The sequence below is a fragment of the Lytechinus pictus genome, chromosome 8 (assembly GCF_037042905.1).
Source record: "Lytechinus pictus isolate F3 Inbred chromosome 8, Lp3.0, whole genome shotgun sequence".
Lineage (NCBI taxonomy): Eukaryota > Metazoa > Echinodermata > Echinoidea > Temnopleuroida > Toxopneustidae > Lytechinus > Lytechinus pictus.
Genome location: NC_087252.1, coordinates 25229706 through 25373884, shown reverse-complemented (window position 1 = coordinate 25373884; position 144179 = coordinate 25229706). Strand labels below are relative to the sequence as shown.

The window sequence follows — 144179 nt, the reverse complement described above, 5'->3', positions numbered from 1 at the left end:
AATGGCAAAGTTACAATAGGTAATCTTATGAAACGGGGCCCCCCAGGCTTGATTCTCGTATGCAAAACTAGGCCTTGCACATGCTAATTCACCCATTCTCCTTCCTCTATTTTACATCTTCATATTGTGAACCTCTTCCCCTCTATCACTCAGGATTTTTTTTCTCAAAACTTCTTTCTTGCCATGCTTGCCTCTGGATTTTACAATTAAAGGGAAATTGGGGCCATCACACTCTTCGCCCTCCTTCGACCTTTCCGGAACGTACACAGATAGCGCTGCAAAATTTTGTCACTTTTTTTGGCCCCAAAAAAGTTGTCGCAAAAATATGGCCCCTAAAAAAGTTTAACAAATTTCACGACCGTTTTCCCCGTTTCCCAGTAGGCCCGTTCCCACCACAATACTTGTTAACAGTCTGCTTTAAAGGGGTACTCCATGCCGGGGGGGGGGGGGGGCAGTCAAATGTATTGTTGTACACATGCGTGACCAAATTATTTCCAAACACCCCTAAACGAGTTTTTCTCTGTGTGCAAAATAACCCTCTAAACAAGTTTTTCGCGGGTTTCATTGACACATTTTGGCCCCAAAAAAAGTTGTCGCCAAAATATGACCCCTATAAACAAGTTTGACAAATTTCACGACCGTTTTCCCGTTTCCCAGCAGGTCCGCTGCTTACAATCAGGAAGAACCCGAACTCTTTTCAGAAACGAAGAGGAAAAACCCCGGGGGAAAAACATACCCTAAACACGTTTGGCTGGTCTTAAAAATAAGCTTTGGAAAAAAATACCCCAAATACGTTTGACCCCGCGATTGACCATTGACCAGTCTTTCAAAACCACTTTTAAAAAAAAAAATCGGTGTTTTTAATACCCTTAACGAGTGTACGCGCGGCCCTCGTCCAAAACTGAAAAAAATACCTTCACACGCATTTTTGTTTTGGTCACGCGTGTGTACTAGTCTGCTGGGCAAACCCTTCACTCGAGTTAAGGGTCTGAATGTGCAGCCTACTCATGCCTTGTGTACTGAAGGTTCTCTCGCTCAGTATTGGAACAGCAAGTTTTGTATGTGCTAGTCTTTGCGTGGAGGCACACTTATTGATCAAAGTTCCAATCAGGGTCTGTGCCTGCAGACTATTGGAACAGCAAGTTTTGTATGTGCTAGTCTTTGCGTGGAGGCACACTTATTGATCAAAGTTCCAATCAGGGTCTGTGCCTGCAGACTACGTGTGTACAGCAATATATTTGACTGCCCCACCCCCCCCCCGGGACTCCATGCTGTCTCTAAAGAAAAATCAGGCTCACAAAGTACTGAAAAAACGATCAAAATCTGACAAAGAATAACAAAGCTATTACATTTTAAAGATTCTCATTATTCAATAAAATAGTTCTTATGCATGTGTTCATGAATGTTCAATGAGCAAACTGATGTCATATCCCAACTTTCTTTTTGTTATTTATCATATGCAATTATGTTGGGGTCTTTTTGAAATTGAAAATTGAAAAAAAAAATGGATTGACAGCTGATTCAATAGATTAAAAATTTATTGCTGCAACTTACTTTATTATGAGGGAGACATAACATACCCACATGTATGAAAATATGAGATATTTATGATATTCATGTAATAAAATAGGAAAAATGGAAAGTGGGGACATGATGACATGCATATAACTTTTTCACAAAATATTGCTAAAAATCTATAATTCAATAACTTCAACATTTGTTATCAGATTTTAAAATTTACAGTATTTTGCTCTCTGAAATTTACTCTATTTATAAACAATTATTTTTAGCCTGGGTACCCCTTTAATTTAAGATTAAATCAGAAAGGGGTCTTCGGTCATCATGAACCTCCCCCCCCCCCCCCCCCCCCCCCCGTCTTCAATACAGCTCAAATATCACTGGGTTGATCTTAATTAGATTTGTCAATAATCCTAATGTTCAAGACAATAGGAATTTTAGAGTTTAAATCGACAAGGTAATATTGTCTAATAGAGCAGAAAAAAATGACATTCTATTGTTAAATTTAGGTACCTTTATTCTTAAAGCACAACAGATTGAAAATCACCAACATAGAATAACAAAATGGATATTCTTCTTTTATAATTATATTACATTTTTTTATTATTAACATTCATTTCCAACAAAAACCTCTAATCTCATTGGCTTGCTTAGTTCTGGACTTGGAATACAATCAGGAATGGCACTTTAGGAGCAGTGACCATCATCCCCTATGACTTTATAATTAGCGGAGAAAAGAAAAAATGGGGACGAAAGAAGACTACAGCACAAAATATAAGTAGACAGGTCTTGCCTATCGGGCTATAATATGTATCATGAATTTATAACTATCATGGAGAAAAAAAAATTCAAATTGTGAAGTCCCCCTCCCCAGTCACCATTTGCAGAAATTTCAAAGATCATTGTTTAAAGGGGAATGAAACCTTTGGAACAAGTAGGCTTGTGTCGAAACAAAAAAAATCAAAGAATAAAAACAAAGAAAGTTCGAGAAAAATCAGATAAATAATAAGAAAGTTATGAGCATTTGAATATTGTGATCACTAATGCTATGGAGATCCTCCTATTGGCAATGCGACAAGGATGTGTGATGTCACATGTGAACAGCTTTCCCTTTGATGGACTATAAAATACCCCCAAAATGTTTCTTTTTCTTATGGTGATACAAACTCTTTATCTATGATGTATTATTTAAAAATCTGTATTACATGCCCTCCTATAGAAAGAACACATGATATACTGATAGATGTGATAAAAGAGGCAGTTTAAGTGAAGTATATACTAAAGTAATGGGGAGAGTTGTTCACAAGTGACATCACACATCTTTGTCGCATTGCCAATGTGAGGATCTCCATAGCATTAGCGATCACAATATTCAAATGCTCATAACTTTCTCATTATTTGTCTGATTTTTCTCAATCTTTCATTGATCTGTTTCTTTGATTTTTCTGTTTTCACACAAGCTATCTTGTTCCAAAGGTTTCATTCTCCTTTCACTGTTCTGAAACTTTGACATTTCATTAATGCTCTCTTACATGGTTGACCATTTTACAGAGCCTATCAAAACTCTTCCCACAGCACCCACAGACAAACCCTGAGTGATTGATAATAAACTTATGCTCACTGAGTTCATGTTGGCGTCTCTGGCATTCATTCGCAAATCCAATGCCACACACCCTGCATTTCCTGGCACTTTTCTTGGTGGTAGCCCGATGAAGATTGAAGCTGATTTGTCGCTTGAATGTCATACCACAAGCAGAGCATTCTGACTCCTTGGCAGCTTTATGTAAGATGATGTGGCTCTGTAAGTCCGTCTTCAGAACAAATGACTTGGTGCAGTGCTGACATTGATAGTTCTTCTCTCCTTGATGCCTGGCTTGATGCCGCTGAAGGGCAGGCTTCTCAGAGAACAGCTGTCCACACTGAGGGCACTTATGTGTTCGCAACCCCTTATGACTGCGTTCATGTCTCCTGAGATTGCTGGAGTCCGCAAATCCCTTCTGGCATTCTCGGCACTTGAAGGGTTTATCTTGTGTGTGGGTACGGACATGCAATTCTAATCTAGTCGCATTGGGAAACGATTTCTCACAGAATGAACACTGGTGAACCCTTTGCTGCTCACTGTGCGAGAACTGAATGTGCTCTCGTAAGAGTGGTCGTCGGCTATAGGACTTGTCACAAAGATTGCACTTGTGGGGCTTGGAGATCAGGTGAGTTTGCTTGTGTCTCAGAAGGCATGAGTTTGAGCTGTACATTCGTCCACATAATTCACACACAAAGGGTTTGACTGCAGAAGGTTTCTGATTGCCAATGGTTACATCATCAAGAGATAAATGTAGCAGTGTTTTATTCTTATCTGGATCAGTTTCCATGCTTCTCCCTTCACCTGGGGCTGCCTGACCTAGCGGAACATTTTCAATCTGGATCTGACACTCTTCAACATCTCTTTGGGAAATCTCAGCCAGTTGCATGACATGGTCCAGGACGTTCATTGTGTGGACACATTCTTCATTGATTGGCACATCGCAAACATCCTGGAATGACACTATTACGCTTGTTCCCTCCATGATCTGCGATCTTGGATGGTCAGGGGTATTCAGACTCTCCATCTGGTCAATCTCACAATCACTTTGTTTTCTCTGACCACCAAATCCATCTTTTTGTGCAAAGTCCTCCAGTTCATCTCTACACTGACCTTCTTTCTCCTCTGAACTACTGTATGGTCTCTGATTATCAGACTCCATATCACTACCACCACAATCCTCTAGTGATAACACACTATCTGGATCCTCATTCCACCTATCGGCATAGGCAGTTCCTGTCACCGACTGGGAGTCTGTAGCTTCCGAATTCCCTTTACAAGTATCATCACAAACTTTCAGTCTGCTGTCATTAACAGTGGAGTGAAGCTTGGAGACATGCCACTTCAAGTAGGACTTCTTGGTGAATGATTTACCACAAATATCACAATGATACTGTTTGATACCTTTGTGGATTAAACCATGTCTCTTGCTGGATGCCAAGTGTCTGAACTGTTTCCCACATACATTACATTTAAATGGCTTTTCACCCGTATGTCTCCTGTAGTGTGTTTGCAGCACTGCCTTTTGGGTGAACGCTTCCCCACAGAGATCACATTCAAATCGTTTCGTTTGCACAGAATCCTTGACAGGTTCCCCATCAATGTCAACAGTTTTGTGCAGCCCGGAATCCAGCCAATGTTTCTTCTCATGCCTCCGAAGTTCTTTCAACGTCCCAAATTGTTCCTCGCATTTACTGCATCTGTGAACCTTCTCACGCTTGTGTAGCTTCTCATGTCCCCACAGTGTTGATCGCTGATGGAAACCTTTTCCACAGTAGCTACACTTATAAGATCTAGTGTCCTCGTGTAATTTCATGTGCTCGATTAAAGTAAGCTTCTGAGCAAAAGCCTTTTCACATTTGTCACAGGAGAACGGCTTCTTGCCAGAATGGGTCTTGATATGTGCCTTCAGACTATGAAGTGTCAAGAAACTTTTTGGACAGTGGGGACATATATGTGCCTTTTCAGAAGCATGTGAAAGCATATGTCGCCTTAATCCACTTTTGTAGAGAAAGGTTCGTTCACACTGGTTGCATTTGTGCGTTTTCTCCATAGGATGAGAACGGAAGTGAATACTTAATCTGAGTTTGTCAGGAAAATTCTTGTGGCAAAATTGGCACTGATAGACACAGTCATGATTCTTAGTCCTTCTTTGTGTATGGCCTTTTTCATGTTTCTTTAGACTCTCTTTATATCTAAAACCTTTCTGACAAAGGCTACAGAAGTAGAGAACACCTGTATGTGTGCGATAGTGCTTGTTCAGATTTGATGTGGTTGTGTAAGTCCGACCACATATTTCACAACAGAAATCCTTCAATCCTTTCCTGGGGACAGATTTCAAGTCTGAAGATTTTACAGAGACAGCTACTGGACTTGAACTCTCTACAGAATTGGTTTGGCCGAGTCCTTGACATGTTTCCTCCGATACTAAATTCTCCTCGTACATGGCATCTTTCATGGAACGCTTTTCAGGAGCGACATGGTGGTTAGAATCGGTCAAGCGACTGCTACCCTTGATGACATCACTCGCGCTGTTGGCCATGGACTGAGTGAGATCAAAGGCTGTTGTCTGGAGGAGGTGGTAGATTGATGTTTCCTGCTCTATGTGGTCCTCCTGGTGGTGGTCTTGCCAGTGTTGTGCCATCTGAATGCTGGATGAAAACACCTCTTCACAGAATTGGCACTGGAAAGAGTGCACAGCCTGCAGCGTATCTGCAATCATATTAAAGAAGTAAAGAAAGTGATTTTTTAATGATAAACACTTAGTTATACAGTCCATGAGGACCATATTCATAATTTCCAATTGCGCCTAATATGGGGGCATATTACACTATACCCTTAGGTTTGTGTATCATCCTTTTATAGTCAACAATCCCCATCATCTAAAGGATGAGTATCCTACAGCAGCAGAAAAAAAACCCAGAAGTATTAACAAAAGTAACAAAAGCCTCCATTACCAGATGAATTCACAAACCAAACCCACTTTTACTTGAAAAGCAGGTCCAACCCGGAGCCCCACCCCACCAACCTTAGTTAGTTACATCTCGAGGCCTTCCAGATCTCTAACATTAAGATATCAGACAGGATCAAGACAATTATTAATTTTTATAAGAGGCTTGTAAATTTTCAAGATTCAATTACAAATTATTAAACCTTTGCCCAATTTCTACTCAACCCTAATATAGGCTAAACTAAACAAATTGCTATCGACATTTTATATGCCTAGCAGATGATTAGGCCTATACTACATGCATGTGTACCGTACCTGATTCCATGGTCAACAAAACTTTCCTGTTCACCACTTAGCAGCAGCACAGTCAGCCGGCGAAGCGGGTAGCTGTTGAAGATTGAACGGGCGCGGCCGGGCCAGGCCAGCCCGACCTACACGGCAGTGATCATCTGCTGCATGCTTGAGGAAAGAAACATTATGTTTCGGTTGTAATGCTACTAATATCCATCGAAACTCCTTTCACATTCTGATCTCATTCTCAGCGATTTCAATTATCAATAATCCCACCAATTAATTAGAGAAAACCCGAGCAGTTCCGACGTGCAACATTTTGTATTTGATCTACTGTAGACAGCGGTGTGGCTTTGGGATTGTCGTCCATAAAAATATCAGTAAATAAGAAAAACAAATCGACCCCCATTCTGGATGCAATTTTCAGTCTCGATATACATGTACGTTTCAGCCCCTTTATAGGCCTATAGGGTTAGAGGGATACTCCGGACTGAAAATATTTATTGTTAAATAAATAGAGTAAAGTCCATATTGAGCAAAATGCTGAAAATTCATTCCGGTGAAACAGTTCGAAGCATGTCTTTATAATCATCCATTAGGCATGTTAGGTATAGGCTGATGATATCACATGCATCCCACTTTCCTTTTTTCTTATGTTATTACATGATATCATAATTGTTTCATTTTTTCATAAATGTGTAAATGATGTGTCTCCATTCAAGTTTATGCCAGTTGCAGCAAGAAGTAACTAATGCACTTAGTCAGTTGTCAATCCAATTGTTTTATAGGAAAATTTGAATAAACCTAATTTCATTTACTAAAATACAAAAGAACAATTGGAGATAATATTATGACATCAACAGCCAACCTATAGTGAATATTCATGAAGATATGCCTAGAACTATATCTCACCGGAATAATGCAAATCTTTTAAACTCAATAACTTCGTCATTTGCAATATCCGAATTTGATCAAATTTTCAGCATTTTGCTTTGTGAATTTTACTTTATTAATTCGAGTCAGCCCGGAGCATCTTGTAAGTTAATAGGGTCGATGTCACAGCTGGGATGGGGACATTTCCTCTTTCTTTTTTTATATATTTTTTTAATTATTGTGTGTTTGTGTGTGTGTTTATGTGTGTGCATGGGTTCATTCCAGGGGCGGCGGAACGTAAGTTTTCGTTGGGGGAGGGGGCCGCAAAGCCAAAACGGGCATTTTATCTGTTCACCATGACTGATTGTGTTTTGTATACTTGATTAAATTGAGCAGAGCCTTTTTGACTTCAAATTTGAAGTTGTAAACTAGCTTTTTGGTCAATTTCATTTTATCGCGCAACCAGACATTTCGAGACTATAGCTCCAAAACTTATGGACATTAACCAACAAAAATTAAACATTCAAAGCAGGTTTTTTCGATCACTGTGATCAACTACAGTAGGTCCTATAGATGCGAGCGCGAAGCGCGAGCTGCAAATTTGTGATATTCTTACCTGAAAACTATAGTTCCGAGCATTCCAAGTACCTTAATATTAATAATTGAAGCGAGCGCGAAGCGCGAGCCAAAATTTTTGTGATTTTCTTAAAAGGCCTAAAATTGTTTTAGGGCATGCACGTATCGTTTTGAATCGTAGGGCACTTTTCATTTTGAAAAAAAAAAGAAATTTTTCCTCCTGGGAATGGGGGGGGGGGGGGGGCAGTGCCCCGCCCCCCGGTTCCGCAGCCAGTAGGCCTATAGCGCTGCCGGGGTCATTTTCTGAAAATAAAAAAGAAGGGCACTGGCGGCCCATGGCTGCATGGGTTAAAACTCATATATTAGGCCGCTAATTTGAAAGCCAGGAAATTAAATAAGACGCACCCGATGCCTGTTTTGGATGATGATGAACCCACCTTTATTATTTAGTTTTTTTTCTTTTTGCTCAAGTTTCAGGAGACAGAATAATGCTTTTTATAGAGTATAAGTCGGCCTACCGAGCGTGCATAGAGGCGCGCGGGGCGTCCGGCGGGTAGTACTAGATCTATAGGCCTACTGGTATTTCAGAAAATATGGATAGAACGTACAAAAGCCTAATCATTATTAAGCTTTGTTCTGTTTATTAATTTTTTCTAGTAGATCTTTGTGGCTAACAGTTACTGACCTCGACGCCCCTCGCGCGCCAGACGAAAATAATAATCGGACGAGTTTCCAAGAGCCGAATGTGTACCGGTACCAAATCGCAACATATCAATCATGTCAGCCATCGACCAAAAAGAATACCTGAAAAGATATCTTTCAGGAGGTGATACTGAGGATAAAAAGAAGAAGAAGCGAAAGAAAAAACACGGAGGACATTCAGGAGTAGCTGTGAAGGCTGCTAGGTAAGATCTCCTCTATAATTTCAAACAATTCAGTCCAGCTTCAATGCAGGCCCAATTGCCCAACAAGGAGAAAGAGGGCAAGGCAGGATAGGCAGCGAAAATCCGGAGCGTCATACGCCGGACCATCGGGCGAACATGCAAGGGGCTTCCTACCAGGAGCTCGCATGCTGCTGCTGATATTATCGAACACTTTACATAAAATCAACCATACCAAACGCAATTTGTTTTAATTCATCAAATTTTTATCATGAATGTAATCTAGGCGTATCTACATTAAATTTAAAATATGAAATGTAGACTGAGTCTAAATATTTTTGCAAAGATTAGGGTTTTTGGGTCCCAAGGGTTCATTACATGCCGCCGCGCACAGAAAAATCAAGCCATAGAAGTCGTGTGTTGTGGACCCAAGAAGTGAGATCCCAGCACGCGCGACCCACTAGTTAGAAATCCACTGCCAAACGCGGTTCGTGGTGCGAGGTTAGTATACTAATACTAACCTTGTAATACGTGTGAGTGGGTTTTTTGTTATCTCAATGATCGATTGGATTCGCCAAGCCAGCCCCACTTAGGGTTCATTACATGCCGCCGCGCACAGAAAAATCAAGCCATAGAAGTCGTGTGTTGTGGACACCAGAAGTGGGATCGCAGCACGCGCGACCCACTAGTTAGAAATCCACTGCCAAATGCAGTTCATGGTGCGAGGTTAGTATACTAGTAGTAGTACTAGTAATTCTAACCTCGCAATACGTGTGAGTGAGCCAGCCCAGGCCCTTGGATTCGGCTTCAGTTTGCACTCCGTTTTTTGGTCAATTGAAAATGGATACATTTTCTGTGAGAAAAGTTGGAAAATTAGAAGAAGAAAAAATCTAAAAATCAAAAAAAATATTGAAATCTACAATCTAAAAATTTGAAATCTCTAGATCTATTTGTTTCAAGGAAATAGTATCAGTGACTGATATGATTTTTTTGAAACAATTACTAGATTTTTCTAATTTTTGATTTTTAGATTTCAATTTTTTTTAAAGTTTTTTTACATTTTTAGATTTTTTTTTCTAATTTTCCAACTTTTCTCACAGAAAACATAATCCATTTTCAAGTGATCAAAAAAACGCAGTGCAAACCGAAGCCAAGGGCCTGGCTTGGCGAAGGCAATAATTCAGTGTGCCATTTTTTTCATCTTTCTATTCAAATTGAGGTGTATCGTGAAATCCCCTCAAAACTCCTTGTAACGCTGCCACCATGCGGGAGATTATACTGAGACCGCAACTCAGAATAATTTGGAAGAAATTCCAGTATTAAATGAAAATATATCATATACAACCATGTACATGTACTCATACTCAAATCGCTCTTATCAATTCATTGGGTTCACAGGTAGCCTATCCGAGCTCAATGGGGGGGGGGGGGTAAGTTGTCTCGAATATCCTGCTGCTTTAATTAATCAAATAGATTAATATCAATCACATAACGACAGTCATCGTCAACAATCATAACTTACCATCAACCACATGACTATCACTAAACAATCCAACTAATACCAGACAGAAAGGAAATTGCAGAACATTTTGAGTTAAAATTCAAAATAATGCCTCCTAAATGGAAACTTAAAAGGATTTAAGTATTTGATTCTGTACAACTTTGATATCCATATTTCTTAACTACATACGTAAATCTATATCAAGGCTCAAATCAAGTACATGTAATTCCTTGAATGCAGTATCAAATTATCCCAACAATGAATGACGACTACTCATCCGAAAATAAACCAATTTATAAGATTGGCATAAAAAAGTTGACCAACTAAATTGGTATCTTTTAAAGAAAATAGGCCCAAGAATTGGCACATAAAAACTGACCAAATAATTTGGTATCTTTTCATAATATAACTCGATACTACTTTATCACTTCAATTAGACTTATTGTTTTGGACAGGTTGACTGTCCACCTGCCCGAAACATGAGTTTCATCATGTCTTCAACTACTTAAAGGGAAATGCCAGTTGTGGTAACGATATCAAAATGAGTTCGTACAGAATCCAATGAAATGACCACCAAAGTGTCTGTTCGTATAAATAAAAAATATGTGCCAAAGGATTCTGGAAGAAATTGTGTAATTGCTGAGAAATTCGGTCAAATGAGGTCAAGCGTCGGGCCGACATTCAAAGCAATAATAATACACTGTCCCACGTGCGCTTATCTGTGTTGGTGATCTTCAGTGTGAACATTTTTCAGCGTAGATTTCAAGATTTCACGAAGTTCAGTTTATGTAACTGTACCAGATCTAGATCCTCGATATACTGACAATTAAGCCTGGTTTTACAGACTTTCTCATGAAATCAGTGTTTACTGCAACTACTGGCATTTCTCTTTAAGCTTCTTGACTCTTTCTGGTTTACAGTAGGTTTAATAGCACTGCACTCAACTCCGAAAGAATACTCTTCTATCTAACCTCCACTTCTCGCCTCACCATTTCACTTCTGTCTTTAATATCCACTTTCTCTTCATGACGTTAGTCCTTACCAGCACGCAACACAAAATGAACACATGGTGTACCATAAACGACTTCTGCGATTGTCCATGCCACCAAGCAAACCTTCAAACATAAAGACTTGAGCATCAATTTTTGTGGAAAGTAAGATTGTATTACAGGTACCGTAAGTAACGGTGTATTAACCGCACCCGTGTATTAACCGCACCCCCAACTTTGGACTAAAAAAAAAAAAAAAATCCTTCTCACATTTACATGCATATTTGAGGTACGAAGAAACAAAAACTAAGTTAAAGATTTCAAAGTATTCAAAGAGATTACCGGTATGCGGAAATCTGCTGTTCTTGATCAATTCATCTACAAATGTTAGCAAGAAAGAAAGGTCCCGACAATATTGGCCACTTACACACTCACTCACCTCACAGTCACAGTGCACACACACACAGCACTGCCGTTCTTGTACATGTACATTGCAAACTTCGATACGGTACCACTACCAGTACATCTTATCAAATTGTGAACTGTGTCTTTCACATTTCTTGCATCACAACCTCACATTCACTTTCAGAATTTGTCTAGCATTCGATGGCTTAGCATGAATTTTGGATACGGGATTACAGGAAGGTTCAAGAAACAAAGAAATTTGCATTTTTTCCAGTTGTTTTACAGCTTCGTGCCGTCTCTCTCATACGTGGTGCACGGTGTACATGGTATCTTATGAAAAGCAAACAGGAAAGAAAAAAATAAGCTGGCGCGAAACGGACTTTGAGGGGTTAAAATGAATAGCGCCAGCTTAAGTCGCACTCAAAACCACAATACAACGCAAGCTAGCTCTCGGCTCTTGCTCAGCTGTGACGAATTATTACCGAGAATGCTTGGCGTCTCTTTGAACTTAGCCAGGGAACTTTGCTGCTTTGAATCGAGAATAAAGTCGAAATTAGTGTCATGAAGGTGGGTGCATTTGTTATGGACACTATTTGATTAAGATGGTAATAATCGCTTCCCATTACCCGCGGCTCATACCCCTCTAAACGACATTGCCCTGGGCGGCTACGCCCGGCCACTCGATGTGTTGTGAACTGGCAGACTTCTTACATGTTCGGGAGGGGTTACGCGGGCGGGCTCAGACCCGTCACCGTGGATAAACCGCACCCCCGACTTTTGCTTATATCCCGCCAAGAAAAAGGTGCGGTTAATACACCGTTACTTACGGTATTTGATTGCATTAATTCCTCAGGTTACCGGGGGGGGGGGGGGGGGGGTAAAGTCCAGTGTGCTTGAGCTAGATAAGGGCCCTTGTCCCATCTGATACTGACAATGACAAGTCAACATTGCTTGAATTCTGATTGGAAGTCTGGTTGAAAAGAATGGCTGTCGATTCTCGGCACCTGTTGAATGTACATGTAGGATGCGTTAAGTACTCTAACATTTCTTTATTTTTTTTTTCAAATGCAGTGTACGTGTATTAGACGATGATGTGGACTTCCGAACTCTTGTCCAACCTGATGCTGATGATGACAAGTCCAAATTGCTTGAAGAAGCTGATGAAGCTCCTTTGGTCGCAGGGTTTGTTGACGAGAGACCCGAAGAGGAAGTCAAGCTGGAACAGTACAGGAAGAGTGATAAATGGAAAGTTATAAAACAAGGTATGTTGTTCTTTCAATAACTTTGCCTCTTGCCTTGGTCTACACCCTCTTTGTCTTTTTTTGTTTGGTCTTGAGCACTCTCATCCCACATAGTCTAATTCCACTTGGTCTCCAACTAGATCCATGGAGCGTTGTGGCCCAGTGGATTAGTCTTCTGACTTTGAAACAGAGGGTCGTGGGTTTGAATCCCAGCCATGGCGTACTTTCGTTCAGCAAGAAATTTATCCACATTGTGCTGCACTCAACCCAGGTGAGGTGAATGGGTACCTGGTAGGAATAAATTTCTTGAATGCTTGAGTGCCTAGGCAGCCCAGCTAAAGCCGGGGTAATAATATCCAAGTCCTTTGGAAGCGCATAGAGACGTTATTCATAATGCATTATGCGCTATACAAGAACTGACTATTATTATTATTAGATTGTCTCGTATCCATTTGGTCTGATTGCCAATAGGTCCATTTACAACTCTCTGTAATTTCCATTTAAGATATACAGACTTTATCTAATTTCCACTTGGTGTGGCAGCTGGACTGATTACAAAACACAGTTTTATTTGACAAAGTGCAGAATAATAAATAGACAAAAGTGAAAGTTAGAGCATCTGGGCAATATAAGACCAAGTGGTTGATCGTTGGATCAAGCTCACCAAAGTGTAATTTGACCATCTGCTAGAATATCCAAATCATAATATTTTTAGAAATAAAAACAGTTTTGTTTTATATTCCTCATGTTGTGACTGTTTACACATCTATTGAATTTGAATGGCAACATTCTCTTTTGGGGGGGGATTTATTAAAACTACAAATAGGATTTTACTTGCTTTTTACCTCACTTGGTTAATTTGAAATCTGAAAAAAAGGAAAAATGCTGTATTGATTGTTTTACTTCTTTTTCGCAGATGAAGAGGAAGAACCGTCTAGGATGTCATCAGGAAGTCGAAGACCCCGCCATGATTCCTCATCAGATGCTTCACCGCCTAGGAGTCGCCGTCATGACTCTGGTTCCGATCTTTCACCCCCCAGAGGCAGGTCAGGAGAGATGTCCAGGAAAAGGCATGATTCCGATTCCGACCTGTCGCCACATCGAGGAAGGCCAGAGCAGACATCGAAGAGGAGACACGACTCAGATTCCGACCTGTCGCCACATCGAGGAAGGCCAGAGCAGACATCGAAGAGGAGACACGACTCAGATTCAGACCTCTCTCCTCCAAGAGCCAGACAGGGGCGGGTGCCCAGGACACGGCATGATTCAGATTCTGATATTTCTCCTCCGCGGAGAAATGGCACGGCTGAACATTCCCGGAGGGGTCGCCATGATTCAGATTCTGATTTATCCCCTCAGAGAACTAGGGTCAAAGACTCAAGGAAAAAGCGGCATGGCTCGGACTCTGACCTTTCACCTCCAAGACATAAAAAGTCCAAAGATTCTAGGAGAAGTCGTAATGATTCAGACTCTGATTTATCATCTGTGAGGACCAAGACGAATAATGGAGACAGACTAAAGCAAAGGAGGAGACATGATTCTGATTCCGACATCTCCCCTCCTAGGAGAAGAAAACCTAGTCCAGCTCAAATCTCTAGGAGGAGACATGACTCCAATTCTGATCTTTCACCTCCAAGGATATCAAATTCTAAGAGGAAAGACCAAACTCGATCAAAGTCCGGTAGGTCCAGTCGGCACCTGTCTCCAGTCAGGAGGAAAGGGCGTGGCTCTGATGATGACCTCTCTCCTCCCAGGAGAGGGGGAGAAGGGAGGAGGAGAAGGATGGACTCTGATTCAGACCTTTCACCCGACAGACAAAGATCAAGCAAAGCTGAAGATGGTATGAAGCAGAAGCCAAAGACAACTCTGTCAGGTATGGACATTTCCATCAAGAATACAAAATTTCAAATTTAACTCTCAGCTTTCATAGAATTTAAGAATTTGGTTAAAAATGATGCAGTGTGTGCCTCAACCAAAACGAACGTGGGTAAATTTGATTTTTCAGTAGTTTGTAATGGTTACTGCATATTTAGTAAAAGTGACCCCTAGGCCCCGTCTTACAAAGAGTTACGATTGATCTGATCAATCGCAACTATGGACGGCCAGCAACATCAACATCTGTTATGCATGTTTGTTCAAAATATTTTCTAGCTATGATGTATATTCATGCATTCATTGTTTTCTTGAAAATTCACTGCACTTCTCTTTGCATACAAAGGACATTGTGCAAATTTTTCATAGACAAAAATTATGACACTGATGGATTTCCATAGAGTTATGATTGATTGGATCAATCGTAACTCTTTGTAAGACGGGGCCCAGATTTTTTTTTCCCCTTTTCCATTTATGCAGAAACAAACAAATGCCAAGAGCACTGCACCAAATTGTTTCGTCATTGGCAATTATAATGTTAATTAGCATTCAATCAAAATCAAAACTTCATGGTAATTTTTATTTATGAGGTATGAATTTCATGCAGCATCTGTTTTGTGGAGAAGGTTCTACAGAGAAGTTGTTACCGGGCCCACTCACCAATTCATTACATTTTAATAAATGCAGACATAGAAATGGAAGCTGTTGAATAGAGCTACAGGTACAATGCCCCTCCCTTCTCAGAATATATAAGCACTCTACCTTCCAAATGATATTTGAACAGTCCCTGGGTCTGATGTTTTACTTTGACTGAGGCATAAAAGTACATTCAGACTCGGCATCAGTCGGCTTACTATACGTCGAATGATCACCTATCTTGGGATTATATCAGACCAAAATGTTTCACTGTTTTAAGAACATCTTATAGCTGAATTTCGCCGAAGCTAAAGGGATTCCTGTTGTCCCAATGTGTACTGTAAGCAAAGTTGCCTGTTGTATGAAAAACCAAACTGCATTTAATAATTTTATTGTGGTTTGTTAACTCTTCTTTGTAACGTATAGGGGCTAAGGCCGGTTTATCAGATGCAGCTGCCCTAAAGAGAGAGAATGAAGCAACAAGACGAAGAACCAATGAGGCTTACTCAAGGCTTGATGATGACATCAGTGGTAAAAATGCAGGTCAGTGTGACTTGAGAAAGTATAATAGTAATAATAATGAAGTAAAAGGAGGAGGAGGAAAAAGAGGAGAGGAACAGCAAGAAAAAAAAGAGTAAGAAGGAGAAGAAGAAGGAGGAGGAGTGGGGGAGGGGGAAAGGAGAGGAAGAAAAAGGAGGGGGAGGGGGGAAAAGGAGAGGAAGAAAAAGAAGGAGGGGGAGGAGAAGAAGGAGGGGAAGGAGAAGAATGAGCGGAAGAAGGAGGAGGTGAAGAAGAAAGAAGAGGAGATCACAAGGGCAGAAAGGTCACAGGAGGTTATTTAGGAATTGTAGTAGTAACTAGTGTAGTATGTTTCTTATTCCTGATCTGCCACTGGATGAATCATAATTTTTAAAGCAGTCTAGGATCCTTATTTTTTTGTTCTATAAACTTATGACTCCATTATGCTCATTTGAGTATAAAATCAACCTTTAGCTCCAAATGTGAGTTAGTATGAAAGTTTTTTCAGTTATTTTCTTGCCAGTTTTTCATTGTTTATTACTGAACCTTCTCTTTGCACTGTAAACACCCTTTTCAATTTAAACTTATTTGAAAAGTAGAATTGACAATATCATTTTTGTCTCGCCTGCATAGCAGAGCGAGACTATAGGCGCCGCTTTTCCGACGGCGGCGTTGTCAACATTGAAATCTTAATCAAGGTGAAGTTTTTGAAATGTCATCATAACTTAAAAAGTATATGGACCTAGTTCATGAAACCTGGACATACAGGTAATCAAGTATTACTGAAAATTCTGCCTGAGTTTCAGGTCACATGATCAAGGTCAAAAGTCATTTAGGGTCAATGAACTTAGACCATGTTGGGGGACTCAATATCGAAATCTTAACCAAGGTTAAGTTTTGAAATGTCATAATAGCATAGAAAGTATATGGACCTAGTTCATGAAACTTAGACATAAGGGTAATAGTGTATTACTGAAGATCCTGCCTGAGTTTCAGGTCACATGATTAAGGTCTAAGGTCAATAAACTTTGGCCATGTTGGGGTTATTTGAGGAATTGTCATAACTTTAAAAGTTTATGGATCTAGTTCATGAAACTTAGACATAAGAGCAATCATGTATCCCTGAATATCATGTGCGAGTTTCAAGTCACATGACCAAGGTCAAAGGTCACTTAGGGTTAATAAACTTTGGCTATGTTGGGGTATTTGAGGAATTGTCATCATAACTTTGAAATTTTATGGATCTAGTTCATGAAACGTGGACATAAGGGTGATCAAGTATGAATTATTTTCTTATATTGTCTTATGTTTTGTCATCCTACAGAGACTGTTTTCAGGGATAAGAGTGGTAAGAGGAGAGACTTGAAGGAGGAGAAACGACTGAAGAAAGAAGAAGAGGCCAGAAAAGCTGAAGAAGATGAGCAATTCTTGGAGTGGGGAAAAGGGTAAGCTCTTTTTTACTATTTAGTAAGTACTTTTCTGCAGTTTTCTTGAAAAGAACGCTTTAAATACTTTGAATACTTATAAAATGTTTACTAATTCAAAGGATTGTTGTCTGAGGAGAATGAAAGTAGAGAAAATATGCAAACCACTTGATGTGTTTGGGCCTCTTAAAACAAAAATTGATCAATTTCATGGATGTCACCAGCATGCCTATGTACATGTACAAGGCTATAATAAGTTATTGTTCTGAAGCAGAAGAGATGTGATTTCAGTAATTTCTTGAACTGACCAATAGAAGAGAACTGTGTTGATTAGTTGCAAGCACCTATTTCTAGAGTTTCCAGTAACAACTGAAATTTTCTTCCCTCTTGGCAATAGGGAAGAAAATTACAGTTGTACATTTCTGGAAAGATTCTAAATAAGCCAAAAGGACAATAGCAAGTAGTCGAACTGCAGCATTCAACAGTTGTATGAAATCAGTTTGAGTAGCCGAGCACTTGAATGTGTATTGATAAAAATGTCTTTGTGCCCCGTACAGAGTGGCCCAAGTCAAGAACCAGAAGAACAGCGTTGAAGATACAATGAGAGAGATGGCTAAGCCCTTAGCGAGGTACAAAGACGATACGGACCTGGACCAGATGTTGAAGGAGCAGGACCGAGAAGGAGACCCCATGCTGGCGTTCCTAAAGAAGAAAGAATCCAAGGCTATGGCGAAGGCTGGGATTAAAGGTATGCATTGGAAGAATTATATTCCTCTCCACTCCCCTCCCCCTCTCCTCCTCCCCCCCTCATCATTTGTCCATAAAATATTGTGTAACCTTCGAACAGCTTAATGAAACACCAACCAGGGGAGCGTAACACAAAGATTAGCGATCAATCGCTAAATGAACTGACAAATCAAGATCATTGTTATACGCGCATTTGGCTCAAAATACTGGCCGGTAACCAATCAAAAGCGTTATTTCATATTTACTATTCTTCGCAAAGCTTTGGGTTACGGGGCCCAGGTTGTGTTTCAGAAGGAGTTAAGTGTGATTTAAATTCATGTTTAGTGCTGATGCACACGATACATATCACACATAATCTTATTGATTAATACGCAGTAGTGCATGTCCTCTTAGCATGATTTGACCAATGCGGTCATGCCTTTTTATTTGGCACGCAACTGGACATTTTAATTGCAACTCCAAGTCAAACTTAACTCCTTGTGAAACACCCCCAGGACTGATCCAGAAAGTATTGCTTTTTAATCAAAAGGTTATAGGTCACATCCCATTATGTGCCAATCTAATTGGCTGAGTTTTATACAATTTCTTACAATGTCTTTGATCTTGTTTTTTTTTCTCAAGAGACAGATGGTATACGTTATATATGTTCCAGTGTAAAGAAATTGAAGCATACCGTTTGTCAAGCATAAATCAATTTCTTTCTGATTCTTCATACAGAGAAACCAAGATATCGAGGACCGAAGCCTCCACCGAACCGCTTCAACATCCAGCCAGGTTACCGATGGGACGGGGTCGATCGATCGAGCGGATTCGAGAAGAAATACTTCCAGAGAATATCGGACAAGAAGGCTACGTCAGAAATAGCTTATAAATGGAGCATTGAAGATATGTGAATGAAAATGATCAAGGATGGCATGCCCATTACTAAAAAATAGTTATACCCCAACAAAGAGTTGATTTGAATAAAAAGAGAAAAATCCAACAAGCATAACACTGAAAATTTCATCAAAATTGGATGTAAAATAAGAAAGTTATGACTTTTCAAAGTTTTGCTTAATTTCACACAACAGTTATATGCACATCCTTGGCCCCGTTGCATAAAACTTTTGCCGGAATTTTTTACGGCAAAAATCAGGAAACTACGGCAAAAAAAAATTGCCGGAGTTTTCCATTGCAAAAAACTTTGCCAGAGTTTTTTACGGCAAAACTTTAAAAAAACTCCGGCAAATCAAGTGGGTTTTTGCCGTAGCTCTCGTACCAACGGCAAAGTCCTAAAAATTCCGGCAAAATAGTTTCAAGATGGCTGCTCTATTGTATGCCATACAGCAGGCAGCTGCCTTGAGACGGGAGTGAGTCTTTAGAGATCGAACGCATCCCTTGGATATCTATGACGACAGCGAGATGCTGAAGTTGTATTGATTTTCCAGACAGGGATGCGTTCATGTCATTAACAGACTCGCTCCCCATATCGAGCATCCAACAAGAAGGAATTTTGCTATACCTGCAAGCTTGCAAGTGTTTATCACCTTACGTTATTTTGCGACCGGATCGGTATGCAAATGAGGAGACTGATGACGTCATCCACTCACTATTTCTTTTGTATTTTATTATGTGAAATATGGAAAATTCTAATATTTTCCTCATTTTCAAGTGGAACGATTAATTCCTCCCTTAACATGTTGAATTGGCATTGTTTAATACTATATGGTTCAGTCAATTCGGTCCTTATTGTCAAATCTGTAAAAAATGAAATATTGTTTAATTAAATCAATAAAAAACAAAAGAAATAGTAAGGGACATCATCGACTGTCTCATTTGCATGTCACTGAGTTGTGCATATCACTGTTTTGTGAAAAATAAGCGAAACTTTAAAATGTCATAACTTTCTTATTTACATCCGATTTGGATGAAATTTTCAGCATTATGCTAGTTTGATTTTTCTCTATTTATTAAAATCAACAATTTCTGGGGTGGACTTGACCTTTAACCAGAGTAGAGTCTTTGTTTAAGAAACAAGAGTGACTGCTTGAAAATGAACCAGAGGGATGCTTTTGAAGTTTGACCTTATGCACGCCTTGTGACCTGGATACTATGTCATGACAAGTTTTGTCAGTGACTTTCACAGACAGATGTTACAAGCCACTGCAAATCCTTGATTTTGATTTGCTGAGAACAATTAGGGAAAATCACTTTCAAAACTTCTCGTGAAACGCTCTCTGGTTCTTGTGCTTTGGGGATAACCCATTTTTCGTCAAGGTCTCAACAAAGTGGAGCTGAATTTATTTATTAGAACTCTTAAAATGTTTTTGAAATTATCTGCACTACATTCAGATGCTTGTTTACAACAGGAATTTTCATTCTAAAATTTAACCTAAAAAGATTAGATTTCAACTTTATTTGATGGAAAACAAAATAACTGAGAATGTAATTCGGCACCCAAGAGCAGGGGCCAATTTCATAAAATTCGTTATAATAATTTGCAATAACAGTTAAAAGCTACTGAAATCCTTCAATCTGATTGGCTAAATGAGAAATTGTGCATTTGTCTCTATAACATGTCTTTATGAAATGGGACCCAGGTTATTGTGTGTGTGTTAATTCATGCATAACTAACAAACCTCTTTGAATTGAATTGAATCTGTTGGAAGTATTTGTTAGACAGGGCCCAAGACAGTTCGGTCAGCACATGCCAACAAATGTAAGGCAAGCCGTTTTATGACAAACCTGTTCGTAAGTTGCGAGCGACTTTACAAACGACTAGTGATCCTTTCTCGAGGTGAATGGTGCACACCAAATTTTCATTGGTGTAGATTTTAAGGGAAATTAAACCTTTGAAACAAGTGGGCTTGTGTGGAAACGGGCAAATCAAAAAGTATGATCTAAGAAAGTTTGAGAAAAATCTGACAAGTAATGATAGAGTTCTGAGCATTTAAATATTGTAATCACAACTGCTATGGAGATCCTCCCATTGGCAATGTGACAAAGATGTGTGATGTCACATGTGAACAACTTTCCCTTTGATGGACTAGAAAATACAGTCAAAATTTCCCTTTTTGCTCTTATGATAATACAAACTTTTCATCCATAACATATTTTTTGAAAATCTTTATTTCATGCCCTCCTATAGAAAGAATTCATGATCTACTGATAGATGTGATAAAGGGGGCAGTTTAAGTGAAATATACAAAAAAGTAATGGGAAAGTCGTTCACATGTGACATCACTCATCTTTGTCGCAATGCCAATGGGAAGATCTACATTACAATAATGATCTAAACTTCAAATGCTCATAACTTTATTATTCATTCACTTTTTCTCAAACTTTTGTTAATCTGTTTCTTTGATATTTCTCTTTTCGCACAAGTTATCTTGTTCCAAAGGTTTAATTTTCCTTTAACTACTAAGAAAGGATCGCCAGTCGTTGGAAGTCGCTCATGACTTACAATCAGCTGTATGAAACACCTGCCAGATGTTGTGGCTTCTTCAGGATGGACAAATCTGATGTGAGCAAATAGGCAAGATCGAAGCTGCTTTTCATACAACTTCTTATTAGGTTTCAAGAACTGGTTCAAGCACAAATCATGATTGCATTCAAAACATCTCCTGAAACACAATCCATCCTATGCTATGTATGTCCTATTTTGAAATTGTGAAACAATAGTCAGCATTGTCAAAGTTGTAAAGTGTATCTTGTGAATGATGTAGATATTAAACACTATTTCGAAAGAAAAATGTGGCCCATGTGATTACATGTCTGGGAAAGTAACTGAAACTCAGAAGTCCGAGTTGTTTCTTTCTTGCAGGTATCATGCAGGCATAGACAAAAGAATGGGAATGTTCGGGAGCTGCTGTGAAAAAAGCTTGCTTCCTTTTCTGCAGGATTACTGCTGAAAGACACAACACAGACATTTGGTTTAAAGGGGAATCCAACCCAAATAAAAACTTGTTTTTATAAGGAAAAGAAAAATCAGACAAGTTGATAGGTGAAAGTTTGAACAATATTGGACAAACAACAAGAAAGTTATGAATTTTTAAAAGTTGTAAATATTGGTAATCACTATATCCATGGAGACTTCAAATTGGCCGCATATGGGATGTCATAGTGATGTAAGGCAAGGACTACTCTTCCATGTACTCCAATGTATATTATGGCTAAAATGTAATTTTTCCCAAAAGTTTTATTTCAAATTGTATTTTTATTTCATGAGGACATAAAACAATATACTACCTGGGCTATATTTAGATTACTGCCCCAGGGAATGGGTACTTAGGAGAAAACCACAAATCCCTGATAATAAAGTACATGGCTTATGGGAAAGTTGTCCTTGTCCCTTGTCATAATTTACTAACTCAGTTGCCAATTTGAAATCTACATAGTATTAGTGATCTCAATTTTAAAGCAGCTTTAACTTTCTTATTGCTTGTCCGATTTCTTTCAAACTTTCACCATTCTGTTTAATTTATTTTTCTCCTTCCCAACACAACATTTTATGACAAGGCTGGATTCCCCTTTAATAATAATAATGGTGGCTACTTATATAGCGCACAGGTCCACCTTTCGGTGCTCATGGCGTTTCAAGGAAAATAAATACAAAACACAACAATAGAAAACGAAAAAGAATAGAATTTGAATACTCCTGAATAAACACACTATTAATGTGAGATCAAATAAGTTTTCAACTGGGACTTGAATGTTTCTGTTGATGAAATTTGGCGTAATTGGATAGGCAATTGATTCCATAGCTTTGGTCCTTTAACAGAGAATGCATGGTCCCCCCCATTTGTGTTTTGATCTGGGTGTCTGGAGCAATAGAGCATCAGATGATGAGCAGAGACTACGTGAAGGTTGATATTTTGAGATAGAGCTGCTGAGATATGTGGGGAAGAGAGAATAAATTGAATGATGTATTAGTAAAAGAATTTTAAAGGTGATTCTTTTATCAACAGGCAGCCAATGTAAGGACTGTTAAGGTGCCTAAACAGTATTCAATGATGTAAGCAGTGTGACCAGGGGGTGACACATATGCTCCTGTGGCAATTGCTCCAGTCTTAATATCTCAGAGGGCATAGGATTAGAGTTAGGATTTAATAAAGTTTTTGATTCAGAAGAATGTGAAGATAAGTATTAGGATTTATTTAGTTTTGGAGGTTAGGTTTTATGTTTGGCTTAACGTGCAGATTTTCCACTGGAGTAATTGTCATGGAGCTGATCAGGGAGTAGTATACAAAGGAGAATACAATGGAGAAGAGCAAGAAATAAAGAGGAGAAAGTGACTAAAGTTACTTCATGTGAGTGAGATGGTTAAAGTGTGGGAGAGAAAGAGGGGGGGGGGGTAGAAAAGTAGAGACAGATATAGAGGAGACGAAAGAAGGGTAGATACAGAGAGGGGTAGGTTTGAGAGAGGCAAAGCGATGGAGAAAGGGGAAGTGGATAAAAAGTATGACAAACTGAGAATAATCCTATTCATTAGTATATAAAAATATTCTGCAATGAATGAACAAAGAAGGCCTATCCTATTTTCTTTTTCATTTTAATATAAATATATACAATCTACATAAATACAAATAAATTTTACATATCATTGATCTACAATATAAATTACAATGGCTGCATGAGGAGCATTGAAAAAATACCTGTAGGCAAAGAACAATCGAACCACAGATTATTATAAAAATACACACACCTCCGGACCATGACTAAAGGGCATAACTGACATTTTGAGATATTGAGGAATTTTTCATGGGTTTTTAATAATAATATAGGGTATTTATATTGCGCACATATCCACCTTGTTAGGTGCTCAAGGCGCTCCTATATTACCCGGCTAAGCTAGGCGTTCATAGCGCACACAGCTTTTTAAGGAATTACTTCCTACCGGTACCCATTTACCTCACCTGGGTTGAGTGCAGCACACTGTGGATCAGTTTCTTGCTGAAGGAAATTACGCCATGGCTGGGATTCGAACCCACGACCCTCTGTTTCAAAGTCCGAAGACTAATCCACTGGGCCACAACGCTCCATACCTTTTAGTCAAGATATAGATGGTGTATCCCTGTAACTTGAAACAGGACTCTTCTCATTATCATATTGTCTGCGTGATATGATTTCCCACATTTCTTACAGTATAATTCAATTTTGAATTAAAAAAATGCTGTGCCCATTTGTCATGTATGGGTGGAGGACAGTATGCTAGAATTGAATTTGGATCACAGTGCCTTGATGGATTCACAAAGCAAGCAATTGTTTCATTCCTGCTTTGCAAAATTGTTCATAATATTGATATGAATAAAAATATATGAGTATAAAATCGATATCAATTTATTCTTTGTTTGATTATTTTTATCACAAATGTTAAAGATGGAAGATGAAACGTGTATTCCATGGAAGTGTGAATCCAAATTCTCCTTTAATCTGGGAATGAATCTGGGTTTTGTTGTGAGAATATACCCCAAGCATTTGCATCACTTAATACTTTATTCGATTCACCTTTCATTTTATAATCTAAACCTGAGAAAATAAAAATGCATAAAAATTCATTATGGAAGGAGATCTCTCAGTCATTTGTTCAAGGTGTATAATAATATTACTAAATACTATTTGCATATCATAATTTCATTTGTTCCAAAATAGATTTCATCAATAATTACAAACATGATTTAATGGTAAATAGAAAAATATTTTGACTATCGAATGTACATTTATATGAATTTATATCAAATATATGTGAAATATGATATCAAGGTTTTTTTTTTATAAAGTCCAATATTGTTTGCATTGTAACAATTTACCCTGTACATTGATTCCGCCATTCCACTATGCATCGATCCCAGTATGTTTAATAATTCAATATTCCATGCACTGCTGAAACAAAGTTTTTCTACATTTTAAAAAATAATTTGATAATGGCACTTGGCCAGGTGTGGTACAGGTATTTCTAAATTGTCCTTACCCAAGTAAGATAATACCCTGCTAAAATCACCTTCAAACAGTAATCTGAAAGTTATCTAATCTCTCTATATTACGAACAATATTTTGCCTCTGCCATCCACATTCTTTTATCATGAATCGATCATTTTTTTGTTCATGATTAGGTTAACTAATAAACGGTCTCTTCTTTATAAATAACTGTGCAATGATGACATAAGGCGTATACCCGTGCCTCTTGTGGCCTATTATATCCACATAATGCACATGTCAATTCTCCCTGAAATGCAATTTGTGCCACATCACTACCCTTGTACAGTGTATTTGAGGACCGAAATGGTGTATTACATTAACCCCCTCCCCACCACCGAGAATTCTCACATTTTGCTGTGAAAATTGCAATATTAGACAAAGAAAAATCATGGAAAATCCCTTTTCCACAAAATAAGTAGTGCCATGTATTTTTTGTTGAGGGATGGGGTAGGAGATTTTGGATATAATGGTGTAAAGGTTGTGACAAAGCTATGTTTATGTTAATAGTATTAACATCAGGGTTCTAGCCATGCCAAGCCGACAAGGCAAATTACCGCTTGGCTCTTGGGTTAAAATTGGATGCACCACCCGGCACAAATGTTCTGTAAAATAGAATTAAAATTTGCTGAATATGTACCAATTTGATCACATTTCAAGCTAGCATAGTTTTTCATAGTTTTTTCACACATGCAAATCTGGCATGCATTATTTTGCCAAAGACACAATAGATCTCAAGCAAAAATTATTTCATTGTAAAATGTCCGCTTCGCAGCTTCAAGTTTTTCTTAGCACTAAACTGCTCGTAGCTAGAACCCTGATTAACATACAGAGTATTTTGAGAAAAATGGCACTAAATAAACATTCATATATCTAATGGATTCAAACCAAACTCTAATAGTTTTTGTTTGTGTTGCATGTGAATAGTCTTGGATTCATCCATCCAGCGTATCTTGGCATCGTTGAGCTTTTCGACCATATTGTCCATGGCTTCCTATAAGGGGAATAGAAAAGATATATATTAACAATTGAAAGAAGTTTGAGAAATAGAGTAACATCGTTATTCATGTGATTTATAAAATCAGGATAATTGAAAAGAAAGTTGAGCATTAGATAGGAAACTACTCTCAAATTGAATATGTAAATTTAAAAATAAAAACATATATGACTTGATTATGGGGCTGATTTATATTTGATTATTGTGAACAATCAATCAGTTTAATCACTGTATATGCAAACACTTAGCTTCAATTTACAGGCAACAGTCTGGTGTTTCATTGAGCTGTTTGTAAAGATAAGCAATACTTCACAAGCGACTGGAACATGTTCTTTGGTGCTAGGTCAGCTACATAAGAATACCATTTAGCACTTAAAAAGGATTACCAGTCGTGCGTAGAGTCATTTGTAAGAAACATTCAGAAATATCCACCAGAACGGGTCAAGGTGTTCTTGACTTACCTCCAGCATATTTTCATAGGAATATTCCATTGTCTTGATCTTCTCCTCCAACTCTCCAATCGTCTCATTTTTCTCTTTGGTTATCCTTTCTTTCTCTGCCGTTGTTGCCTTCAGTTCTTCTGTGGTTTTTGCTGTCAAAAAATAAATGAAAGATGGAACTTCAATACTTCATTGAACAATAAATGGGTTAATTAATTAATAAATGAATGAATAAAAAAATTATTAAAAAATTAATAAATTAAAATACTAAATAAATAAACAAAAACCCAATTATGAATAAATACAGAAAGACATTAGAACTACCAATACAATTTATCGGTGCAGATTTCCCATACAAAATAGAAATATAATGTACAAACAATCAATTTAGGAAAGGCGAGCTACATTATCACAAATATTAACCATTATATTTTTCATTATATTAACTTTAACCCCAAAATGAAGCACTCCAGATATGAAACAGTCATACCAATGCAACTGACCCAAAATAGGTTGGGTCCATGTTTTGATATATTTTATAATGGTTTTATGATAATGCTGATAAATTGCTGTAACACAAAATGACCAGAATATATCATGATAATCTAATTACTATTCATTGGCCAAAAATTCTGCTCTACATTGCTTTAAACCAACAGAACTTCATAATAATTTGGTACATAAAAGCTTGTTTTTCATGGACAAGCACTGATGAAAGTCATATCCCCCTTCCCTGCTCTCAGGGTACTGAATGTTCTGCAATCTAATTGGTACACATTGGATCACATGATATTCAGCGAACTGCACTGTTGCATCCAAAATGCACTATCCTGCACTCTGACGTCATACCAAATGTACTATCCTGCACTCTGACGTCATACCAAATGCTCTATCCTGCACTCTGACGTCAGAGTGCAGGATAGTGCGAGGTCTAGAATTATCTAGAATTTAGATCAAAATATAGCATTCGGGGCAACTCAGTAACATAGGGGAGGGGGGTGTATAAAACAAACAATGCATGCATTCTTGTGCACAGAGGACCTAAATAATGAACTCTGTGCTCGACTCGCCAAATGGATATACCGCACTCGGTCCTGTGGACCTCGGTGCGGTATATCCATTGGCTCTTCTCGCACATTGTTCATTATTTGGCCCTGCATGCACGCGTTTACATGCATTATTTGTATAATATTGAAATCAAATATCGACTAGCACTAACTCCAAACCAACCAATAAGTAAGCAGCCTATATGATTAAAAAAACATTAAGAGTTTTGTCAGCCTGGAGTCAGTTTAAGCAGTGTGACTCTAGCATTGGCCTTTTTTCAGCATTGCCAGTGGTCTAGTGTGCAGTACGCTATCAATTTCCTTGTGTCAGAACTACTTACTTAATGAACTTGTGACCTTCTGCAGCTCCACTTCTAATCTCCTTACATGAGCATCCATTTCAGTTTGTTTTGTCTTGTACTGACGAGTCATGTCTGAAAAGAAAATACAATAAAACTAGCATAGGTCAATCGTCCAAATGTTAAATATTTGTGTTACATTAAAGTTAAAGCATTTTTTAGACAAGATTACACAAAACATGTTCTGCATGTAAATTTCATCTTACAGGAACCATGCACCACAAAGATTTGCCATTGATCATACAATAAATTTCTAGGGTGGACTGTGCACATGCATCGGTCATTAATCCAACCAATTCAGTTAAATTCAATTAGGTTTATCAAGAATTAAAAAGAAATGAAAATGCTGCTTGAAAATTAAAATTGTTCATATTACCAAAAAAACATAAATTACTTTTGAAATACAGTAAAACAATGTTGTTGAATAACAGTTTATTGAAATTTTAAAGCCATTTGATTAAGAACTAAGCTCTTGTGAAACAGGGTTCTGTACATCCCCAAAGAACCCCTAAAATTGGCACTTTAAATTTATAATCAAGATTTGCTTTAAAGCTAAATGAACGTAGTTGCAGTAAAACACTGATTTCGTGAGAAGTCTGTAAAACCAAGGTAAAGAATTGATATATCATCATGGATCTAGATCTGGTACAATTACATAAACTGAACTTTGTGAAATCATAATATCTAGCTAAAAAACGATCACACTGAAGATCGCCAACACAGATAGGCACACATGGGACAGTGTATTATTATTGCTGGAATAAAGACCCGACGGAAGTGACCGAATCCGCACTTATTTTGCTTATTTATTCTTAGCAATTACACAATTTCTTCCAGAATCCTTTGGCACATATTTTTTATTCATACAAACAGACACTTTGGTGATCATTATATTAAATTCTGTAAAAAGTAATTTTGAGGTCATTCCCACAACTGCCATCTTTACCAACTCTTTGGATACCATGCCCTACTGTGGATACCACTTACCAGCCATGACATCTTTTTGGTCCGATTTTTGCTGCTCCACGTCTCCTTCTGCATCCTTCATGCGTCCCTTCCATTCTTCTGACTGGGCCTGGGAGCGGCGAGCAATCTCCTTCCTATTCGCTGCACAAACAAACATCATGACGTAAAGCTAATTTAAATTTTAATAGACTGCTTTCATAATGTATGAAAGGTGTACCCAGACATAGTGGCATTTTGTCATTTGATCTGATAACTTTTAAAGGCAGATTTCAGAAAAAATCAGACACACAACAATTTTTTTTTATCACACATTCTGTCATTCTCCAATAATGTTGCCTTCGTAATCTCTGTAAAATGAAATGATCTTTAAAAAAAATAAAATTAGAAATGAGCAATTGAAACAGCATAATCATCATCTCTCATGGCACATGGGCAAATTTTCATCTTCGAAAGATAAATATATTTCTCTTCAAATTCTTATCTATTCCAGTCTGCAGAGTCATGTGTAAAACAAAATAGAAAATGTAAGGGTCAAGCTTAGTTCTACATGTATCTACCGGTACTTAAAAAAGATAGGATTATGTACACACATGCACACGCATAAATACATGACATCATTTTATTAAAGGGGGGAAGGTGACACAATAGTTCGCCCACTCCCCATCCTGAACAATTGTAGGTTCGCTGCTTATATTTTTTCCAGTGAACTCATATACAAATACACCACAATTTTATTGAGGGTATTTTTTTTTAAGTTAAAAGTGACTGAAAATGACCATGCAAATTGTTCCAAAATATCCCTCAAACCTCATTCTTCGGGGCAACCATTTTCTTCAAAACTATCTCAACTTTGCAACTAGAGTTACAAGTTTTTTTTTCCTTCCAACAAATAATTTATTTTCCTTATGAGTTGTTAATTACAATATTCCAATGTGAGGTGCATTAAGCATGTCTTTACAGAGAAGTAAGAATTGCAATGTGCACACCAGTACCGTAAATTTGGGTGACTTTGGACATTATCTAATAACATTATTAACATGATTTTAATAATGATAGTTACATTTATATAGTGCTTAGAAACCAAAATTATGAAGCGCTATATGAATGTAAATTATTATTATCAAATAATGTTCATAGTGTCATTAAATAATGTCCAAAGTCACCCCCGCGTCCAGAGTTACCCCAGTTTACGTTACCTAAATTCCATTGTGTGCCTACAAACAGGAGCCCGTAAAAAAAAAAATAATACTACACAGTATCTAATCGAATTAGTTCAATAATACCCCAAGACCTAAGTGAAAGTAGCCCTTTAATGAATAAAATGATTAATTAGGCCCAATTCCTGCCCAGTGTACTTACCTAAATGATCTTTCAAGGCATCTATCTCAAGCATTGTCTTCTTGTATTTATCCTCAATGGTCAACTCTCCATCTGTATAGAGACAGTATACAATTGTTTAAATATTATATATGTTTATCAATATTCAACAGAATGATATTTCACTGTTATTATTTGGCACTTTCAGAAATAAAAAACAAGACAGCATGTAAAATGCAACAATAAGAAAGAGTACCAAAAAATACAATTTTTTTAAACCTTGCTCACCCAACCAGGTAGCCTGGGTAGGGAATAGGTCAACTTAATGGCCATGGCCCACAGGCCTTCCCTCCCATACCTGATTGGGTGAACAAAGATCATTACATACATTGGAGTTACAAAATGGAATAAGATGTTAGTATAAAACAGGTAGGTTGCACAAAAATGAACCAATTCATGTTCAACATAATCATTAAAAATATAACCAGAAAACCAGTAGTTGTGTTATAAATATAACATGTACATAGTTGGAATATGTCACTTATTCACTGAGCACTACCACCCTGCCTGAAAAAAAAACTTGAATTTTTGGCATATTTTAGTGCAGGTCATCTATTGGTAGAAAGCAGAATTTCAAGAAAATTGTCATTTTCAATCTGTTTTTAATTCTAAGAAATAACTAAAAGACTTAAATATACTTAAGATCCAAGTTATATGATGAATTGCTGTAATGGAATCTGACGATGTAAAAAAAAATGAGAATTTGTCCCCAAGAACAAGAGAAAATAAGCCAAACATTGCCAACCTTATTTCACCACACAGGGAATACATGTACTAGTAACAGAGAACAAGATTATATCATAACCTTGCTCATTGAATGAGTGGAATACGTACAATATTGTACACCTCTTACCTCGGCGATTCCTCCGAAATGCCGATTCAACAAAACTGACAAATTTACCATATTTATTTGAAGATCCTTCCAATGCATCAGCTATCATTACCATCAAACAAAAGGGCTTGAACAAGGGAGGTGGGGTTCAAATACTGTTTTGTTTTTTACTTGAGAAACATTAACAAAATTGGAATAAGATTTTGTTTAATGTATGATATCTAATACCTTCTTCTTTCTGACTAGAATCTGAGTTTTAAAACTTTTAGTAACGTTACTGATCCTCCTTCTCCTCTTTATAAAAAACGTGCTCAAAGTTAAACTTAATTTCTTCTTTCTTCTTCCTCTTTTTCCTTTATTTCTTTCCCACTTCTTGTTATTCTTTTTAAATTATCATTATTTGTCTTTATCTTCATCTTGGTGCTGGTTTCGCTAGAATAAAAGTCAATCGTTTATGCTCTGCAGTGACTGCACATGCACGCAGTCGCTAGTCGCAGAGCAGAGCAGAGTCAGTAAGCACCGCGTCGTTAGCTTACGCTCACTATTGCCTTCATAGGGCTGATCTCCGAAAGCAGCGGAGGGAGAAAACCAGGAAGGAAGGGAAACTAGCGGGCAGGGTAACCTCAAACTCACGCTGGAGAGCTCCAAATTAACTAAGTAAAGCTTGACGAGTGTCTCGCTACTAAAATCGTTAAAAAAAAAAGAAGTTATATTAAAATATACTTACCATTCTTCTTCTTCCCTTTCTTCTTGCCCTTCTTTCCCTTTCCTTTCTTCTTTGGAGGCATAATTTTGAAGTGTTTATAATACCGTTTCTCAGAATGGAATCCGCAACTTTTTACGGGAGTTACGGCACGCTCACCAGTTAGCAACCAAATACGCTCGATTGCGCATGCGCAATTCAATTAAGTAATTGGACACAGAAACAGGTGCATGGCATATTCCTCTATGATTTACGACCAATTAATATTTTATTAACATCTTTTGTTCTAAGGCCATTTGAATTTGATAGAGCTTGCTAATCACGCATGTATTGGAGCTAGGAAAGGTAAAATCTTGGATCTATGGTAAATCCACCCCAACAACCGTTTTTATTTCAACATATCAAATGCTGGTTGTCCTTCATGATCTCTCCTCTCTTCCCTCGATCATTTTCGTTCTTTCCTTTGCTTCTCTAATTTATATCTCTCACTTTTCTCTTCTTTCACTTCTCTTTTCTTTCTTAGCTCATTTCCCTCTCACTTCTCTTCTCCTCACTCTCTCCCCTCCATTCTCTTTTCTTCTTTTCTCTTCCCCCCTCTCCATCTCCCTCGATTCTCTTATTGTCTTGCATTATTTTTCTCTTATCTTTCTCTCATTCTTTCAGCTTCCTGTGGGTTAATCCTATGTAGGTTTTGCAACCTATATCAATGGATATCACGGGCCTGAGAAAGATTTTCAAAGAGGGGGTGTTGTTTTCAAGCGCGTAGCCAGGGGGGGGGGGGGCGGTGGGGGCGGTCGCCCCCCCCCCCCCCAAAAAAAAAAAAAGTCCCCAAAAAGAAAAAAAAAAGGGGAAAAATAGAGAAAAGGAAAAGCGAAGGAAAGAAAGGGAAGAAAGGTAGCTTTGTGGGTTTTTCTCTTTATTTTTTTTTTCTAAAAAAAGAAACTCCTTCACTCTTGCTCTAAATTTATATATATGAATTTTGCACTATTTTTCTTGTTATGAAGTTCAATAATCTTAGAAGAAAATCAATTGAATTAGAGCCGATGGTGGTATTAGAGATATCTGCATTTGATGAAATGTCCGCTCTTTAAAATTTCAGAGTTTCGTTGCTCTGCACGGGGAGGAATATCTTAATTCCTCCCGGCATGTATCCTTCTTCTCCTCTGTTTTGCGAGTTAAGATATGCACTGTCGCTAAATTTTTTGTAATCAAATCTGATCTTTCCAAGGGAAGTATTCAATATAACTTGGAGGATACCCTTTTCTTTGCAAAAAAAAAAGATAAAACGCTTTAGCTTCCGCGCTTTGCGCGGGGTTAATATTATTTTAACTTCCTCCATTTTATCCCTTTTTTGTGCGTTCACAATCACTTTTGAAAACAAGGTTAGAAATCACAATATAGTCAACTGAATTGGGGCTGATATAGGTACTAGAGACAAGAGAGACGGCTCCTTTTCATTTTAATTTATGAAACACCGAAAGCCCCTCCCTGCACCCACCCCCTAGGGAGCGCGCTCTGTAAGTGTTGGCACGCTTCTTGTGCATTTACCGCCCCCTCCAAGACGAAATCCTGGCTACGCGGTTGGTTGTTTTATTAATAAAAATTTGTCGACCCTCCCCCCCCCCAAAAAAAAAAGGGGTCTCCAATTCAGAACGATCAAGACTGATTTGACAAGCAAAAAAAAATAAAAAAATAAATATAAAGGTTTTCACTGCCAAATGAAGGTGATTTCCGACTGGAACTTTTTTTATCACTCAAAAAGGTTATTTTGAAGAAGTTTGAAGGTTACTTTGGTCAAACCTCCAAATTATAGCATATCAACCAAATTTCCAGGGATGCTAATCTTGCATCAGCACCCCACTGTCCCAGGAAGATGATTGATATGTATGCTGTATTTCAGTGTATTTCCTTTACAGCTTGTTTGGAGTAAAATGACAAAAAGTAATCTAATAGACATAAAAATAATACAAAAGGTGTTTGAACATGCAATTTTTTCTTACCGAGGAATTTCAACCCCGATAAGTTCATGTAAAAAATCAGAAAAATTAGAGAACATTATTGGTGAAGTATCATAAAAATCCATCAAACAGAGTTATGCATGCACTTTCGAACTTTTTTTTTTATTTGTGACTTATGTGAACAGCTTCCCAATATATAGTGTTAAATTAATTCCAAAATATCTTAATACTTCAAAAATCAAATCAAAAGGAGGAATACAAATATTTTTTTATAGACAAGGGGTGTGGAATGATGCATCTGATAATATATCCTGCACAAACAAAAATACTTAAAATTTTTAGGGAAAATGGCGTTTTGGAGAATTCATACCATACATCAAATGGGGGAGCTGCTTGCCAATGACGTTACAAATCAAAACTTTTAAAACAAATGTAACTCTGTTATCATTTGATGGATTATCATCAAACCTTCACAATATTTTTTCTCTATTTTTCGGCTTTTATCAATATTAACTAATCATAAGGGCAACCTGAAACAAAGAGCCACATTAATATAAACTTAAAACATACACATTGATATGTACAGAAGACAAATACAGCCACATCAGTATTTTTTATGTCAATATATTTATTCAACATTTCCCATGGAACATACAAGAACATTTGTCAAAAAATTTGGAATATGGGCCGTGAATATTGAAACAAATACATATAATCACATATATGTCTATGACGGAATCTATTAATTTCATATTAAATATTGTAAGTCGTCTCAATATTCACATAGCCATCGACAATCCCTTTGCAAAGGAATAACAAGGATGCTTATCACCTCAAAATCATTCTCAATCTTTTCTAATTTAACAATAAAAAAGCATCATCTCATTACATATTTTTCCTGTTGTGATTAAATATTAATCATCGCTCATGTGTAAAGAGTGCTTGTTTTTTTTTAAATGATGAACTGCTCGATAAGTTCCAAATAAATTGCTTTGAATACAATATTTTATTCAGAAACCACTCTCCACATTCCACAAGAAATCAATGTATGGAGTGGGTAAATGTAAGCAAAAAGGCTTGAACAGAGAGGAAAAGGAAAAGAAATAGAGAGAGACAGAATTGGAGAGAGAACGAAGCATTGGAAAAGACATTAAGAGAGAAATAAAGCAGTAATACCTTAGACACATTTCATCTGTGGCCGCTGTACAGTCGAAAATAGCCGTTTTATCTACCGTAATTTTATTCAGACCACCCGTATGAAGCTGGTATAAAAAATGTTAAAACGGCTGTTTTCGACTCGCCGTATGGTGGCGGTAGGGAAATTGTGACTGAGGTATAAGAGAAAAGAACAAGAGAGAGAGATCAGGGGGAAAATAAAGTGAGGAAAAGTGAGTAGACAGAGTGAGAAATGTAGAGGGAGAGAAACCGAAGAGCGATGAGAGAGGAGGAAAGAGAATATTACACTGTAAATGCAATATATTTTGTAATCAAAATCATGTTCGTACATAGAATGCGTTAGATAGGTGATCCCAAATTGCTTCTTTTTTCACTGATCACACAAAGTAACAAACAAGAGGAATGATCCAGGGAGCATTTCATGAAAGGTTTTGTCAGCAATTTTCACCAGTAGATGTTACAGTTACACCAAATTCTTGCATCTGATTGGCTGAGAGCGTATCAGTCCGACGCAAAATTGTTCATGAAATGCTCCCGTCAGTACGCTCAATTCATAATTCCAAGTCCTACATGTAGACCCATTGGATCACATTTCACATATTGCTAGGTATTTGCCTTGTATCAATTGGCCATCTACAATCAAATTATTCCATTGGTGGGGCTGGCTGTACTCCTCATCTTACACCTCATTTTTCTCGTGTACACTTCAACTGGGTCTAAGAGCAGGAAGGCATGAAGCTGTACAGTGTCTGAAAAGTTGTCAAGCCTGGAGAGAAAAAAAAATGGAGATGATGACAGCACTACTAAAATATAACCTATTTGTGCCAAGCTTAATTTATTTCATTTCAATTCAATTCAATTCAATTGTTTTTATTGTCATGTTCAATTAAAAACACAAAAATTGTCCTCAGACTCTTATTAACAAAAAATGCATTGAAACAAAGAATAATCAATCACAAACTATAAATACATCAAAATAATACATACCTGTAATATAAATATATCAATAAAATAAATATACATAAATATACCGTTTGCATGCTTGAGCACCCACAACACGACACCAACCACTGACCCACTGTATGAAACAAAGTGTCACCCCCAGTGGAACAATGCAGTCTAAGGTGTTTACTCAAGCATGCAAACAGGTACCGGAAGCTATTACATGGATACATGAATAAATCAAATGAAATCAAATCAAGTGACATTTAAATGCATAATTCATCCTATGAGGAAGGAAAAAATAAGAAGAAAAACATGAATTATACTCAAAAGTGTAATCAACCCAAATCTCTAAGATTCTTACACTTTCTTGGTCAATTGGGAGAAATGCCCTTTAACCCGAGTATTTTAGATTTTTATATTGCTGCGTGGTCCCAAGGAAATGGTGCTTTGGGGGAAAGAACACAAACTCCTGATAATTAGTATGTCTCAAATATGAGCGTTGCCGTTGTCCCTACCACTTGTCACAATATAATGACCAATTTCTTCTTCTTTTTTGTAATTATCTCTGTTATTGTTTGAAATTTGTGTGTGTCATTATTACCTTGTAAATACATCGCAATTCGGCCTTAGCCGCGATGATGTCTTGATTTTTATTAATAAACCATCTATCTATCTATCTATCTATCTTCTTGTCTTCCTTTTTTTTCTTCTCTTTATGGCAATCTTCTTCCCATTCTTGATCTCTGTGTTGTTCTGTTTTCCTCCATCCCTTCTTCTTTCTCATTTTCCACCTTCTTAATGATTCTCCTTCTCCTCTTCTTCCATTCATCAATATTCACAAGAGGGAGTTTATTCATTAAAGAAAACTACTATCCAGTGCACATTTCACATATAAGATGACATCGTTTTCATGTCACCTGCACATCTATTATTCACCATTCAAGAGCTTCTCATAATTCGGTGGATTCACAACACACTGTGTGCCACCAACCATTGCAGCAGACAGGCCGAAATTGCAATGCCTCATGGGAAAACATGTTGAAATTAATCACTGTGGCGCGCACTACAAGCATGTGACAATGCTGTGCTTGTCGGCACGGCTCAACAGGCTTGCAAATACTTTCGACCATGGTCTAGCGGGCGGGAGAGAAATTTGCCTCACATTTCTATGCGAAATGTGATCAGTTAAAATAAGATGAGTCCGGCTTTTTTAAAAGGAGACCAGGCAGTGCAGTGGATGGTAAAAATACAATTATAGTACAGTATACTGTGCTCTGCCTGCGCATTAGATGTCAACCCCCGAAGTTTGAAATTGGCCTGTCTACGATAAAGGTGGCACACCGAATTGTGAATAAAAAAATTCAACAGTGGGATTTTAGCCATTTGAAATTTTCAACAGACTGTATTATATCCTTACCAATACTAACCTGTGTTAGCAGAAGCCAGCTTCTTTGAGTTTGCCAACAAGTTCCCCCACGTTCTCAACCTTCTGTCCAGCTTCTCTGACCGGTGGATCTTCCACTCTGACCACTTCTACTCTTGGGGTCACATCAACACCAAGATCACCCGGCGTCTTCTTGGCGATAGGCTTCTTCTTGGCTTTCTAAATGAAGAAAACAAGGGAAATAGAAGATAGAATACAAGGATTCTTTAATCTACAAATCTTAGGTCACCAGTGCCCAGTTACATAAAAGTTATTATACAACTCATTAAAAGATTCTTGTAATTTGATTGGTTGAAAGCCATTCAACATTTCATCCATTTTGTGCTGCAGGCAAATTCATTTTCCATTATAGCGACCATGCATTTTTTTATTTTTCCATTGCACGGTTGAGCTCTCTCCCTCAGTGTGTACCACTAAACTTCAGAATACAGGCCATTTTGTTTAATATCCACTTGGTTTAACTTTAAAACCACTTCGTCTTCATTACATTCAAAAGATGAACTGTTTGCGGTTATCAAACGTTTAATTGACAAAAATCACCTGATTTGACATTGTGGAGATTAGACCATCTGAGCATTACACTACATGGGAATTAGATTAAGTGGGTATTACACCAAAGGTAGTGTAGACCAAACACAGGGGCTCCACACTAACCTTTTTTTTCTACTGGTCTGACCTGATCATGTCAGACCAGGACATACCCAGTTTTTCCATTTTTTACTGGACCAAACCTAAAATTTACTGGTCCCCAAAAATAAAGAAACATATAAAAAAGACTTGAGTTTATTTTGTTGTCTTTTATTGCTTATTGTTACCCCCCCCCCAAAAAAAAAAAACAGAACAAACACTCAACATAATTCATGAGAGCCATTTTTATCATTTACAAAAGAGAAGAAAATATATTTTGTACCAGTTAGATATAATCTTATTGGTCATGTCGGACCAGTAAATGTGGCTTTTTCTGAAAAGTTACTGGCCCGACAGCAATTTTTACCGGTCTGGGACCGTCGGACCAGTGCCAGTGTCACGCGCTGCCAAATGGCAATTATATAAAATTGATAGCAGATGAAATAATTATGACTCATGTGGTATTAACCTATCTAATGAGTTGACAATCTGCTTTTAGACCAAGTGAATATAAACTGGTACAGCTGTAAACGTGCTAAGTAAGCAATTCTATCAACGTTAGGTTTAACATGTTTGGGTCAAAGTACAGGTGACAAGGATTATAGTATTGTTTGGGATTTTGACTGAGTAAACAAGCTCTATGGTGAGTATTCTATACTATCGTGAAGTTTAGCTAAATTAATGGAGTTGCAGCAAACCACTTCATGAGAGAGTCTTTGAAACAAAGGTTAATCATGGATCTAGAAGTGATAAAATTACAGCCCTTTCACACAGTAAAAAATAATCATAATTTGAATGATTCCAGTGAAAAATAAGGCTAATGACGAATATTTAGCACGTGTGAAACCAAACTAGAAAATGATCAGAATCACAAACGCTAATCACAGTCACGAATACAATAGCAATCATCATTTACAATGATTCAAGATTCATGTGTGAAAAGGCCCTTAGTAAACCTAATTTGGGAAATCTGGAGAGCATTTCATTAAGGGATTTGTCATCTGACAAGTCCCGTTTCATCCAACAGTTACCATAGCAACAGTTCTTCTAAGCCAATCAAAATCAAGGATGAAACGCTTCCACAGAAACCATTATTACTCACCATGATGTTAGGTAGCGTTGCATACCGGGGTTCATTTAACCTCAGATCTGCTGTGACAACGGCTGGTAATGAGACCTGGATCGTCTCTAATCCACCATCGATCTCCCTCATCACTTCCATCTTATTGTCTTCAATTTTGACCTCTGAGGCAAAGGTCGCTTGAGGCCAGTCCAATATGGCCGCCGTCATTTGACCCGTCTGATTGCAGTCATCATCGATTGCCTGTGAGAGAGAGAGGGAAAGTAACAGCAAGAGGGAAAATAGAAAAAGGGTAAAAGAAGAGAAGGAAAAGAAAAAAAGACAGATAGATAAAAGATAGAGAAAGGAAAAGAGGGGAAAGGTAGAGAAAAAGAAAGAGAGGGAGAGCATGAGAGATGAAACTTTATTTCCACCTGAAACATGTGCTTAATTCTCAATTTCAAGTTATGATATTCAATTCTAATTTTGTATGAATTGGAAGTTTCATTTTTCAAAAGTACATAAAAAAAAAACACACAAAACATGATGGATTAGACAGGGGCCGTGTATTTAAAGTAAAAATTATCATCTGATTGTAATTTGTTTGCAGTCAGCCATCCCCCCTACAGCATTCCCAGCTAAACCCGGGGAAATCATATAAACAGTAGGCCTATTGCTCAAAATAGATTACACCTGAATACATGCACATGTAGATGGCAATTTAAAAATTCTAATAGTGAATACTAAGTGAATTCATCAAGTGTACCCTCAACTTACTCAATGTTAATCTCACTGATGCATCCACTGTACACATCACAGTTCACCATTAATACTTCCTCTAAAAGTCTGCTGGTAGGCATTAACGCCCTATAGGCATCTGGATTGGTCAAAATTACTCAATATATCCTGACACGATACTTCACTCTAAAGGATAAGAGATGTTTTCGTAGTGCCCTTAATCTTCATTTAACAGGGCAGGGGATCAAGTTTGCCCAACCCCCCTTCAGCCTTCCATTATATGACCAATTACTCATAATTCAATTTCTTCCCGAAATCATGTAAATCAAAAACATTGTTTGATTTTTTCATGGAAAAAGTGAAATTAGTCATCATTAATTATAATACATTATCAAATCTATGAAGATTAGCATATTTGATATTACATGGTATCAAAAATAAATAAATAAATATACCTCCCAAGTTGCGTACTGACCAGGATATGCAGACCATCATTTTTTAAAATTTTTTTTCAAATGCCATGACTCCCTTATATCTTATTTCTACGAAATATTTAGTGCTCGTTAAACTTTTGGTTGGAGGTTAATTAGTGAACATAGCTTTTTAATAATAACAAGCCTTTTCAAAGATATAACTGCAATAGAGCAGTAAAAGTTAATTTCAGATATTGATGAAACTCTCCCATGATGGTCTATACTATGCCTTTCTTTTTTAGAATTTGAATGCATTGCTTGGAAAGTTTATACAAACATCTTCACTTGGAAGTGTTAGTGATCATCCTACTGAAATATAGGAAAGGTCATGTATTTATTATTTTCTGTGTCTGATGCATTCATATATTTGTGATATGTGATATACTTTTCCCATGCACTTTTCTGTTTACTGATCAAGAGTCAGACAACACTTTTTTCCATTTTTTTTAAATAGCAAATTACATGACAATAAATGAATTCTCACCTGTTTGCCCAGAATGACTAAGTTTGCATCTTCTTCTTGTGCAAGTTTTGCCATGATCTTGGAAACATGGAATGGACCTAGACCCTCGTATTCTGCTCCGCTGACCTCAACGTGAATACCTCTGTCAACACCCATGGCCAGTGCTGTACGTAACGTTTCCTGAATAAAGAAAGTATATCAAATATACAATTGCATTTAAATTCTAAATTACACGGAGGACAAGAAAAGCAGGCCTTTCAGACAGGTGGTCTTTATATTTTATGCTATAGAAATGGTAGGGACAGTGATTTTCCGCGATCGCGGAAAACGGACGGAATTCACGGAAAGGGCCTTTTGAAACGGAAAGTGGCATTTCAAACGGAAAATCACGGAAAACGTATTTTCCCTCAAAATACACAGAATAGCAACATAAATTACTCCAAAATCACAGCAAAATGAGAATATTAAATGGCCAAAAAACCCCAGAAAACACGATCTCACTTCGCTACTATCATGACAATTCACACATCGTGACTGCACTCGACATCAGCACACTCGTTTGTACCCCGCACCGTACCCGTACCCGGCCGGCCGGGTTGGGCTTCACATGCACACATATCGTTCAACTACATGTACACGGTCGTGTGTTGCTGCCCTCTACGTTTGAAGATGTAACAGCACGATATCGTGGTCTTAAAATCCAAGATGGCGGATTGGGGAAAAGCCGTTGACTGATGATAACGATGTCCAAAAACCCCCAAAATTATCGATGAAATATCATTTCACCGTGAAATAATGCTAATAATATGAAAGGTGAGGATGTATGCATGCAAAATGGGTGTGTAAAAATATTTTATGCACCCGCATAGATCCGATTAGAACGGATTTTATTGTGTTGTTGGTACAGTAGCAGATACAAATTTTGACCAGTGCGAGTATGCGTGTTGTGATTTTGCTATTGTAAATGTGTAAACGGAATTGTCACTTTTCCGTGTGTACAAAGTCTATGGGGAAACGGAATTTCCGTTTTCTGACATGCTGAAACGGAATTTGAGATTTTCTGAAACGGAAAAGGCATTTTTTTGAAACGGAAAATCACTGTCCCTAAAATGGTTGCTAAACCAGGTTTCACTGCATATGTTTTAGAAACCAATAATCAGACCTGCCAACCATCTACAACCAAAACAAGTATTGTTGACAAAAAAGAGTATTATAAAAAAATTGTCTCAACGTAACAATTGCCAGCCTGTTGTAGTGAGATCGGTGAAAAAAACATGTGAAATGACTCTACTTGAAAACTTGATAATTCACCCTTTTAAACATGTGCTCGTAGCCTGTTCTTTTCATGCAACAAGTTACTGGCCCGACAGTGATTTATTACAGGTCTGGGACTGTCGGACCAGCACTAGTGTCACGCGCTGTGTACAATACATACTCCATGATTGGAAATTTAAAAAAAAAGTATTGGCGTATTTATAGCAAAAACGAGGAACAAATACTCTAAAAAGGGCATGTCTGGATAATGTTGTGTATTATAGGGATTTTATAAATTCTGCTTGCATAAAAAATATATACAATGTTTCAAACCTTTTGGATCTAATGACATGGTTTATTAGTATAATGACATTAGTACTATTCTTGCTGTATATTCTAAGGACTACTATTTTACTTACACCAATGCTAAGAAAATGAGGTGTTGTTGGGGATAAAGCTATGTCTTGGTTTACTCTTTGTCAGTATCAATATTAGAAGATATCTAGCTCTAATTTGAAAGCTTGTGATTTCAACAGGTTTGTGAAGTTGGTTTACAAGATATGAGTCTTGCTGTGAGCTTTAAACAAAAAGCAGAATTGGCTATCAATAGCTTAACCACAATTTTGGTTCAGACTCCACAGTTTAAATTAAATTCAAGGCCTATTATCAATAAATTAATTTGAAAAAAATTGATAATAGAATCAGAATTTTGAGGCTATTTTCAGACCAGTGCTTGAACTCTTCTTTCAAAATAGAGGCATTTGCCAATTAATTTATTTGATGAAATTGATAAAGAAATCAACTTTTCAGTGAGCAACTTGCGGTTTCTTTGCCTTTTTTAAAACAGCATTTTAAGCCATTTTGAAAAGTGGCCCCAAAATGGCAACCTTTGTCCATTTACTTTTAGATTTCTCCATCTGACTTTAGGAAATGGAACAGCTACAAAACTGTGACTTTTGTTCATTTTGCACAGCCACAGCTGTGCTCACTGTGCATCTAGCTTTATCTTTAGATCAGAATTTGAATGAAACTTGAGCTCTGAATATGTGTCAATAGTTTGATGAAATGGAGTCAGATTGTGTTGTCTACGTATGTAGCTTACCTGAGATTGCTGTGGTCCGCAGCTGACAGCGATGATTTCCTTGACAAGTTTCTTTTCCTTCAACCTTACGGCCTCTTCTACGGCTATCTCGTCGAACGGGTTCATACTGTGTTTGACACCCTCCGTAACGACACCCATATTGTCTGGTTTGACACGGATCTACGGATAACAAACCAACCAATACATCGCCAATTAATATTAAAATTAAAAGGGAAAATATAGAGCCAACATCGAGTTCCTCACACGTATAAATAATTCGCTGCCGATTTCAAAACATCACATGCGCGAGGGTCTGAGCTCAGACCCTCGCACATAAGCATGCGATGTTTTGAAATCGGCAGCGAATTATTTATACGTGTGAGGAGCTTGAAGTTGGCTCTAAATCACCAATTTTGAGGATAACTGCAGTGATGGATATGGAGTGAAATTACTAATAATAATAATAGCGGTATATTTACCAAGGGTAGCCGCTTCAGTTCCGAAAAATGTTCTCCCAGCGGGCCCTGCTATTATTACCCTGGCTTTAGCTGGGCTGCCTAGGCGCTCAAGCATTCAAGGAATTAATCCTGCCGGGTACCCATTTACCTCACCTGGGTCGAGTGCAGCACAATGTGGATAAATTGCTTGCCGAAGGAAATTTCGCCATGGCTGGGATTCGAACCTACGACCCTCTGTTTCAAAGTCCGAAGACTAATCCACTTGGCCACAACGCTCCACTTAGGATTAAATCCAAATAGGATTAAAAGTAAGAAATTAAGCTTCTTATTCTTTTATAAGCTAGTTTCGGTGTAGGATTTTTACAATAAATATGCATTTTTCCCCATCTTTGCCACTCAAGAGTATCAGCTCTAGCGAGTTTTGGACCTTGATGTTCGGGTAGGTGGAGCGTAGCTGAAGAGTACCTGCGCCGGTGTGCGGCCGCTTAAGGGTTTTTTTCCATCCTGTAACTATTTTGCACAAAAACTATTTTAATCCATACATATCATATAAAAAGGACTTTTATCGCGAAAATTGGCCGATAGCCATCGCAGTGGTCAAGATTGACCACTTCTGACCGCGATAGCATTCTTCTGTGTGCGGCCACCCTATCTCCAGTGCGCAATACAATGTACAATTCCTATGGCGCTCCCGCAAGCTCCGTGAGGCAGCTGCAATTCACCTCTAAACGGCGTGCGAACGCTGCTAAGTGCGCAGTTCCATTGAAGCTTTTGGTCTACACGAACATGAGGTACAAAAAATGGATGAAAGGTGGAATAGAAACCATCACGAGTGACTGAATAATGCATGTTGGGCCTTATCCTGAAATAAGTCACCTCTCTTCTCATACGTGTGTCGGTGTGTGTGTGCTCTCGTTGTGTGCAAAGTTAAACTAAGTTAAAGACAAAGTAAGTTTTAACTGTCAGTAGAGGCGCATGGCCAATATTGGAGACTGTCTCCAATGTGGGAGATTATCTCCAATATCAGAGACTTTTGTAAAGAATTTGGGTATCCAATTTCAGAGACAGTCTCCTGTTTTGGAGTCCAATTTCCTTTGTTTATATTTGCTGCAAAAGGATTACCTTGGCGGCAAATAAAAATGTGATAAGCAGATTCCTCATGAAAAATTACCCCTTTTCACCGTCTACCACTACTTTAAATATTCACCGTCTACTTTTGTTTTGATAAGGATTTTTGTTGTCAATCACACACAAAACAAATGGGCTTCTGACCTCAGTGAGACAAAATTTTGGGTGGAAAAAATCATGCTTTTGTTGGTGTTGTTTCTTTTGTCCTTTTGCAAAGCAAGTCTCCAATGTGGGAGATTGTCTCCCCTATTGGAGAGAGTCTCCCATATTGGCCGTGCGCCTCTACTGACTTCTTCCTTCCTGGTTTTCTCCCTCCGCTGCTTTCGGAGATCAGCCCTATGAAGGCAATAGTATCCATAATAAATAATCATCCAGGGTTAAGAGTAGACAGGACAAGTCGTAAAGACATAGTTCATGCAGTTTAATTATGGTTATATGCAGGTTCTGAGCATGTATCAATATATTTCAATCGACACATATGAAGTTTATAGATAAAAAATAATGTCTTAAGAAGCAGGCAGTCTTTGATAGAGACTGGTGGATCAGATACAGGAGGAAGAAGTACAACACAAGTGAACAGAGTAGGGTTTGCTGAGTTATAAGAAGAGATCACATCTGGGTAGTCTTTCAGAGATTCATTGAGTAAAGATATAAACTCAAAGCGAATTGAGTTGGAATGGGGACATGTGGCGATAAAGTGTTCTACTGTTTCGTCTGCACTATGACAGTGCTGGCAGGTTGAGTCAGCGGTCTTAGCAATTTTGTTCAGTCTGGTTTGAAGAAGGTAGGTGGAAGAAAGAAGCTGTGCTCTCACTGTCAAGGCCTTTCTAATCAAGGAGGATGGAGGGTTTCTTGGGTAGAGGTCCTTGACGTCCATAGGCAGATTACCTGCCCAGACTGAAAGACTGGCTTTCAAAAGGATGGTTTGCTCTAGATCCTCATTGACATTTCTCCTCATTGCTATGTTGATGGTGCGCTTCCAAGTGTTGTATTGAGGTGGATCTGTAATTAGATCTACAAGTGGTGGGAGATGATATTTGGACAGAGTATCAGCAAACATCCGGATGGTTGGAGTTGTTTTCTCTGAGGCATGAAGGAAGATTCTAAACTCAAACCGACAGCGATCAATAGAAAGAATTGACCCAAGGAGGAGGAGTCTGTCCAGTTCTATCTGAGCAGACACTGGAATCAAGTCTGTGAGAAGATACACAATTTCATCGGCTGAAGTGATTGGTACTCCTAGGATCCTTTTGAATAGCTGAAGTTGTGTTTTGTTCAGTTCGTAATTCCGAAACACGTAAATTGCCTATACCTCGATGTTCGTTAATCCGAAAACGTAAAAGGGTTCCTTAATCCGAACATTTGTGGCGTTATTACGAAGGTTCGTTATTCCGAAGGTTCGATGGTCCGAGGACGAAGTGGGGTTCGAAAACGTAGTATAAGATTATGTATCAATAAAAACACGTAAGCAGTTTGGGAGAGGAAAGAACTCCCCGCCGCTGACGTGACGAAATGAACGGCAGTGAATGGAGTGGTGACTTAAAATTAAACAAGGATAATGCCGCATGTTGTACAAAATGATCAGCTACGTCGTTAAAATAAACTTATAAAGGAGTAACTTTACAAATAATACAATGTCATAATCGATTTCTAACACTACAGTGTGTAATCCATGCTCTCAGTCTCAATATCTTAGTCATATTCATAGACATAAATTATGTCTATGAGTATGAATATGAGATATTGAGACTGAGAGCATGGATTACACAGTGACACTCACAGTGTAGTCTGTAGTGTTAGAACGAGGCATCATAGTTCATACTTCAGCTCTTGACATTGGATTCTAAAGGTAAGCCAAAATAAATACTCGGGTTAGATACAAATGCCAATAAATATCGCCATGCCCATGCCATGGTTGCTTTGCCCTTCACATGTCCTTCGCCCGGTCTCGTCTGTGGCGGAAAGCACACTTTCTCAGCCGGTGGGCGGCGGCTGGGCAGGGCTCGAGCAATGCGATATCAGATCTCCGTGGCAGTGGAGCTGCGCAAAAATTGGGACAGAAAGTTAAATTATTGACTCAAATTAAGTATTCAGGAAACTGCTTACGTGTTTTTATTGATACATAATCTTATACTAGTCTAAACTTACCTTAACTGCATAATCTATCACTCTTTTCACGCCAACAAGAACACGGAGGGCCATTTTGATTTTCGTCTGATCCTGTGTGTTTCATAAATTCTTCGTGTGTTTCCGCGCCCTCTAGAGTTGAAGTTGCGGAGATCCATATCCAGAACTTTTTTTGGTTTGAACATGAAATCGTTGACACATAAATTTGCTTCAGAATTCATCGTACATAAACATTTTCAATAACTTGATTAGGCCTATTCCAGATGGGAACTTAGAGTAAATCTGTACACATTTCTTTAACAATATTCAGGGAGGATAACCTGTTTTTTTTTTCATTTACAATATCATTAAATAAAATGATTCGAGGCCTTTTTATGGTTAAAAAAAAAGCACAAAAACAAATAAAACAAAAAATCGAACACTCAGCCACGCATCGCATCTACCCACCCTCCTTGAAGTTTGTCCTTTGCAGGTTGGATTTTTTTTTATTATGGAGAGCATATTGGAAAATATAATTAATAATTTGTAATCTATTAATACCTTTAACATAGACTTTTTAATGAGAAAAAAAAAGATTGAACGTTTTTATTCATTAACAACTCACGGATGTCTTTTACATAATATGAATTATAATATCACCACTTATTTCTCTCTTTCCTATTTTCTTTCATCAGTTCTTTTTCTTTTTCTGTTTTTATTTTTCACTTCCTCTCTTTCACCACTCTCGTATTCGTTTTTTTCTAGATCTTGATTATTTTTCGATTTGCTTTTCCCCTTTCTTTCTTTCTTTTTATCTTTCTTCCTTTCTTTCTTTCTTTCTTTTAAGTTTTCTTTCTTTCTATCTTTCTTCCTTTTTTTCTTTTTTTTCTTTCTTTCTTTCTTTCTTCCTGTATTTAACTCTTTCCAATCATTTCTATCTAAATTTTCATTCCCCCCCCCCCCCTCTCTCTCTCTCTCTCTCATGTTCCTTCGTTCGACACAAATCCGGTCTCTCAATTCTTCTTCACCCTGTCCTTGTTTTTTTTTTTAAGCACTTTTACTTTAATGGAAAATCGAAGGACTGAAGTCAGAACTCTAGATACAGACCCCACCCCCACCTCCTGTTCTGCAGCTTCCATGGAAGGCCTAAATCTGTATTTTAGATTTAGATTTATTCATTTATTTCCGTTCAAACAAAAGATATAATCAAAGTAAAGTGTAAATACATGTTCAAAATAATACATACAGTTCTATAACATTTCATAACAAATATTGAAGATAAAATTATCTGAACGGAGGGACTTGCCAAGAAAAGCAGAGCTTGTAAATAAGGCAAGTCCCTAAACATAGTTCCAATACTAAATAACATAACCTATATACAAGAGACGGGTGGAAAACAAAAATAAAATACATAATCTACAAAATACCAAAATAGAGCGTATAAGCGACAACAAAAAGTGGAAAGTAATTTGAATAATTGGAGTGATAACGATAATGATGATAAAATTTTTAATAGAAATTATAAGAGTGGAAAAGGGAGGCAAAGGAAAGAGAGGGGAGAAAAGGGTGGTGCAAATAAAACTGAAAATAAAAAGAGGAACATGAAAGGTGCACAGGTCATAGGACACTGTAGTGACATTATTTAGAGTATATATTAGACAAATTTGTTGATAATTAAATGATAGTTGTAAATACGTTTAGTTACAGTTATATATTAGCTTGACTTGTTGGTGTGGAGTATTGACAAATTAGCATCTTTTTAAGTTTGCGCTTGAAAATGTTAATGCTTGGTGATTCTTTAAAGTCATTGGGCAGTGAATTCCAATACACTGGTCCAAAAAAGACGAAAGAGTTTTTTGCTAAAAGAGTACGGGTTGGGGGTAGATGATAACAATTACGTTGTCTCGTTGGGTAATCATGTATGGAGGAGTTTTTACAAAACATATTTGAAAAAATTGTGGGGAGATCATTTTTATTTAGTTTATACATAAATTGGGCGAGTTGGAAAAGATATAAATCATTCACTTTAAGAATATTATTTTGGAAATTTTTTTTTCTCTCTGCGTATAAGACATCTTTTTTAAGGCGATTATTAAAATCCATATTCATAAGTTCAACTGACATGACTTTCCACCCCAAAGAAAAAAAAAGTTGATTTGGATAAAAAGAGATAAACCAAAGAAGCATTTTTCACAAAACAGTTATACCACAACTCAGAGACATCAAAATGAGAGAGTCGATGATGTCCCTCACTCCAGTTTTCCTTTGTTATTTTTTTATTCGAATTATACAATATTTCATTTTTTACGGATTTGAAAATAAGAACCCGCTATTTTGAACCCCGAAATGATAAAACGATGAAAATTACACACGTTCAGTAAGGAATAACATTTCGTTTCATGACAATGAGGAGAAAATGAGAATATTTCATATCATAAAATACAAAAGAAATAGTGAGTGGGTGACGTACGTCATCAGTCTCTTCATTTGCAGACCAACCAGGATGTACGTATAACTGTTTTGTAAACTTAAGAGAAATTCTAAAGTGTTATCAGTTTTTTATTTAAAACATCCGATTTTGATGAAATTTTTAGTGTTATGCTTCATTGATTTGTCTACTTTTTTCAAACCATTTTTTTTTTTTGGGGTGGACTTGTCCTTTAAGGGGGTACGCCAGGCTGAAAATAATCATATAAATGAATAGAATAAAATTCACGGCTTCACATCCTTATTCTAGTTCCACATCTACCCAAGATACAGACTGCCATACAGGCAATCAATTTAAAAAAAAATACGTCATCACAGTAATTATTTCAAATGAAGGTCTCTATTTACAACATACCAAAAGTGTAATCTGGACCCCGTCTTACAAAGAGTTGCATGTGATTGATCCGATCAACCACAACTATGGAAAGTCCACTACGGCAATGTTTAAAATGCATGTTTATTCATAACATTTTTAAGGTATGCTGTATGTTCATACATTCATCGTTTTCTTGAAAAGCCTGTGGACTTCTTTTTGTTTACAAAGGACATTGTGCAAATTTCCTTGGGAAAAAATTATGACATTGACGGATTTCCATACAGATGTTGACCGATCAATCGCAACTCTTTGTAAAACGGGGCCCAGGGCTCCATTTCATTAAAAAAAAAAGTTGTTATGATAGCAAGTCTTGCTGGAATATCACCTTGCATCGGAAGAACCAAGCAAAATCAGAATTTTCTCTGTTGTCATGGTAGTTGACATTTCTAGCAAGACTTGCTGTCATAGCAGATTTTTATGAAATGGGGGCCTAGGTGGTTCGTTGAGAACTTATGTAGAGAGAAAATAAATCAAAAGATTGCTACTGGAAAATGCTGTATCAGGTGTGTGTGTCATTTTATTTAGAGCGAATTTACATGTTGTATCATTAACATACAATTAAAAACATAATGTCATTAACAATGTCGACCAATTAGATAAATGCCTGTAACAATGGAGCGACGATATAAATATAATAAATATACATTAATTAAAATTAATATATGGTTTTCATAGAAAATACACCAAAACATGTAATTAATAGACTGACTGCATAAAGAGGTACAACTATTGCAACTTTGCCAAAATGGCAACTACCATGGTAACAGGGCTCAGCAGCCAACCACAATCAAGGTTGGCATGGAATGACAAATTCCATTTTTGTTGTACATGTAACTGAGCGAGTCCCTTGAATTGCAATCAATAAACAAACTGTGACACTCTCTGAAAAGGCTATTCAAAATTTTCAGAGGCGGAGCAACTTTAACTACATACCTAGGATAACCGAAAAAAAAGACTCAGGGCGATTCCATGCTAGAAGGATCAGCCATTTTCACAACACTTTTCCACCTGCCGTCCTAACAGACAAGGAACTTGTTTTGTGGTAATGCAGGGTACATGGATATGTAAAATAATGACTACCAACAAAAATATTTTCCATTGATGAATTAGGGGTGAAAATTTTGCGTGTCGTACGGGACATTTCTGACGGTCATGTAAGACACACAACACTTACACTTTTAATTCACCCGTACCCAGCATTTTTGTTTTGTTGGTCATCAGTTTTTTACATCACTACCCGCTTTAACTTTATCGTTAGACAAAAAAGAAAGTTTTATTGCTGAAGCATTCTGCTAAGAGACTATAAATTGTTGTCAAAATGTCCCGTATGGAATCGTCCCTCACTGTTTTAAACTGTGGTTACACGGCTCAGAACACTCTTAATTAAATTCTTACTTTCTTTTTATTCATTATTTTTTTATTTTTTTACTTGATAAGTCACTGAGAGCGATCGCCACACACCCTGTGCCACCATCCTGAAGATTATAATAAATTATTGCTTTACATTTTTACAGTCATGTGCAAATCAAATATACATATATATATATTTCAAACAGTTAAATGCACATAATAAATCACACACTATATAAAACCTGAAAAAAAATAAAACAATACATGCATGTCAGATAATAGTCATGCATTGCATTAATACTTTCAGACAGAAACAGATATTGTTAAATATGTTAAACAAAGTCAAATTCGGTATTCAATAATTTTGTTCGGTAAAATTCATTTCCCCAGTTTCCCAATTCATTTAATCTCAAGGATATCATCATTTATCATCATAACTATTCATATAACCATTTAATCATGTTAACTATTAATTATTACACCGACGATCTCTTGGAAATTAGACCATTTGAAAGAGAACTAGAGAAAAGTTGAGATTAACCGAGGCGATGTACAGACAAATTGAAATATGAAACCTCCCGACAATATAGACGGAATGGAAAAAGAATTAAAAGATAATTTGCCAAGTGATAGTTATAGTAAATCAAGTAAGTGGTACAGTGAATCAAATTTTGATTAGACATAGTATATAAATACTTACATAAAAAGGCCTACAATGGTTTTGTTTTCATTTGTGTTATATTTTAAATTTCTGATAATAGCAAATTTAAAATTAAAAAACTATATTTAGAAAAAATTACATTTGGAGACCAACGAGTAAAAGACAAAATACAAGGCCAGAAGTAAAAAAAATAAGCCAGAGTGTCGATTTGACAAGTGATCAATAAACAAATAAACAGAAAGTGGACATTCGGATGTCATTAGACCATGTACAGGCCTAGAACCATGGCCGTATGTACTGATTTTTTATTTATTTATTTATTTTTTTTTTTTTGGGGGGGGGCATCCGGGAAAGACACCTACACATAAACTTGAAAATAAACCGAGCTTGTCATGGGAGCGCTTTTGCATTTGCTTAAGTGAAATAGAATTTCGTTTTCTTGCACACTTTTGGTGATTTTTGTGAAAATTTTCAGTAAGAAAAATGTAAGTTCTCAAAATTTTTACGCTGCGTACGGCCATGGTAAGGACCTCACACTCAGATAAAATGCAACCATGGTTCGGAGAGTCTGGTTAAATTTTTTTTTTCAATTTTGACCTCTTGCCCTGTGATGAAGTCTGCACCTTCACCATAATCAGGGACTTCTATTAAAATGGAGCTAAAAATCATCATCGATATAACACTAAATTTGGTGCCAGAACATGACACTGGATGCGAAAAAGATGCCATCGTCGGCAGCACCCGCAACGTCTGCATCGCAATCCATCGGTTCTGTTGTTTTGCATAAGAAGACATCACATCATCAGAAGTAGGACCATCCAATCGCTTTTATCCTCGAAAGAACATTTGTGAATGGAAAATTGGCGTACACCACTTCAGAGTCGCGAAGCCCCCGCCGACTGAGTGTCGATATCGTTCGGCTGAGAGAGCGGTGTGCTCTCGGGGCGTGGCCGGGAAAGGTGGTCGAGAGCTCTTGCAGTTCGTCATCCCTGATCGAGTTGCATTCTTCATATGACGTCATAAAGGAACCATCTTCGTATTCCTGTGATGGGTTGAGAAGATTAAGACGATATAATTAAATATCATAATAAACCTTTAGACCGACATTCATAGATATCAAGATAGGAGAGGGCGGCTTACTTATTCGAAATAACACAGCGTACCAAAATGTGATCCCATATACAGTGTATTATATTAACAGTGTCTTCGCACTGTGTTCACAGTGTGTTCAGTGTTAAACAGTGTCTTCAAAGAGTTTTCACAGAATGTTCACAATTTGTTCTCATTATGTTTACAGTGTGTACTCAGTGATTTCACAGTATGTTCACAACGTGTTCACAGTGCTTTCACAATGCGTTTACAGATAATGCCTATATGTTTACAGTATCAAACAGAGCCCACGGTGATTTCACAGTATGTTTTCAGTGTGTTCAAAGTGTCAAACACTTGCTTTCATAGAATGTTCACAATGTGTTAACACTCACAGAATATATTAACAGTATGTTCACAGTGTTTTCACAGGATGTTCACAATGTGGTCGCAGTGTCTTCACAATGAATTTACAGTACGTTTACAACTTTACAGTGTGTTCACAATGTTTTCACACTATTTTAAGTGTGTTCACAGTGTCAAACACTGTATTCCCATTGTTTCACAGAATGTTCAAATTGCGTTCACACTCACATAATATGTTTGCAGTGTGTTCACAGTGTTTTCACACAATGTTCACAGAGTTTCCACTAGGCGTTTACAGTAGGCCTATGGTAACAGTATCAAATAGTGTGATCACAATTATTTCACAGTATAATTATGCTTACAGTGTTTGTTTCACTGTGTTAAATAGAGTGTTTACAGTATATCACAATCTTTTCACAGTGCGTTTACAGAAGACCTGGGTTCACAGTATCAAAAAGTGCTCACAGTGATTTCACAGTGTGTTTACATTGTCTTCTCAGTACATAAAGGCAGTGTTTTCACTGTATGTTTACAAAGCGTTCACAATGTTTTCAGTGTCCCACAGTGTGATCCACATGTTTACAGTCTATTAACAGTGTGTTCATATTGTCACACTGTGTTCAATCATTGTGTTCACAGTATGTTCACAGTGCATTCAGCATTTTTCACAGTGTATTCAACATTTTTACACAATGCATTCACAGTAGGTTTATGTTTAGTGTCAAACTTCGTGTTCACTGTGTTTTCACAGTATGTTAACAGTGGGTTCATCGTGTTGTCTCAGTAGGCCCTGTATAATTCACATTGTTTTCAAAGTCTGTCGTTCATCCAGTGGACAATGTGTTCCACACTAAGTACTCAAATTCAAAAAGGTGGAAGTAACTTCACACTGTGGACACCTCTACGGAGCAGGGGTCGCAAAAACGGGGGAGGGGGGATCTGGGTTGGCTTCAGCTCCCCCACTTTTTTTTTTACAAAACCGTGTACAAACACGTACAAATGAACATCTGATTGTGATTTTTTGCATGGTCAGCCCCTTACTTTTTGCTCACCCCCCCCCCCCCACTTTCAAAACCGTTCCGCGGCCCTGCAGTGTGAGCTTTCACTAATTGACGAATGAATATCCATGATAAATAATTCAACCCAGCAAAATATTCAATCAACCTTCAATTTTAAAACTGTAAAGATTATTTCATATATTGCTCCACACTGTTGACACATTTCAGCACACTGCACTTAATTTCTTCACAGCAGACTATAGGCCTGTAGCTGGGGTTCAAACATTTACCAAAACCAGCAAAGACATGTATCCAACAAGGCAGTTTAAAACCTCATTTCTTTAATTCATCTATTATGCACCTGCCATGTTCCTCTTTTCATTTGCACTTTTTATTTGCACCTCCCTTATCTCCCTCTTTCTTTCCTTGCCACTTTTCCCTCCCTATTGTAATTTTGTAAGTACTTTTTTGTGTGTTACCACTGTAATTATTATTATTTGAACTACTTTCTCTTCTTTTTGTTGTCGCTTATTCGTTTTATTTTGATATTTGTGGATTACTTGTTTTAAGTTTGTCTTCTGTGTCCGTCTCGATTTTTGTATATAGTTGTATACATAGTTTGTTTATAATTAGTATTGAAACTAAGTTTAGGGGCTTACCTTCTCTACAAGCTTTTGCTTTTCTTTTCATTTTTATTTTCTTTTTATAGATAAAATTATTGCAACAAATTGTAGTTTTGTTTAATTTATATTCAACATTTGTTACGAAATTTCACTGATTTGTCTGTGTTATCGATTATATTGAATACGTATTGTTACTTTGATTATAATTTGAAACAAAAATTGTTGAACGGAAATAAATAAGTCTAAATCTAAATCTATGCTCCTAAAATCTGAGACTGAAGTACATGGAGAAAGGGCCAGGGTAGTTGTAAGCCTGGAAAGTGGTGGTAGGGAGGGGGGGGGGGGGGTCGACAGAGATTAAATGATACTTACGTATTCAATCCACGAGCGAGGAGGAGGGGGCAACGATGTCACTCTTGCCGGCAGGTCAGGAGGATCACAATATATGTGTTCCTTTCGTGGACACCTGAAAACTGAGATTAAATTAAAAAAAAAATAAGTTACCGCACATTGTAATATGATGAACATGCGACCAAATATTGAAAGGAAAGTTCACCCTGACGAAAAGACAGGTCGTTGTAAAAATGCCAGAATTAATAAAAAAATCATTGGTGCGGTTATTAAAATTTCAAGATTTTGGTTTGTGACGTAATATGAAATATGTGCCCTATATGTTATGGATTATAAAATGCATGGCTATTTATTTTCTAATGGTTCCACATGTCAAGAAAAAAATCCTTCATTAGAGGGTGTGAAAAAAATTCTAACCTCCAAAACTGAAGAAACCCTATCCCTTGTCTTAACATGATTCTGAACAAAAAATCTTTTATAATCCTAACTCTATGCCCTCTGAGATATCAAGACCGGGGCAAATGTCGCAGGGGCAAATGTCACAGGAGCAAATGTCGCAGGAGCAAATGTCGCAGGAGCAAATGTCGTGTCACCTCGAATCCATCTGCTATACTCATTTGTTTTTTAATTGCAAGCTCATTCTACTACTTGAATGCCAGCGTTAACTTTAGGCAATGGTATACATGAGAACATCTTTGGGTGTTCGTTCCCTATACGACCGATATCAGTGTTTATTTCATCTAATTCCAAATGACAGATCATAATTAAGCATGATATATTGCTTGCAGTTTCGACTACATCCCGTACCATGACACAGTTCGCTTGAAACGATTGGAAATTTCACTAACCGGAACATACATAAGAATATAAAAGTGTAGATAACCTTTTTGATATAATTTGCAACTGGTTATTTTGTTCGATTTCCACTTTCTTTCTCCCCCTTTTGTTGTCTTGAACCAAAAAAATAATAACAGCTAGAAAAAAAATAACAAGAAACGAACGAAGCTGCAGAAGAAGATGAAGAAGAAGGGAGAAAAGAAGAGAGAGGGAGAGAGAGATAGAAAGAAAAAAAACCCGCGAATTTCCAAAAGTGAAGTTTTTACCTGGGGCCCGTCTTACGAAGAGTTGCGATTGATTCGATCAATGGTAATTATGGAAAGCCAACAAAGTCAACATATGAAATGCATGTTTGTTCAAACAAATTTCTAGATATAAATGTATATACATAAAGCCATTGATTCCTTGACAATTTGGTGCGTTTTCCTCTGTTTACAAATGACATTTTGCAAATTTCCTGTAGGAAAAAAATATGACACTGATGGATTTCCATAGAGTTACGATTGATTGGATCAATCGTAACTCCTTGTAAGACGGGGCCCTTGTCTTTTTCTCGAGAGGAAGAACAGGAGGAGATAGGAGAAAAATAAAAAGAAGAAAAAAAGAAGACGGATAAGAAGAAAAGAAGAAGAAGAGAAAGAAAAAAACAAGAAAGGCAGTATCAGTAAAAGAAGGAGACAAAATGAAGGATAAATTTCTGAATTTATTCTTACCTTTCCTCTTTCTCCAGATGGAGACAGATAGAATGATAAGGATACCGGCTCCAATGATTACATAAAGCGAGATGGACATAATTGTCGCTATGGTATGACTGGACTCACTCACCGTTTCCTCTGCGTCAGGCCTACTATCTCCTGCAAAACAAAATAAAATGAATAAAAAAAAGATAACTTGAGAAGGGAGGGAAAAGGGAGAATAAAAGAAAATGAAACTTGAAACTTAAAAGAGACTATGTTTGTGGGTGTGTGTGAGAGAGGGAGAAAGAGGGGGAGAGAGAAAAAGTTAGAAAGATAGCTAGATCGATAAAGAGAGAGAGATAAAAATAGAAATTATGCATTGTTTTAAATACTAAATTTACATGAGAGAATTTTTTTACCAAAATAATTTAGATATAAATGATATAAATGGAGCGTTGTGGCCCAGTGGATTAGTCTTCGGACTTTGAAACAGAGGGTCGTGGGTTCGAATCCCAGCCATGGCGTAATTTCCTTCAGCAAGAAACTGATCCACAGTGTGCTGCACTCAACCCAGGTGAGGTAAATGGGTACCGGTAGGAAGTAATTCCTTAAAAAGCTGTGTGCGCTATGAACGCCTAGCTTAGCCGGGTAATATAGGAGCGCCTTGAGCACCTAACAAGGTGGATATGTGCGCAATATAAATACCCTATATTATTATTATTATTATAAATAGATAAATGAATAATTGCACTGAAGATCAAAGTCCCATGTCGGATTTGTAGTGTCATGGCAAATTTCAAATCTTGCTTGTTAGACATCCACATCCTGCACGGTCGATGTGCAAAGAAGGGGGCCGCTCAGTGCGTTAATTTCCAACAGTAATCAAAGACGATTAGAGATTGATAAATTCAAGACTAATTTTCTTCATGTTAACCACTTAACCCCTTTTTTCTAGGAAGTTCAGATCCGGCTGCGGTATAAAAGTAGCCGACTGTTCACTAGCGTACCTACGGGGGGGGGGGGTGGCAGGGGGGCAGTCTGCACCCCCTGGCGAGCCACAACCCATGCAAAGGACATATTCCTGCCACCCCCCCCCCCTGACGAGCTTGAAAGACTTTTTATGCCCCCCCTGACGAGCTTGAAGACCTTTATTCCCACCCCCCCCCCCCCCCCCCCGACGAGCTTGAAAACCTTTTTTTTTTTTTTTTTTGCTTGTCAATTTTTTTTGTGGTACGAAATCCTTTATTTGTGATTGAAGACCTTTTTTTTTTTTGCTTGTCAATTTATTTGGCGAACGGTTTTGTCCCCCCCCCCCTCTGTGGAAAATCCTAAGTACGCCACTGATGAAAGTGGGTGAGGGGGCGGGGGTGTCGATGATTGGCCAACAACCGCTTTGTCTACTTTGCGTTTGATCTCATCCAACATGGTCTAATCTCAGTTCGTCTACTGACCATTTGGTCTAATGGCCATTTATTTTCCATTTTAAGTTCCTGTGAGGCTGTCCTATCTTTGCTGCCTACGTGCCAGGAGGAATAATGGACAGTAAGTAAGTCAGTAAGTAAGTCAGTAAGTAAGTAAGTTAGTAAGTAAGTAAGTAAGTACTAAGTAAATAAGTATGTAAGTAAGTACGCACGTAAGTAAGTAAGCACGTAAGTAAGTAAGTAAGTAGTATCCACTTCTTCTAACACCAACTTAATCTTTATTGTTAGATGAACTGTTTATGGATCACATATTACATATACGTTTAACTTAGTACAAATGATGACTAAACGAAGTGAAAATTAGACGAAATGGGCACTTAGACTACTTGACGTGGGTATTAGTCCGAGTGTAAACTGTAGACCCAACCGCAATAAGACCTCATTGATAGTAGACAAAATGGTTGTAACCCACACTGCAAAAACTCCGGTGTTGATTTAACACCAGCCCGGAATCTATATATATATATGTCCACACCAGAGAAGTGTTAAACGACACCAGTTTTGTTTTGGTCTAACACCAGAAAGGTGTTTATACAACACCAGTTAGTATTAAAACAGCATCGGTTTGCTTCCAAACTGGTGTTGTTTAACACTTCTCTGGTGTGGACATATATAGATTCCGGGCTGGTGTCAAATCAACACCGGAGTTTTTTTTTTCAGTACATGTGGTATTAGACTAGCCCTATCGGAAAAGAAAGTAGACCAACTGAATATAGATCAAGTGAATATAATCCATTGAGGTTGGGAGGGGGTAATTGTATCTGAATGAATATTTCACATTTGATGGAAGGGGTTCCAGTAAATTTGTAGCCATAAGCTGCTGGGGCAGTTACCCCCTCCTGAAATTTCGTTACAAAAAAAATCACAAAATTCGCCAAGAAGTGTCCTAAAGAGTCTTCAATTCACGTCATCAAATGCAAAAAAAAAAAACCTCCTATAATGCATAATTCGCTAGGTCGCTCCGCTCCCTCGCTAACGAGTTTCTTCAATTATGTTCACGCATCTTGCCCCCCCCCCCACCCCAGGAAGAAATGTCTGCGTACGACATGAGTAAAGTCATTCTTACCAGCAATGTTGAACTGTAGAGAGTGGCATGACCCAACCTCACGCCCTGTGCAGCATAAAATAGCGATATCCCCATTCGGTGAAATACTGGGCAGAAAGACGATATCTCTTGCCTGGCAACAGGTATTGTTCCGAGAGGAGTTATTAGCCTTCCGACTTTGGCGATGAAAACATACTGGGCTTGAAGTTTCATTGTTTATTGGGATAAGAGGGTTACCCGTTGATGACGTATCTGTTTTATCTGTCCAATATGAGAAATGTCAAGAATAAAATATGCCATCGGATTAATTGCCAGAAGCTTCTTCAAAATGGAAACTATGTTATAAACAGATGAAAAGAGTGGTAGGCCTACTACTGCAGGGAAGCCGTCATTCTTGGTAGCAAGATGTTTTTTCAGAAATTCTTTCTTCAAGTAGTTAAAAAAAACAAAGGGGGAGAAAAACAAAAACTAAAGAAAAGACAGGAAGAAGGATGAAGAGAATAAAAAAGAGAAGTCTTGACAGTGTAATTCTATAATACCCCTAAAATTAGTTTGTAATTCGACCACATTTTCGTCTTGCCCCTATCGCAATATCAGGGCAGAGCCCCTGAGTATTTACTAAACCATGCACCCAAATATATCCTTGACGAAACTAATCGGCATTGGATGTGATACGAAGTTACACAAAAGTGTGAATCACATTTTAGCACAGTCCACAAGGCGAACACACTGTGAACAGCACTCATGTGGCGTGGTAGAAATACCCACGGTGGCAACTGTGTTCACACTTCATTTCAACAGTTTCAGATTTCTCTGAATCACTCACATCTTCAGTTACTGCATTATATGTGAACAGACTGTGAACATCCACACAGTCGAGATGTCCACTGTGTGAACTTATCTCCAGATTATTGAATTTTAAGCATTTTAACATTGTGAATCACATGTAGTACACTATGTGAACACACTGTGACCACCAACACAGTCGAGATGTCCACAGTGTGAACTTGTCTCCAGATTGTTGAATTCTAAGCATTTTAACATTGTGAATCACATACTAGTATGGTGCACTATGTGAACACCCACACAGTCGATACGTCCACAGTGTGAATTTATCTCCAGAGTGTTTAATTCTAAGCATTTTAACATTGTGAATCACATATAGTCCACTATGTTAACACACTGTAATCACCCACACAATCAAGATGTCTACAGTGTGAACTGTTTAATTTTAGGCATTTTCACATTGTGGTTCACACATAGTCTCCTATGCGAACACACTTTGTGTTAACGTATGCCGCACTGTGGTCTTTCCAGCAACAATAAACGATATAATGGGACAAGATGGATAAGAATTGTCACATGAGTATAGAGCTGACCCAGTTACAATTGCCTCATTATTTTAATTATATAATTAAAGGGGAATCCAGCCTCGGCCATAAAATGTTGTGTTTAGAAGGAGAAAAATGAATTATACAGAATGGTGAAAGTTTGAAAGAAATCGGACAAGCATTAAAGAAAGTTATAGCTGCTTTTAAATTGAGATCACTAAAAGTATGTAGATTTCAAATTGGCAACTGGGTACGTAAATTATGACAAGGGGCAAGGACAACTTTCCCATAGGCCATGTACTTTATAATCAGGGTTTCTTTTTGGTTTTCTTTTAAGTACCCATTCCCCTGGGGCAGTATAATCTAAATATAATCCAGGTAGTATATTGTTTTATGTCCTCATGAAAGAAAAATATAATTTGAAATAAAAACTTTTGGGGAAAAATGACATTTTAGCCATAATATGTATTGGAGTACAAGGAAGAGTAGTCCTTGCCTTACATCACTATGGTATCCCATATGCGGCCAATTTTAAGTCTCCATGGGTATAGTGATTACCAATATTTACAACTTTTAAGAAATCATAACTTTCTTGTTGTTTGTCCAATATTGTTCAAACTTTCACCTATTAACTTGTCTGATTTTTGTTTTTCTTATAAAAACAAGTTTTTATTTGGGTTGGATTCCCCTTTAACAATTATTCAATGCTTTCATCATTATAATTATGTACTTGATCATTATTAAATACTTTCATTCGAGGGGTCCACGATTTACAAGCAGAGCTTCACAGTGGACCTCTCCATTTTCGACAAGCTATTTTCAGCTACAAATATTTCATGATCCATCTAAGTTTAAAATCTATATTGTTGAGCTACATGATTGTGTTTTTTTATACTTCAATTGTTTATTATCATTTTATTTCATGGATTTTGTTTACTGTTTTGCTGGAAATAAAAAAAAAATGAAACGGAAATAATTTAAGCAAGAAAGCAGCAACAACGTAACTTTCTCTAGTAGTACCAATAATATTTCTAGCAATTGAAGACTTTCCGGTAATTCCCGACATGCTAAATACAATCAGTGCCAGTCTCTACAATTTGAACGCCACTTGATTTATTACTTTCGAATCATTAACAATTCAGCAACAGAATTCCCAGAAATCCTTCTTCTATATGATAGCGTCATTTAGGCCACGCCCAAGTAATAAATGTCCACTTTCATTCTTAGTGAGATCCTGCAGGCGATCTGTGTTTTTCAAATGCTACAGAAGGACTTTCACACGACTGAAAGTTCACTGTGATTTGTCTTTTTCAAGAAAAGTGAGCAAGAGATTCGAAATTGTATCCATTCATGCAATTCTGTATAGGCCTATATATTCAAATTTATTCTATTGATTGCGTTGTTTACAATTACAATTACTTTCAGACGTGTATTTATTTATCAATTTCATGTATGTCATGAACCATTTTATGTCGGTCTACCTATATATTTTGTTAGTTTTGCCTATGAATGGCCTGTATTGTAAACATGCTAATTTCAGCATTTGAACTCTGGATAATACATTGATTTTCATGCGAAATACATATATGCACCATTAACTGAATTGAAAATTCTAGTTACCTTTAACCATCAACTTGACTCGTCTCGGTGATTTTTCGCTTTCCCTGATTCCACATTCTACCCATTTACCATTATCAGCATGTGTTGGATGAAACGTCACCGATGACGTCACATAATATTCGTCTTCATTGATGTCGAACTTCTTTTGAGGTTCCTCTTGCAAACTGAGATCTTGGGCTGTCCAGACGAGTGTGCCAGGGTAGCCCTTATTCACATAAGCAGAACACTTGAGTGTTTCCGTGGTATTGGCCGTGACGATTACTTTGCTTGGCTCGTCGGGTGGATGACCGCCGGATGACGTAATGCGAACGGATGTATCAGACCCTGTGCAAAATGAAAAAGAGAAAAAAATAATCACAAAATTGATTATGGAGGAAGCTTGGAGACAGTTTCCTTAAGAATTTCGAAACGACAATGGATTTTTGCTTGAAACGATCCAGGGACACTGCCATAATTACACGAGTACGCGCACACACCCACATCCTCCCACATCCCCTCACACCCATCCCACCCACACACGCAAGCACCCCTGACACCCACACAAAAAACATCCTTAAAAGGGTTTTTTCAAGCTCGGGCAATGTACGTGCGTACAGTAGAGTTACTAAAATGGTAACAAAATTGCCACCCTCCCCCCAAAAAACAATCGTACATATATAATCGTACCATGACCACATAATATTTGGAGCATTACTGTAATTTTTCGTATTGAATTGCATTAATTCTATTTAATAAAAAACATGCAAAATAACCCCCCCCCCCAAAAAAAAAAAAAAAAAAAAAAAATTAATTCAGTTAAAATTTACAACATTAAATACAACATTAATACGTAATGAATGGCTGGATTGCCCATTATTTGGGGTGGAGATAAACATTCCATTCAATATGTTTTGAATGGAAATGAAATAAAAGAATTGAATTGAATTGAATTACAAAATAATTCTAGGGAAGTCTGAGAACATTCTGTCATCAAAGGTTGATTACTTGTTTAAAGTGTATTTTGAAAGTTGATATATGAGCACTGTGGCGGTGTCCGTCTTGCCCCCCCCCCCCCCTCCGACGTCCCCGGACAAACGAAAGGGGGTGATCACATTAATTTTGTCTCGAGTGATCATACGAGCCTAATTTGGCCGAGAAGAAGATAGCTGAAAGCTACATTAATTTATATAACGTTCAGTAGTCCGTTTCAAGAAAACTTGTTGGTTTTTTTTGGAGGAGGGAAGTAAGAATACGAAAATAAGAATTATTATTTTTGCCGGTGAAGGATTTTTGTATTCTTTATATTATTTATCTATTATTATTTTGTATATATTTGCTTTTTTTTTTTGGGGGGGGGGGTGGAAAGGGAGATTTCCCAACATCTCCATTGGTGTGTCCATGCTGAGTTCTTCAGTGCCTCCCACACCTTTTGGTCTCTTTTTAGCATCAACCCGTAACCGGAGCTAGGAGATGAAGAAATAGACAAAATAGAACACAACCAGGGGGATGTTTCACAAATATTTAAGTATGACTTAAATCGCACTTAAATGCCGACTCGTGCATGATATGCAACGCGCGTTCTTATTGATAGATACGTATTAGTGCGCGTCCTCATGACACGATCTGACCAATGCGGTCAAGCCTTTCGTAGAGTACGCAATTCGGTATTTAAGTGCGACTCTAAGTAATACTTAAATCTTTGTGAAACACCCCCTGCTTAACTTTCTCCGTTAAAATTAACTCCTAGTTTAATAACAAGACTTTATGATACTGGTTTTAGGTTTGATAAAAAGGTTTTCATCACTTACCACTAACAGTGAGCTTGACAGAGGTTTGGATGATACCATTGACGGTCACTACCAAACAGAAATACACCCCGCTGTTCGTACTCTGGACATTTGTGATGATGAGATTCGCTGTCTGGTTCTCGAAGTCAAGGTCAAGGGAGACCTGACTATTCGATGTCCTTGTCTTACATGATTTAGGGTTATCATCTGGACATTCGTGAGAAGCGACAGTGTCAGTACGGTCAGGATTCTGTTATGATGATGATAATGACGAGAACGATGATGATGATTGTGATAATGATGACCACGACGACGATGATGATGATTGCGAGGAAGAGGAAAATGAAAACAATGATTGTTCAAGTTCAAGTTTATTTTCCATTTCCATTAACAACATTATAAGCAAATACAAATAAAAAATACATGAATATAAACAAATACAAATGAAATATAATAATATTGATTACAAATCAATTACGAGTTTCAATACATTTGTAAAATAGTTTTAACAAAATCTGATATGGAAATGAGGGGATCCACTAAAAAGCATTGCTTGTAGAGCATGATATATTGTGATAATATGATAATAATAATAATGATAATAATAACAATACTACTAATAATAAACATAATATTGATAATGATATATTTTTAAGTAATAATTCTTTTAATTCTTTAAAATCGAGTCTTTTCAATATTCAGATTCGCCTTAATGCATAGTCGATTCCCTTCAGACATAATGTTGGAATATTGATACTCGATATTAAAGCCGCATGACTAATTGCCATGATGATAAACACATAAAGCTCTAGCTCTATGATAAACATATCATTATCAGTCATAATAATCTTGACATGGTGATGAATGAAATCTGAGATGGCCTGAAAAAAGTTTACTTCCCTTTACGACCAGAAACCGACACATTTTAAACTACGATCGATAGGTCTATTATGGTGTTCATATAATACCATACACTCTGATCTTTAACATTGGATAACGATTCGATATTAAAAGAACATCCATGTGTATTTCATATAAGATGAGCATCCTAAAGACAACGGACCTAGATAAAAATAGAATGGAATACAAATCTATCAAATTTTGTGTAAAAGCAAACTTCTCGTCAAAATCTTAATGACGTCACATATTGATACGAGCAAATGATTCCACCTGATTTCTAGGTTTCTTTTCAAACTGATGGCAATAATGGAATATATGCCTTTGTACACTTAACCAGTTAATATGTATAAAACTTAAATGTCAAAACAATATATTAAAAATACCTTTATTTGAAAATAGTTCACAGTGTCACGATTGAAACCGTGGTCATAATCGTGGAGAAATCTTAGTAATCGTATCAGATCGTATTAGATCATATCAGATCAGTTGTGGTAATCGTATTGATCGTGGAATCTTTTTTGGTTCAAAAAAATTCATGATTAGTTACGAAAGGCCGATTGTGGCGTTTGTATTGGTGAGCTTAATCGTGGAGTAAATCGTAGTGATCGTGTCAGATCGTATCAGATCTTGAAGTCACTCGTGGCTACCGTTTTGATAGTAGAACATTTTTTGGACTGCTTTAAAAAAATCTTTCGCGATCAGCAACAAAAGGCCAATCGTAACGGATCACCAGACGATCGGAACGAGGTATAAAGGAGTGCACGACATTGGAAACGAGGTATGAGTTATCGGCAAATTACAAATTGGCACTAAAATGCGGAATCCGTTGAACATCTTATGATGCAGTCACACCAATGAAACCGACTACAGTCCGACCAAAGACCAATCATTGGAAATAACGTACTAGATTTGATCGGTCTGGAGTCGGTTTCGTTGGTGTAACTAAACATTAGAACGTTTAAACACTCACAGTTAAGTACCAGGTGGCATGATCCAGGTCTTTCCTGTCCTCGACTCGAGAAAGATTCCATCCATGGGAGCATGGCAGCGTGACGCTCTCCCCGTTCTTGGCAATTATGGGGACGTGGGTAGTTGCAAACAAAGTATTGCCGAACTTGAACATCATTTGAACTACATGCGGACAAGAATAGATATAACTTTACTGCTGCAATCTTAATGGTGATGGTGGTGCTGGTGCTGCATGTTTGTAAAGGTGACGATGATGATGGTTAGGAAGACGGTGTGGTGGTGATGCTATTGGCGATGATGGTGGTGGTGGTGCTTTTGAAGGTTAGGATGGTGGCGCTGGTGGTGTTGGTGCTGCTGCTGCTGATGATGATGGCAATGATGTGGTAGTATAATGGTGTTGATGGTGTTAGTTGGTGACTTTTGCGGTGGTGGTAGTGATGATGGTTGTAGAGCTGATGGTGGTGGTGGTGATGATAATAATGGTGACGATGGTAATGATGGTGATGGTGAATTTGCTGTTAATGAAGATTCTGATGATGCTGGTGGTGAGGATGATGGTGGCTATGGTGGTCATGGTGGTGATTGGAGATGACGTTAATCAATGTGGAGCATTGTGGCCCAGTGGATAAGTCTTTTGACTTTGAAACAGAGAGTCGTGGGTTCGAATCCCAACCATGGTGTAATTTCCTTCAGCAAGAAATCTATTCACATTGTGATGCACTCAACCCAGGTGAGGTGAATGAGTACCCGGCAGGATTAATTCCTTGAATACATGAGCGCTGAAAGGCAGCTCGAGCTAAATAATAATAATAATAATCCGCTTTTATATAGCGCTTAATCCATCGGAACGACGTGTCTAAGCGCTTTACAGATATATTATTACCCAAGTCATCGGATTCAATCAGTCATTCCCGCACACAATGTGTGCACATCCTCCACTCCCTGGGGAGTATTCCAGTCAGTCACCTGTGAGGCGCACACAGTACTGGACAAGCTACAACGACTTTCACATCCTACCGGGTACCCATTTAGCACCTGGGTCGAGAGTGGCAAAGTGTGGATTAACGCCTTGCCAAAGGACGCCAGACCGCGGTGGGATTCGAACACACGACCCTCTGTTTACAAGGCGAGAGTCAGAACCACTACACCACGGCTCCTCCGGGGTAATAACAATAATAACATCGCGCCTCGGAATAGATTATTTCTAGATAGATGGCGCTATATAAATGCCTATTATAAAAATTATTAAGACGATGATTCCTGGTTGTAGTGAAGGTGGTGGTGATATGGTGATGGTAATAATGACGATGGTGGTGTAAGTGGTGATGATAGTAACGGAGATGGTGGAGGTGATGGTCGTGCATAGTATTGCGATAATATTGGTGATGGTGGTGATGATGGTAATGGTTATTGTGGTGGTGCTACTGATGGTGATGATGATGATGACGATGATGGTGCTACTGATGGTGATGATGATGATGATGATGATGGTGATGATGGTGCTACTGATGGTGATAATGATGATGATGATGATGATGGTGCTACTGATGGTGATAATGATGATGATGACGGTGCTACTGATGGGGATAATGATGATGATGATGATGGTGCTACTGATGGTAATGATGATGATGACGATGACCGGGAGGTGATGATGATGCTGATGAAGATGAGCATATTGATGAATTTGATGGTGACGTGGTAGTGTTCATGGTGTTTATCGTGATGATGGTGGTGGTGGTGAGGATGGTAATGGTTATTGTGGTGGTGCGGCGGCGGTGGTGGTGGTGGTGATGATGATGATGGTGCTACTGATGGTGATGATGATGATGATGACGATGATGGTGCTACTGATGGTGATGATGATGATGATGACGATGACAATGACCTGGAGGTGATGATGATGAAGATGACCATATTTATGATTTTGGTAGTGATGTTTGTGGTAGTGGTGATGGTGGTCGTGGTGATGATGATGGTAATCGCAATGATGGTGGCGGGTTGCACGTTTTACCATTTATAGAAGTGCTCTCAGTGCGTTCCCAGTGCGGCTTTGGAAGGTATAGAGTTGAAACCCTTTTTTATTCTTTGAGTATAATTTCTTATAAACTGACGATTCCTACAAGAACAAAAACAATTACAGAATAAATAATAATATTTTTGCCATTAGTTCTACTTTTTCAACGGGCGGAGAATTTATCACATCTCACATCATTTCTCCATCTGCATGATCTGTCCATGTTGTCCATTTAGCTCGTCTTAATACGTCATCAATACTTTCACAGAAAAAACAATCAACATTTGCAAAAGATGATAGGCTTGCATCTTCTTTGATGATAAAATCATATAAATATGATCATCAACATAAGTCTGCTCGCAATTCGTCAAACAAGTGTGTTTTAAACAAACATTTGCTACCTCTTAGAAATTCAATCATAGAAATTCTTACCAGTAATGGCAAATAAAACCGATTTGGCCATCCTCCCCATCTTTATAACGTAATATATATATCCACAGTATAGAATACGAGCTGATCCTGAATAGCACAGTTATCCAGATGAGGGTTTCCTATAGTTCTGTCACTATTTCAGTTTTCATGGCGTTTGGAAGAATGACAAAGGATGTGATGCTCTCAAAACAGAGGATTCACTTTCAGAGAATACTTATGAAGGGCCATCGATTGGTTGCAAGCAGGCTGCTACTTCAACCAAGAGACACAATCATTCATACTTCGATTGAGGATATGAGGGGAGGAGCCCTTTGTCCATTTCACTTTCGGTTATGTGAAATCATAATTATAACGACTAGTTAAAAATAGATCGGCGTTTTACCAATAGAATAAAGAAAGTTTCTCCCGATTAGCTTCACCACATGGACGTAGAGCCCTAAAAGGGATGGCTAAATATGGAAGGAATATGGGATATGTATTAGATCTTCGTTTTGATAGATCAATAAATCATTTTACAATCTCGAGGTTGAAAGGTATACCTTTCCCTCCCAACAAAGAAGATACGCAATTATTAAGTCTTCTACCTGTCCCCCACCAACTAATTATATTTTCCAGAAAAAAAAACCAATAATAAAACAAGTAATACTGCACTGTAAGAAATATTGGGTAAAATTTTTACCACCACGAGGGTAATTATGTGCCCAACCAATTTGGGGCAGCATTTTACCCAATGCGGGAAGCATATGTCCAGTAAGGTTAAAAATAAGCAGCAATTACTTTAGAATGGGCGAAATTTTCATCACACTGGGTAAATAAAAATGCCCAATGTTGGTTGGACACATAATTACCCGTATGGAGCACTTTTACCCAATATTTTTTTAGAGTGGGTATACAGTTGCCGATTTTGTATCACTATAGTTAAACGCCCGCTATATTTTTCTGGAAAAAAAAATCATCAAATCAGTAATACTGCACTAGAAATATTGGATAAAATTTTTACCACCACGAATTTTACCCAATGCGGGAAGCATATGTCCAGTTAGGTTAAAAATAAGCAGCAATTACTTTAATTTGGGCCAAAGTTTCTTTACATTGGGTAAATAAAAATGCCCAATGTTGGTTGGACACATAATTACCCGCATGGAGCACTTCTACCTAATATTTTTTTTTAGAGTGGGTGCCCAGTTGCCGATATTGTATCACCTTAGTTAAACACCACTTGCAAATAAATAACGGAAAACCTCTGAAACCAGGTTTTTGTCTCTTGTTAATGTAAGTAGGTGAAAACACCTTCGGAAGTTGTTTGAAATGATGGGGAAAATTAATTACATCCACACCCACACACTCATACATGGTTGGGCAATGGTAAATGTGAGATATCATTTTTCTTTTTAGGGCAAGTTAAAATTCGGAACGGATACTTTCTGACATTCGGAATCTGTAATGATAAATCTTAAGTAGGGAGTTTTCAAAGCTATATGATAAACAGGAGAGGAACATCATATGAAATGATACCATGCTCCTGAAATTGCTCGTTGAAATGGCGTGTGTTTCCTGTGTGAAACCAACAAAAAGATCATAAAACTCAAGTTTCTTTTACGAGTGTCTTCTTCATAAAAAATCTTTGTAACTATCAAAACCGGAAACATGGTAAGTGCGCCATGGTTTTACGCACCCTTTGCATTTTGGGAAAGACATTTTAATGGGGATTTAGTCATGAATGTTAGGGGTAAAAATTAGACAGAAAATAGACAAGTTTGAGTTCAGGGGATAAGAATTGAATACTGTACAGTATTCCGATGAACTGAGCGAGTCCTAAAATCTAAAATACTTAAAGTATGATTAATCATTTTGAAATAGATTTGGCGTGAAAAAAGTCAAATCAGCGAGATGACAGAAATTTCGATGAAAATCATAATTCGTACTCTTTAGCGTAATTTTTTTTTGATGGAGGGGGCGAGAGGGGGTGACAAATTGATATGCATTTGTTTCATTAAAAACATATGAGTGTTCGTACAGATATACAACCCATTCCGCATACATCCGTAAATCCGAAGCTTCGTTATTCCGAAGGTTCGGATATTCCGAAGGTTCGTTAGTCCGAAAACGAAATGAGGTTCGTAATTCCGAAGGTTCGTTAGTCCGAAAACGAAGTGAGGTTCGTAATTCCGAAGGTTCGTTAATCCGAAAAAAGAAATGAGGTTCGTAATTCCGAAGGTTCGTTAGTCCGAAAACTAAATGATTCACTAACCTTATTTCGTTTTCGGACTAACGAACCTTCGGAACAACGAACCTTATTTCGTTTTCGGATTAACGAACCTTCGGAACAACGAACCTTATTTCGTTTTCGGATTAACGAACCTTCGGAACATCGAGCCTTATTTCGTTTTCGGAATTACGAACCTTCGGAATAAAGAACCTTCGGAATTACGAACCTTCGGAATTACGAAGTGTAACCAACTTATTCTATCCTTATCGTCATGGGCATAAACGATCTGCGTTTTCCCCCTTCTGCGTCTTTTTACTCTTCTTTCCTATCTTTTCTATATTGAAATAATCATAAAGGAAGTCGCCCCTAGCTTAATTCCTTTGCCCGAATGGAATCGCCCCCGCTCTTTTATTTCTAGAAGGCATTGCAATGTCATATGTCACTCTGGACGTAGGGTACACTGAAAGATCATTCATTACGAGGCTTTGGTATTTTATGGTCATTAATCAACGGGATTTGGATAGTGCTTATCGTCCAGTCTGTGGTTTCGTTTTGACCACAATATCAATTAATGACTATATGTAATCTCATTAATTACTCTGCTACAGGTTATATGCTTAGAAAACATAGGACACGCATGTCTTCTCAGTCCATAATGAACAGTGAACAAAACACACTTCCTCCATTCATGTTGGATTATTGTATATTATGCCTGATAACCATATTTTTTTGTAATTTTCTTAATATGTACATACAGTATCTGGTATTATTAAATGAAACCATTTCTTTCGGAAAATGCTAGATACAGATAGATGGAGAGAGGTAAGAAATCCAGCAGGAAATGAAATACAAATGTAATGTTTATGCTTTTATAGATGACATTTTTGTTTCTTCACATTTCACTCCTCCCCGCGATCAAGCGCATGGGGTGTTTCCCGTTTATTTTACCAATTTGAATATCAGCTCATTTTCGTTAGTATTCTTTATTTAGGTTTATTAGGTAAAATAAGTGGAGAGGATACAAAATACACAAGAACCGAAATATAAAGAGGCGATCAAAGGGAAAGAACCATGAAATCATGGACCATTTTAGGTCAGTAGGCCAATATCAAAATATCAGCTCGCGCTTCGCGCGTCCATTACTGATATAGTCCTTACGAATTACGGAGTCTTCAGTCTTAAAATAAAGCTAATATGCACATCTAGTACTGAAAACCGCAGACTCGAGGATTACCACTAGTGTATCCAGCATCAGCTATGACAAAGAAATGAATGGGGCCATGCAAGAGCATAATAGAGTCACTATCGTCCCCAGAAAATTGGGCCCATAGGACCTGATGCTGGATACGCGCCTGATAACCCTACTCCAACTAATCTAAAAAGGAGCTTAGGGGCCATGGACCCCCAAACGTTTCACCGCGAAGAACAAAAAAAAACGGAGAAAGATAAGTACAAAAAACGATATATAATATATATGTCAAAAAGCTATCACAAATTTTGATATATTTTTATCAAAAAGGTCTAAAAATTTTCTCGCTCGCTTCAATCTCTCCTTCGCAGCTTTTTTTCGAGAAAAAAAAATGTCTACCGTTGAATATGAATGGCCCCCACATATTTTGGGCTCATTATGCAACTGACCCCCCCCCCCCGGCATCCCTCAAATAAAAAAAATAATCCCTCACACAGAAAAATATTTGCGTCTGTAATCCCCAACCATGTTAACCAATTGACCCCAATATTGAATTGTACACTTAACTTGAAGATTGTAGATCTATGTTTGAACAAATCAACCCCCCCCCCCTCCCTCAAAGATGTCAGGATATGACAGCCCCCCCCCTATACCAGTGGATGTTTAGCTTGGTTTATAATCAAAGTTATAACCATACTTAAAATACACTGGAATCATACAATTCAGAAATTGGACTCGACTCGGTATAACCATACTCCCTTAATGCACCAGGACCCCGTCTTACAAAGAGTTACGATTGATATGATCAAACCTAACTATGAACAGGGGAGCGTTTCATGAAAGGACTTGTCGGACGTTTTATCCGACAAGTACTGTTTTATCCGACAGCTACTATGGTAACAGTGACTCTCAGCCAATCATTATCAAGGAAAGTTGTCAGATCTGACAACTTGTCGGACGAAAATATTGATGAAACGCCCCCCAGCCAGCAACATTATCACCTAAAGTGCATGATTACTCGAAATATTTTCTAGATATGCTGTAAATTCATACAATCACTGATTGTTTAAATAGGGATGTAGTGCAAATTGTTTGTAGACAAAATTACGAGATCAATGGATTTCTATACAGTTGAAGTTGATCAGATAAATCGTAGCTCTTTGGAAAATGGGCCCCAGACGTTACATTTGCAATACAGCTAAACGGAGGAATTTGTCATGGACATTTTTTTTGTAAGATTAAGCGCGGGAGCGGTACGACCGCGTGGGAAAATTTTGAGATTTTAGAATGCAAAATTGGACCAAATGACATATTTATACTTTGCTTAGTAATAAATAGATCGCGTCTGTCTTGAAAAGTGGGGCGGGGTGGGGGGGGGGGGGTAGGAACCCACTTTAAATATGGTGGGGTCATCGATCCATATGGTCTCTCGGTTCCGCCGCAGCTGGAATTGAGAGAATGTTATTCAGATGACAATAACAGTCACATTTTGGGAACTCATTCACCAACCGATGAATGTCACTCTATTAGCAGATACCAACGACACCATCTGTCGTCGGTTCATGTGCAATTGGTCATTCTCGAGATCGCTACGCAGATAACGCAGAGAATCTCTTTGTCATGCATGCAAACGCACGGATTCATTTCTTAAAGGTCAAGTCCACCCCAGAAAATTCTTGAATAAATAGAAGAAAAAACCAAACTAACATAGTGCTGAAAATTTCATTAAAATTGGATTTAAAATAAGAAAGTTATGACATTTTAAAGTTTCGCTTATTTTTCACAAAACAGTGATATGCACAACTAGGTGAGTCAGTCGATGATGTCCATCACTCACTATTTCTTTTGTTTTGTCATTGTTTGAATTATACAATATTTCATTTTTTATAGATAAGGACCAACTTGACTGAACCATATAGTATTAAACAATTAATGCTAATACCACATGTTCAGGGAGGAATTAATCGTTGTATCACTTGACAATTAGGAGAACATTAGAATATTTCATATTTCATATAATAAAATACAAAAGAAATAGTGAGTGGATGACGTCATAGTCTTCTCATTTGCATACCAGCCAGGATGTGCATATAACTGTTTTGCGAAATTAAGCGAAAATTCAAAATGTCATAACTTTCTTATTTTACATCCGATTTTGATGAAATTTTCAGTGTTATACTTGTTGGAATTTTCTCTTTTTAATCAAATCAACTTTTTGTTGGGATGGACTTGTCCTTTAAACAGCCTCGTTAACCGCCATTTTATGACGCGACCTTTTGGTGCAGGGTAGGCTTACATATATAAGTGCGTCTGTGTCATCGTACCAGTTGACTTAATTGAAGTGGTTACATGCATCCATCGATCGTCTCTCCCGTTTTACTTTTTAGTGCCACAGTTTCAAAGATAGTTCTTGATTATTCAGGTACGACTTTTACTTGTATGTATTTAGATCGAGTTTGTAACATTTATTGTCACTGCTCTGAGGAGTCTGCTTTTGTTGATAGTTTTGAGTATTATGCTGCACGCAGAGGAATTTAAATTTTGTTGAGGGTTTGGGGGTGAGTTGGTTGAGAGGATGGTCATGATCAAATAGATATATATATATATATATACCTAGTACTAAAAAAGGCAGACTAGAGGATTGCCACTAGCGTATCCATCATCAACTATGACAAACAAATGTATGGGCCCATGCACAAGCATAATAGAGTGACTGTTGTCCTCAGAAAATTGGGTCCATTGGATCCAACTGACGTAAAAAAGGAGCTTAGGGGGCCATGGACCCCAAACGTTTTACCACGAAGAACAAAAAAAAAACTGAGAAAAGAAAGAAAAGTATTTTTTAAATGGAGGAATATGATATCAATATGAATATAAATATACGTCAATAATCTATCACAAATTTAGATTTGATAGTTGTATCAAAAAGGTCTAGAAATTTTCTCGCTCGCTTCAATCTCTCCTTCGCAGCTTTTTTTTCCCCAAAAAATAATTTTTATATCGTTCAATATGAATGGCCCCCGTATATATTTTGGGTTCATTATGCAACTGACCACCCCCCCCCCCCAAAAAAAAAAAAAATAAAAAAATAAAAAAATGATGATAATAATAATAATAATAATAAATTAATAAACAAAATAAAATAAAATAAAAAGAATCCCTCACAGAAAAAAATATTTGTGTCAGTAATCCCCAACCATGTTAACCAATTGACCCCAATATTGAATTGTACACTTAACTTGAAGATTGTAGATCTATGTTTGAACAAATCAACCCCCCCCCCTCCCTCAAAGATGTCAGGATATGACAGCCCCACCCCATACCAGTGGATGTTTAGCTTGGTTTATAATCAAAGTTATAACCATACTTAAAATGCACTGGAATTTTTCAGAAATTGGACTCGGTATAACCGTACTCCCTTAATGCACCAGGACCCCGTCTTACAAAGAGTTACGATTGATATGATCAAACCTAACTATGAACAGCCAGCAACATTATCACCTAAAGTGCATGATTACTCGAAATATTTTCTAGATATGCTGTAAATTCATATAATCACTGATTGTTTAAATAGGGATGTAGTGCAAATTGTTTGTAGACAAAATTACGAGATCAATGGATTTCTATACAGATGAAGTTGATCAGATAAATCGTAGCTCTTTGGAAGATGTGGCCCAGACATAATTTTTCCTATACAGCTAAACGAAGGAATAAGCCAGTTCGTAGTTCCTTTCTGCGCATGATCAAAATATTCTACGCATGATCAGAGGAAAGTCATTTGTACTACAGTGACATGGTGGTTTAAAATCTAATGAGATAAGCACCAACTTTGATGTCTTGATTATTCATATATTCTTTTGAATTGTGGTTATCATTTACATCTACAAAAAACAACAATGCGTCCACGAACGACTGGTATTTCACAGTTTGCCAAGTACATTGTGCAACATGCTATGATATGTATTCAAAGTAGGAATGCAACAAATACCTTCATAAAGTGTTAATTGGTGTGCTATTCTAGTCACCTGGTCTATTCAATTTCTTCATCCTGCTATGTAAGGCGAGCTTACGTAATATCTTGCTTTGAAATCTGCCTATCATAATGAAAGAAATGAAAGGTCATTTGACCAAAATTGTCCATGAGTAACTACGAACTGGTCTATTTGCTAGCGGGAGCGGTACGACCGCGTGAGAAAATTTTGAGATTTTAGAATGCAAAATTGGACAAAATGACATATACTTTGCTTAGTAAAAAAATAGATCGCGTCTGTCTTGAAAAGTGGGGCGGGGTGGGGGGGGGGGGGGGGGTAGGAACCCACTTTAAAAATGGTGGGGTCATTGATCCATATGGTCCCCCGGTTACGCCGCAGCTGCAATTGAGAGAATGTTATTAAGATGACAATAACAGTCACATTTTGGGAACTCATTCACCAACCGATGAATGTCACTCTATTAGCAGATATCAACGACACCATCTGTCGTCGGTTAATGTACAATAGGGCGTTTTCGAAATCACTACGCAGATAACGCAGAGAATCTCTTTGTCAAAAGCCCATCAATTACAAAATAGCCTTTGTCGAAAATCGGTGAATCAAAACAGCATTGCCGTCCTGGGCTATGGACACTAAACGGCATATATTTGCAATTTTTGCCCGGTCCAATTCTTCGGACGATCAGCTGTCCATTGTGATTTGACTTGCATTTTCAAAGGAATTGGTGCGTTGTAGAACGCGTCTCCGTCTGGTTAGGATGGTCGCAAATCAAAACAGCTAGAGTGATCGTTTCAAGTCTAACCGCTCTTTCACACGGTAAAAAAAAATCGTAATTTGATTGATTCCAGTGAAAAAATAGGCTAATGACGAATTTGTAGCACGCGTGAAATAAACCAACTATCACGAACGCTAATCACAATCGCGAATTCAAATTCTACTCCGGAGGTGAATTCCGGTTAAGTTTCACTCAAATTACGGTACGAATTTAACATGTGAAAGGCTTGACCTCAGAACATCTTTGGGTGGAGCTTTCAAGCACTTCCGTGGATAATACAATTGTCATGCACTCATCGTATCGATGCAGTGTTTTGATTGACAAGTCACAAAGGACACATACCGCCTTCGCTCGGGAATTCGAATTAAAATAAGTGAGAGTGAGAGTGTGAAAGGTCCGATGATTCTAAAGACGAATTGCAATCATCATTGTCTTTTAAATGTAGGACCTTTTCACACGTGAATCTTGAATTTGCTATTGTAATCGTGCTGTGATTAGCGTTCATGTTCTAGTTTGGTTTCATACGTGCTAATTATTCATCATTAACCTTATTTTTCACTGGTATCATTTGAATTTAAAATGTTTACAGTGTGAAAGGGCATCAAGCCTATATAGGGACTTTTTTCACACATGAATCTTGAATCATCATTGCATTATAATAACAATAATAATAACAATAATACTGCTAATAATAATACTAATGATAGTGGCTAAAAGTTAATATAAAGAACTTTTTTCTCCTAAAAATCTGCATGGGTGATTATTTTACAATGCATCGATCCTCCCCGGCTATCTACGACCCTGCATGCAAACGCACGGATTCGTTTCTTAAAGGTCAAGTCCACCCCAGAAAATTGTTGACTTGAATAAATAGAAACAAAAAATCAAACTAACATAGTGCTGAAAATTTCATTAAAATTGGATTTAAAATAAGAAAGTTATGACATTTTAAAGTTTCGCTTATTTTTCACAAAACAGTGATATGCACAACTAGGTGAGTCAGTCGATGATGTCCATCACTCACTATTTCTTTTGTTTTTTATTGTTTGAATTATACAATATTTCATTTTTTATAGATAAGGACCAACTTGACTGAACCATATAGTATTAAACAATGCTAATACCACATGTTCAGGGAGGAATTAATCGTTGTATTGACAATGAGGAGAAAATTAGAATATTTCATATTTCATATAATAAAATACAAAAGAAATAGTGAGTGGATGACGTCATAGTCTTCTCATTTGCATACCAGCCAGGATGTGCATATAACTGTTTTGCGAAATTAAGCGAAAATTCAAAATGTTATAACTTTCTTATTTTACATCCGATTTTGATGAAATTTTCAGTGTTATACTTGTTGGAGTTTTCTCTTTCTAATCAAATCAACTTTTTGTTGGGGTGGACTTGTCCTTTAAACAGCCTCGTTAACCGCCATTTTATGACGCGACCTTTTGGTGCAGGGTAGGCTTACATATATAAGTGCGTCTGTGTCATCGTACCAGTTGACTTAATTGAAGTGGTTACATGCATCCATCGATCGTCTCTCCCGTTTTACTTTTTAGTGCCACGATTTCAAAGATAGTTCTTGATTATTCAGGTACGACTTTTACTTGTATGTATTTAGATCGAGTTTGTAACATTTATTGTCACTGCTCTGAGGAGTCTGCTTGTGTTGATAGTTTTGAGTATTATGCTGCACGCAGAGGAATTTAAATTTTGTTGAGGGTTTGGGGTGAGTTGGAGAGGATGGTCATGATCAAATAGAAACTCATGTAGCTGAAGCGTCAAAATTACGTCTATCATAGCCAGACGACCGGAAAATATATTGAAAAATATATACTTTTGATGTTTTGTGTTTAGTGAAGTAATTTGGGGCCCACCTTACAAATGTTTGCGATAAATCCAAACTCAAATTAATATTGATATGAAATCTTATCTATTAGAATACACAGTTGAGATTGTTTCCAATTTTAGTTTGATTGAAATCGACTGTAACTGTATAAACTGGACCCCTTTCAATTATTCCTCTTCCTTTTTTATTTTTTTTTCTTTGCCGCCTTTCTTCTACTTCATCATATCGCCATTTCGTTTTGTGCTTTTCCTTCCTCCTCTTTGTAACTTTCCTTGATTCAACTTGTTATATTAGCACGATTTCTATAATTTATCAAGACCACTACTCGCCCCCCCCCCAACAAAAAATATCCTTTGTTGTAATTTTCCAAGGCTTATTAGCAGCATTATCACTACAGACATTGCTATAAACTTACCTCAAAATTTCCTAAATAGTGAAAAATAAGGCTTAAATACTCCATAAAATGTGCTGGAAATGCATGTATGCATATTGGTCCCTATACTGTCATGACTGTGTGGGCTAGTGGCTAAAAATGGGCGTTTTAAAGTATTTATGCTGACCCAGGACTGTGTGCGACTCTAGATCTGAGAGGTGCTATGGAAACATTTCATGTTTCACATCAATCAACTTGGCTGTCAGAAAATGTGAAGATGTCGCTTCATGTAACGACATGGTTCACTCAAAATATTAAAAAAAAGTTGGGGCCAAAATGTGTAAACAAAGCCCGCGAAAAAAATTGTTTGTGGGTTAGTTGGCACACAGAGAAAAACTCGTTTAGGGGGTGTTTGGAAATTATTTGGTCACGCATGTGTACAGCAATACATTTGACGCACCCCCGGCGTCCTATATATTACAGAAACACGATATGATCTCTCAAAATATTTAAAAAAATATATAAATGCTGTTATTCGTTACAACCAAAATAATACAGTTGTGCTAAATGGAGACATAATCCCTTATTAAATCTGATCTTTCTCACGAATTCTTAGAAGCATGAAGTGTATCATCGTCACAGTCCTTCTTCTGGCAGTTGCAGGCCTGTCATATGGAACTGGTAAGAATTTTTAATTTAATAAATCCTAGTCTGTTGCAAGAAATGTTTATTAGTACCGTTTTGAAAACATTACAAAGCACACAAGCAAGAATTGTTGTGTTAACCGGATTACACGTTTGATTCCGGTGTTAAATTTGCAGTGCTAGTTCAACATCCATGGGTGCATGGTTGTTAGTTTTACACTCTTTTGCGTCATAAGATATCACTACACAGCAAAAACTGTGGTGTTAACCGGTGTACATAAAGGACCACACCAGTTATTCTACTCCGGTGTTAAATTGACAGTGTTAGTTTAACACCTATAGGTGTTATTACAACACCTTTGGATGTTACTTATACACTCTTTGGCGTAATGTTCCATCTCTAGGGTGTCATTCTAACACCTCAGGTTGTGGTCCTCTATTAACACCAACTGGTGTCAGTTTTAACACCACCGTTTTTACAGTGTAAGGTGTAATTTATTACCCACTGGGATTTATTAATTTTTTTTTTTTTTGGGGGGGGGGGGGGGTCGGAGGACAACTGGCATACATCCATAGTATCCCGCAATCAGTAACCATCTGGAATAAAATGATTGGAAATGGTTTTTCAACTGATTTGAGTAGGTATGGGTGTCGACATTTACCCCCCCCCAAAAAAAAAAAAAAAAAAAAAGTAAGGAGAAAGCCGGGGTGGGGAAAGTGTTTTTTTTTTCAAGGTCAAAGGTCAATGACCAATTTAAATATACTGTATAATGGTATCTCCCAAATAAAATACTACATGTTGGTGACCATGGTGTCAAAGTGCACAGATTGTTACAAGAAGATAAAATAAGATAAAATTAAGTACCTAAAATGCTCATTCACCCATAACATTCAAGGTCAAAGCCTTTCAAAGGTCAATGACCTTTTTTACATCTTATATGGGCGGAAATCTGTCCCGAAAGGTAAGGGGGACAACGGGCTGATCCAGCCTGGGGGGGGGGGACAAAAACATTTTCAGCCATATTAATCCCCGATCGGCCGCTCGAAGGTAATTTTTGTCTGTTTCATTGAAGGAGTAGTCCTCATGGTCACTTTTTATCTTTATTCTTATAAATCAACATAAATATCTGATATCATTGTCCTTATTTATATAATGCGAGCGCGAAGCGCGAGCAAATTTTTTTGGGAAAATTTATGTATTTTTTTCCTAAAATTTGAACATTTTGGGCAATGTTTGTTATCCTGAAAAAGATGTATATACAACTAAATATTTACCACGACCGCGAAGTGCGAGCAGAGGTTAACTGATGGAAAAGGTACCTGTTAAAGACTGCTTGCAATTAGCCATGAAGACGCTACATATTTCAACAATCAAATAATGCGAGCGCAAAGCGCGAGCTGAAAATTTTTGAAATTTTTACCTAAAGACTGGAAATTCTAAGCACTTTTTGTAACTTAAACATATAATAGGTATATAACTAAACAATTGATGCGAACGCGAAGCGCGAGCGGAAAGTTTTGAGATTTAGACCTAAGAACGAGACACTCTATTCATGTTTTGTAAATCATGAAAAGGATGAGTAATTGGGGGTCTTTCTTACACCCGGTCCTTACATAAATAAAGCGAGTGCAAAATGCAGCCAGAAAATGTTCATATACGTTTAATTTGAATTGATCAAAAAGGTACTTGTTAAGGACTGCTTGCACTTAGCCATGAAGACGTTACATATTTCAACAATAAATGCCAGCGCGAATCGCGAGCTGAAAATTTTTGACATTTTTTCAAAAAGAATCGAAAATTTTAATCAATTTTTGTAATGGTGAACAGGGTAGCTATATAACTAAACAATTGATGTAAGCGAAGCGTGAGCAGAAAAATTCGAGATTTAGACCTAAAAACGGGACACTCATGTTTTGTAAATCATGAAAAGGATGAGTAATAGGGGATCTTTCTACATTAATAATGCGAGCACAAAATTTTTGATATTGTAATCTGAAACTGGATAATGATTTAAATAGAGAACGAATTGAATATCTGAATAAACATAAGCGTTTTTCAGATTTAGACCTAGAATCTCGGCATTTTACACATCTATCAGCGAGCGCGAAGCGCGAGCTTAAACTTTTTGATATTCTGATCTGAAAAAAAAAGAGTCAATTTCAGCTATATATTTCATGCACTTTGTAGGAAAATTGTGAGGTGGATATGGATCACACTTAATATTTCATTATTATTTGAGGTTTGCCATAGGACCGGGACATCCTTATAGGACAAGTCATATGGAAATGATGACTATCTTCCTATTCCTCTTACTAAGCGCGAGATGAAACAAAAGGGACAATTTAATCATTAAATTTATATCTTATTTATTAACGCATTTTGCGGGCGGGAAATCTGATGATATTATGGCCTGAAAACTGGACATTTCAAGCACTTTTGTAATTAGGAATAGAATGCATCAGTTAAAATATTTTTAACCATCAATGCGAGCGCAAATTGCGAGCCAAAATCTTTGATAAACTGTCATGAAAATCAATATTGAGACATACATAAATCGCCAATCAAAATACAAGTAGCACTATCTGCTACGTTTTGACAATCAGACTTGAAAAGGGATATTTTCAATCTAAATGGAATACACAAAAATAATAGATACTGAATAAATCGAATTTTGCGAGCGCTCAGTGCGAGTAGAAAATGCCAATATTCAGACCATAAAGCTGTAACTTTTATAAATCACTTTTTTTTTAATCCGTTTGTAAATCACACAAAATAATGAAAGTTCGATTTCCGAGGTGAAATGTATAATGTATATTGACTTCCAAACATGATATCTAAGCTCCATATTGAAAAATCACCTAACAGGCAATGCGAGCGCGAAGCGCGAGCGAAAATTTTATATAGTGACATGAAATATTCTTTCTAAGTTTTCCCCTCATCTTATTTTATTCACTCTTGAAAATTTGACAAGCAAAATAAACAAAGGTTTTCACCCAAAATGTTAGGTCATTTAGTCCAAAATACATGTATTATTTCGAATGTGAATGATGCATTTTTCTCCATCATAAAAGACCAAAAATAGTAGGGGGGACATTTGATATTGTGTCCCCCCTACTATTTTTGGTAGGGGGGACACGTCCCCCTGTCCCCCCTGGGATTTCCGCCCATGGTATAATGGTATCTCTGAAATGAAAAGGCGCAGGTTGGTGATCATGGTGTCAAAATGCAGAAGTTCTTACAGGAAGATCAAATAAAATGAAATTAAAGGTCACGTCCACCCCAGAAAAATGTTGATTTGAATCAATAAAGAAAAATCAGACAAGCATAATGCTGAAAATTTCATCAAAATCGGATGTAAAATGAGAATGTTATGACATCTTAAAGTTTCGCTTATTTTTCACAAAATAGTTCCATGCACAACTTAGTCACATGCAAATGGAAGAATCGATGATGTCACTCACTCATGGAGGTGCCGTGGCCGAGTGGTCTAAGGCGCCTGGCTATACATGGAAAGTCCGGGGTTCGATCCCCGGCTACGACACCTATGCTCTTTTATCCTGCATTCAAATAAAAGGAAATGCTTTACGCATTATTTGTAACTAGGTGTGCACTTGTTCTTAAAAAAAAAACTAAAAAAAAAAAATAACTATTTCTTTTGTTTTTTATTGTTTGAATTATACAATTCTATTTTTACAGACTTGGCAATAAGGACCAACATGACTTTACCATAAAACGTTAAACAATGGTAATTCCACATGTTCAGGGTGAAATAAAACTTTTTTTCACAGGACAATGAGGAGAAAATTAGAATATTTCATATTTTGTATAATAAAATTCAAAAGAAATAGTGACTGAGTGATGTCATCAGTTCCCTCATTTGCATACTGACCGGGATGTGCATATTACTATTTTGTGAAATTAAGCGAAACTTTAGAATTTCATAACTTTTTTACATCCGATTTTGATGAAAGTTTCAGTGATGTGCTTGTTGGATTTTTCTCTTTTTATTCAAATCAACTTTTTGTTGGGGTGGACTTGTCCTTTAAGCACCACATGTTTTAGCATTTACCCGCGATAATTCATGCAAAGATTTTGTGGATCGGAATCCGAAACAAGGAAATGTTATGGTTCTTCAGTGTCCAGGTCTCAAACCGGATGACAGGAATTGTTTTTAAGTTATGAAGGTAGGTACGCTAGTGCTTTAGATCCTGTACTAAAGTTCGTACTGGTTTTAAGATAACTCACTGGGACGACAGCTCACATGTTGCTTGGCAAGTTCCTTCCTTTTGACTCACTTTATTTTGCGTATCTTCGCTTAACATAGCCATCTTTTTTATCCTCTTTTCTTCTATCTTTTAAATGCACCATACCCCCCATAAATCCAAGTTACAGGGGCTGCTATCTTCAAGTCCAGCTTCGAAAAAAGCCCCTCCATGCCCAACCAAATAGCCGGTTATACATTATGAATTAATGTGCAGTTGTGCACCACTTGCAGTTCACGTATCTGAACAAAGTTGATTGTTAAATAAAAATTATGGAAATAGAACAATATGAAATAAAAATATGAACATGTACTACTTGATTTTTGTGGTTTGAAGCCTAATAAAGCAAATTTATGTATGCCTTTTTTATTATATGAGACGATTAATAAACTATTGTAGTGCTCAAATCAAACAAAATTTAATTTTTTTTGTGAAAAGATGACAGTTTGTTTTACTTGTGTTTTACAAAATAATCAGATAAATCTCTTTACAGAAATTATAGCGCTCGTCTTCGCGTTCTTATCCCAGGTATAGATTTAAGACTATACATGAAGTATATTTATGACCCGATCTCTCGAATTTCACATGCTTAAAACATGAGGGTACCCTACCCCTTTACAGGGGACACGCAGGCATATTCTGATATGGGAAGAGGGGGGGGGGGGGGCGGAGGTAACGCGACCCCTCCACCAGATCATTTCGGAATCCAAGTAATAAAAGTAAGGGTAATTGCAGCACCCAATCTCCTGTCTCCCCCTTTCATAATTATTCTACTATATTTTCATTGCAATAACTTGAAATAGTCGTATAAAGTCAAATTATCATGTTTTCCACACGCGAGCACCGCCATTGGAATTGTCAGGGGTGGTACGAGGAAGATTGATTTAGGGCCGGGGGGGGGGGGGCGACGAGGGGCACGAAGACCTTCTATATTTCTCAATTGAATTATAGGGTGTTGTAATGTTACAAAACCGGGATCTCTTATTTTCATATATTCTTGTTATTTCTTACATCATTTTCTTTCCGCCTCTCTTGTTCCTACTTGAAAAAAGAAGGGTATACGCCCCTGTGAAGTTGCCTTGGTAACTCTATAGCATACCAGCAGAATGTTTCCCGTAATATTACCTTTTTAAAAGTATCCTGATAGGTAAAGAAAAATGATCAGAAAAATATCCTCATTTTTGATATTTTTAATGGTTAGATTACGATGGGAGAAAAGGAGACCAACGGCCCCATATTTTTGTTTCTTTTTTAAACAAGTGCACATCTAGTTTCCAATAATGCATATAGCATTTCCATTTATTTGAAAGCAGGATAAAAGAGCATTGTAGATCAAATGCCTTGCTCACGGGCATAGGTGCCGCGGCCGGGGATCAAACCCCGGACTTTCCATGTTTAGCCAGGCGCCTTAGACCACTCGGCCACGGCACCACGGCATATCACACTTCTAAGCGATTGATCGTACACATTGTGTTTACAATCGATGGTATTAATAATACCAAAATCACATAACAAAATAAACAAAAACACAGAAAAAAAACAATACGGAGAATTGTAGTCCCTTCTATGAAGAGTATAGGCATAAAAAGGGGAGGGTGCTCCTAACCTAGGGAGGGGGGGGGGGGTGGGAGGTAAAACAACTCTTTTTATCTTTTTTTTTCTCTCATCATTTCATACATCTTGTTAATATTTCATTTTGTAATTGCTGAAACGCATTAGTATTAATTTCTAGTATCTTTGAAGTTTGATGTATAATTTGTATAATTATATTTGTTATGGATTTATTGTATAATTTATAATAATGTTTCAAATAGTTTGTACAACTTGCTTATGGAATGTGAATGTGTATTTTGATTTGAGAGAGTACAACAACACATCCTTAAAAAAATACCAAGCCTAGAATTGTTTACCCACCGACCAATCGCAACGCTTTGTGAGCCCTGTCCTCTTTCAAGAAGGTAGATCCGGTTTAAGATCGTCTTTGTATTTTTTTTGGACGTCGAGGCTTATAGACCAGTACCGAAATCGTTATTTTGTGGGTTATTTAATAGGCTTGTTTACTACAATTTTTATACTTATGTCTATTTTTCTTCCTGGTATCAATATCAACTGGATATTCCTGTAAGAAATTAAATACTCAAGTATGTTGAAGCCGTGTTTACATTGATTAATTGTTGCTAAGTATGGCAAGGGAATATATAATTTTCTCTAAATATATTGGCAGTTGATAATTATTCTATTCATTATTTAGAAAAGCTTGCTAGTAAAATATTTTTGGGGATGTTTTATTTCAGTCCCCCTTTTTTTTATAAGCCCTTAAATTAAGGTGATATGCTATATACGAGAACATAAGATACAAGCGACCAGCATTATTATGATTAAGCCATACCACCAGGGTGGGGTGGATGCCAGGCTATTTTGATGGATGGGGGGCTATACAGAACACAGTGTCACACAGTCTGATCACAGTGGCCCGTATTCTGAAGTCGGGTTTAATTTAAACCCAGGTTTAAAGTTGTGGTTTAAGTATGGGAAGCCATAAGTATCAAAATTATTAATAAGTTGTGTGTTTCCTATGTTTACTGCGCTCTTTCCTGATTCATCGATGGTAAAGACATTAATCTGCTTATACTTCCTAGACAAGTATGAACGATTTGAGAGCCAAATGAGCTGAAGTATGATATCTCTACAGTTAGTGATTTATGTAACAATTGGCTATCCATACTTAAACTACAGCTTTAAACCTGAGTTTAAGTTAAACCTGCTATCAGAATACGGGCAAGTGTGTTCACATTGTGGACTATGTGAAAACATTCACACTGTTAAGATGCTCAAATTCAACAGCGTGAATATATTTTCACACTGTGGACACCTCGATTGTCACATGGTCGACTATGTGAGTATGCGATTAAAACTCTCTACTATAACAGTGTGAAGGTGATTTCATATTGTGTTCCACACTTTGAACACAACTAGCACACACTACGGGACTCTGTATTCTCTCCAGTGAGGGTGGGGGGTCTACTTCTGATTTGGATTACAGGGGTAGGCTAAAATACAGTAATGGGACCTACACCTCCCTTTTTGTGCCCCCCCCCCCCCCTCTCTCATAACAACAATATAATTATTTCAAAATAAATGGTTGGTATGAAGGAATTGGTAAATAGAACCAAACATGAAATATCCAGATATACGGTAAAATGAGCTAATTTTATTTCCATTAATCCATTAGTCGGTATTTTTTTAAATCCTATACAACCATGAAGAATTAACATAATTTACAGTCCAAAAGACTCAGCGTTTACCTTGATTTATTTCAAGAGCTTCCCCTTTAACTCCTACAATGTTTTTTTCCTTCCCTTTTTTTTTACTTCGTTTTGTTTTTGCATTAGGCATACTTCCAAAAAAAACATAGCGCACCCTATTATTTTGTTTTCTTATACCCTACAACCATGAACAATTAAAAGGATATGTAGTCCAAAAACACTCTGATTTTAACTTGATTTAATTCAAGAGCTTCCCCTTTTACAACTCCTTCATTTTATTTAGTTTTCTTCACTTTTTTTTACTTCGTTTTGTTTTTGCATTAGGCATACTTCAAAAAGATGTAGCACGTCCTATTATATATGTATATATATATAGAGAATGAAAAAATAGATCAAATTTTCGCCCATAGGGCTTCATCAGGAAATGATGAATTTATTAGTTAACAGCATCAAGAAACGCAGTGCGCAAAACGCAACGCGTAAAAACAACAAATAAAGTGCAAATTATATATAAATAATTGTTATTATTTAATAAATAATGATTATATAACAAATATTTGCTCTATATAATACTGGTACAATCGGCGCCTCATAACATAGTACTATATTCCCTTTAATTGATTTACATGTATATGGTTATTATTTCATATTAAAGTGTAATATGTCGATTCGGAATGAAAAAAAAAAGAGTATTGAAACTTTAATCTGTCATTTGTGGGAATAATAAGATTCTCAATATTGTTTTGAATTCATATCAGCTAAAGTTGAAATCTGATCTTTTGACATTAAAATCCACGTTTTTAACAAAATTCTGCAGTTTGTATGAAATGAGAATTGATAAAAGAGGATTCACACATTCTTGATTGTAGACCGGAGGTGTAGGTCTACATTATGAGAAATGGATTTAAAAAAGTGTTATTTTAACGTCTCTTTTTCTCTTTCTTCCTGGTTTAGGTCAACAACTCAAGTGCAAGGCTTGTATATCCTTACAAACCCAGCCTAATCTCTTTGATCTGCCATGCAATATGAGCAATCTACCAGAAGTGACGTGCTGGAACAACATGACCGCTTGTGGACGCGCTACAATCAATGGTAATAACCCTAAGGGTGTGAGCACTGGCGGATCCAAGGGGGGGGGGCACAGCCGGCATGTGCCCCCCTCCCCTTTGAGAAGTAAAATTAAAATTTTTAATGTAAAAATGCCATTAGAACGGAGATGTGCCCCCCTCTTTTGAAAGTAAAGAACCTTTTTTCTTTTTTTTTTGCTTGTCAATTTTTTTCGGTACGGAATATCCTTATTTTGGGGTTAAAAACCTTGACACGATGTACAGTATATGTCCACATGTCGTCTCCAAGTAGACAAGTTGGCAAGTGCAATCTGTATGCAATTTAAAATTGTCTCATTACCAGAGGAGTCGATCCTGGTGGAGGGGGTGGGTAATGATTTTTTTATTTTGGGGGGGGGGGCATATCGATTTGCCTCCCCCAATAATTTGACAAATTGAATAAGTCATAATATACAATGTATTTATTTATTTATTTATTTATTTCTGATATTTTGACAGGGTAGCCCATTCACCAATACGTAGTGGTCTTCCATGGGGCCCTGAATAACAATAAACATATTTACAAAATGCATAACGTATGTACAGAATGTTACAGCATTAAGATTCACATTAGGATTTGAATGTAAAACGAAACATTAACAAACTTTGCAGCAAACAAAACGCAGACGGGCACTCGTTTGACGTATAATAAAATATCAATAAATCAAATTAATTAAGAAGGACATCTTGAAAATACTGATAATATACACCAAATCATCAAGGTCATGCTAACACAAAATAAGCACAACAGTGGATGTTCCGCAAGTTATTGATAAATTACAAGTTCTTTTAAACATTCTCTTAAATGAAATGACAGAAGGAGCAATGCTAATATGCTACAATGCTAATATATATTATAAAATTCATTGGAAATTGCTTTAAAACCACTTGGCATATACAACTTCTGAAAATACAAAATTGCCCATTTTTCTGAACATTTTGTATTAAAAATTTGGCGCGTAAGGCGCGCTAAAAAAAAATTGAAAAAAATCCGAAAGATGGGTCGACGCCCTTAGTACCATCAGCCATGGAGATAATATGCATGATTCAAGTATGAACATACTTCACGAGAGCCAATGAATATTAACTGACCTTGTTTGGAAATGTCCATCTTTTATCTTGTCTCGTCGGTAAACAGGGAAAAAGGAAAAAACTAATTCTACCTGGTTCAAAGTCAATAAATTGACAACAGTGATCCTGATGATATACATTTCTTTGTATAATATTCAAATCTGACCTTTGTGCATTTTTTTTATTCATCTCATACATGTATTACATCTCATATATTTGTAATGTTTATCACATTGGTGTAATCAAATGATTTTATATGATTTGAATTTCGTGTCTTAAGCTTGTAGGCTATAATGGTCAAGTTTTAAAACGATAAGGTACACTAAAAAACTATTGAGCATGATCAAATAGAAGAATTTTTTACAAGAATATTTTTTCTTTGTATATTTTCCTCTTTTCTCGCACAGGGACGGGAATAGTAGATCCCAGTCTACCTTCAGTGACCTTCAGTGCCACCATTTTGGGATGTGTGCAGACAATCAAAAGTAATACATGCAGTGAAGATAATGATGCCCGATCCGACTTGCTCGGAAATATTTTGAATTATCGCGATGACTATGGTATCACTGACACAGCGGCTCCGTTGGTAGGACGTTTGCCAATGATATTTCAGGCAGACACAACCCAGCTGGATGCAAACATTGTATGCCCCCTCAACGGGACTATTGTTGGAGGGGCTGGGTCTCTGCGTACCGACGTCGTCGTCGTCATTGCTGCTCTTCTCATGGCTATTTTTGCTAAGGAGTTTTAAGATTGTAGGGACTCTTCTGGTTCTTCTTATTCTTCTTCTCCTCTTCCTCCTCCCCTCTTCTTCTTTTTTTCTTCTTCTTCTCCTTCTTCTTCTTCTTCTTCTTTTTTTTAAATTCAAATAAACAAATAGTGCATTAGCGGCATGCATTTTGTTTCTCGAAGTGAAATTAGAAAAAGATTTGGGTTTTTTGTTAACATATTATATATTATTATTATTATTCATAGAGTACTGTAGCTTATGAAGCTAATTTAAATGTGCACATTCGCTGGATTCAAGAGGGCGCTGTAGGACGGTGCTGTAAACACGGGTCTAATGCTGCTTTTGACGAGAGGTTTCACGGGCCTAATTACAACTGGCAGGCAAAAGATATTCATTCGAGTCAACCCATTCTCAATTTTCAAATTTGATATTGCTGATTGACAAAAATGAATGAATATGACTGACAATCTAACACTGATTCTAGGGAGGGTACCTACTGAACTTCCTTTTTCCAAATTGGAAAGATATATCACTACTTTGGAACTATTTTGTTACTGGTGGAAGAATTAGGACCATTTTACTCTCTCAAGTGATGAATTTGATCCTGTCAGGTGTAATCTTTATAAATGCCGATTTATTTTTAAAATGAGCCGGTCGAGGTACCCTTTTCTGGTCAGATATGGAATGTCAGATATATATCCTGTCCACTGGTAGTAAACATTCAACCCTCGAATTTCCTCTTTATCTTTTATGATTTTTTTCAAAGTGCCACTTTAACACACGAGTCTTTGGGAAATGAATTAGGCATGTGATACCTATATCGGCGTACGTTGGCCCAAACATCTGATGACGCCACTTCACAAAACAGAAGGTTTCGAAAAGCAGCCAAAGCGTACGCAACTGAGAATCAAGGGTTTGGGCATTCAGAACATGACATCTGCGTGAGCGTCGTTTAACTTTGGTGTCAATGATCTGCTCGCACCGTCGATTGCAGCGCGTAAATACAATGAATGTCCAACAGCTCTCTCTTAAATCCTGGCAACGTGCAATTGTAGGTTCTTTTAACTTCAAATGTATACAGTGCGTTTCAGAAAAAAGAGTAATCCAAATATAGAGGGCTGATATTCGTATCATATTTCATTTCGTGAAATTATTCTGCATGGATATGAGAAAAGAACACCTCAGCTCTCAATTGATACCCTATTTGTACCATCTGTGTCACGCATGACCGAATTAATGTTAATGACAATGGGTGAAGATGACACTTTTTCCAAGTTTTGGTAAAGAGGGTAAAATCTGCACATGATAGAATAGGATGTTTTTGAGGTTTCCAAGTAATTTTTGGAATGTAGAGTCAAGGCATTCCTCTGAAATGATGTTTGAAAGGTTGATGTCTTATTCACCCACACCTTCAGCGTGTCCTCCTGCATGTCCTCCCGTCTCCTTTGCACACAAAGCCGGCACCGTGGAAGGATATCTTAAGGCCACCGCACACCTTACGACTGGTCTGCGACCCGATTTCAGAATAAAATGTAATAGAATTTGATGCTAATATTGAGACTTGGAATATCTTACTGTGTAATGTTCTAAATCATCGTACGAATACCTATGATCAAATTTGTGACTATGCTATCATCCTTCTTAGAATAAAAGCGAATTTAATATCTAGTCGTAATGACGTCATAGCAGTCTTACGATTGGCTACGATTTGAACCTAATTTGGACTTTACTCCAAAATAAGGGCTTGCAATCTTTCAAAATTGTTATAATATTATTATTTCAATTAATTTCAACCTCAAATAAAGTGATATGTTCTCTTCACATCTTCAGAAAATGAGCAAAATGCGATTTGTTCCTAAATCGGGTCGCAGACCAGTCGTAAGGTGTGCGGTCGCCTTTAAACAACTCGTCTCACCATTGCTGGATCAATGCGCAAAGCTTCCACCTCAAGTTGAATTCGGCCCTCCAAATCATCAATATCTTGAGGAGTTGCGAACCAAGTTGCGAACACCTTGGTTTTCTTTACGTGTCCCCAAGGGAAATAATCACAGGGCATGATCTCAAGGTCATGCAATCTTGATAGCCATTCTACGTCATGGTTGAGGGTAACAACTCGATGTCCAAACAGTTTTCTTATAGTCTATCACGAATGGTGATGGAACGATGCGCAGGAGCGCCATCCTGGATCCACCTGTACACTCCTCGAACATGTCTCTCAAAATGTTGATCCAACTGTGTCACGATCTCCTCGTCAATCATCTGCAAGTACAATCGCCCATTTGCACTCCCTTGGAAGAAAAGGGGGCCAATCAAAATATTGTTGCCAACTCGGGCATCGATGAAAGTATTCACATCAGCCTCGACCCTTTCATCAAGTTTTCAAAAACTTCTAAAAAGGGGTATCTGCATCTTTTGTCTTCAACATCAGTTAATTTGGTCATGCTTGACACAACTGGTACAAATAGGGTATCAATGGAAAGCTGAGGAGTTCTTCTCTCATATCCAACCATATGATTTTATAGAATTAAATGGGCTTTAAAAATCGGCTCCCTCGATTTGGATTACCTTTTTTTCTGAAACGCATTGTATAATTAGATATATCGGACACCGTTTAAACGGATTATTGTTTTACGTACGAAATTTCTAAAACTAATCAATATCAATGTTTTAGCTAGTGATACATCTAAAGTATATATCGATACAGACATATTATAATCAGAGTACATGTAAGACCCCAAGCTGTTATTTTATTACGAGCACATTTAATGAAATTTTCGAATAATTATTTTGTTACTGTCTTTTGAGTGGGAATGATCGGGCTGGCAGTTCATTGCAGTTGTAAATTGGTTTTCATATTTCTGTTTGTACACTAAACGAAATAGGCAGATAGGAACAACTACCCACACTCGTGGTTGATAGGATGACCGCAAATAGTGAATGCTGTTACGCTGTGCACGTTAAAAGGTAGAGTTAGCTACATTATCCACATTTAATGGCGCAGAGTATGTTGTAGGTGCAAAATTTCTACTTTTTTAAAGAAACCATATTTTACTGCACCTTGAACATTAAGGAGACATATGAGAAATTCCGTGCGCTAACAAGATAAAAAAGCCGCATTTTTGTAGGCCCATCCATTCTCCCCGTAATGTGTTGCAACTTGCAAGAAAATATTTTCAATCAGTTGCAAATTTTAGATACAAGTTTACAGGTGATAGATTGATTTTAACTATAAAAGGTCAAGTCCACCTCAGAAAATTGTTGATTTGAATGGATAGAGAAAAATCAAACTAACATAACCCTGACAATTTCATCAAAATCGGATGTAAAATAAGAAAGTTATGTCATTTTAAAGTTTTGCTTATTTTTCACAAAACAAAACAACTATCGATGTGCAAATGAGAGAGTCGATGATGTCACTCACTATTTATTGTGTTTTTTATTGTTTAAATTATAAAATATTTCAATTTTCACAGATTTGACAATTGGGACCAACTTTATTTAACCACAAACTGTTAATATAATGGTAATTGCACATGTTCAGGGAGGCATAAAGTTTTGTTCCACATGACGATGAGGAGAAAATTCGAATTTTTCATATTTCATATAATAAAATACAAAAGAAATAGTGAGCGGGTGACGTCATCTGTCTGCTCATTCGCATACCGACCAGGATTTGCATAAAACTGTTTAAAATGTCATAACCCTAAATTTTCAGTGTTGTGTTTGTTGGATTTTTCTCCTTTTATTGAAACCAACTTTTTATTGAGGTGGACTTGTCCTTTCAAGGCAAATCAATTTATACTTGTTGATAAAAAAGCTGACCTTGAAATGCGATCAATGGCAAGTACCTTGCGACATCCCCATTGGTGTGTATAGAATGTATGTGATCTCCTTCAGAATGAGTTGATTCTCCAACCTCTGACAGCTGTATCAGCAGAGACCAGAGAAGCGTTTCATTCAAGGGTTTGATCCGACACGGAATCCTTTTTTATCCTTCCTTTACCATAGTAACACTGCTTCTAAGCCAATCAGAATCAAGAAAGGATCTGACAACTCGTCGGATGAAAATGTTAGTGAAACGCCCCTCAGTGTTTCGTTTTATGAAAGCTTGCCATCTCTACGGAAAGCAAAACTGGACGATAGGCTGATTGGACAAAATGCAGACGCATGGAATGTGCGAAGCATACGTCTGTTCACAAAAGATTAATGTCTAGCTTGGCTTTCCATAGAGATGGTGTCAAGCTGGAGTGTGACACTTTCACGAGGCGGGCCCGTTTAGTTATAGTGTCAACTATGGTTACTTGGCCATCATAAGAACTTCCATGGTAACTTTGATTGACTGCCAAGCCCTGTCACGATGGTAGTTGCCATAATAAGCCAGTTCGTAGTTCCTTTCTGCGCATGATCAACAGATTCTACGCATGATCAGAGGAAGGTCATTTGTACTAATGTGACATGGTGGTTTAAAATCTAATGAGATAAGCACCAACTTTGATGTCTTGATTATTCATATATTCTTTTGAATTGTGGTTTTCATTTACATCCACAAAAAACAACAATGCGTCCACGAACGACTGGTATTTCACAGTTTGCCAAGTACATTGTGCAACAAGCTATGATATGCATTCAAAGTAGGAATGCAACAAATACCTTCATAAAGTGTTCATTGGTGTGCTATTCTAGTCACCTGGTCTATTCAATTTCATCATCCTGCTATGTAAGGCAAGCTTACGTAATATCTTGCTTTGAAATCTGCCTATCATAATGAAAGAAATAAAAGGTCATTTGACCAAAATTTTCCATGAAGTAACTACGAACTGGTCTATTAAATTCAATAATTATACACTGTCCCACGTGCGCTTATCTGTGTTGGGGAAGTTCAGTCTGAACATTATTCAGCGTAGATTTCAAGATTTCACAAAGTTCAGTTTATGTAACTGTACCAGATCTAGATCCTCGATGATAAACTGACAATTAAGCCTGGTTTTACAGACTTTCTCATGAAATCAGTGTTTACTGCAACTACTGGAATTTCTCTTTAAAGTGACAATCATTCTGGAAAAAAAATTTTTTAGGGGGTGGTGCTGGAGCACCCCTTTAATAGAAAGTACAATATTTCTTTGTCGTTTTGCATAGAAACTATAGGCTGTATCCTAACGTCATTTATTATATTTATTCTATCAATTTGTGTTGCATTTTACCAATGTCCTGGGGGCGTTTCAGAAAGCGCTGCAATCAAACGGAACTCCAAAAATCAAACGTAAATTGACGTTCAGCCAATGAAATGCGCGCATGAGCGACATACGCTTGATATTTTGATTTGCGTTTAATGGCAATTCATTCTGCAACGGGTCGCATATAGGCATTCAGTGTATTTGAACGTGTTGGGGGAAAGGATTACATTGATAACCGGTGGATGTTTCATAAAGCTGTTCGTAAGTTAAGAGCGACTTTAAGAACGACTGGTGATCCTTTCTTGTAAACGGTAGATTCAGTGGGGATGGTTTAGCGCGTAAGAAAGGATCACCAGTCGTTCTTAAAGTCGCTCTCAACTTACGAACAGCTTTATGAAACGGCCCCCTGGTATTTTGTTACACTCCGTATAAGTAATAAAAAGTCTTGCGTAAGTCCCTCATGCGCGCATTTCATCGGTTGAAAGTCGAGTACCGATAGATTTTTGGGAGTTTGGTTTGATTACGACTCTTTATGCAACGGGAACCAGTTTGCCTATATAAACGGAATACGTGCAGTCAATATTTATCGATTATTTTGGGTTTTTTTAATGCTGATTTTTTTAATATACTGAAATATATACTAACATAATATAATGATCGATGTACTATTTGTGCCATGTTCCGGAGTGGATTGGAGTTGAGTCTCGATGTCTATGTTTTAACTTGGAGATCTATGAAGCTGAAACCATTCATACTTTCAATATAATATGTATTCTGAAAAATAATACAAAAAGTGTCAACGTGTAAAAAGGTACTCTCTGAATTTCAAGGATTTAAAATAAATCAATATCGGCTTTTAAATAGTGACCAGCTAATGATTGGATTGTTGCCTTGTGTGAGTTTAAAGCAACCAGAATTGAATTCAAATTGTTTGAGATTAAGAAATAAGAAATGTATTTTTATGATTAAAATAAATCAAATTTTCGGCTGGTCATATTCACAGCCGATATGCATTGACTTTAAATCCTTGCAAGAGTGAACTAGAACTCTGATAATGGGTCCGTGTCACAGTCAGACAAATGAACCGACCCCAAACCGAGCGATGATCTGACATTGAGAATAACGTAATAAGTTTAAACAGTTGGGTGTGGGAGTGGTTTGTGTGATTGCGACGTGGAGTTTTGATGATTGACAGCTGCATGCATATCATGACGATGGTCTTCAAATCGAGATGGCGGCGAGTACAGCAACGTCCAACAGCGCCCTCTTGAATCCAGGGAATCGGCGCACCTTTAAATTGGCTTCATGCACAGCGACGCACGATGCATTCAAGAACACAGTAAATTTATTGAAAATACCCGTCGAACGATAAAGAACTGGTAAGTCTTTGTCGAAAAATTGTGAATAAGAACAGCAGTTTCGTCCAAGGTTTTGACGAAAAATTGCAAATACGCCGTCCTTCCAGAATCCGGGACTAAACTGTTGTTTTGATTCATCAATTCTCGACAAAGACCTTTTGGTTGATCTTTTGTTATAAAAGGCCATTCGACAAGACATTTTCTATATTCTTAAATACGTTGTGCATAGTGGAAGCGTAAATCCCTTATTTTGTCTCAGTCACACTGTTAAAAAAACCTGATTTTACAACAACAAAAAAGAAGATTTTGCAAAAAGCAATAACAGAATCATTCTGTAAATTCATACAACAGGAATTTTTCTGCAATTTAACAGAACAGGTCTGTTAAAAAAGGGGAAAAGTGTGTTTTATCAAAGGAAATTTGTAAGGTTCCATACACCAAATACCAATTTCCTGTAAGATTACGCAATCTGGTAAGATTACAGGTGTTCTCGAGACTCTGCTGCAGGAACTTCTTTTATTTTAAGGATAATTTTTTTAACGGTGCACACCGGCGAATTCGACTCCAGGCCGATCAAAGCGTTATCATTGACATACCATCGGTCGGTTTGGAGTCGGTTTCGTTGATGTGACCGTATACGGTAAACATGGTAGATTGGACTTGTCCCGGTCAGAATGTTCTCGGGCCTGTTTCATCGAGCTTGATACAATAACAAACAGTTTAAAGCTACTGAAATGATACAATTTGATTGGCCGATAGTAAATTTGTTATGAATATTGTTCATTTGTTATAATAACAAGTCTTTATGAAAAAGTATCCCAGTATACAAACGAAATTAAGTCTTCCGTGAAGTTGAGAGATTTCAGTGCTTAACAAAGTAGAGTCCAAGGTCTATTTTTATTCTCGCTGTTTTCACCATGGGAAAGGTGAAAAAAAGTTTTAGAATTAAGACAATAGAGCAATGGGAAGTCTCCCTGAAAAAGGAATTGTTAAGATTTAGAGATGAGGAACAGATTGTTTTTTTTTAAGTTTTGATTTTAAAAAACGTGGGAAAGCGCGTGTCACTATTTCAGTTATATAATTGTGTGTGCCCTAAAGAGGTATGAGGAGCATGAAAGCATCAGTGTTTTTATTTGATAAATTTTGCTGTTTTACATGAAAGTTTAAATTTAATCGGATGCCGACTTATAGTGACTTACAGACCGCGTTTTCTTTTCTTCTTTTTTTATTAAATAAAAACCCAAGCAGCACCAACTCCTTGAAATGGGTAAAATCTTTCCCATATCCAATCTCTAAATTTTTAAGATAGGTTCTGAATTTGCCATTTCACAAAAACATAACACCGTGAGAGGGAGCTAGATATCTCAAACATCACAAATTAATTTCAGTCAACGATGATAAACAAATAATAAATGGCAAATACTCGTACTTTTTACTTTTGTATCAGGTTAGAATACTAAATGATACTCGACTATAATTCACACCATTCTCTCTAGAATCATCAGGGGCCCGTTACACAAAGCTAATTAGCAATGATCGTAGAACATTTTTCTACGATTGATTGCATTGACTACAATGTACAATCAATCGTGAAAATCAAGCGTACGATCAATCGCTAACCTTTGTGTTACGGGACCCAGATTGAAAATAAATGTATTAGATTGTGATGCATGGGTACCAAGCCAAAAATAGATTGAGAATAAGATTGAGTTCTATATACCTATCAGAGTGAGAATAAGAATGAGCACTAAATCTATTAGATTACAATATTTCAATCGAATTTTGGATTGGTCCCAAATATCAATCTTTAAAAAAATTAGTACTCATCGATCGAGAAGTAGTCGTGCCACAAACACAATCGTTTTCCAGCAAGATAAAAATTAATTAATATTTATTGTCTATTCATGATTCTAGTTTTACACATTCACATAAAAATGTAACTCAATTACCTTTCCTGCTGGTATAAAGTATTCAATCCATTAACTTTACAAAACAAAGACTAGATAGGCCTATATTTCCCTATTTACAATCAATACCTAACATGATTGTAAAAAAAGATTATGGGGGTTATTCTAATTCAAACAAAATATTAGACAATACTGCTTCAACTGATGATATCACAAATCATATAACCCATACATAATCAACACGTAATCAAAAGGAACAATATAACAGTTTACGTCACTATTACATTTTCAATCAAACTCAGTGAAATGTATACAAAAAAAGGATAGCAAAATAGAAAAAAAGAATGTTTAATACAAAAATACATTCAAGTAAGGTTACTCAAGGACTGAAACAATATGGTACAATTCCTCCAGACTCATTTCAGCCATACAGTCAATTATTTTCAACCACTTATTCAATATGCTCTTTATTAAACTAAAGGAAGATACGTTAATGCAAAGTCAATCTGATAAACACTATTATCATATACATTTAAAACATTTCATTCTAAAAACAAGAAAAAAGCAAAGTATTCTAAAAATATTTAAATGATATCTATATTTAATACAATTTCCCCACGTTTGCTACTAGTATTATTCAAAAGAGTAACGGTGACGTCGGCAGCCTGAATGTTTATCTTAATGAGAGCGAAAGCTTTTTTTCCCCGTCGTTTTTGCCACCCATTTATTTTTTTTTCTTGTAATAAGAGATTAATTCGCCTTTTTTCCCTTTCTTATTCGGCATACCAAAATTTTCTAAAGTCTCTTAACTTCCCGGCCATCAAACCATCATTAATGTCAATGGGAATTTGATGTAATTCATTTTGATCGTGTGTCATATAAAAAAATGGATATGAACGTGAATCTGAAAAGTTATAATTTTGATAATATGGAACATTTATAGCGCTCGATGAAATGTTTCTCAGCGCTACAAACTATATTACCCTCGCTTTAGCACGGCTACTGTGCTGCACTCAACCCAGGTGAGGTGATCATGGCACCTGGTAGGAATTTATTCCTTAAATCGCAGAGCACGTACAAGCTGCTCTGCTAACGCCAGTGTAATTATCTTGCTTGACTGTAGAGCGCTTAGAGACTTAAAGTGTTAAGCGCTATATACAAGTAAGTATAATTATTACTAATATTATTTCTCTAATTAGGCGCTCAAGCGTTTAAATACATCCTTATGGGGACCATTTTAACAATTAATGTTTGGCGTTTGGGCTTTCTGAATGACAAACATGAAACAGTTATTCAATATTTTCCTAAAGAGCGTGAATTGTTGTAGCTTTATTTTTTTTTCTTTTATCCTCTTAATCGAGGTATTTATTCACAATAACATGTACATATATACAAACAATAAAAAAAAAATCAATTCACTTCAATAATGCAATAATTTTTTGAATATCACATTTTTTCAAAATTCCTAACTTGCTTTTTTGTTTACATAAACTTTCTAAATAAATAATCATAGTAAGCTTGAATTCAATCCATAAAGAATTCGCATCATATCTTTTTCCTTTGAATATGCTTTTTATGTAATTTTGATAAATAACAAATTGAGCAATAACACAAAATAAATTACACATAACATTGCTGGAACTTTGCAGATCATAACCTATGATTAATGTTTTTTCATCTATAGAAATAGTCATCTTGAAAATATAAAATACCAACCTTTCTATAATTTTCCAAAAAAAATCGAACATATTTACAATACAGTATGAAATGAAAAGTGGTATCAACTTCTCCGCAAATGTTACATGAGTTGTTTTCTACTACATGCCACTTAAATAAATTGTCTCTTGAGGGTACAATCTTGTTCAAAAATTTAAAACTAAATTGTCTAATTCTATTATCCACAATTAAATGCAACTTAAAATAAAATACATGGCTCCAACTAAAGGAAACTGGTAATGAAAAAAGATTAGACCAAAAAGAAACAATGCCTGGTTCTTCCGATACCTCCGAACATAATAGAGAATATATCTTTCTTGTTGGTAAATAATCTAGAGTTATTTGTTCTCCACTTTTTAATGAAATTAAGATTCGTTCACTTTTTTTTAATTCGAGTGGATAATTTTCCTTAAACAACTTATTCAACCAATAAACAGGAAAAGACTTTTTTAATTTAGCATATTCTAAATCAAATAAAAGCTGAGAAGAATAGACAGATTTATTTAAAATATTTGGTGCTAACCACTGACGATTTCTTATAACATCCTTAACCCTAATTATACCTGCATGCTTCCATTTCTCAAATACCAACATACGTTTATTAAAAGTAATATTGCTGTTATTCCAAATGATTTCATTTTCAATGTTTTTTACTCCAAATATACCAATGTATCTTAACTTGGACCAGCTACAAAAAAAATCATGGTAAAAACTAGGTATATTTGCTTTTGTACAAAGAAAATTCATATCTTTTGTTGATATATTGTATTCAAAACATAAAGGAATTTCACCAATCTTTGATAACCAATAATTAAAAAGAAATTTCCAACTACGTTCGCCTTGCTCTAACAACTTGCTTATCCACGAAATCTTAAGCGATTCAATTTTCGATTCCAAGTGGACCATACCAAGACCACCTTCGTTTGTTTTATTTATACAAACATTTCTTTTAACCTTTTCTTTTGAAGAATTCCAAATAAAAGTATATAACATTTTATTTAGAGATTTGATTACTTTCTGGGGAATTCTAATCACTTTTGCAGGATACACAATTTGAGACACCAACAAAGTTTTGATGATAATAATTTTTCCGAAAAATGTTAGATTTCTTAGTTTCCATACTCTAATAATATTTTGTATCTTATCTAGTTTATTTTGCCAATTATAATCTTCAACATCTTTCTCATTTTTCCCAACATATATACCTAAATATTTTATCGGTTCTTCAGTACATTCTATTTGTCCGGGGACAACATCAATATTAAGCTTCAGCAGCTTGGTTTTTAGCAAATTAATCCTTGGCCCAGCATTTGAACCAAATAGTATTAATTCTTCCATCAAAATAGAAAGAGAACTTTCATTTTTCATAAATATAGTTGTATCATCTGCAAATTGGGATATTTTTACTTCTACTTGATCATCATTCAACTGCGAAATCGGTAAACTGAGACCTTCAATTTTATGATTCTGTTTAATTTTCGTCGCCAAAACTTCTGCAACAATAATAAAAAGTAGTGATGAGAGGGGGCACCCCTGCCTTACACCTCTTTTAATTTGAAAAGTTTCAGAGATCCAGCCATGATTTAGCACACGGCCTTTTGCGTTTTTATACATCGATTGAATCCACCGAATGAATGAATTTCCAAAATTTAATCTTTTTAAAAGGTGAAATAGAAAGTTATGACTTATGTTGTCATAGGCTTTTTCAAAATCCAGAAACATAATTATGCCCGGGGCTTTTATGCCCTGATAATAATCAATTATATCTTGCACCAGACGTATATTTTCGGCTGATGACCTTTCTCTAATAAAACCACTTTGATCGGGAGATACAATGCTCGTTATTACATTTTGTAGTCGTTTGGCAAGAACTTGTGCAAGAATTTTGTAATCCACATTTAGGATTGATATTGGTCTCCAGTTATGAATGATGTTTTTATTTCCTTTTTTAAACAATAACGCCAAAATGGCCATGTTTTGACTTGGAGACAATTGCTGCTTTCTATGTCCTTCATTTAAACTGTTCATTAACATATCTTTTAGCTTGCTCCAAAAGCATTTATAAAACTCGGCTGTGAGGCCGTCGCTACCTGGTGATTTATTATTCTGCATTCTTGACAGAGCCTCGGCACATTCCTTTTCGGTTATATCACCTTCACAACCCGATGCTTCATTTTCATTTAGGATTTGTATATTTGTATGAAATAAATATTTTTCGTACTCTAAATCACTAATAGAATTAAGGTTTTTATATAAATCATCATAATATTTACGTAATCTCTGTAATATTTTCACCTTATCAGTGATTGTTTTACCGTTGTGTTCTAGGCAATCAACTTCTTTCTTTTTTCCGTTTCTTTTTTCAAGGCCAAGAAAGTACTTTGTTGATTTTTCACCTTCCTCCATCCACTTCTCTCTCGATCTTATGTAAGCTCCTTTACATTTATAATTATACAAATCATCGATATCTTTCCTTATTTTATTGATTTCTTCGACATTTCTATCATTAGGACTACTGTCCATTTCTTTGTTCAATAAAAAATATTGCCTTTCCAATTGAACAAGTTTTTCTCTCTTTTTTCGTTGTACATCTATAGCATATTTAATTGTATATTCTTTAATTCTAACTTTACACATTTCCCACTTTCCTTGAGCATCAAGGTTCTCATATTTCAATTTACATTTATATATTACATTTCCGATATTCAACCTATATATATCATCTTTAAGTAGGTCACTATTAAATTTCCAGTAACCCCTTCCTCGCACGTCGTTAAAAAGTTTTAATTTCAATGAAATAGCATTGTGGTCACAATTGAGACATGGTCTGATATCCGTAGAGAGAACATATTGGCTAAGGTCTCTTGAAATAAGCCAATAATCCAAACGAGAAAATAAATTGAGGGAATTTTGCCTCCATGTATATTGCTTACATGCTGGATATAACTTTCTCCAGATATCTAACAATAAGTATTGTTTTTTTAGCTTTAAGATATAATCATCTGCACCATATGTATATAAAATTCCTTGTGTGTCTATTTTTTTGTTTTGAGCATAATTCCAATCTCCACCAAAAATCATTTTCTCATTTGGATTTACAACGTTTTTAATCCAACTCATAAAATTTCTATAAAATGAACCTTTATCAGATCGTTTGGTGGGTGCATAAATGTTAATACAATTAAAACATTCACCTTGACATGTGAAAGACAAATTTAGTATTCTACCATCTCCTTTAGCTTTGCTACATATGTTTTCAATATGAAGCTTATTTTTAATCAGAACTGCAACCCCTTTCGAATGGTTCGTTCCATGATTAAAATAACATTGGCCTTTCCATTCATTACTAATTTTAGGTTCTAGATCACTTGTCCAGTACGTTTCTTGTAAAAACACGATATCACTTTTCTGTTGATTTAACCAAAGAAAAATCTTACTTCGCTTCAGATGATCCCGAAGCCCTCTCACATTCAAGGATATAAAGTGCACTGAAGCACCGATCATTAAAAGTAGAGAATAAGATCAACTTTGTCTAGGAACGTATTCGAAGTTTATTTGATTTTATTTGATCCTTTTCGCCTTCTTTTTGCGGGTTTTTTACCTTTCGAAACAGCCTTTGGAACTTCAGATGATGATGATGTTGAAGGTGAGTCAACTTCGCTTTCGCTGCTGCTCACTTGTGCTTCTACGTCCTTATTCAACTGCCTTCTCTGTAGTCGCTGCTCTCGGTTGTTGGAGATCGCTCCGTCTGACGCGTACGATGTCTGACGATTTGCAGCTTTACGAGGAGGAAGTGAAGATGTACTCGCGCCACTACGATCACTTTGCTGTGGTTTCGTCAGGAAATCCGCGAGGCTCGTTTGACGTTTCGCTTCTTGATGACTCGAAGAAGATTCTTTGTGTTGAGTGGTCGCTTCAGGGTCGGGAGCACACGCTGTATCCATGGTATCACTAGATGCCGCGATATTACGTAACACATCAGCACTTTCGTTGTCAGGGCAAGCACTTTTCATGTGCCCAAACTTGCTGCACCTTAGGCACTTTACTTCACTAATACAGGTGGATGCATGGTGACCAACTTCTAAGCATCTCGAGCATTTCACCTGACCCCTGCTGAATTGCTGTGGTTGGCCATCGTGGTAAACTCTACCGGTGAACAGGTTACCGAAGCTCATCTTTCTTGGGAGTGGGTGGGTTGGAGGGGTGATGAAGATGACCCTATCCCCATTCAAACAATTGGTAAGCTGACCGTTGACCCGCAACCTCTGCCGATGAATATCTCCTTTTATTTCTTGCTTTCGTGCCAAGATCTCTCCTCTGATGACGTCATCACTTAAAGAAAGGGGGATATCTTTCACTACAACCCTGGTAAGATGCTCATCCCTCGCCTTTGTAAAAGGATTGACGTCATGGATAGCAACAAAAGATCCACGTAGATCAAGGCCGTTTGAAATCAATGAAACTCTATCCTCGGATGAGATTAGGTAAATTCTCCATAGGTGTCGAATTTCTTGAATACCTGAGATATTCTCAGGGTCAACGACCTTTACGATACTCTTGTAAAGTTCCTCTCCCGAAAGTGGTTTCTTGTCTACGTTACGGATGTCGGTTGAACGTAGAAATACGGGTTTGGGACCTTGTGGAAGAAATGAAGGGAGTGGCCTAGCTTTCTCCGCAAACATCTCGGAAACGGGACAATAATCCAAATTATACTCACGATGTAAATGTCCTATGATATTCCTTTGTAAAAGTCCTTCAATATGAGAGAAAAATAATAATAGCAAAAATCGATTTCCAAAGATTTAAGTTCAAATTGAACGGAGGAGAGAAGAGAGGCGTCGTAACACCTCAAAAGCGGCTTCTCATTCCTGTTGTAGCTTTATGCCATGGTCAGCTCGAGCCCCAGGTACAGCCATAATAGACCTTATGCATATGACGTCATAATCTCACAGCGCCCTCCCTTAGAGGATATAGGAAGACGCATAAACGGAGAGCGGGTCGGAGATGGTCCAGCTGCAGTGATTCACCGACAGATGCGTGGCAATGGCTTCAGCCTCTAAGAGATGCCATGACGTCAATGAGCATGACGTACGTTTATAACATCACATCATATTGCCGACAGACATGTTTATATGGTGGTTATTTCGTTCATGAAAATAACATTTAAAAAATTGCTCCAAAAATAAATACTTACATTATCTAGATATCAACTAGCCTTAAGGTACTTCTGTAAATTGTATAAATACACATGATACATGAAATAAAGAATTTTTAACAACACGTGAGCTGTACCGTTTTCAAAGAACGTTGGGATGAGTATTCATAAGATTTAAGATCCAATCCCTGGAACTAAGGAAGGCCATTATACGGTCAATTTTACATTCCTTTATACAGGTTTTGTATCGTTTTATTATGTCAGAGTTAACTGACTTGTGCTATGGGAACTCGATTTTTCTCCTCATTATGTCCATGTACATTAGAACTGGCATCCGATCGGAGATAGGTCAGTATTCATGGCTTTGTTTTGGCAATCCTTGAGTTTCAGCCTAAGAATGTTTGGTTACCATGGTGACGATATAAATCCGTTTCCAAGGTTATTGGTGTCAGTCCACTCTGGGCTCTGAAAAGAAAATAAGAAACGAAAAACATATACCAGAACTTTGTAACCAAGCGTCAATTTAACAAATCAACGAAAAGAAACAAACGCAACTAAGACAAGTTTGGAAAGTCTGCCGTATAGCTATCCTGGGCTCCGTAACACAAAGGTTTGCAATCAATCGCTAAACACCAATGACCAATCAAGATCATCGTTGCCTGCGCACTCTGTTTAAAATACTGACCGGGAACTAATCAGTGTTATATGTTATATTATCAGTGTGGAGCGTTGTGGCCCATTGGATTAGTCTTCGGACTTTGAAACAGAGGGTCGTGGGTTCGAATCCCAGCCATGGCGTAATTTCCTTCGGCAAGAAACTGATCCACAATGTGCTGCACTCAACCCAGGTGAGGCAAATGGGGACCGGTAGGAAGAAATTCTTAAAAAGCTGTGTGCGCTATGAACGCCTAGCTTAGCCGGGTAATATAGGAGCGCCTTGAGCACCTAACAAGGTGGATATGTGCGCAATATAACTACCCTATATTATATAAATATATATATATATACATATATATATATGTATGTATTATTAACTTATTTATTGGTTTTCTATATTCTATACTGCAGAGTTATGCAAAATTGATAGATATATATATATATTTGCAATTCATCGCAAACCTTTGTGTTACGGAGCCCTGGGTTCATATTGCTTCATAATGATACCCATATAAAAAGAACACTGCACCATTCTAAAAGGGAAATCCTCTGGCAAGCCCATCATGCGTGGTTTCCATGACATTTTCCCTGGCGACAATTGCTCCGCTCTAGATTCCACACACCAATCGAATGTCCAACGCTATACGCTACCCTAAACCTAACTTTAAGCTAACATTAAACCCATTGCAATCCTAACCCTACGTCTTAGACGAAATTCGGCTCGGAGCAATTGTCGCAGGAACAAATGTCGTGTTCATCCATGCGCGTGATACTGTTGAGAAGGCTATGTATAAAGTGGTGCTAGGGTTTTCTGGTATAGGGCTATCACATATGGGGCCTGTTGCTGAAAGAGTTTTCAATCGCAACTCCAAAAAGCCATTACAAGTTCCTAATAGCCGTGTTTCATAGGTTAAAAATAAAGTTGCGATCTTTGGATTTGCGTTTGATCTCAATTCTTTCTGAAATGGGCCCCCGCGATCGTTCCGACGCAATTGGTTTCCCATGTTGCCAGGCTTTTTAGTCATTGTTATGCAGCTCGTATGTTACGAGGTGTCCTTTAAGGGCACTTCATGCTACAGTCACACAAAAGAAACTGAATTCTTGGCTCAGTCACATATAAATTACCATTAAGGTATCTTTTCCATGCAATGGTAACTTGCATGGAGTCCTTGATTTTGATTGGCTGTTGATCAGCGTTACCATGGTAGTTAGCATTGGATAGCAAAGTTACCATACAATAAGTCAATAATAACTTTTAAAGCAACTTGGCCCGGACCGATCTGATTATTATACGAAATATTCCGAATGGTTAGCAAGACTTTGGTTTCGTTGGTGCGACTGTAAAGCCAGGGTTACGCCAAAACCGAATTCTCCCGAATACATTCGGACTGATTCCAGCCGAATCGAGCATAATTCGGACGGTTTTGGTGGATTCGGGAACATTCGATTTTTTTCGCATTCGCGGAGGGAGAACAGAATACTCCTGAGACCACCCGAATACGTGAGTTCGGATGGATTCGCAGCTGATTCCGTACCGGTGTAACCCGGCCTGTAAAGATCTTCAGAATAATTTAAAAATCAATTAGTTGGGTACTTACATGGGGCACGCGGCGTTGTTACCACCAGACCTTCTGATGAGTCGGAACTATCTCCGTTCTCATAATAAACTATAAAACAAAGAATGATATCAAAATCGAAATTAGAGTAAGGTCGGCAAACAGAATTCCCACAGTGAATTTCAGCAATTATGATTGTGACAAACCCTGCTCGAGTAGAGAAACGTTACTATGCTTAGTTGCTCTTTCCCAAATCATTAACACTAAGAAGAAAGTTCAAATTGAAACCCTTGATGTTGGACGACAAGCATTACCCGAGGCGGTGCAAATGTCTGCAATCGTGCACATTTATGTCGTGTATCCCCATCGTGCAGTTTGCTACATCATGCACCCCAATGGGTAAAGAGAAGAATCAATGAGGGAAGGTGTAAGTTGGAACCCTCTTTAACTTTGCACCTATGGTTTGAGATTACAACGCAAAGGTTGCAGTCAGGGTTCATTTAGGGTGCAAAGTTAGCGTTTTCCATGGCAAAAAGAAGATATTACTATTGCACGTGTCAACTTTAATAAGTGTTACTTACATGTATATGGAACATTTTTCCACAATAAAAATTTGGATTTGGTGATGCAATTAGTTGAAATCTTATTTCAGAGTATATTTTATCATATTCATATTGTATCTGATAGTTTTGTATCTGGCAGGCATCATAAAGTCAATCAGATCAAATTCTATTCGTGATAAAAACACAACAGAATTCAACTTTTATACTAAAAATGAAACGCATTTATGGTATGCCCGAATCTGAGTCAATTTCCTCCAGATCATCATTTACGAGGGATAGTGAGGAAAGAACTTCATCTCCGGTTCGCAGGAAGAGTAAGCTCTCAAGGTAATATCCGCAAACGAAAAACTTGAAATAGGCCTATTATACTCACGAACTAAGTAGAAGGTCAGTGCTATGACAGTGATGGCCACCACGATAAAGAACATGACAAAACAGATCAGTCTAGCCCTCGTCGACGATGTCTTTTCATTGGAATACATCATGATGATTGGATCCAGGTCACCGTTCACGCCGTGACCGTTGGGGATCTCTTCGTCCAGAGTTGTGATGCCGTCAGTGTCCTCGGCTACCATGCTGTTTTGGTAGATTGCCTGAGGTTTGTCTTCCTCGGATGTCTCGTCGTACATCGGTGGGGGCGTGCTATTTCCATCTGCAGACACAGGGGACTCGGTCTCGGGGTGAACTGTAACCTCTGCAGGTGTCTGACTCTCCTCGTCTTGTGAAATCATCTCGTTTTCAGCTGTGGGGTCAACGGCAGCTTCATCTATTTCCGGGTCAACTGCACTGTCTATAAGATCTGTGACGTCATTTGCTTCGTCATCAATTTCGGGTGTTGGTTCTGATGCTGGTTCAGTTGGTGGATCCGTTTCAGGCATCGACTCGGGTTCGGGTACTGAATCGCTTACGGATTCTGGTTCGGCTGCCGGTTCGGGTGCCGGTTCGGGTGCCGGTTCGGGTACCGATTCGGGTTCAGGCGGGGGTTCGCTATCCGGAGGTGGAGGTGGAGGAAAGTCTGTTCCATCAGCTGTTAAATCACCTGCAGATGGATTGTCCATATCTTGTTCAGCACCTGCAGGAGCGTCCGTTGGTGGCGCTATATCTGGCTGTTCTTGGGCAACGCTCTCTTCAGCCGAAACAGAGTCTTGCACTTCTTCATCCTGTTTGATAAAAGAGATTAAAAATATCAATTCTTTTAGATGGAAATGAATCGTCAGTCAAGAGGGTGAGGGGTATTATTAAGAAAGGATAAACACATGTCGTTAGGAATGTGTTGTTAAGAAAGAACATTATAGCCCTTCAAAACCTTACACTTCAGGTTGACGAATCCTTAAAGATAACCTTTCTGGACCTGTAATATTCATGCAACTTTAAGATATTACAGTCTTACCTGCGTCATTTGTTTTCGTATGAAGGCAAAGGGACCAAATAGCCTTCTAACGTCTTATGAATATGACCATGAACCAAAAAGAATGTTGTCCTTTTGTTCAGACAACATTCTGTGAACAACTGCACCAACATGGCCAACAGCCCCCTCCCCCTAAGACTACCACTTCTGATTTGATTTTCCCATAGTCAATTCCTCACAATTTCGCACGACCGTAGTTTCACTTCAAAGCTATACCTTTCAGGGACTCTTAGGTCGCCTGTTAGCAGCTCTTAGTGGCCCAATTGTAGTGAAACGTTTGTTAATCTGAAGACCTCTTGTGTTTATACGACTTCTTATTCACCGGTTCTCTTTCATTCTCCCGATTTAATGTCTTTCGATGGCTTCTACCTGTCTGATTTTCTTTCTGTCCTTCCATTCTAGGTGTTTCTCCTCTCCAATTATCTCAATCCTCACTATTCTTATTCCGTTTCTTTTTTTTATCTAACGCTCTGATTTAATACCTATGTCTTAACTATACGGATCATTCCCATAGCATTTATTTCGACATGTTCGGGGGGGGGGGGTCATAAAGTTCTTACGCTTGATGTAACGTTGCTATCATGGCAATACCCATGGTAACAGGGCTCAGCAGCCAATCGCAATTAATATTCTCAAGGTTGTTACAATAATGGCAAAGTTACAATAGTTGTAACTGGTTATGAAACGGGCCCGTAATCTTCAGTGACTTCATTAATCGGCAAAATTAATAAATATAGAACCTGGAAGATAAACATATTATGCGCAAGCAAAAACCTTTAAAATACAATGTAACGCAAATACAGACAGGTCTTTCGATTGTCGGTGTTTGCTTCAAAAATGTATATTTAAACGTGTATCTGCTTACGCCTCTTCGATCCAGCTGCGGTAGGAAAGCCCAAACTTTGGCTTAATTGGTCGCGTTGTGTTGAAATATTTAAATGATACTTAATTTAGTCTTTGACCTAGGCCCATTGTGGTCCCCAACTCTGACCAATCTTCGATTCAATACATGTAGGTCCCAAAGTTTGCAAGGTTAAATTAACATAAGGAGTAGTTGTTATATAATCAGTTTATTTGCAAATCTGCACATTAAAGGAATACAATATACGCCCAGAACACTTCCCTTTAATGAGAAAATGCAGGGCAATAAAAGTAAATACAGAAGACAAAAAAGACAAATCTTGGAATATAATACAATAATCATTATATCACATATATATATCTAGAAACACCAGTAGGTGCCTCTGAGGGACCGCAACAGGCATGACGCAAGCTGAGACCGGTCAAACGCCAGCCAAAGAGCCTCTGATGTCCTTTAAAAAAAGCGTTATGTATGGCATCATCCCTCACAGCACCGAGGCATGCAGCCTCGACAGTCGCTGCCTTAGCAGACCAAATGAATGAATTATTGAGAATTTGATTGCAAGTAACAAGACATTCTTTATGTGAGCATTGCTTCTTTTCGGCTAAAAGGGTAAATATTTCACATATTTTGTTGGTGTAAGCAGTCATCTGTTTCATTTGATAGATGGGGTTCTGCGAAAAAGAAATCGTCAGGGTTATAGGTCTTTGTTGATATGTTCCATTAAAATGATTGTAAAAAAGTATCTATCACTAGGATATAGGAAGAATACAATGCAACTATATACCTCAGCAGACATCCATGAAAGACGAAAACGAAATATACATAAAACCATGTAAAACACGTCAGAATACTACAGTGCGTATCAAAAAAAAGTTTACACTTTGAAAAAGCCCTGGGAATTAAAAAATGTACAACATGTGGATAATTTTTTCACATATAATCTTGGGTTTGGGTCTCATCTATCCAATGAAAGTAAAAGTTTTGACAGAACGTTACACTTGAGTGAGCATTGTCCATTTTTGTAAAGCTCGCAGAAATGCTCGTTTACACGCTGTGTCAAGGGGAAAGGGCGAAATCAAACTTACCCTGCGAAATATTTCTCATACATTTCCCATTGCACTTTTTGTCAATTGTAATAAATGGATACATTCAAGCATTTTGTTACAATTTTGCCACCCAATTTGAAATTTCAACACTTGATAAGCACAACATTTACCCTTTTTGTGCCAGCTGGATCTGAGGACATAACTAAATCTGAACAAAAGTTAGTATCAGACATCTCCAGCATTTTTTCACGAAGTTTTTATCATTTAGAGTGGGTTTATATTTCATTTTTCATATTAATACTTGTTTCTCCACACTTTTTCCAAGCTTGACAATGATTAACAAAATGAAAATTGAACCTAAGCCATTTCATCTAAATCACAGCTCAGTGTAAAGCAAATATCTTCACGATGGCCTCGGTGTGTGGGGGAGTGGGGTGGGGCGCAATGCACTCTTCGAAGTTTTTTGGGTAAGAAAACAAGTTAAAAAGGTAAAAGATGTCTTCAAATCAATTTTACTAGCTAAATTCAATGTGCTCTTCATGATTAAGTTCTACTTTTACTCGCATAACTATTTCAAAGTTCTGCGCAAATCTATTTCCACTAACTTTTCAAAAGTAAGTGGTGCTCACTCAAGCGGAAATATTTTTCGACAGTTACATCGTCATTTGCTTAAATGGATCTGTACCAATGTTTAAATGTGGAAAAATCTTCAGGATATTACAAATATATAATTTTACAGGATTTTTTTTCTAAGTGTAAACTTTTTTTGATACGCACTGTATATAGGTGACATTCCCCATAGACTTGTTTGTTAAAATGGCACTTTTAAAAAACTCATACAAAATAAACGTAAAATCAAAGGGTCGAATGTTTACTACCATTGGATAAAATATATATCTGAAATTCCATATTTGACCAGAAAGGGTATCGTAGCCAGGTCATTTTAAAAATAAATCGCCATTTATGAAGATAACTCTGATGGGATCAAATTCATCAACTGAAACAGTAAAATAGCCCTAATTCTTCCGCCAGTCGAAAAATAGTTCCAAAGTCATTGATATATCTTCCCAATTTGGGCAAAGGAAGTTCAGAAGTTACCATTTCCAGAATCAGTGTTAGATTTTGAATCATATTCATACACTTTTGTCAATCAGCAATATCAAATTGAAAAAAAAATCGAATGGGTTGTTTCGAAGGAATATATTTTGCCTTCCTGTTGTAATTGGGCTCATGGCACCACTAGGCAGAACAACACGCCTACTTCTGATTTAGGGGCTCTAAGTTTGGGGAAGGACTTTTACATTCCAATACTCTATTTTTAGAAATATTTAGATACGCATGAATTTCATACATGTGATTAGAATGAATAACTTGATATAGATGTAATGATTCCATGATAATTGTTGATTCACTCTACATGTATATAATGTATTCTGTTTTTACTCTATTTGTATGTTACATACATTGAATTGATAAGATGTTGAATGATTTGTTAAACTGCATGGCGCCTTTGGAAATCAGTTTTGCATAACTGAGCAGGCCTACCCTGCAGTATAGAATAAAGAAAACAAATAAATATAGATAAACAGATAAATGCAGTTCCTAGTTAATAGAATAATTTTTAAACATGTTAGACGTTTAAAATTATGTTATCGATGTAGACTAGACTGATCACAGATTATATAAAAGCTTACCCCGCAAAAAAAGGAAAGTATGGCCTCTTTTACATTTTCCATTTTTAAAAATAGAAATTGAGTAAACCTATCGTGTCAATAAAAAAATCGAACTATTCAGATTAATACGAAATATATGTACGTCTATAAATGTACGTACATGTACATTTATCTTCCAATAAAATCAGCAAAATCTATGGCTATCATTTTCGTTTATGAATAGCAAAGCTTTCATTTTATAACTAAATTCGTGCAGAAACATACTTTAGCCAGTTATGTTACATTGTAATGACTAATAATGCGATATGCTGTCACCCAGGCACATTTGCAGACACCAAACAGTTGGTAGTATCTCTATTTACAGCCTGATAATATTTGTTCGTAGCAATGCACATAAAAGGGCAGGAAGACATTTGTATTTTAATTTATAAACAATTTTTCTGGCGTGGCGTTTGATTAATTTCAGAAGTTTCCTAAGAAAAACATATCAAGCAACATGTCTTACATTCTTCTTGTTTGGTTGGTTCTTTTATAAACTGGATGGTTGGATGGATAGATCTTTTTTTTTTCTAGTTTGTTCCTGTTCCAGAATAGTTATCCTTGCAGCATTGTGATCATGTATCTTGTTTTCGAGTTGACTTGTCGAGTGCATGCCCCTGCAAAACTGGTTGTCCCTTTTCAATCCTGTCCTACATATAGGCCTAACTTGTTTTGAAGTCTTTGAGTCGGATATCAAGGCTTGGAATTGTATTTCTTCAAAATTTTCCCCTAATTTAAAGAAATATGTACCTACAATTCAAGATTATACCCAGTACTGCATGGGATTTGTACCCATAACCATTTCCATTGCAAGCACATTGGTTGACGGGTTGGTAGGGTCGCTTTAAAATTACTTCAGGCCTATTCGTTTGCGACTCGTGCGTAATCGGAATAACCCCTATTCTGGCGCTAGGGAGAAATAGTAATAGGAAGCGGCCCGTGTAGGCATTTTCGTCTGAGATCATGATACACCATATATATAGTTTGCACAAGGCCAATGACCGATAGACGTTTTATCATAGCGCATTTAACCATGTATACGTTTGGATTAACGACGTTGAATCACTTTTTAATTCAGAGAAATGGTGAGAACGTTTTGCCGATTTAACAATCCTTATCATGCTTATATCATATTACTTTGCCCTCGAAGGGAGAATAAAATTAGAATTATTACATTGCAAAGTGATGAAGGGAAACAGAAGAAATGAAACATATTATAATTGCAAAAAAAAAGATGCAGATATATATTCTGTTCGATCGTGTCTCGCACTGCACTTCATATTTCATTTCCTCTAATAATAGTGGTATAGTATTTTTCGTCAGTGAGTGTGTGAGTGTGCGGTTCTTAGGAACATGGAATGGTGTGTGGGGGGGGGGACGCGTTTGTATTTCTAGTACATATATTTCTTGACTTTTTAGTAACTATTTTCTTTAATTTCTTATGTGGGATCTATATAATGAGACTATATATCTCACATTTATAATATTGACTTTCCTTAAATTAGGTTTCGATTGGTGTTCTACTTGTCTTGGGCTAGATGTTAATTGGCGTTTCACCTTTTCTTACATGGAGATATATTGGTATTTCTACTTTTCTCAAGTTACAGATAAATTGATGTTACAACTTTTCTTAACTTAGAGCTAGATTGGTGTTCCTATTCTTTTCCTGAGAAATTAAGTTAGAGCTCATTGGTGTTTCTACTTTTATTAACTTAGAGTTTGTTTGGTGTTCTACTTTTCTTAAGTTATAATTTGATTGTTGTTTCTACTTTTCTTAAATTAGAGTATGGTTATTGTTTCTACTTTTCTTTAGTTAGAGTTTGATTGTTGTTTCTACTTTTCTTAAGTTAGAGTTTGATTGACGTGTTGACTTTTCATAAGTTAAACCCTGATTGGTGTTTCTGCTCTTCTTACCCTCTAAACAAAGTTTACCTAATATTGAGTTAAATGGGAACATGCGTATTTGTGGGGGTAAAAATACACCAAATATTATGTAAATTTCACGCAATGTTGCGTTGATATTTACCCTTCACACATGCATTTTGCCCAATATTGGAAAACAAAAATTACCCAGCAAACATGCAAGTTCCCTTTCTACCAGATAGTGGGTAGGTTTTTACTCTCTGTTTTTAGAGTGTAAGTTAGAGCTTGATTTCTGTTTCAACTTTTCGTAATAGTTAAATCGACGTTTCTACTTTTCTAAACATTGAGTTTGATTTGTGCTCCCTCCTTCTTATAGTGTCTTTTATAACTGCCTATTTACATAAATTCGTGAGAATTTTGAATAAGTAAAGCTCGGGTTACACCGGAACCGAATCAGCTGCGAATCCATCCGAATACATGTATTCCGGTGGTTTTGGGAGTATTCTGTTCTCCCTCCGCGAATGCGACAAAATTCAGGAAGGAGTCGGGAACATTCGAATCAACCGAAACCATCCGAAGTAGGCCGAATTCGGGTAGAATCGGTCCGACTTTATTCGGGAGAAATAGGTTTTGGTGTAACCCTGGCTTAAAGATCTAAAAGGAAGAGGGAGAAGCAATCGGGATGCGAATACAGAGGAATCGGCCATCGTCTGCTATTGGTAGTGTGTTGACATAGTCATTTAAGGTACTCCTCTACGGCTACGTAATCCTTAAAGTACCATTTTCATCCATTTCACAGTGACGTTACGTAATGTGAATGGGTCAAGTGGTAAACCCTCTTCTTTCCGTGTGTAAATGTCAATGGGTTTAGTTCACATCAGTAACATTTTCACTGGTGCATAAGAATTCCTTAAAGGTAAAGTCTACCTCATAAAAATGTTGATTTGAATCTCCAGAGAAAAATTAGACAAGCATAATGCTGAAAATTTCATCAAAATCGGATGTGAAATAAGAAAGTTATGACATTTTAAAGTTTCGCTTATTTTTCTCAAAATAGTTTTATGCACAATTTAGTCACATGCAAATGAGAGAATCGATGATGTCCCTCACTCACTATTTCATTTCTTTTTATTGTTTGAATTATACAATATTTAAATGTTCACAGATTTGACAATTCGGACCAACTTGACTGAACCATATAATGTTAAACAATAGTAATTCCACATGTTCAGGGAGAAATAAAACTTTGTTTCACAGGACAATGAGGAGAAAATTAGAATATTTCATACTTTATATAATAGAATACAAAAGAAAAAGGGAGTGAGTGATGTCATCAGTTCTCTGACCTCATTTGCATACCGACTGGGATATGCATATGGCTGTTTTGTGAAATGAAGCGAAACTTTAAAATGCCATAACTTTCTTATTTTACATCCGATTTTGATGAAATTTTCAGTGTTATCCTCGTTTGATTTTTCTCTTTTTATTCAAATAGACATTTTGTTGGGGTGGACTTGTCCTTTAAACAAATACCTCGTACCATTCCATATTTGGTTCGAAACCGAACGTGTAAGTTTTTTGGCTGATTTGATATTGAGATGATCATTGCAATGTAAAGTAAGCTTATAAAAAGATATATAAATGTAAGTATTACTATCATTAATGTTATAACTATTATTATTATCATTATTATTATTATTATTGTTATTATTATTAGTAGTAGTATTATCATTATCATTGTTATTATTATTATTATTGTTATTATTAATATTATTATCATTATTATTACTCCACTAGCTGCGTGAACACACAGTGTAGAGTAATATTGTGTTCTTTACAAAATATTCAGTCTTGAATTTGAGCAATTCAAGTTCAGTAGTCCACAAAGTGGAAATTCTGTACATGTTATAAGGTTCCAAATATATGATATTATTTCCACACCTTTAATTTTAGAATATTTTAACAGTGTGAAAAAAGTCTTCCATGTGAACACACTAGAAACACAAACACTACCATGACTACGAAATTATCTTCCCATTTGAGCATTGTAATAACCATATCTTCACGTGCTCCACTATATGTGAACACATTGTGAACACACCACCATCGTGATCATTACCGTCACCATCATCATCATCAACATCATTACCATCATCATCATCACCATCATCATCTTCATCATCATCAGCAGCAGCAGCATCTTCATCATCATCATCATCCTCACCATCATCATAAGTATACGGAAGAAGACGGAACTACCTGTGGTAACTTCCGGTCGTTCCTTCTGATCATAGATCTTGATCCTACTTTAATTATCATGTTAAAACATCATCACCACCACCACCATTATCACCATCATCCTCACTATCATCAGTATACGGAATACGAAGGAACTACCTGTGGTAACTTCCGGTCTTTCCTTCTGATCATAGATCTTGATCCTACTTTAATTATTATGTTACATGCATAACATTAAGTTTATTATTAAGTTCCTATAATTATTATCAAAATTAAAGATGCATGCATTTTGCGCGTAGGGTGGACGCATGTATTATGGTAACATCGGAACTTGAGGCTTGCAGTCCTCTGGTGAACGGAGGAATTGAACACAGAGGAAGAAGAAGTAGTACACTACAGTGGTAATTCAATATTGGACTTGATTAAGTACAGTACGGGGTTAGTATTTAATAACAGACAATTAGATAATACATATACATAATGATGCATGTATGAAAATTTAAGGAACGGTAACACGACAGGACTTTGTCTTGTTTTACACAAGGATACATCACATGTAACATACCATTGTTTTACTTACCATATTTTTACTAAAACTTCCAATGAAAAAGTATGAAAGCAAACTTCAAACTCGAGCACACTTGGTAGTAATGTTCTACTCTCTCCTTGTATATGTGGTGGATTAAGCGATCATGTCATATAAAAGCGCATGTAAAAAGTTCCCCCATTGCAAATTTTCCAGAAACACTGCCGTCAGTCAGAACCTAGTCGAACTTTGTTGCATGGGCTTCATAACTTATCTTATCCGCTTCGTGAGGGGTGTGGCTGGTCAACCGAAAATTATATTCTGTTGTGGAAATAATTTCGCATATTTTGCGGTACACGTATTAGGAGAAGCTGCACCAGCCGTGTGTACGTGGGATCAATAGCCTTCTGAATCATCGTCAGAGACGCCTTCCAGAGTATAATACCGGCATTGTATGTTCTTTTTTATTCTTCTGTGTGCAGGGGATCGAAAAAGAAAGCCAACCCTGATTGCAAGCCGAGTCTAAAATCATTGGCGAGACAATAGGAGCATTGGGGCATGGCTGCCAAGAATACATGGGTGTGGGAAGTTGTGCCCTCTTCTCGACCAAGCTATTTCGCGTTACGTTGTCTACACAAACTATAGAGTAAAACCTGTCGGTAGTAATAGTGTCAGTAGAAAATAGTGGGCTAACATTTATCATTCGTAATTCTTAGAAAGCTCCCTCATGTGTGGTGGAAGGAGTTTTATTGTCGTCTAATAACTTTTCATAAAGAGAGGAAGGTTGTTGCCTGGGTGTGAGCTATAGGTTGCAGGCGTACCAGAGAAGTGGGAGATACGGTATAGAGTTACTGGCGTACGGGTCGATGCGGGTCTTGGGGGACATGGACCCCCTAAAATTTTCACGACTACGAAAAAAAAGGAGAAAGGGAAAAAAATAAAGAAAAAGGGGTGATGATATTATTTTGTAAATGATATGTCAAAATCTATCACAAAAATAGATTTTGGTACTGAAAAGGGATTTTTTTTTTACTTATTACATGCGAACGCTTCGCTCGCTTGAAGTGTGGAAGACAATTTTCCCCATACGCCATGTCTTGACCCCCTCAAAATTTTGGTCTCATTAAGCTACTGTATGGAGTAATATGTTTAAGGTGTGTTCACACTATTACAAAAGTCGGAGCTAGTCAATGACTACTGAGAAACCGTCTTAACATACTCTGATCTGTATTTGACTTTTTATTCGGTCTGCTCCAAAGCGGTTTTATTTCGGCAGAACTACGAACCAAACGTAATCTTCATAAATCGTCATGCCCTGGACACTCAACCGTATCTCTGTGACCTGCATTTTGTTGTTGTTTTTATTTTTACAAACGTGCATCAAAAATATATTATCTACGTCTGGGCCGAACTTTTACCCCGTCATCCGAGAGACATGGCCCGGGGCTCGAACCTCAAACCTCTGCATGATTACAGGCGCTCATGACAACTTCATTAATATAATATTAAGTGAATAATATATCATGTTATAGCAGAACTAAAAGGGGGATTATTTGTAGTTATCTCTTGTGCTAATGCTTCTGTGTATGTTGGGGTTGGGGGCACTATTCACTTCAATAGAAATCTTGTTCATATGGAAATATATTTTGTTCATATGATCATTAAAAGATCCAAAAGAAATGGAAAATAGATAGATGTGTAGAGTGGAGAAGACAGCAATGAATTAAAGTAAGAATAAAGAAAGAATTTAGAAAAAGGAATAAATGCATGTAAACAGATAACTAATTGATTAATAAAAACTAATAAATCAAATATATAGAAATAAGTCGTCATCAAGTTATCAACTGAGGTAAATCAACAAGTGCAGATAATATGGAGTTTTAGAATGCGCAAATTCACTGAAAGTAACCCGAGTGTTCACAGTTTTTTGCAAAGTGGACAACGTGAAAAAGCGATACACCCTGTTAAATTAGTCAAATTTACCAATGCGAAAATAATTTCACACTGTGGATACCTCAACAGTGAGAGCGTTCATAGTGTGTCCACGTAGTTAACTATGTGTGCAGATGTGATGCACACTATTAAAACATTCGAATTCAACAGTGTGAAAACATTTCATCTCCATTTTGTGGGTATTCACAGTGTGTTCACATAGTGGACTATGTTCAGACGTGTTTCACACTGTTTAAAATGCTGAAATTTGACTGTGTGAAGGTGATTTCACACTGTGGACATCTCGGTAGTGTGAGCATGGAGTAATTGATGTCCATGGTGTGAATGTTCACAGTGTGTTCACATAGTGGACTATCTTCAGACGTGTTTCACACTGTTTAAAATGCTGAAATTTGACTATGTGAAGGTGATTTCACACTGTGGACATCTCGGTAGTGTGAGCATGGAGTGAATGGTGTCCATGGTGTGAATGTTCACATTGTGGTCAAATAGTGAACTCTGTGAAGATGATATTCACACTATGAACACCTCTACAGTGAGAATTTTCACAGTGTGTTCATATATAGTGAACTCTGTGAATTCTGTGAAGATGTTCTTCACACAATGCTAAAATGCTCACATTTGACAGTGTGAAGGGGATTTCACACTAGCACTGTCCTACACACTGTGGGACACTGTGATAGCTCCAGCAGGGGCGATTCGGGAATGGTGTCGATATACTGTGGACATCTCGGTAGTTTGAGCATTGAGTGAATGCATGGTGTCTATGATGTGAGTGTTCACAATGTGTTCAGATAGTGGACAATGAGAAGATGTTATTCACACTGAAAAATGCTGTAATTTGACTGTGTGAAGGTGATTTCACACTGTTTCCCACACTAGGAACACACTGTGGGGGCACTGTGTTATTTCCGTCAGGGACTATTCGGGAATGGTGTCGATACTGTGGACATCTCGGTAGTATGAGCATGTAGTGTTTATATCTCCATGGTGTGATCAATGTTCACAGTGTGTTCACAAAGTGGACTATGTTCAGACGGGTTCCACACTGTTAAAATGCTCAATTTTGACTTTGTGAAGGTGAATTCACATCGTGTTCCACACTGTGAACACACTATGAAAAGACTGTTGGGACACTGTGCTCTTTCCATCAGATGCACTCGGAGAGGGTGTCGAAAAGGGGGAGGGGGTACCCAGGTATAAATATGGCATAGGCCTACTGGAACGTATATAGGGCGTGGTATAATGGAAGTGATTCATAAAAGGCTACAGAGGTTATCTTTGTGTAACGGAAAGATTAAATAGTGTACTTAAAAGATAAAGCAACTTTTGTCTCCGACTGGACAATCTGAGAGTACTTTCTCTACCCAAGTGATCGATCTTTTTGTTTGCGCCCATGGTCTTGAATGCAAGATCATGATGGTCTTTATTGTTGTGTTTGTAGGTCTTTTTTCCAAACAGTTAGGATAACAGGCATACATCTTGTGATGGTAGGAATTGAATCGACAAGCAGTATGGTGTGCATACTTTGAAGGTGCTTCGAAGGACATAGACGAAAGCAACTAAAAAGTAGGATGTGTATACATGCATGGGCGAAACTAGGATAGACATAATGGTATGGAGAGAGAAGGTGAGAGTTGGAAGAGGGATAGGGGGCAGTGGATTTTTGTTAAATTTTAGGAGCATGATAAACTATAATTTGGTACAAAAATATGTGAATGAGCATTAATATTAGGCCGGTCGAACCTGCGTCCCGATCCCGTATCATGTCACTTTGATGGGTTTGAACTTTACCTTTAACGCCATGCAACGTCTGGGGAACGAACCTGTGAACGCAATCATGCTGATATTTATAAGAACCAAAAATTATCATTTTTTATTATTATATGAAGAAATAATCGACCACGTCACAAAAATAATTGCAATAGATTAAAATAAAAACTGAGATTAATCTCATATTCCAATCACTAAAGTTCACAACACGAGACCAAATTTAAGTTTGACCTGAATATATTGCAACTGTTTGATGGGGTCTAGGTTGTTTTTCAAGTTTAAAAAAAAATCACACTTTCGACAATGCGATCCGGAGTTTACCTTATCTGTCATTCATTGCAAAAATAATAATAACATCGCTTATGTATGGCGGACTTCTAATGCTTTGGCGCGCGAATTCCGGTCTCATCTCAGTGGTTTAAAGTAGACGCGTTATTAATATCATATTACCCATGATGCTTTGTGTGAAAAATCTGACCCGATAATACTGAGAGTACGGTCAATCAGATGGCCCAAATCACCTTTTGAGTTAGAGATTTCTATTCAGTCGAGTCCTGGTCTAGCTTGTGGCTGGACAATGTGTCTATTATTAGGGGTGGATTTAAGATGGCTTCCACCAAGGCACACATTGTTCAGGGTTTTTTTAATTATTATTCTCGCATTACCCTATAGAGCATGGTTGAGTGGGAATTTTGTGCGGCAAAAAAAAAACACAAGCGTCGACAAAAAAGAGCAATTTACATGGAGGCCTATGCCAAACAGTTATGGCGGACGTTACCATGAAAGAGATCACCACCGCCACCAGAAGAGAACAGAGATTCGAAAACTTCCGATCAGAACCGTTCTGAATGGAAGTTTTTGAGTCTCGTTTCCGTTCTGAATGTAATCATGGTAACGCTTCGAATTGAAATCAGTGTAACTGGTTCTCCCGTGCACATCAGCTACCAATGACAGTCTTAGAATGCTATCACTTTTCCATTAAGTGGCTTCTAATATTCCTGCCTTCAAAATTTACCGTAAATCCACAACCCCCCCCCCCCTCATTAATCTATTCTCATTTTTCTTTTCACTATTGACATGATTGATTGTTAATTAGTATTGTTATTTATTGCTTAATGTAGGCGTATAAACTCAAATTATAAGCGCTATGGTAAATTGTATATATACTGCCGCTTCTCAATATTAATTATCAGTGGCAGATACAGGGGAGGGGGCACATCCGGCCCGTGCCCCCCCCCCCTTGAGAGCCATAATAAAAAAAATTAATGTAAATATGCCGTTTTTACACAAGTGTGCCCCTTTTTAAAGTCACAGGATTTATTTTTGATCGGAATATGTGGTTGGAACACAAGTGACGACCTTTCCTTTTTTTTTTCTTTTCTTTCGTGGACGTAATGAACCTCATTTTGGGTTGAAAACTTTTTTGAATAATTTTTTTGGCTTGTAAAATTTTCCTTGGGAAATCCTGGATCCGCCCCTGTTAATTATTATTATCTTAATTACTAAGAGTGTTCGCCATTATTCAAAGACTGAAATGGCTGCAATAAAAGAAACAAATCTTCTCCTTTCTCCTATTTCCACTCATTAAAGGGGAATCCAGCCTTGGTCATAAAGTGTTGTGTTGGGAAGGAGAAAACTAAATTTAACAGAATGGTGAAAGTTTGAAAGAAATCGGACAAGCAATAACAAAGTTAAAGCTGCTTTAAAATTGAGATCACTAATACTATGTAGATTTCAAATTGGCAACTGGGTAAGTAAATTATGACAAGGGACAAGGACAACTTACCCATAGGCCATGTACTTTATTATCAGGGATTTGTGGTTTTCTCCTAAGTACCCATTCCCCTGGGGCAGTAATCTAAATATAACCCAGGTAGTATATTGTTTTATGTCCTCATGAAAGAAAAATATAATTTGAAATAAAACTTTTGGGAAAAATGACATTTTAGCCATAATATGTATTGGGGTACATGGAAGAGTAGTCCTTGCCTTACATCACTATATATGGCATCCCATATGCGGCCAATTTGAAGTCTCCATGGGTATAGTGATTACCAATATTTACAACTTTTAAAAATTCCTAACTTTCTTGTTGTTTGTCCAATATTGTTCAAACTTTCACCTATCAACTTGTCTGATTTTTTTTTTCCTTATAAAAACAAGTTTTTACTTGGGTTGGATTCCCCTTTAACACTTTTGCGTTTGTCACCTTTTTTTAATCACTTTCTTCTGGGATTGAATTTTACCTAAGTTATAGATAAATTTATTCTAAGCCTTAGACCACGTTTTGTGGAAACAATAACTTCGTACACTCTATAGTTGATGTCATGCAATAGGTCAATACATTCTTTTTAAGAAGATGATCGTAGAACGAATCGGAAGTAAGTTCATGAAGACCGAATTTAAACAAATTTACAAAGTAACTAGAAATACAAAACTATGTACAATGATAGATATTGATTTGCTGTATAAATAATTAATACGTAAGTCCAAGAATATGACCATGCATCAATATGTCATATGATTTTACTTCTTCTTCGTTTCGTTGGTAAATTACACTGCAAAAACACCGGTGTTAATTCAACACCAGCCCGGTATTTATATCAGTCCACACCAGAGAAGCACGTTGAAACAACACCAGTTAAGAATCAAACATATATTGGTTTGATTGGTGTTGCTTAAATGCCAAATTGTTTTCAGCCTAACGCCAAAACGGTGTTGATTCAACACTTCTCCGGTGTTGACCGATATATAGTTACCAGACTGGTGTTAAATTAACACCGGCGTTTTTGCAGTGCAATACTTGCGAGCAATCAATGTTACGTTGTCGCGTCATGTTTTGTCTATAAGTTCTACTCCCACTTTGGAGAATAAGTATAAACATAATTCATATAGGCAAATATGAATTAAGAATGATACGCCACTGCCTTGTAGGCGTATAGTATACACAGTAAAAAAAAAATAACAGCAAGTTGTTTAAGCCTGTCACTCTAACAAAAAGTTGTTTACAAAATTGTAATTGTTTAAACTTTTTTAAAAACTTGTTTGAAAAGTTTAACCAATAGATGTTAGAGTGACGGGCTTAAACTACGTGCTTAAAATTTTAAACAGCGTTTTTACAGTATATCACAATGTCCTTGTATTAAGCGCCAAGGACATCGTTATTATTATCAGTTTATACATGAATATAGATACTTTAAATCTATACACTTACCAACTAATAGCTCCAAATCCAAGGTTATAGGTTCTAGATGATAAATGATTAAGACGAGGTCAGGTGTCATACACAGTTTTGACCTGAAGATTACTCTTTACAAATATTCAAACGCAGTCGTAAAAAAAGTTTTGCCTATTGCGTCCCCGCCCAACGAATGAACCCTAAACTGTTTTGTAGGACAACGGCATGGCATATTGAAAAGAGGGCTTTTCATTTAGGAATGTAACCCATTGTGTGAAGGTTTAGTACGCTTGTCTGTTCGCCGGCGCGTGACGAAAAATGAATATAACCGCTCGTTTTTCTTGAAATGCAGCTTAAAGATAAATTCCAGTTCTGGTAACGATCTCAAAATGACTTTTTACAGAATCTAATATAATGACCACCCAAGTGTCTGTTTGTACGAATAAAGAATATGTGCAAAAGGATTCTGGAAGAAATTGTGTAATTGCTGAGAAATAAGCAAAATAAGCGCGGATTCGGTCACTTCCGTCGGGTCTTTATTCCAGCAATAATAATACACTGTCCCACGTGTGCCTATCTGTGTTGGTGATCTTCAGTGTGAACATTTTTCAGCGTCGATTTTCAAGATTTCACAAAGTTCAGTTTATGTAACTGTACCAGATCTAGATCCTCGATGATATACTGACAATTAAGCCTGGTTTTACAGACTTTCTCATGAAATCAGTGTTTACTGCAACTACTGGCATTTCTCTTTAATTTCACCCGATGCACAAACAAATTCTATAAGCTATAGTTTTACCCCTAATATCTCTCCAATATATTTATTTGATCAATCGACAGATCTATCTGTATACGATGTATGCGTATTGATATATCTTTCTACATGTATATAGGCTATCTATTACTTAATGAGGATTATGATGCTGCCGCTGCTGCTGCTGCTGCTGCTGCTGATGATGATGATGAACAAAATTTGTGATTTCCTAAATAACCGAGGGAAAATAACGGGATTTTCGTTGAGAAAATATAAACTTTAAGCAAATATTTTTTTTATGTGTATACAAAATATACGAGATCGGAGCCGCAACTTTGGTAAACTTAATATATTCAAACGTAAATTGAAAGCGATGCTTATCAATTCTTATAATTTCCCTTTGTAAACTTTTATATCATTGCACTTTGTTAATACGCTCTGGCCGAGTAATGAGTAATAAATAATAGTCATAGAGTGGCGGACTCTTTTTTATTTTTATTTTTTTTGTATTCCTTACACAATCGTCACATTTTTGGCATTACTTTGTTATAATTGATTTTTGATTGAAAATCACATTTATTTCCTTCAAACAGATACAAAATAATATTTGACATAGTAACGAATACAGTATATATTTCGACACAATTTTGAAGGAGGCGAAAACCCGGAAAGCAGAGCTTGAGTTGGGGTCGCCAGATAATCAATTTACTTACCTGTCCTCTCCTCATTAAGACCGATTTTTTTTTTCTGGATCCTGCAGACTTAACAAGCCTTGCTTTTTTATGCAGGTTCCCTCATATTTCACTCTTTTAAATTGTCTTTAATTCCAAATCGCTATTTTCTTTAATTTGAATTAATTGGTATGCCTTGTCTGATTTGTATTCTCATAAGTTTTCTGATATTGTTTCATTATTTTGTTTGTACTTGTGAAATATGTAAAATAAAATAAAATCAAATCAAATCAACTTGGGCAAGCGAATCCTGGTTTGATGCATTCTTAAGATGATTTTGATGTAGTTATTTGGAAACTTTATTCCCATGACAACACAAATACAATCCAGTTTTTATTGCTTCATTCGCGTATCCAATGATGTCACACAAAAAACAAAAATCTTGCTCTCGCCCGATGAGGGACTCGAACCCGCGACCCTCAGATTAAAAGTCTGATGCTCTACCGACTGAGCTAACCGGGCAATGCTATTTGAAAAGGTGAATTAGATCTCCTCATCAAAGAGGTCTCGTCACAAGCTGGCGCTATACTTTGTTTCTGCCACAGAGATACGATCTTACGTATAAGCTCCCGAAGGGAGCTAGAGAGGGAACTCTTTCCGCGCGTTTTTATTTCCCATAGGTTTTGTACATAGCCAACATGGCTGCCGGCGGACAATTTGAAGGATGATTTTGGAGGGTCAATGTTTTATTCATGAGAATGACGTCAAAATACGCATAATGCACTTGTATGATTGGATTAAACGCTAATGTTTTATTCATGTACTCATGCATTAAACATTTTTTCCGTCCCACAATTCCCTACGATATCTGTGCGAAGTGTCGTTCTTTTGGACTCTGCGAATTTGAAGTTTCTGAAACGAAATAGCTAGACTAATTATCTGTTTATAGAATTGATGTTCGAAATCATGGTTTCTGAGTGAACTTCATTGGAGCGGAAAATCTTGGAGGGAACATCAATACTATTCTAATGACATTCCATAGGAATAAAAGTAAGTTACGCTCATTTTCATGTTTTGATCTCACTTGCAAATTGTAATGTGTTTGCCGGGGTTCGGGGCTCATCCTGTATTACGCACTATGTAAACCTCAATTTCAATATTTCTTTTGCCTGACTTCCAAATAAGTGTGATCATTGAGTTTCTCAAAAATACTATATCTAGGACTAGGGGTCTACAGTTTGTCGTAGATCTAGACATTCATCGGAATGCTTCATGTAGGTCCAAAGTAAACATTTATTTCAGTTTTATTGTGATTAGACAATTATCAGGGGTAGATGTGGACTTGTTTCCGACCTCCTGTTTTTTAGTAACGACAAACTGTCGATTTTAGGCCTATTCAAATTTAGGTCAATGTAGGGATATGGTCAGAGCGGGATCCGGCCTTTGATATCACCGGTGCTAGCCGAGCGAGATTGTCGATGTAGTCATGGGGTATGAAAATAGCGGGGACGGACTAGGCCCAAACTTCAAGCTTGAAAGTTGAAGTTTAGGCCTAGTCCGTCCCCTCTATTTCATCTTCATATGAATAAGTATAATTCTCAGCAGTTTCTTTTATTCAGGAACGCTTTACTTCAGAATAATCAGTGTTGAAATACGATTGACTTAGCATTAATGTCTGTTATGTTAAGTGTTACTTGTCTTAGTCTTAGATTTGAATGAAATGGCGTAGCCTACCCTAGACCTAAATCAAGTCTATTTGAACGGGATACCCTGGGTCCGGCCTGGGGTGGTAATTTGAAAACGTTCTTAGTGTTTACTTCATTCAAATGTGATGTGATTCTTAAGTTATACAGGCCCAGCATAGACCAGATTCAGCTATATACAGCTGTAGAAATATGTGGTTGGAATAATTTTACTTTTATAAACAGAGTGAGGTATAGGCCTATGCCTCTATGTGATAGAGAATGAAGTTTCGGGTCCAGATAACTTTTTTGTTCTAGTTTGGAATATTCATTCATAGACCTGGGATATGGGCAGCTGGAAATTTCAAAAATATTGTTTAAGAAGAGTAATTTTATTATCTCTAAAACTCTCAAATTTAAATTGTCAATTGCAGATCCAGTGGGACCAAGTTCTTAGCAGTTCACACCTAGTCAGAAGTACAAAATTGAGAACCATGCCGATCAGCAAGTGTTAGTTACAATCTAATGAGGAACAGGATATCTGAATGGAAAAATTGCAAGGTATGCTTACTGTTTTGATAATATACAGGCTGTATCTAAGCTCATCACCCCCCCCCCCCTAAAAAAAAAAAAATAATAATAAATGAATATTTCCCCTTTTTTGGGAGGGGGTGGGCTATGGCCAATTGTGCTGAAACATGATGCGATATCATGTAATGTTAAAGTTCCATTGTGAGTTAATATTTGTTTGAATTCAGATTCAGCAGTATTTCCATTTCTAACACTGCATACTAATTATCCATATCTCCTGTCTATACATGCATTTGCATAAAAAACCCAAGATATTAACAGTTATCACAAAATTCTGATAAATATTTGAATTAATTTTCACTCTTTATTTTCAAAACATACTGTAGATAGTTATATTGATATATGAATTTATCTGGATGTGGGACGAAAGTGACTGCATGTGCTAAACTTGTTTTATCACTGAAGATATAAAATAGAGTTTACATCTTTTTTTTTTACTAAACTGGACTAGATGAGTAAAAATAATTTACAGCTTATTATGTTCTTTTCTCTTTTTTACCATGCAGGTTTCCCACTTCCTAAGCTGTTTAAGTACTGGTATCACAACATAAGTGCCAAGAAGAGATATGAAACGGTCTCAAAATTTTTGCTGGTGCCCCCCCGATGCCGTGACCCACGGTACGCCACTGCAAGTCTTCATAAATTATGTAGGGTTATTAAGTTGCATTTATTGTTATCTTCATTTTAAAAAAATGTGAAATGGGCTACCACTGCAATAATATATAAATAGACTATATTTCAAAAATAGATTGAATTCTAAGCACAGTGACAGTAGACAAATCAAATTTTGTTAATGATTCGCTAATGTATTGATTGGGGAAGGCACTCTTTAGGATTCTGGCATTGTGTCCCACCCCCCCCCCCCCCTTATGAGGAGTGCTCTCACATCAGAAGACTATTTCTTGTCAGCAAATTTGAAAGGAATTTACCAATTTTTTTGAGTGATAAACTTTTGTGGAAGAAAATAAACGAATATCAAAGGTTTTTATGCTCTTTTATGGAATATTAACTATAGGCTCATCGAGATCCTTTGAATGAAATTTTAACAAACATTGTACAATGTAGAAAAATGTACTTAATCCTATTTTTGTACATCTATATACCCACCCCATACTACCCTTACCCAGTAACAGCCCTTTTTAGCTATGCATTGCCTTCATTTTTTAAAATACAATTTAATGCTTGGTAGATGCTAATTATTATTTTTATGTTAATGTCAATGTTTTAGAAAATGGATTCCTTAATAAACATGTTAATTTTGAATTGAATTTTTTGATCTTGGTAATTTTCATTTATCAATTAATTGTGATGATGTATTGCTTCTGAGCTGTTATGCACAAATGGCGCAAGATGTTGCACTGTACTGAAATGTGATGATACCACTGTTACATGAGATCAAACAGCAGTCAATTAAAATATCATTCAAGAAAAATAAGGATAAGAGTGGGAAAGAAAGTAAAATGACAGGAGATTATTTGCTTGTATGCATATAGTTATGTCAGTTTCTGAGAGAGAGACAGACAGAAAGAGAGAGAGAGGGGGGGGTGAAAGTTCAGTTTGTTTTGAAAGAAGCAATTATAAGACCTTACTGTTCATGACGGGGGGGGGGGCAAATTATTTCTCCAAATTTTTGAAACCTGCATATAAAATGTATTTTTTCTTTCCAAATGAAAATTACACCAGATTCATTTTCAGTTGAAAATAAAAAAGAAATAGCCTACGATCGGTTTGCTCTCTTGCCTATTTAATTTTGAGAACCCCCTCCCCCCTAAAATATGGTATATACCTAGGTCATGAATATTGATGTTTGACATAGAAGTCGCCATTTAAAATTAAGTGCTCCGAGGACTGCTATTCATAATAGGACTTATATTGGAGACTACAATTATGGAAAAGAATTTGATTTGTTATTATCTTTGTTTATATTATGAAAAGAGGTTCATTTCGTTTTCTGCAATAAAAAGAAAAAAGGGCTCCAGAAACTTAAAGAGATGTCATCGTATATGGCAACATTTTCTTTGGGAACCTCCTCTGTAATATTTTTTAGCAAAGATCCTGGCCATTTGCAGCTAAAACAAAGCAAAGATGCAGTAATAATCGTAACAAGCAATAACAAATAGATCATTAAAATAGATGAATAATAAAACTCTGAGGAGGAAAAAAACGAATGATCTGACATGATGTAATCACTGACAGACACCATTAACGATTATTAATCAGGTCGCGCATTATGCTAATTAGTGACAAAATACTAATTTACATATTTTTACGCTATGCGCGAAGGACGTTCCGTGACCACGCCTTCATTTCGCTGGTGTACCAAAACAGTGGCGGTGTCCATAGGCTTGTATACGAAAAATGGGAGCAGTGTGCACTTTTGACCCTCCAAAATTTTCTTCAATTCTGACCGGATGCAGAAGCGGAGTTTCACCCCCCTGGTTTCTGCGTTAAAGGGAAAGCGAACCCCCCCCCCCAAAAAAAAAAAAAAAATATCCTTGTATAGGGGAAAAAAGAAAAATCAAATAAGTTCGTACGTGAAAGCTTGAACTTTATCGGACAAACAATAAGAAAGTTATGAATTTGTAAAAATTGTCAAAATCGGTAAATACAATACCCATGCAGACTTCAAATTGGCCGCAAATTTGTGACGTCATAGCACTGGTCTGTGCACTATTACAGTGATGTAAGGCAAGGACTACTCTTCCACTTACTCTAATACATAAAATGACATTTTTTAAGTTGTAAGTTTTATTGAAAATTATATTTTTGTTTCATCAGGACATAAAATGAGAGGCTACGTGAGTTATATTTCTATCGCTGCCCCAGGGGAATACATACTTAAAGGAGAATGAAACCCTTGAAACCAGCTGAATCCATATCAAAGAGAAAAATCAAAGAAACATATTGTTGAAAGTTTGAGGAAGATTGAATGAATAATAAGAAAGTTATGAGCATTCGAATATTGAGATCACTAGTGCCATGTAGATCCTCCCAACGGCAATGCGACCAAGATCTGTGATATCACACACGTACAACTCCCTCATTACTTTAGTACTTATTTCACTTATATTCTCACTTTTATAGAGTCTATCACAAGTTGAGGTGTTCTCTTTATGAGATGACAAGTACAGAGGTTTCACAACATTATATCATTGATGAATCGTTTGTCATATGATTAGAATGAGCAAAAAGAGATGTTTTGGGGTATATTTTCAGTGTCCAAATGGGAGAGTTGTACGTGTGTGACATCACAGATCTTGGTCGCATTGCCAATGCGAGGATCTCCATAGCATTAGTGATCTCGACATTCAAATGCTCATAACTCTTTTATTGCTAGTCCTATTTTAATCAAAGTTTTGTTGATCTTATTCTTTGATTTTTCTGCTTTCACAAAAGCTAACTTGCTCCAAGAGTTTCAGTCTCCTTTAAGAGAAAACTACAAGATTCTGATCATGAAGTGCATGGCCTATGGGAAAGTGGCCCTTGCCCTTTGCGGCTCCTCATCATAATTTGCTTACCCAGTTGCCAATTTAAAATTCGATTTTTAAAGCAGCCATACATTTCTTATTTTTTGTCCGATTTCTTTCAAACTTTCATTATTCTGTCATTCTTATTTTTCTCTTTTCCGATACAACATTTTATGACCTAGGTTGGACCTCCCTTTATAGGGGACGTTCAGGCTAACAATAATTGTGTTGTAAAAATAATTTTAAAAGATATTGGTGAAGATTTGAGTAAAATCAATTGAAGATTAAGAAAGTTATTAGAATTTTAAGTTTTCGATTTGTGACATACGAGCAGCCGCCCCATACGTTATGTAATATAAAATTCATAAATTTCAAAATTGTTGGTTTATATGATGATGACTAACATTTTTATTTCTCCAGGAACGGGTTCAAAATGATTATTCTGTTGATAAACTGGAGGTACACTAAAAACAATTTCCAATTTGCTTAGAAAATGGCATTTCATTGATTTTTTTTTCACGCTATATAGGAAGCTGCTCACATATGACGTCAAAAATAATAAAAAATGAAATTCTAAAAACTTTTTAATTTTTGAGGGATTTACCTTAAGCCTTCACTGATATTTTTTTTTATATTTCGGCTAATTTTTCTATGAATATTTCGTCAAGGTAAACTTAACCTTTAAAGCATGTTTGTTTTTTATATTTAAGAATGGCAAAATAAGCGTAATTGAAATTTCTACTTTAATTGATCATATAAAAAGAAATTGTATCGGTTTCATAATTTTCTTTTAATAATATTTTCTTGTTGTTTTATGATTGACAAGAGTAATGGATGCCTTTATATAACTCATTTGTTGTTGTACAATATCTGAAGAGAGGAAGTAAGATAAGATAAGATAAGATATTTATTCGTCTTTCTTTCTGCACGTACATTTTATCTTACAAGTGTGATTTCACAGTCTACAAATGAAAATCAATTAACCATAAATCATTGTTACAGTAGAAAAAAAAGAAACACAGCAAATAACTAATTACGTATTGAAAGAAAGACAAGGAGAACCCCTGAAAAAGCAAGGCTTGTAAGGCTAGGGTCTCCTTTGTTTCAAATACATGACTGAATAGTATTCAGTGTGTACATGTAATATCTTTAGAAATACAAAAGAAGCAAAACAACTTAAAAATGCAACAACAATAAAACAAAAAAGACAAACTAAATCTAATCAATGACAAAAAACACACACTAAAAAGAATAGAATACATTGCTTGAATGTACAATTATGAAGTCTAAAAAACTAACAACAATATGATATAATTAAGTGATATATGATGGAGAAGAAATAAGTATGGATAACATGGCATGGAAAAAAGAGGAAGATCGTATGTATAATAATAATAGTAAAGTAAAAAACAAAACATGACAAAGGTAAAAGAAACACAAGAAAAGAATACAAAAGGAAAAAAAAACATGGGCTGACCCTCTGCAGAAGAAACCAGTTAGACAAGATACAAGATAAATATATATTGATATATCATAACATTCTCCAGTCTTATATACAGTTTTTATAGGCTCCAAAATTAAGAAATAACATAGTATATAAAAGCATATCTTAACCTATAGCAACTCACAAATAACAATTAAGAAGATAACCTTTAAGTACACGCTGAAAAGTATAAATGCTTACCAATTTTTTTATATTTGAATTGAGAGAGTTCCAGAACCTGGGTCCTGTATTTACAACTGTCCTAAAAGCAAAACTTGTATGTAACTTCGGTAAGTGGAAAGCAGAAGCATTTCGTGTATAATAGTTATGTATGTCACTATTTTTCATGAACATTGTGACCAAAGCTGGTGGCATGATGCCTGCATTGTATGCATACATTAGAGTACCAAGTTGAAAATCATAGATATCTTGTAATTTTAGAATTATATGCTCATAAAAAAGTGGGGTAGTATGCGAGCGATAGTTAACATTACAAACAATTCTTAAAACTCTTTTCTGAATCAAGTACACCCTTTCTAGATTGGTTTTAAGAGAATTACCCCATGCAAGAACACCGTAATTGAGATACGGGAGAATTAGTGTTGAATACATCATACAAAGAATATCAGTAGAGAAAAAGGATTTCAATTTGTATATTACACCACTATTTTTTTATAATGTCTTACATAGATTATTTATATGGGTTTTCAAAATCAGTTTTTCATCTATATGCAACCCCAGAAATTTGGTCGTCTTTACTCTATCTATTAACACATCATTAAATATAACATCACCTTGAACTTCTCTAATCGTGTTGCTAAAGAGCATATAATTTGTTTTCTGCAAATTTAGAGATAATTTATTTGCTTGAATCCACAAAGTGACTTTCCTCAGTTCACTATTAACTGTTTTTAAAAGGGTCTCAGGATTTCTGTGGGAATAATACAAACTTGAATCATCTGCAAATAAAATGAACGATAAAATATCAGAGGAATAGTGAGAATCATTAATATACACAATAAATAATAACGGACCAAGGAGGGATCCCTGGGGGACACCACAAGGGACATTCTGTAAACCTGACTCAGCATCCTTTATCGAGACAAATTGTTTCCTGTCAGCTAAGTAACTCTTGAACCAGTCCAATGCTGTACCCCTGATACCATAATGTGATAACTTGCCAATCAAAATATCATGATCTACTGTGTCAAAAGCTTTCGAATAATCAAGAAATATACCAATTGTATGCATCTTTTTGTCTATGGATTGTGATACTTTATCAATAAAATGTAGCAAGTTATAAGATATTGCAAAAAAAGCGTAATGGTCCAGGTAGCGAGCAAGCCCGTGTGGGTTCCGTAATAAGGGTCCGTCTAAGTACCCTCGTGGAACCCACATGCGCATTTCATCCCTAAGTGTTGTGCACCCAGGCCCATATGGGCCATATCACATAACCATGTGAGTTTGACAGGGCCCACGTGGATGACAACAAGGGCAATAATATGGCATTCATAACATGAGGCCTATATAATTGTAACCTACGGTATATGGAATACATTTCATCATCTGTTTAACCCTAAATATCTTAATTTCAACGCGAATCAATTTTTAACATTTTACTTGGTAACCCCCCCCCCCACACACACACACATACATCCACCTCCACCGTTATACCCCGATGCCTCTTCTGTGTGAAATTGTTATCCGAACCTGCAAAATTAGGACAGAAGAGATAATGTAACTCACATAATTTTATACAACCGATAATCAACACCGTATATTGATTATAATGTGATGATAATGGGTATTTGTCAACAGCGCCGCCTCTCGTGTTACACTACCAAGTTCTCGTTCTCACAAGCCGAAATTCAATTCAATTCATTTATTAACCATATGAAAGTATTCAAATGCAATAAAAAATAACATATAAATGCATAAATTTAGCAGCACAGACAACAAATAAATATAATTTATACATTCATGTAAAAAGAAATTAACATATGGTAAGAGGCAACCAAAAAGATTAAAATCTTGTAGGCAGGTGCCGCTTTACAAGTATACAATTTAGCGTACATGTAAATAATTCTATTCAAATAGATGGAATCATAAATTCACACATCAAACACAGAATGACCCACACCCAACACACATCCATGACCCATTACACTCAAACAAGAGAGAGAAGAGAGAGAGAGGGGGGAGGAGAGTATGTTTAGAAAAGGGAAAGGGAATCAAGGGAATAGCTACTAATTAATTGTCTTTTAAGTAAAATTTTAAATGAGGAGGCAGGAACGAATTATAGTATCCACATTGTTATAAATTCTAGGTCGTGCATGTTTAATTCTTTTTTAAGAATTTCATTATTTGAGGTCAGTGGAAGATAAAAATGAGAAGCTAAACGAGTATTATACTGGTGAAAATCACTATCATAATTAAGAAAATTCAGAAATGTTTACAGGTGCCATTTCTTGTTATATATAATACATCAAAACTGCAACTTTAAATTCATAAATGTCATAAATATTTAGTGTTTTTAATTCAAAGAAGAGGGGGCAGATGATGCATAATAGGAAGATTTTGTTCAGATACCTAAGGCTTTTTTTTCTGCAATTTATGAAAGGGTTCTAATTGATTTTTTCCTATGTTTCCCCAGGTAATATACAACAATAGACAAAAGGAAATACAAGTGAGTTGTACAACATAAATAATTATTTTTCGGGTAAAACAGATTGTGATTTGCTGATGATACCAACATTCTTGGAAATCTGATTAAGTAAATCTATGCGATGGTCCCGAAAAGAAAGTTGATCATCCAGTAAAACTCAAAGGAATTTTACTGACTTTGAAACATTCAAATATGAATTTTTAATTTTTATTTTCACTTTGTGGTGAGGAGGCTTAATATTTGATTTGGAAAAATACAAAATACACGTTTTATCATGATTGATTGCTAACTAATTGGAATCAAACAAGTCGATAAGTTTGCAGAGTTCTTCACTTGTCTTACGCTGGAGTATATCAAAATATTTGTGTGAAGAACAATGTTGGTATCATCAGCAAACTAAATGAAATGAAAAATTAAGAAACATTACATAAATCATGGACACATAACAGAAAAAAGCAGTGGGCCGAGTACAGACCCCTGCGGAATTCCGCATTCAACATTGGAAAAAGACGAGTCATTATTATTGAAGGTTGTGTATTGTTTCCTATTCGATAAATAACTATGAAACAACTGAAGGGCTACACCACGAATTTCCAAAATATGGCCATTTATACAAAAGATTGTTATGGTCAGTCAAATCAAATGCTTCTGAAAAATCAAGAAAGATACCGAATGAATGGAAATTATTATTATGAATATTATGTAATAGGATATCATTCAATTCAATCAAAGCATGTAACAAGAAGACAGACTATTCATTCGACCAACTCATTCCCAAGTTTGTTAATTTGATGCAGCTGATTAATAAAAATGTATTTTTTCAACAAAAATTGGACAATAACAAAGCAAGCCTGAATTTGGTCCAAGTGACCAAAATCAAGGAATTTAACCTTTTATATTCAATGCACTTTTTAAAAATAGCAACAAAATTACAAAATGCGCATGCGGAGTGCGAGCAGAACATTTTGAGCTACACATGAGGCAAACAATTCTTTAAATTTAGCATGAATATTAAAAGTTGCTACGTTTAATTGTAGTTTAATTGTAATTTTCTGATTTCTCGGAATTTCCTCAAATTTTCACATTTCCCAAAAATGACCTGAAGATTATCAGGATTTCCCAATTTCGGGAAATTTCCTTCAAAGTGGAAACAGTTTGCCAGATTTCTTTTATGTATATGAGTGCAATGGACAGAATACTTCATGAGGTGAAAGATGAAATGATCCATTCAACGAGGCGTAGCCGAGTTGAATGGATCATTATATTTCATCTTTCACCGAATTAAGTATTCTGTCCATTGCACGAATTATCAAACATTCATTATTTGGTTTATATGACACCTAAAAAAAAAATTTCATAAGAAATTTATGAATTTCGATGCAAAACATGCTCATGCAATGCGAATTCGGTCTGTTGATTGTTACGTCATTACAACATGCGCACTGATGGTGCATGCATGAGCTGCAGCTGCAGTCTCGGTGCGCGAGTGCAATGGACAAAATCGTATGGATCCAAAATTGCACGATGAATGGATCCAAAATTGCACGGTTGATGACGTCATTGCAAAATGGGCTGAATGAACGATATCAAACAACCAATCAAATCACAAGGATCTATCTAGGTGTCATATAATGTGGACTATGTGAAAATATTGTTCACACTGTTAAAATGCTCAATTCAACAGTGTATTCAGATGATTATCTTTTTTCTTAGCTGATTCATAATACAGCACATGTTTCTATGAGGAAATAATTACAGGTGTGTCACTTTATATATAGTTATTACTTATTACTAGGGCTTTAACTCCAACTGTCATACGCGATACTCACTTCATGCGTTTATGTTCATTTGGTGTTTATGTGGAAAATGATTCTTGTAGATAAAATTATTGTAGTGACTGGGAACATCTTCCCCTCTTCCTCGTGGCGTTTGACCATTTGACACATTTCCAATTAGATTGCTTTTTTTAACCCCGCAAGATTTTATATGCAAAATATGTAGTTATCGTGAAGGTTGGTGTATCTTTGTTTTCAAATTGATTATATTTGTTTATGTGTTTATTTTATTTATATTAATTGGATTAAAGTTTTGTATAATGATGCTTCTGGAAGAGTGATTAATAACGGTTGGATGTCACAAAATTTCAAAATCGAACAAGGTGGAAGACAAGGCTGCCTACTCTCAGCCTTACTGTTTTTATTAATTGATGATGTTATGGCAAGGAAAATAAAACAAAACGATTATATTGAAGGAATCATTATTCCAGGAGAAAATGGAACCCAGTGTTCAGAAAAAGAAATCAATATATCACAGCTTGCTGATGATGCAGTAATTTTTGTGAGTTCTGTTAATTCGGGTAATATTGCGATAGAAGATATAAGGCAATTTGGAAAAATTGCAGGCCCTAAACTTAATTTTACAAAAACTCATGCAATGTCCATCTTCCCTCAAGATGAAACCTTAAGAGATATACAATGGACAAATGATCCAGTGAAATACCTTGGTAATTTTGTAGGTACAGATAAACGTAAAAAAGAAAGAATGAATTGGGATACAAAATAAGTTAAAATTCAATCTATAATGAACATCTGGAAAGTGAGAAATTTAACTATATAATTATGGCAAAATAGTAATACTTAAATCTTTGATAATATCACAAATTGTTTACCCTGCAACTGTAATACACGTGCCAAACAACCTGGCACGTGAATTAGAGAAAATGATGTATACGTTTAATTGGGGCTCGAAAAAATTAATTCATTTCATAAAGGAGGATTAGATATGATAGACTTAAATTCAAAATTATCTTCATTAAAACTTTCATGGATTTCAAAATAGTTAAAATACGATGATCAACCATGGATGTACTTGTTTAAATTTTGGACAGCAAAGATAGGACCGATGCCCTTGTGTCTCCGTTTCAATTGTTCGAAAAAAGATATGTTAATTGTATGTATGAAAAAGCAAATTCCATCCTTTTTATACAGATCTATTATGCTCTTGGTAAGACATACTATTGACTGAATATCACAATATTAATAGTATAAAACACGAAATTTTATGGTATAACAGTCATATAAAATTTGAAAGAAACCTTTTATATTTCAACAGATGGTCCGACCACAATGTTCACCAATTATTACGTAATTATGCGTGGAAACCTTCCGTAGTAGCATGAAAATCACTTTTAGTCGAGTTTGAATATTCAAAGCTAAAAAGAGCTGTCCCAGCTGAATGGACCAACAAATGTGACACCTTATCTTCAAAGCTTCCAGAAGATCTTTTTGAAATTAGTGGAGGAGATATTTTAAATTTAAAGAACATGAAATCAAAAGATTTTTATGTTTTACTTGTAACCAAAAAAAAAATCTGATCCACACATTATACAATACTGGCAATCTAAATTAGGATTACCAGTAAACTTTGAATGGCAAAAATTTTTTAAATTTCAAACTAAAGTATTCAAAGTATAACAAGATTCGACAATACAACTTGAAAATGCTTCACAATTTATTACCCTTTAAATTCAATTTATGTCGTTGGAAATTAGCTAATGACACATCTTGTATGTTCTGTGAAGCAGAAGAAACTTTTGTTCATATTATGTTAGAATGTAATCCTGTTGCCAATTTTTGGATAAAGATAAAGAATTCTCTGCAATTCATGTTCAAAATGACAATTCCTATTAACGAAACGACGTTATTCATTGGATACAAAATTCACGATCGCAAGTTTACGTTGATTAATTTGTTTATGATATTTGCACAGTATACAATATACAAATCCTATGTCATGTATAAGATGCAAGGAAGAGCTTTTAATATATATTCAATTTGGTATGAGTTCAAGAAAGAGATACTTTTTTTTGTAAAATGGTGATTTAAATCCAATGTTCATCTAATTCAAATGTTCAAAGAGCTTTAACCCTATAAAGAAATGTCATCTTTATTACATTTTAGATTAAATAGTTGATGTTTATTACATGTTTATATGTTACTTGTTTTGTAACTCTACACGCACTGTGCCCCGAAAGAAATAGTTAAAATGAGAAAGGAATATGAAGAATAAAGTACCTCTGAACGAGGAAAAAAGAAAGAAAAAATTGTTTATATGACACCTAGATAGATCCTCGTGATTTGATTGGTTGTTTGATATCGTTCATTCAGCCCATTTTGCAATGACGTCATCAACCGTGCAATTTTGGATCCAGTCATCGTGCAATTTTGGATCCATACGATTTTGTCCATTGCACGCGCGCACCGAGGCTGCAGCTGCAGGCACCAGCAGTGTGCATGTTATGACGTAACAATGAACAGACCAAACTCGCACTGGATGAGCATGTTTTGCATCGAAATTCATGAATTTCATATGGAAAAAAAAAAAATTAGGTGTCACATAAACCAAATAATGAATGTTTTTTCATTCGTGCAATGGACAGAATACATCATTCGGTGAAAGATGAAATAATGATCCATTCAACTCGGCTACGCCTCGTTGAATTGATCATTTCATCTTTCACCTCATGAAGTATTCTGTCCATTGCACTCATAAACATTCATTATTTTGTATACTATTGCTTATATTTTTTCATGTGACATGTTTTTGTTCTGTTTGTGATTAGTGCCATTTCAATGCGTATGCTATTATTACAATTTTAATATAGAAATAGATGAGATAGTGAAAAATTAAAAACAAGGACATCTAATAACCTCGAAGACCAGTATCAAATCGGTTCCTTGTTACAATATTAAATCCGCTACCAAAATTCGCCTGAATCTTCAAAAACATCATTTTGGCCTACTTCTGTTTGGTTTCAGATGCCTCTGTGTAGGGGTGTTGCGGTACCTTCAACGGAGAAAATTATCAGGATAGCGATTGGATGTTTACCACACTTTGTTGCTCGATTTATTCTAATCTAGGCTTTCATGGAGTAGATTCATCACGTGAGCACATAATGCGACTATTTTTTATGATTATGATTTTGATGTCTCTGATTTTTGCCTGAAGGCTGCATCGAGCAAGCAACATGCACTTGGAGGTTTCTTTGTATTGGGGCAACCAACCGGGGGTATACGCCCCCCGTGACCCCGGTTAGTAGCATCATGGACCTACTACAGGTCCATGGTAGCATACAGCAGCAAGATCATATAGGTCTAGAGGCGCGTCCAATAAAGTGTCTGGCAATACTCTCTGCGGATATCATCCCGGAGTACAGTATCTGACCTAGGGTTCTTCTCAAAAGAGACTGACCGTCTATTTGACCCTGAGTTTCGATTCCTCGAAAGTGAGATTTTTCGGAAGTTTCTTTTGGATGTCGAACTTTACGGGACATCTATAAATAAAGTCATCTCCATTCTTGGAAGGGGATTTCTAGTCTGAAAATGGCTGAAAAGGTAAGTTTAATTTTCTTCTAATTGTGTTTTTCATCTCTATCCCTGCTTTGTGTGATATATGAATGTATATCTTTACCTTTTTAGATCTTTTTGCTTGCCTTCACTCATCAATTTTCCTTTTTCCACCTCCCCTCTCTCTCTCTCTCTCAGGGACCTGGGAAGCAGGGGTGCTGGGGGTGCTGCGTGTATTATTTTCCATAGGCAGCACCCCCACGAAATTAGGTTCCCCCTGTATTTTTTTTTAGATATGTTATTATGTACGTAATTATCACATCCGACAATCACAAATCATGTACTGATGTCTTTCAAATAACATATATCCCTCCTAACATGCCTAAAGCCCCTTTCACAATTGACGTACGACCATTTGCGACCTTTTGGTCGTGCGACAGGCTGCAACAGGCATCAATCGCTAGTCATCTCATAAGATCGCACAGAGGCTTTCACAGTTGCAACAGCTGTCGTACAACAAAAACAACCAGTAAACCCCGTTGCACGAGTAAGTCGCATATGCTCTTATTGTGCTCGTGCGATCACATGCGAGTGTTGCACGAGGGATTGCGAGTGGAACGGTCGCATACATGCGAATGAAACGGTAGTGCAATGTTGGAAGCCGTTGCGATCGGTCTTGCAACAGTCTTATGGCCCATATTAGTATCGCAACCAGTCGCAAGACAGGTCTCTGTACATGTAGGTCGCTTGCACATGTGCAAGTGTTGCACGACCTCCAGTCAAGTAAATGCGACTACTTTAGTTGTGCCACCTCTCGCACCAAGTCGTACAACGTTGAACAACACTCGCGCGATGATCGCCCGACCGATGGTACGACCCCGGGTACGGCCTGATGCGAGTGAATCGATCGTATTTGATCGCGTTCGGATTTTGAACATGTTCAAAGTTCAGATGTGACCAGTCACGACCACCTCGAGTTCGTGCGACCGTCTACAACGACTGCGAGTGCTCGCAAGACACCAAGAGATCGATCGTGCAACAACAAGAAAAAACTGTTGCAGGCGGTCGTAAACTGGTCGGACGTCAATTGTGAAAGGGGCTGAACGGTCGCATACATGCGAATGCAACGGTAGTGGAATGTAGTAAGCCGTAATTTCGATCGGTCTTGCAACAGTCTCATATTATCGCACCCAGTCGCAAGACTGGTCTCTGTAGGTCTCCAGCACATGTGTAAGTGTTGTACGACCTTCAGTCGACTAAATGTGACTATACTTAGTTGTGCCACCTCTCGCACCAAGTCGTACAACGTTGAACAACACTCACACGATGATCGCCCGACCGATGGTACGACCTGTTGCGAGTGAATCAATCGTATTTGATCGCGTTTGGGTTTTGAACATGTTCAAAGTTCAGATGCGACCAGTCACGATCACCTCCGACCACCTCGAGTTTGTGCGATCGTCTACAACGACTCCGAGTGCTCGCAAGACACCAAGGGATCGATCGTGCAACAACAAGAAAAAACTGTTGCAGGTGGTCGTAAACAGGTCGTACGTCAATTGTGAAAGGGGCTTAACGCGACTCAATCAAGCTACGGCACTACGGTCGCGCGATATACGTGATAACCATACATACTACTCGATTGAAGGGAGGGACATGGGTGTGGATGGATTTGAAACTTCCAGATTTTATGTCGAACCAAGTGTGCGCGCGACTGACCGCCCCGTGTTCTGTATAAACAAGTACAAGTCCATGACAGAAATGTAATGAAAATGAACTACGTTTCGTCGGAACTTCCCCCCCCCCCCCCCCCCCACTTTAGAATTTTCAGACACATTACTTGAAATAGTGTTTAAATTCACCCTTTTTTAGATCGGAATATCAAATATTTTCTGCTCGCGCTTCGCGCTCGCATTACTGATTTTATTTTTAAAAATGTATTTAGAATGCCCAGAAACACACGCACGCATGTTTATTCAGAGACACAGCTTGCTTTGGGGGGTACTGAAAATATATCAAATACATTTTATCAATACAATTTTTTCAAAATAAACAAATTTTATTAAAATCAGCTGATAACAAATAGTTAAGTTATTTGATTTTGAAGTTTACATGGTTGTTCGTCTGATTTTTCTTTATCTGTTCAAACCATATTGCATTCAGTCTGGAGTATATACCCCTTAAAACGTACGTGCTTCAATTATAAAGTTTCTGATCAGATTATCACAAATTTTCTGCTCGCGATTCGCACTCACATGATTAATGTAGGAAGATATCCAATTACCCATAATTTTCTTGATTTACAAAACATGAATAGAATGTCCCGTTTTTAGGTCTGAAATCTCAATTTTGTTTGCGCTCGCATCAATTGTATAGTTATATACCTATCTTGTTCATGATTAGAAAAGTGCTTAAGATGTCCCATTTTTAGGTCTGAATCTCATTCTTATTTCCGCTCGCGCTTCGCGCTCGCATCAATTATATTGTTATATACCTATCCTGTTCATGATAAGAAAAGTGCTTAGAATGTCTCGTTTTTAGGCCTGAAATCTCAATTTTGTTTCCGCTCGCGCTTCGCGCTCGCATCAATTATATAGTTATATACCTATCCTGTTCATGATTACAAAAAGTGCTTAGAATGTTCAGTATTTAGGTCGGAATGTCAAATTTTTCAGCTAACGCTTCGCGCTGGCATTATTTGATTGTTGATATATGAATCGTCTACATGGGTAACTGCAAACAGTCCTTATAACAGGATCCTTTCGATCAGGCCAGAGCGTATATTAAAAATATCTGCTTGCGCTGATCGCGCTCGCAGTTATTATTTGTTACATACGCATCTTGTTCAGGACCACAAACATTGCTCAAAATGTTCAATTTTCAGGAAAAATACATGAAATTTCAAAAAAAAAATTAGCTCGCGCTTCGCGCTCGAATTACTTAATTCTATATCTATGTTCTTTTCTGAGAAAAAAGCTAAGAAGTGATATATATATATATATGTGTGTGTGTGTGTGTGTGTGTGTGCGGGTGTGCGTGTGAGAGGGTGTGGGAGGTTGTGTGTGTGTGTGTATAAAAGAACAATGGAAAACTCAATTGTGCCCCCACCTTTGAGGAGAGATTTCAGCACCCCCACTGAAAAATCGTTCCCAGGTCCCTGCTCTCTCTCTCTTTATCTCTCTTTCTTTCTCTCTCTTGCACCCTATGTTGGAAAGGTGCAGAAATATTTATTATTATTAAAGTTCACCATTTTCATTTCAGCCCTAAAAGGTGCAGCCGTGCACCTTCCAAGGTGAATAACATTTTTGCATTTAAAACGTCGTGCAACTTTGTTAACTTTAAACCATTTAGGACGCTAAATGTGCATGGTTTGATAACTACCACACTTATCAAAGTTGCAAGAACAGAAAATGAGCTACCCTTGTTCCATTTGAAGA

General features: G+C 36.8%; 7 protein-coding genes, 1 long non-coding RNA gene and 1 other non-coding gene across 12 annotated transcripts; 3 read left to right on the top strand and 6 right to left on the bottom strand.

Moving 5' to 3' along the window:
* Window positions 1–2019: 2019 nt before the first annotated feature.
* On the bottom strand, window positions 2020–6682 carry LOC129266184 (zinc finger protein 91-like). The gene is made up of 3 exons (XM_064103850.1): window positions 6363–6682; window positions 3024–5809; window positions 2020–2441 (listed from the first exon to the last, which is right to left on the bottom strand). Exons 1-2 carry the CDS (start codon window positions 6370–6372, stop codon window positions 3036–3038), a joined length of 2784 nt encoding a protein of 927 aa, XP_063959920.1. The 5' UTR covers window positions 6373–6682; the 3' UTR covers window positions 2020–2441; window positions 3024–3035.
* A 1833-nt stretch (window positions 6683–8515) lies between these two features.
* On the top strand, window positions 8516–19293 carry LOC129266987 (BUD13 homolog). Its single transcript, XM_064103848.1, has 7 exons — window positions 8516–8692; window positions 12635–12825; window positions 13721–14677; window positions 15739–15855; window positions 17156–17276; window positions 17813–18003; window positions 18720–19293. Exons 1-7 carry the CDS (start codon window positions 8565–8567, stop codon window positions 18893–18895), a joined length of 1881 nt encoding a protein of 626 aa, XP_063959918.1. The 5' UTR covers window positions 8516–8564; the 3' UTR covers window positions 18896–19293.
* Window positions 19294–22986: 3693 nt separating this feature from the next.
* Window positions 22987–31850, bottom strand: LOC129266989 (coiled-coil domain-containing protein 153-like). The gene is made up of 6 exons (XM_064103849.1): window positions 31701–31850; window positions 30124–30195; window positions 28786–28905; window positions 27781–27873; window positions 26415–26545; window positions 22987–25950 (listed from the first exon to the last, which is right to left on the bottom strand). The coding sequence occupies exons 1-6, from the start codon at window positions 31759–31761 to the stop codon at window positions 25822–25824; spliced, it is 606 nt and encodes a 201-aa protein (XP_063959919.1). The 5' UTR covers window positions 31762–31850; the 3' UTR covers window positions 22987–25821.
* Window positions 31851–34242: 2392 nt separating this feature from the next.
* On the bottom strand, window positions 34243–46742 carry LOC129266188 (electron transfer flavoprotein subunit beta-like). Of its 2 annotated transcripts, none has more exons than XM_064103846.1 (6): window positions 46630–46742; window positions 42917–43075; window positions 40582–40740; window positions 38929–39150; window positions 37183–37358; window positions 34243–35576 (listed from the first exon to the last, which is right to left on the bottom strand). In XM_064103846.1, exons 1-5 carry the CDS (start codon window positions 46681–46683, stop codon window positions 37188–37190), a joined length of 765 nt encoding a protein of 254 aa, XP_063959916.1. In that variant the 5' UTR covers window positions 46684–46742; the 3' UTR covers window positions 34243–35576; window positions 37183–37187. The 2 variants fall into 2 exon arrangements, with proteins under 2 accessions (XP_063959916.1, XP_063959917.1); XM_064103847.1 differs by having other exon boundaries at window positions 37173–37358; window positions 46630–46723.
* Window positions 46743–51794: 5052 nt separating this feature from the next.
* Window positions 51795–68095, bottom strand: LOC129266993 (uncharacterized). Its single transcript, XM_064103129.1, has 8 exons — window positions 67964–68095; window positions 65516–65676; window positions 63667–63895; window positions 61880–62203; window positions 58950–59189; window positions 56439–56579; window positions 54910–55010; window positions 51795–52503 (listed from the first exon to the last, which is right to left on the bottom strand). The coding sequence occupies exons 1-8, from the start codon at window positions 68001–68003 to the stop codon at window positions 52264–52266; spliced, it is 1476 nt and encodes a 491-aa protein (XP_063959199.1). The 5' UTR covers window positions 68004–68095; the 3' UTR covers window positions 51795–52263.
* A 5532-nt stretch (window positions 68096–73627) lies between these two features.
* LOC129266698 (uncharacterized) lies at window positions 73628–95471 on the top strand. 3 transcript variants are annotated; one of them, XM_064103845.1, is made up of 4 exons: window positions 73628–73783; window positions 78973–79037; window positions 87484–87621; window positions 89114–95264. In XM_064103845.1, the coding sequence occupies exons 2-4, from the start codon at window positions 78977–78979 to the stop codon at window positions 89455–89457; spliced, it is 543 nt and encodes a 180-aa protein (XP_063959915.1). In that variant the 5' UTR covers window positions 73628–73783; window positions 78973–78976; the 3' UTR covers window positions 89458–95264. The 3 variants fall into 3 exon arrangements, with proteins under 3 accessions (XP_063959915.1, XP_063959914.1, XP_054760496.2); XM_054904521.2 differs by lacking the exon at window positions 73628–73783 and adding an exon at window positions 77622–77728; XM_064103844.1 differs by lacking the exons at window positions 73628–73783; window positions 78973–79037 and adding an exon at window positions 77566–77728 and having other exon boundaries at window positions 89114–95471.
* A 2371-nt stretch (window positions 95472–97842) lies between these two features.
* LOC129266994 (E3 ubiquitin-protein ligase RNF12-B-like) lies at window positions 97843–117823 on the bottom strand. The gene is made up of 4 exons (XM_064103843.1): window positions 117235–117823; window positions 107896–108682; window positions 107002–107070; window positions 97843–105211 (listed from the first exon to the last, which is right to left on the bottom strand). Coding segments are annotated over exons 1-4 (861 nt in total). The 5' UTR covers window positions 117238–117823; the 3' UTR covers window positions 97843–105209.
* Window positions 117824–125958: 8135 nt separating this feature from the next.
* TRNAK-UUU (transfer RNA lysine (anticodon UUU)) lies at window positions 125959–126031 on the bottom strand. Its single transcript has one exon. It is a non-coding gene; the product is annotated as a tRNA-Lys (tRNA).
* Window positions 126032–126127: 96 nt separating this feature from the next.
* On the top strand, window positions 126128–129050 carry LOC129279664 (uncharacterized). The gene is made up of 3 exons (XR_010294308.1): window positions 126128–126559; window positions 127626–127752; window positions 128289–129050. It is a non-coding gene; the product is annotated as an uncharacterized LOC129279664 (long non-coding RNA).
* Window positions 129051–144179: the final 15129 nt, after the last annotated feature.

What these genes read in the sequence shown, in the direction of transcription:
- LOC129266698 (XM_064103844.1), top strand. Translation starts at nt 77,656, where the DNA reads ATGCATCCATCGATCGTCTCTCCCGTTTTACTTTTTAGTGCCACGATT. An exon ending in GATAGTTCTTGATTATTCAG is followed by an intron (nt 77,729 to 87,483) that starts GTACGACTTTTA and finishes TTCCTGGTTTAG; the next exon opens with GTCAACAACTCAAGTGCAAG. An exon ending in TGGACGCGCTACAATCAATG is followed by an intron (nt 87,622 to 89,113) that starts GTAATAACCCTA and finishes TTTCTCGCACAG; the next exon opens with GGACGGGAATAGTAGATCCC.
- LOC129266994 (XM_064103843.1), bottom strand. An exon ending in ACTGACCTTCTACTTAGTTC is followed by an intron (nt 107,071 to 107,895) that starts GTGAGTATAATA and finishes TTTGTTTTATAG; the next exon opens with TTTATTATGAGAACGGAGAT.
- LOC129266993 (XM_064103129.1), bottom strand. Translation starts at nt 68,003, where the DNA reads ATGGGGAGGATGGCCAAATCGGTTTTATTTGCCATTACTG. An exon ending in TCTACAGTTCAACATTGCTG is followed by an intron (nt 56,580 to 58,949) that starts GTAAGAATGACT and finishes TTTGTTTTGCAG; the next exon opens with GAGATAGTAGGCCTGACGCA. An exon ending in CATCTGGAGAAAGAGGAAAG is followed by an intron (nt 55,011 to 56,438) that starts GTAAGAATAAAT and finishes ATTTAATCTCAG; the next exon opens with TTTTCAGGTGTCCACGAAAG.
- LOC129266989 (XM_064103849.1), bottom strand. Translation starts at nt 31,761, where the DNA reads ATGCCTCCAAAGAAGAAAGGAAAGGGAAAGAAGGGCAAGAAGAAAGGG. An exon ending in GAAAGGGAAGAAGAAGAATG is followed by an intron (nt 30,196 to 31,700) that starts GTAAGTATATTT and finishes GTCTCTATACAG; the next exon opens with ATGGAGAGTTGACCATTGAG. An exon ending in CCTATGAAAATATGCTGGAG is followed by an intron (nt 25,951 to 26,414) that starts GTAAGTCAAGAA and finishes TTCCCCTTATAG; the next exon opens with GAAGCCATGGACAATATGGT.
- LOC129266188 (XM_064103846.1), bottom strand. Translation starts at nt 46,683, where the DNA reads ATGGCCCTCCGTGTTCTTGTTGGCGTGAAAAGAGTGATAGATTATGCA. An exon ending in TGATAGATTATGCAGTTAAG is followed by an intron (nt 43,076 to 46,629) that starts GTAAGTTTAGAC and finishes TGTTATCCGTAG; the next exon opens with ATCCGTGTCAAACCAGACAA. An exon ending in TAGTCATTCTGGGCAAACAG is followed by an intron (nt 39,151 to 40,581) that starts GTGAGAATTCAT and finishes TCTCTCTCACAG; the next exon opens with GCAATCGATGATGACTGCAA.
- LOC129266987 (XM_064103848.1), top strand. Translation starts at nt 8,565, where the DNA reads ATGTCAGCCATCGACCAAAAAGAATACCTGAAAAGATATCTTTCAGGA. An exon ending in ATGGAAAGTTATAAAACAAG is followed by an intron (nt 12,826 to 13,720) that starts GTATGTTGTTCT and finishes TCTTTTTCGCAG; the next exon opens with ATGAAGAGGAAGAACCGTCT. An exon ending in CATCAGTGGTAAAAATGCAG is followed by an intron (nt 15,856 to 17,155) that starts GTCAGTGTGACT and finishes GTCATCCTACAG; the next exon opens with AGACTGTTTTCAGGGATAAG.